The sequence below is a fragment of the Drosophila teissieri genome, chromosome 4 (assembly GCF_016746235.2).
Source record: "Drosophila teissieri strain GT53w chromosome 4, Prin_Dtei_1.1, whole genome shotgun sequence".
Taxonomy (NCBI): domain Eukaryota; kingdom Metazoa; phylum Arthropoda; class Insecta; order Diptera; family Drosophilidae; genus Drosophila; species Drosophila teissieri.
The window spans coordinates 1,053,330-1,155,688 of NC_053033.1; the positions used below are offsets into that span (position 1 = coordinate 1,053,330).

Here is a 102,359-nt window from a genome sequence, read left to right on the forward strand (position 1 = left end):
GACGCACTGTCCGTGTTGACTTTGGTCCGCCGTTCTAATACATGAACTCCAGCTATAGTTGAAATGGTTTCCGGTTGTACATCAGTGGTTGTTATAGTCGCCAATAAATACGTAGGCTGAGTTCCATTGTAGTGTACAGAACCATGGTGATATTTTTATACTTGGGGAAATATTCATCATAAATTGCTCATTGCCATATGAAGCCATACGAAAAAAAAAAGTAGCTTACACACAATATGTCCTCAAACCTTGCCCCCAATGTAAGAACTTTCATCGGGCGTCAATAATCCTAGCATATGGATTAATTAATTATATACATAAAATTGTTCTCGAAGTCATTTCTGATGAATATCGTCTATATAATATAATATAATCTACATCATGACAAATTTGGTATAATTAAGCAAGATAAAACCATGTTTGGTTTATTTCAAATCAAATTAAAATACCCGATATTTTTAAAACAATAAACATTTTTTATGGTTTGATTTATTTGGCCTTTAATCGGAAATTCAAACCTAATCGAAACTTTCGAGACTAAATTATTTAGCTTGTCTCAAAGAAATAGGAAAGGCTCTCAAAGACATGAGAAGTAACGAGTTATACTTCTATATTTGTTTTAGGATCGCTTTATTTTACATATGTTATACACTTTTATATTGTTGCATATACTTTTAATGCATAAACCAGAATCGCTATTGAATAATTCCATATCGAAATCATTTACAGTATATAACTGTTAATGAACATTCTTCACCCTCCAACTCTGTAGTAATTTATTTTTTTTACACATTTTAAAAGTTATTCTGTCTAGGTCAGAAACTTCGCGGTTTTAGTTAGCTTCATCGTTCAATAACGAGTTAAAGAAAGGATTAAGACTTTTTACAGCTACTCCTAAAATATAGAAAAATAAGCATTATTTAAGGTACGTAAACAGGGGTTCAAGAAATTTACCTTTGCCAGCAGACTGATCCTTTGAATCGCGCCACTTACAGAGTGATTCCTTCTGTATTACAAAGGCATCATATAGCTCGCCAATAAGTTCACTTAGCAATCCTAACATAATTAAAATTTCATGAGAACAATTATCTTGCATTTAAAAAACATTGTGTGATGTTAGAAGTAATTACAAAACGGTTAACCACACTTTAGAGTTTTAAGTCGTTACCTCTTGGATGCTCCAAGCCGTGGACTAGGAGCTGCATAGTATATAAACATTCAAGTTGATGGTCTTCGTTAGAATCAATGTATCTCTGCAGAACCGGTATACAAAACTTTTGGAAGGTTTCGGACTCAAGCTTGTAACTGTTTTCTTTGTAGTGAATCGAGAAATTACTCAATGTTTCCGTCAATCCTCTGATAAACAACTTATCAACCACCATTATATTTCCCTAAAGAAATGAAGGTAGCTTTTAAATAGACGCACCTGTGTATATGAACTCAATTACTTACGTTACTATAATCAATAATGCAATCCGCAGTCGTTCCTTCCTTCAGTAAGTGCTCAATATGGTCTATCACATTTTTAACGTGCTTTTCTGGGGTGTCTCTTAGATCAATAACTGGCGATTTTGATTCGTTCTCCACATACTCCAGTCTCTGTTTATAATCCGTCAGTAAATTTACAACAAATGTAGGAAATAAGGATCGAATTAGTTATACACATAATACAACGGGTGTTCGTATTAATTGAAACACTTCTTAGTCTTCACTTTATTTGAACAAAAAATGTTTTTAGTTGTAATTAGAATATAAACTGCTGAAACGAGCCAATATGCCAATTTGGCATCCTTTTATTACATATGGTCTTAATTATAAATTAAGTATATTAAATAATGACAGGACAATCTGAATTATTCATAAAACAGGTATCAAATTTAAGCTAATAATATAGGGCTAAGACTAATAAAGTTCGATTTGGATAAAATATAAATATATTAAAAAACTTCAAATGTATACTGAATACATTTATAATTAAAAAGAACAAAACTATTATTTCTGCTCGAATATTTTAAATTAATTTTTCGATATTGTGATATATATATTTTTTTCCATTTGAAATTATATATTGTGAATATACTGGTATATACCGAATAAGATCCCATTTCCCTTTGGGATAGTTTCAGGCTAATAATAGCTTTTAAACTGAGAGACTACTTTGCGTAACAACAAACAGACAAGACAATATAGACTCGACTTTTTATAATAATAAAGAAGATATATACTTTCTATCGTGCGTTGCAAATCTGACTTATATAAACATTCCGTCTGCAAGGGTATAAAAACAGGCGCTCGAGTCTAGTTTTTTACCCACACCCAACTCAAAATAAGAGAATAAAATAAAGTTGTAAAGAAAATAAAGTGCGTGATTTTTTAAACAGAAAATTCATCGATGTTTTACTTGTTTTCCATTTAACGGACATACAGTTGCGAAAAAAATAATAGCACCACCATAACGTATTTTGTTCTCGATTAAATAAATTAAGGTTGAGGTACCGATAGTACCAAATACTGATTTTTCGCATAATGCTAGATATTTTTCCTATTCAAAAATGAAAAAAAAAATTTGAATTGTCCATACCTTGATTTTTAATAATTTTTTTTGGGCGGCAAGGTCTAAAATGAGGCGAAAACAAAAATAGCACCACTATCGATTTTTTCAAATATTCAATACTTGTCGGCGGTTTGTTTTGGTGAAAAGCACATGGTTATAAAACTTGACATTTCTATTACTATATCCAACATTATTTTTGAAACATACCTTAAAAAAAATTATTAAAATGGGACGAGGAAAGCATTGCTCTTCAGATAAGCGTGGCATGGTCAAAAAACCAATTTCTGAAGGAAAAACACACAGAAATATTGGTCTAATCCTTCAATTCTAAAACAAAATGATAGGAAATGCAATCACCTACAACAAGAATCCCGAAAAACGTGGGAGAAAACAATCATTGGGCACCCATCTCTTCAAAAGGCTAGTGCCCGAGGGCAAGAAGGATCTATTTAAAGCTGCTACCGAACTGAAAAAGGATCTCAACATATCCGCAACAGTGCAAACAGTTCACACATGTCTCAGGGAACATGGATTAAAAGTCTGTAGTCCCAGGAAGGTCCCTCTTTTAAATGGGAGACACATACCCAAGCGCATTAAGTTCGTCAAGGAACATTTAAATTGGTCTTGCGAAAAATGGAGGAACTTCTTATGGTCAGATGGAAGCAAGGTGGTTTTTTTTGGTGGTAATGGATCTTAATCGTATGTAAGACAACCTAAGAACACCGAATATAAGCCAAATTACACAGTAGAAGCAATTAAACACGGAGGATCCAGTATAATGGTATGGGCTTGTTTCTCGTACTATGTAGTCGGGGCTATACCATAATATACCATGGTCAAAAACCATCTGGGATCAACATGTGTTTGTGGATATTTTGGTAACGATGATGCTACCCTTTGCCGAATACAATTAAAAGACTATGATCCCAAGTAGACCCGCAGGAAAGCCAAGGATTCGTTCCAAAATAAATCTGTTCCTGTTTTGGATTGGCCTGAACAGTCCCCAGGCCGTAATCCCATCAAAAATTCTTGGTCAGATATGAGAAAAGCAGTTGTATCTTCAAAGCCAACTAACAACGAATAACTTTGGGTATAATTAAGGAGTCCTGGTGCAAAATATCCCTAAAACGGTGCCAGGACCTGGTTGACTCCATGCCAAAACGTTCCGCAGCTGTTATTGCTAATAAAGGATACACTACCAAATATTAAATTAATGGGATGGGCGTAGTTTTAATTTACAATCACTTGTTATTAAGGAATTTTTTACTGTTAAGTTTATATTTTATGTTTAAAGCATTTTTTATGAAGTGGTGCTATTATTTTTTTCGCCTAATTTTGTCACTTTTCATAAAGTTCCTTAAATAAGTTAAGAATTCATAGAACAATTGTGATTTTTTTTTATTTTCTAAAAAGTGAATTGTTTAACCTTTCTAAAATGGTATTTCAGCTCCTTTTAAACCCTAAATTGTAGTTAGGAGACTTATTCAAAGTTTTACTGGGCCAGTGGTGCTATTTTTTTTTTCGCAGCTGTATATAAATAAAGTATTAGTATGTAAAGTAAAACTCACGTTGAATTTAATAAAGTCGGCAACTTCACTTTCAGGCATAAAATCTGACCATTTTAGGTTAAACTTGATCCACATCTTCCGAGCAAAATTTGGTCCAACTTCTTGTGTACAATACATTAAGTATGTTTTAAGGAACTTTTTAGCGACGTTTGATGGGCTATTTTCTTTTAAATTGTTGTTCCACAAATCTGATATAGTCAATATTTTCTTTACAATTAGTGGTCCTGTTGAAGAAAGTGTCAAGATTTTTATTATTGAACAAATAAAATAAGATGTTATGTTAGGAGTCGCTTGCCAGCACAAGTGCATCAGTTACCATCGATTTTAAATAAACTAATATCTGTATCCAATAATGTAGGATATCATGCCTACAGGAAATACCATGGAAACTAATACACAACGCAGGTAAACGTGATAAAAGAAAACTTTACCGGCAAATTGAAGAATATATAGCCAAAGCTCTGGAATATCAACAATCAAATCGTTTGCATACACGGTAAATTCGTTGTACGCCAGTCTCAAGTGATCGACAGAGATGTAATTTTGCTCAATAAGTTGGGACACGGCAATAGATAAATACCGCCTGTACTGTTTACCTACATTTGCTAAATGCAAATAATCTGTCAATATATAATAAATAAAACTGCAGCGTAGTTTCTCTGGTACTCGTTTTATGCACGAAACCACAACGGGCGTGACTGCTTTAGAGGCTGCTGACAGGTCTATTATTTCGGAGACAACAGACTTAATGAGTTTAAGATCTGTTTCGCTAGCTTCATTAAACACTGCCGCAGGAGCAACAGAACGAGTGGTCTGCGAGAAGGTTGCAGTTGATAGCTGCTCAGTTCCACGGTAGAGTGGACCTGTGTTAACGTTAGAGCTGCCCAATGATGACTGCGCCTAGAAAAAAATGTTTAATTGTTATTTGAGATGGTATAGAACATAAAATAACATTTCTTTGGTATGCGGGATTTTGTTTATTATTACAAACTATTAGAGAGAGGTGAATATTAATGTTAACGGCTTTTATAGGACATAGCACGAGCATTAGCGACAAGGGCTTAAAAAGATTAGTTATATACATATATACAACTGGTTTTAACAAATGTCATACAACAACGCCTTTAAGGGGGGCACTCTACGGATAACTTTTAAGAAACCCATTTATTTTATTCTTTAATTCGATAGCTATACTATTCAAGAATATTATCGCAAAGTTTGAAAGTCGTACTACGAATAGTTTTGGGCTTATCTTGGCAGGACCCAGCTCGCGCGTAGCCACTTCAGGTGGTCGCGCCGTATGAATTATTCTTATCCAAAAACTTTAAAGGGTGTTTTCTCGAAACCAATTTTTTTCAGTCGGTAATCACGATTGCAAACGAACCGCTACACGTATAAAGCTTAACTTACACTGGTTTTTTAGATTAGAGAAGATTAAAAATTAAAGAATGCATGAAATTGTTACTAAATTTCGATGATTTTCAACATTTGCGAGTTTTAATCACGAAACACAACTTTTATCTATAAAAAAAAAAGTTTCATGTGTTTCAGATAGTTGGTCTGGACTGCAGCGTGAGTACCGCTAAAGAAAATTGAACAGTAAGCATCTGAAAGATGCCATTTTGAAAAATTGTTATATGTGTAAAATGAAAAATTTATGTTCAGACATGTATCTAAATAAATACAAAAAATTTCCAAAAAAACGACCTTTTTTCGAGGCAAACCGTAGAGTGCCCCCCTTAACCAAAGTCATTTTAGCCATCCAAAAGATTTAACGTATAGTTTATAGATAGTTAACCATTTTTTTGGCATGTCGATAGAAATTGACAAAAATAAAAAGATTTTTTTCCATTTTAATTCAAAAGTGTGGGCGTGGGGGTTTTGGGCGGCAGAGTAACATTTGGAAAAACAATAAAATAAAATTATTTCAGATCAGAAAATATCTTGTGAATTATTATTTATGTACAATTTTAGCTTACTGTTAAACGAGAAATTTTCAGATAACAATTTATCCACAGGTGTGATAAAATAAATTAAATTAAAATTCAAGAAAAGAAGCGCTACATTGACATAGGTTCATGTACATATAAATGTAGATAATACATAAACATTAACTATTACTTACTTTTACAGTATGCCGTGAAGGTGGTGCCTGTTGTGTGTATTTTGAATGACTAGCAGACTTTTGAACTGATGAACTCAATAAAGTTCGACCCTGCTGACCACCGCGGGAGGATGAGTTTTCCCGTGATCCTTGAGATGATCCAGTTCTCGAATGCATACCTTTTTGTTATTATACCGTGTTATTGTTTTAAGCAATTATTATTATAAAATATTACCTCTGTCATAACGATCGCGCTCCATAGAACCTTTGTTATATGACCCCTTGTTTCTGGGTCCACTACGATCCCGATCTCTATCACTACTATTTTTATCGATTAGGGATGAGAGCACAGCGAACGGATTGGATGGGGTTGGTGTCGGCGCCGAAGATAGTTTTGTCGTCTCGCTGTTCCAAATGAATTGCGTCAATCCACCCATCTTCTTTGTTTCTAGGTTTTGGTCAGAAAGTTTAGACTGAAACGTTTAAAAACATAAGTTGATCAATCCTAAATATACACTAAAAAGGTACTTGATGTAAAATATATATATATATATATAAGTAGTTATCTTTAAAAATACAAATAGAATACTGAAATGGTGCAATGTAGAAAAAAATAATATTTTATTTGATTTCTATATATTCTGTACACATGTATTACATAAGTAGTTCTTACCAGACCTTCCAGTTTATTACTGTCAACCGCTAGAGAGCGGCTACCTTTGCTAGTTTGCACATGCCAAGTATTGTCATCATTGTTTCCATTGGAGTGTCCAGCTCCTCCAGAGACGGTACCCCCGACACTATTGTTTTGCTGCTGGTGTCGAAGGTTTCCATTATCACCACGTTGACTGTGACTGCCACCATACGCGCTACCTGAACGAGATTCACCGTATCGAGAGTTTCCACGGTCATCTCGTTTACCAGATCCGCCCTGCGATCCTCCGGGTGTAGTACTGGAAAGTGTACCAAAATATTGTGCAGAAAGCTGCTCATTCTTTGCCTCTTTTTCAATTTGTCCCATAGTTTTTGGTGCCTCATTCCGTGAAGTTTGCCATTTATTCTTACGTAAATCAATAACGTCTTGAAGCATAAATCGCACTCGCGAGCTTACTTTGCCTCCATCTTTGTCTGTTTTTGATGCGATGGCCTGCATTCTGGTGATCGATTTTTCCAGTGAATAACACCGACTTGGGTCTTTGGAATTTACTGGCGTTTTTTCAAATTTAGCACCCACAGTTGTGAGCAGCTTGCATAAACACTCAAGCATGTCTTCAGAATGGGGGTTAAGAAGTGTATCAATGCAAGAATATATTATTTTGCCAGTCAACATAGATATCTTAAAGAGTTCGCCAATAAATCGTACTGTCCCTCCGGATCGTCTTCTTATTTTTCGTTCTTCTTCTTCCAAAATTGCCTCAAGTTCCGCTTTCTCATTTGCATCGGTACATTTCTTTATTTTATCCACAATTGGCTGCAACTTTTTTTCCTTTGCGGTGCTTTGTGAAACATTTTGGGTGAATTCCTGTTCAGTTTTATCTAACAATGCATTTCGAAAGTGCGCCAAATTAGATTTGTTTTCGCTTTCCATACGCTCGTCTATTACCTTTACTTCCGCAGCGAGCCGTTGACATAGTCTGGCGTAAGACACAGAAAAGTTTGGCTCATCAATGGCCTTTTCAAATACCAACACAATTACTTCGTCTACTTTGTCTGGTGTATCAATTTTCAATTTTATAATCTCCTCAACAAGTGTGTCGAACCTTTCAGGGGTAAGCTTATTTAAAATACCTCGAACGCGACGTACCAACTCATTTTTTTCGTGTGCAGATTTCGCGTCGCTATCACTATCAGATTTATTTAAGACTCGAGGGCGCCATGCATTTTCATTTTCACTTAGCTTTACATCTTGATTTAATGATAAATTTACATGTATCATGCCTTTCAAACTGCTTCTACCGCCACCACTTTGCACGCCTGACATAGACAATTGTTTACCAATATAATTTCCAGCCGATTCATTGCTACGATTGCCAATCATACCAACCATCGATTGTACGCGTTTATTATTATTGTTATTTCGTATAAATGATGGCATTAAGTTTGGTTGAGGAAGAATAGACACATTTTTCACCTCTGGCTGTATACGTGAGGCCTTTACCTCGCGTAACTGCAATAACTGTTCTCGGTCGTATTGTTTTTTTCCGCTTGGATTGTTTGGTGACCATTGACCCTCATTATAGTTTATGATAGACGCAGTTTTTGGGGACCCTTTCAGTTTCAGATCATCAGAGTCCTGTTTATCGTCAAGGGTAGTCTCTGGCTTAGGATCTGGATTAGAATCTGACTGGAGATCTACATCTACTCCTGTATTATTCGTTGGAATTGACTTTATTGCTGACTCTCTTGAGGAGATGTCTTCTGAAACATTGTGTTTCGGCTTTATAGGGTATGCTTGAGTTTGGCTATTATCCAAACTATTTACTTCTTTTACTGCCATAGAGGATATTTCAGTCTCATCTGGGACATTTCCTAAACTTAGTTCTTGATGAGTTGGTTTCTCTTCGCTTTGGCTATCTTTGAATCTTTCTGTAGTAGAATTTTCTAATTTTTCGGCCGACTCAGTATTTTCTAGAAGTGCGTGCATAATAGGAGAATCTGCGGCAAAATTCGTAGGTGATGATTTGTCAATACTAGCATCTTCAGGATCGGCAGACAAATTGGACGACTGTGGACTCTTGACATTGACATTGACAGCTTGAAACCCAGTTAAAAGATTTTCGGAGGATACACTGGACGACTCCAACTCAGCAATATTTGTTTCCTTTAAAACAGTTGGCACATTGGTTGTAGTCTCAGTATTTGATACCGTTTGCTTCTGTTTCGGTGACTCGGATATGTGTAAATTTTGATGGGGAAAATTCGGTTGCACAGTTTCTTTAGTTGCTTCGGATATCGGTGTTGACCTTGCATCATCAGTTTCATCTGAAATTATGAAAATGTTAATTTAATTTTAAATTAAAAGTAAATTAATATTATAGTAATATTATAGTATATGCGTTACACGCTATACGTTACCCTATGAGGAACGGGTAGGAAAACGATTTTCAATATCTTTTTGTTAGTGAAAACGATAGGGACGAAAATAAAGCGTTTCCGACCATATAAAGTATATATTTTTTTGATCAGGATCAATAGCCGATTCGATCTGGCCATGTCCGTCTGTCTGTCCGTCCGTATGAACGTCGAGATCTCAGGAACTATAAAAGCTAGAAAGTTGAGAATAAGCATACAGACTCCAGAGACATAGACGCAGCGCAAGTTTGTCGATTCATGTTGCCACGCCCACAAACCGCCCAAAACTGCCACGCCCACACTTTTGAAAAATGTTTTGATATTTTGTCATTTTCTTATTAGTACTCTCAATTTCTATTGATTTGCAGAAGAACTTTTTGCCACGCCCACAAACCGCCCAAAACTGCCACGCCCATTCTTGTTTTGTTTAAAAGTTAATTTGATTAGTATATTTGAAAAGGGAATAAATTAAACAAAATTTTATTTTAGTAGGTAATAGACAGCACTGATGTCGGGAACCAAGACAGTTGATTCTTAAGTTTAGAGAGGAGGAATGAGCATATACAGAAATTCAAAAAAATCGTTCAATGTTCTCTGAAAATGGTATCCAATCAAATTAAATATGATTTGAAGCCCAAAAATTGTGGTACCTCACGTAAAATCACAGATACAGAGGACGCAAAGATCGTTTCAGTAAGGTTAATCCTTTTGCGTCCTCTAGGGACATAAACTTTGAGTTAAACTTGGAAATAAGCGACGTTACTATACCACTAGTAATCACCAAGAAAGGTGATTATTTAAAGGCATATTATGATTAAACCAATTAAACTGGTCACTCTCCAATCGCGTAATATGCTCTGGACTAATGAGTCCAAAATAATGCTATTTGGTGGAATAGGTTCCAGACATTGTTTAATGTCGAATGTGTCGAAGAAATCCCCGACTTCTAAAGCTCAGCTTTATGTTTCAGTTGTATGTTCATATATAACAATACATATGTTCTTAGTACATATTTCGGTCCGTAGTGAAATAATAAAAAAGTCTAGTTCCCCGACTATCTGATACCCGTTCCTCAGCTAGTGGCAGTGGCAGTGTTCAATACAGACAGTTTTTGGCGGTTCGTGGGCGTGGCAAAAGGTTAGTTTCCAAATCGATAGAGATTTACAAGACTAATAAAAAAATTATCAAAACATTTTTCAAAAGTGTGGGCGTTTGTTTCCTGAGATCTCAGCGTTCATACGGACGGACAGACGGACATAGCCATATCGACTCGGCTATTGATCCTGATCAAGAATATACAGCTGCGAAAAAAAAAATAGCACCACTTGCCCTACCTACAATTTAGGGTTTAAAAGGAGCTGAAATACCTTTTTAGAAAGGTTAAACAATTCACTTTTTAGGAAATAAAAAAAAATTGTTCTATGAAGTCTTAACTTATTTAAGAAACTTTATGAAAAATGAAAAAATAAGGCGAAAAAAATAATAGCACCACTTCATAAAAAATGCTTTAAACATAAAATATAAACTTAACAGTAACAAAATTCATTAATAACATGTGATTTTATATTAAAACTACACCCATTCCACTAATTTTATATTAGGTGATACACTACCAAAAACAGGAGCGCAACGTTTTGGCATGGAATCAACCAGGTCCTGGCACCGTTTTAGGGATATTTTGCTCCAGGACTCCTTAATTATACCCAAAGTTATTCGTTGTAAGTTGGCTTTGAAGCTACAACTGCTTTTCTCATATCTGACCAAGAATTTTTTATGGGATTACGGCCTGGGACTGTGCAGGCCAATCCAAAACAGGAACAGATTTATTTTAGAACGAATCCTTGTACTTGGGGTCATAGTCTTGTTAATTGTATTTGGCAAAGGGTAGCATCATCGTCACCAAAATATCCACAAACACACGTTAATCCATGATGGTTTTTAGCCATGGTATATTATGGTATAGCCCCAAATACATAGTACGAGAAACATGCCCATACCATTACACTGGATCCTCCGTGTTTAATTGCTTCTACTGTGTAATTTGGCTTATATTCGGTGTTCTTAGGTCGCCGTACATACGATTAAGATCCATTGCCACCAAAAAAAACCACCTTGCTCTCATCTGACCATAAAAAGTTCGTCCATTTTTCGCATGGCCAATTGAAATGTTCCTTGACGAACTTAATGCGCTTGGGTATGTGTCTCCCATTTAAAAGAGGGACCTTCCTTGGACTACAGCCTTTTAAATCATGTTCCCTTAGACATAGGTGAACTGTTTGCGCTGTTGCGGATATGTTGAGACCCTTTTTCAGTTCGGTAGCAGCTTTAAATGGATCCTTCTTGCTCTCGGGCACTAGCCTTTTGAAGAGATGGGTGCCCAATGATTATTTTCTCCCACGTTCTTCGGGATTCTCGTTGTAGGTGATTGCATTTCCTATCATTTTGTTTTAGCATTGAAGGATTAGACCAATATTTCTGTGTGATTTTCCCTTCAGAAATTGGTTTTTTTTACCATGTCACGCGTATCTGAAGTGAAATGCTTTCCTCGTCCCATTTAAATAATATCTTTTAAGGTATGTTTTAAAAATAATGTTGGAAATAGGAATACAAATGTTAAGTTTTATAACCATGTGCTTTTCACCAAAACAAACCGCCGACAAGTATTGAATATTTGAAAAAATCGATAGTGGTGCTTTTTTTATAGCCGCCGAATTTTATACTTTGCCCGCTCCAAAAAAAATTATAAAAAATAACGGTATGGACAATTTAAAAATTTTTATCATTTTTGGATGGGGAAAATATATAGCATTATTCAAAAAATCAGTATTTCGTAATATCCGTACCGCAACCTTAATTTCTTTGATCGAGAATAAAATACGTTATGTTGCTGCTATTATTTTTTTTTTGCAACTGTATATAGATGCTGTTAAACAAATGAAAAAATAAACCTCTAATTCTGTCCTTATTATAGTCTCGGCCTTATAATAATATTCAAAAGCAGCTAAATAAAATCGAAATATTTAAATAAAAATGAATTAAAGAGCAATCCAACATAAAACTTTGAATTTGGTCATGGGTAAATTATTTTTATAAAATATATAGGTATGTTGATAATTAATGATATCACGAAATGGCCTTTAAGTGAGGAGAGAATTTACAGAACCTAGTTAAAACCCATTTGGAATAATTCTATAGAATTATACCCCAAAACGCAAAAACAAATAAAAATCTTATTTAAAATTAAAGTGAGACGGTCATTAATACCACTGACTAACGGATCTACCGAAACCCGCATATAAAAAAGGAATCTTGCAATCTTGTCTATTAATACAAGTATGTTAATTCGTAGGAATAGTTTCTATAATTATCTTTTAGGCACACTACAAAATAAAATCAACTAGTAATGCTTATAAGGTATACTAATATAAGGTATATATACTTGTATGAGAACACACTATCACCATTGAATAGACACTTTATTACATTCATAAAACCACATTTAAAGAAATGTATTTCGTACATATGCTATCATACAAGTGTTTGTACTTATTTCACATAAGCGCACAATACCCTAGTGACCAAGTGCTGCTACATAGCCAAATCGCTATAGATAGACACAGATGATTACATGTCTCACTAACACTAATACCAAGGTGATCAAATCGATCCCTACGAGCCAAACGACGAACAGAAACAACGGTCCGTCAGCCAATAGACACACTAGAAGTCAGCAAACAATGTCAACGGCAAAAGTAAAGTATTTACACACTAGTACCTAGTAACAATGCGAGTACTAGGCCACTCCCGATAATACTTTATATAAATAATACTTTTTTTAGCAAGTAAATATTTTTTAAGTCAGCATCTATGAACATTAATAGCAGGCATCCAGACTCAAGTGACACCGATGTTGTACACGTTGCAAATAAACCGGCAACGCAAAATAATTTGTAATTGTTGTTTTTTGCTGTTCTTACTTTGCCTTGCCAGTCTACATTTTCAATGTGTCGCATTCAAAGTCAAAACTGACCTTAGGGAAATAGACTATCTATTGTCCACCAAATTTTCAATGTTCTGCTGACGATTTCGAAAAACTCTTTGACTACCTGGGATCAAAGTTCATAATTGCTGGGGATTGGAAAACTTATCATCGTCTCTGGGAGTCTCAACCACCCGCGGACTTCGTTCACAGTTCAAATGTCCAAGTCCTTGCTACAGGAGAGCACACGTATTATCCATGCAGCCAAAGAACAATGGCTTTGCTGTCTATAAAGGGATTCGGAATGATATAACTTAAAGTCTTGAGCTTAACTCTGATCACATTCCATTAATCATATAACAAGAGAGAATGCTATAGTCAAGTTCCCCGACTATCTGATACCCGTTATTCAGCTGGTGGAAGTGCGAAGAAAAAATTCCAACACTGACAGTTTTTTGGCGGTTTGTGGGCTTTAGAGTGGGCGCGGCAAACAGATATTTGGCAAAGAGAAAGAATAACATATATCAAAACATTTTTCAAATTTGTGGGCCTGGCAGATTTTAGCGTTAGAGTGGGGGTGGTAATAAAATGGGTCAACAAGCTTGCGTTGCGTATGTCTCTGGAAACTGTATGTTTAATCTCTAGCTTCCATAGTTACTGAGATCTCGACGCTCATACGGGCGGATAGACAGAGATATTAAGATGTTCCGTAACGGTGACCCCACCAAACCGTACGGCTCTAACCTATGGGAATCTTCACGGAATATGAACATACAGCTTCATCGCAAAATACCCATACAGAAAACCGACCCTACATGGTGCAGGTCCGCCTCAGAATATTCTTTAGCTTTTGAGAACGAACTAGAGAAACGTTTTCAGCCATTTGACCTTGCGGGTAGTGAAAGCGCTCCTTCTTCAAATGCAGTACCAAGCACGTAAGACCAGAAAGTCAGCATATTTAAAAGCTGTCATAGACAATACCGCTTCGACGGTATTGACAGTAGAATTTTCTAGGCTTTGCCTAAAAACGGAATCCTGTTCCTCGTTCTCCTTTTGAACTCAATACCAAAACAAGAAAAACTGAATAACCCTATCGAGTCATATCGACCGATAAGCTTGTTACCCACATTCTTTAAAATATTCGATAGAATATTTCTTAGCATAATGGGTGTATGTAAGGAGCGTGCAGGATGCCATTCCCTCCCACCAGTTTGGGGGAACGCACCACGACAAGCGCATCGAGTTCTCCAGCAGATCTTGAAAGCCATTGAAGAAATGTCTCTATAATTGATTTTAATTGATTAATTGTAATTAATTAATTGATTGTAATTGATTTTAAGTCAATTATCAAAATTGTTATAAAAATGGTTTTCTCCGTTTCTGATATGTATTCACGTCCTCTTTTCCCATTTTCTTTTACTCAACGTATTATAGCCACTAGGTTTTTTGCTTTTAACAATATACTGTTGCAGTCAAAATATAGTAGTAGTGCCGAGCAAGCAAAAAGTTTCTCAACATTTTCCATTTCTTAACATAGCTTTTTTAACATTAACTTTTTCACTTAAGTAACTATAAATACGGGCTCCTTAAGAATGTGGAGTTATGTTTGGTTCTCGTCTTTCCTTTTATTCTTTTTCGCTCTTAATTGCTAGGATGCACATGTTTGACCCATTCAAAATATTGGTAGTTCCAAATAAATCCTAAATAATATTAAAATTGAATCACTTTTTTTATTTTAGAATATTTTTAGGTGTTTTTAATTAGTTCCTAGTATTATTATATTTTTTCGTGCCATATCGTCCTCACTACAAGGGGCGTAGCAAAATGGTTTTTTTCAAAAACAGTGACTCACGGTAGTATTTTAGAAGACCATTATTTTGTTTTTTTCCTCAAATAATACCTAAGGAATAGAACACAGTGGTTCATTAATTATGTTTTGGGAAAATTTTTATCGATATCAAGTGATGACTTTTAAAAGAATTACAAAGGTCTTGGAAACCTATTCCTGTGAAGAAAGGATATAAAATATCAGATACCCGTTACTCAACTAGTGGAAGTACGAAGAAAAAATTTCAAAAATTTTTGGCGGTTTGTGGGCGTGTCAAGAAGATTTTTGGCAAATCGAGATAAATTTACAGGACTAACAAATAAGCGAAAAAATATCAAAACATTTTTCAAAAGTGTGGGCGTGGCAGTTTGTGGGCATTAGGGTGGGCAACATGGGTCAACAAACTTGCGCTGCGTCTATGTCTCTGGAGCCTGCATGCTTAATCTCTTTCTAGCTTCTATAGTTCCTGAGATCTAGATGTTCATAAGGACAGACGGACATAGCCAGATCAATTTGGCTATTGATCCTGATCAAGAATATGTATACTTTATATGGTCGGAATCGCTTCCTTCTGCCTGTTACATACGAATCTAATATACCCTTTTACTCTACAAGTAACGGGTATAAATATAGGGCTATTTCATAGTATATTTAATTTGATCCTTAATTTTTTTTGGCTGTGATGATTTTTTAAAATATTCACTACTATTTTTTTGGACGAGTAATTTTTTGTCCAATTTTCATATTTTTTTTTAAGAAATCAAAGAAATTATTTAACGTTGCAAAAGATGTTTTTTTTTTGGTTGTTTGAAAACCTCTGTGGGCACGACTATTATTTTGACTGCAGCTTTATTTGCTACACCGAAAAAACCGAAAAAAAAATTAAGTTAAATTAAATAAATAAATAAAACCCATTTTTGTCGATATCTCAATATTTGTTCAGTGTGATGTTGACTTTGACGTTAAGATTTTAATTCGCCAGCAATAAAATGCTAGGTGGCATGTATGAGAAATAGTCGCTTCCTTACTCTCTATCTCCATTTCCAACCACTTTCTATTTTCGTGACTTGTATCTAATAGTTAAGAATCGATATCGTTCTCTTATGATTTATATTAAAATGTATAATTTTAAACGTAAGTATGATAATTTCCATTTGTATCTTAATATGCGATATTCAAGGTATTCAATAAATTCAATCAATTCATTGACATCTTATGAACTAAAATAAAATGTGTTAAGATTAACAGGCAAGTAGATACGAGCCCCAGCCAATATTATTTCAAAGAGTTTGTTTTTTGCGATGCCCATTGTCAGCGCACGATATTTTCCATACTGCTACAGATATACGGACTGGACCGTTAAACGGAGATATGTTGTTTTTAAGAGTAAACTAGAACCGAGCAGAATACATTTTTTAAATCTATGTATCTGGAATCCTCATGTCTAATCTTAACTTTCTAACTTTTATAGTTCCCAAGATTTGGAACTTCATACGGACGAACAGACGGGCTCAGCTATTGATCCTGATCAAGAATATATATAGTCGCATACCCGCTTTATAAGGTGGTAAGGTGCGAGTAAAGGGTATAATTAGTGAAGATCGAACTTTAACATAAAAAATCTGTAATATTCATTTTTACGACGAAAACATAAATAAATAAATTCTCTATTCATCAATGCAATGTCAAGAAGAAGCAGTAAATTTAAAAAGAAACAAACCCGTATTTTGACAACCGGAAATCCATAATCTATACTTAACACTCGATATCCTTGGCCATTTTATTTGTACATAGTTTTAAAAGTTTATTTACTCTGGCCAAAATAGAATCGATAACCATTTTATTTTGGCCATTTTCAAGAAAAAAACCAAGTATTAGTCACTAATAAATATTATAATTTTTAGTAATTTATATACAACGGACAACGGCTAGTAATTAAATCTTATGAAAATAAGAAATATGATTTTTTTTGTTTAAAACCGAAATCCTTATTTTAGAATGCTTTATTAAACTGAACTACGAAAAAACGTATATCCCAACTTACCAGTGATTGGAGCACCTATGGACTCAGATACATTTTTAGGAGACACTATAGGAATTCTAAAAAAATAAAATAATATTAAACAAGATTATTTAGAAATGAATTTAGAGAATGCTGTAATCGAGGTCCTGAATTTTTAGATACCCGGAACTCAACTTATAAAAGCTAAAGCGAGTGCGACTGCAGGCTGAATAAATTAAGCAAGAAGACTTTTTTAAAGAACATTAAATTTTGGTGATAGATGATAAGTTGACAAAAATACCATTTCGACAGTAATCTGTATTCTTAACCCTATAGAATCAGAGATATCAACGTTCATACAAACGGACAAACGGAAAGGAGAGAAACAAGCCACGCCATGTTCAATTGGAATGCTATTGAAAGACGGAAACTCTACGCAACATTTAAAGCAAATCGTAAAAAAATACAAACAAAAAATAATGCATTTCCTGAGTTCATAATTAAGAAATTACCGATAATTTACTTTGAATAAATTCTACAATTGGGAAGTAACCTGACCTAAACAACTTGTTACTTACTTTTTGCTTCTCCCTCTTTGGGGAGTTGGTAATATTTCAACTGAAGGCGCATCAGACATCGCGGATACGATTGGGGTCTGCCCAACATCCGAGCGACTTATTGGGGTTGATTCTGGAAAATATTTTTAAAAAAATTCATTTCGGACTCTTTAATTTTAACTATCTCTCAAACTACCTACCAATGGGGCTATAAGACGCATTAGTCATTGATTCTGATCCTTGTGATGATGTACTGGTCAAATTATTTATACCAAAACTATCTTGCTGTGGAATACGTATTGGACCTTCTGAAAGGACAGTTGCTGGTGTGTTTGTGGAGATTACCTGATCGGAAAAGTCATTGTCGGTGTTCGATTTTGTCTTTAAAATATTAAAATACAAAATATTATATGACTTGAAATATAAAGTACATTTATTACTTGCCTTATCAAAATCGTCTAATATATTTTTTTTAGTCGTCGGATCGATTATCTGCAAACGATGCTGATGCCGGCGCCGGCTTGCAGGCTGCACAGACTGCGGTTGCACACTTGCTGGCATTACACCAACTCCAACCATTGGGGGCACACCCACTTGACCCATCGTACTACCAGGACCGCCAACGCCCATTACAGTGCTTGCTCCTGGCTGCACTGTGCTTGTGAGCAATTGAAGTTGCGACGAGGTAGCCCCCGGACCAGGGAGAGGTCCATTGGGTCCAGACTGCACTGGCTGCAAATTGTTTCCCACATTGACGTTCGTATTCACCGTAACAGCACTACGAGTATGTGGCGGCTGTTGCTGAAGAGTTGGGACGTATTGGTACTGATAGTACGGCATGGGGGCGGGTGCATATTGCAAATGAGAAGTTGGAAATGTTTGTTGTCGCGGGTTATATTGTGTGTATTGTTGTAGCACCATGTTCTGGTGAAGGGGTTGTGAGTACATGGGTTGTACATGAACATGGCGTGTTGCTCCTCCACTAGCACCTCTTGGGGCATTTGGCGTAGATGGTGGTCCTCGAAATATTCCGCCACTTTGTGGATTTGATCGGGTATTTCCCGAATTGTTGTTTCCCGTTGAAACATACTGAAAGTATTCAAAAGGAAATTTAAAAATCAGTAGATGAAGTAAAACCTGAAAGGGAAGTTGAAATGAAATATTATATAAATAATGCAAAAGTGAAAAACGAAAATAAATGGAGCACCGATTATTTGTTTTCCACCAACTTAAATAATTAGAGTATATATAAAATATATATACTTAGAGAGAAAGGGTATATTAGACTCGTTAAAAAGTGTGTAGCGGGAAAAAGGCAGCGTTTCAGACCACATAAAGTACATATATTCGTAATAAGACTTACAAGCCATGTACTTGAGATCACACAAGCAGATTGGGTCAGAACCAAAACTGACCAAAACTGTCACGCCCGAACTTATGAAAAATCTTTGATTTTTGTTCATTTAATTATTTGTCTTGTCGATTTATATCAGTAGGCCAAAAATATTTTTTGCCACGCCGACTCTAACGACAACGTACCGCAAAAGGATGCCCGCAAATTGTTTATTGTAAATTCAAAATTGTTTATATATTTTGTTCTTCTAAAGTTAAAAAATTTTTTTTTTAAATCGAACGGGTCGACGATATTGGCCATAGAGCTTTTCTCGCTTTATTTACATATTGAGCACTGTGAGTATGAGATAAATGTAAAACCAAAAATCGCATTGACAATTAATAAATAAAGGGAATTTTTAAATATGTAAAAACTAATTGTTTTTTGAAAATGAGGTGAAATTAAGTTAGGCATTAAAGTGCATCTTTTCCTAAAGTCACAGAATTTGAGAAGGTTTACCTCGGTTGTAGATGCCTGGAAACTATTATTTGATAGCAAACTACTGTTATTGAAATCATACTTTTTACTAGTATTAACACAATTGACGCTAAAGCCAACGATATTTTTGTCGCGTATGTAGCTTGTGCCTGGTGTTGTTGTTCCAAGAGCTATTCCCATAGAAGTTCCTATGTGCGCATTAGGCAATACTATTTGGTTGTTAATACTAACTCCAGTACAAGAACTTTTTTCATTTCCGACTCCGATGATGGACTTATTTGATACTACTGTTTTCCCACCGATGTTGCCATTTTTTGTAATGTCCGGTATATTTAGAAAACAAACGTTCCCATCTAAATTTCCAGTTAATTTTCGGTAACTGGATATGTTATAAATGGCAGTCGAATTCAAATCTCCCGAATTCAGTTGAGTACCATTTACTGTCAATATGCTTGAACCGTTACATATAACCGATGACTGGGCTCTAACTGGTTCAGACGTAGATAAGTTTCTATTTACAACGTTTGCATAGCTTTGTTGATGCTGCTGTGTTTGCTGAAGGTGATGGATTGGTGGATGCTGCTGATTCGTCAAGTGTGGGGACTGCTGAGCGTTCTGCGCTGATGCCTTAAGAATGGAGACCACATTGTATGCCTTATTTATCTGAAACTGAGGCTGTGCAGTGGGATGGCTATGCTGCTGTTGAAGAGGCTGCTGAAGAGATTGTGGCTTTGAAGTTGGCACCTGTTGATCATACTTTTTGGACTTTTTATTGGCTGGCAAAATCTACAACAGATCACAAGAGCAGGAATATTTTCGGACTGTAAAATTTAATTAACAATGATTTTTAACTAAAAGTTCAGCCCAAGATTAAAAATTTTTTTTTGGATAATTGACTTATTCGACTTCATGGCATTTTAATGAAATTTAACTAAACAATATAAATGAAATTAACAAATCAAAAATTTTAATTTTACGTAGTATTACACTTCTGCACTATGAAATTTGATTTTTATACTTATGTGTTTTTTAACATCAAATTTTGCGATAACCAGTATATCCAAAAAAAAAAGCACATAAAATTTGCAAAAGATATTATTTTAATAGGTTATTTAGGTTGCTGTAGAACAAAAGGATTATAAAATCGAGCACAATTAAAACCAAAGTTATATGTTGTCAAAAAACCGATATATATAAAGTTTAGATAATTTTTGAATAAAAGCACCGAAACAAAGATTTCCTTTCCATTAGTTAGTTGGCTAGATGTTCTTACTGCTTCAATGACATGTCTATACAGACTGCTCTTATGACATGGGTATATGTACACCCCTATTCTGATACTGATAAGGAATTTATATACAACTGTGTTCATTGAAATAGCAGTGCCTATGACCAGCGAGTTTAATCTATGATTAAACTATGATTTACACTTTTAATAGAAGAAATTTCTTTATAATATCATTAGGTATTTAATTTCAAACAATTCAACAAATGTTTGAGTCCACCAAGTCCTGGCAACGTTTGGAAGGCATCTGCGCCGGTTCACCCTGCACAACTTGACAAAGCTAAGCTTAAGAAGTCGGGGAGTTCTTCGACACATAATGTCAGTCCAGAGGATATTATGCCACTTGGAGACTGGCCAGTTTAACTGGGTTTTGGCGAAGTCCAAACTTACCATAATAATTTGACTAAGTGGGGGCACCTTTCGTGGGCTGGCACTTAAATTTTCATTCAGTAGTCGTCGTCGAATAGTAACGTCACTGATTTTCAAGATTAACTCAGAGTTGACATATGTCTCTAAAGGATCCAAAAAGATTAACCTTACTGAAACGTACTTTGCGTCGATCCTCTGTATCTGTGGTTTTACGTGAGGCACTACCATTTTCCTCCTTCAAATCATAATTAATGGCATTGGATACCATTTTTACAGAACATTGAAGGATTTTTTGAATTTCTCTATATGTTTTCCCTTCTCTCTAAACTTAAGAATCAACTTTTTTCTTCCTGGGAGCAGTGCTGTCTTCTACCCATTCAAATATACTTTTTTATTTTTGTAATTTATTGTCCTTACAAATAAAATAAACAACTTAATAAAACTCCCTTTTTACAAAATATTGACCATTTCGGGACTTTTCGTTGGACAAAGCCAGACACTGTTATTTTAATGAACAGCCTTAATCTTGTGAATTTTCTCAAGAATGTAAAGATAATAAGGATAACTTGAAAAACTAACGGGACTTTTTTTCTATCTATACGGTCCATTTTACTAAAATAAGTTTTAAAAAAGGCGCTCACGAAAAGGAACTTGGAGAAGTAAATTTATATATCTTAGTTTCTCATGCCTGTATGGTCGAAAATATCTTCTTCACTGCTTTACAAACTTCAGACTGAAATCGATAAACCCTTTTCGAGGGTATCGAAATTATAAACACAAGCTAATTTTACCATTATTTTGTTTCTATTGCAAGATGAATCAATGAAATATGTCGGAAAGATGTCTTTTGTTAGGCGATTTACGGAGTCACAGGATTTATTTTGTATTTATTTAATATTAAAATTAAACAAAAACATATAAATAGTTTTTATTGCTCACTAGCGCAACCTGAATGCGGTGAAAATTGTTGTGTTAGTAATTTGTGTCAGTTTGTCAAAAATTGTTTTGGCCCACATTAGAAATTGGCAGGACCAAACAGGACCTACAGCCAGAATAGCAATGCAACATTTTACCCTGAAACTACTGAAACTGAGCCGCCGTTGAAATCAAAATCGTTTTTAATCAACACGTTTTCGCACCCATAAAAAAGTGATTTTGTGTGATGCCAAAAACTAGAATGAGACTGTTAATATTGAAATAAGTTACCTCATACCATGCGCAGAAGACGTTCATTTGTGACTAAGCTATTACAGGACTAGAACACAAAGTAAAGTGAACAATCAAGTTTAAGATTGCATTTAGCTATTTTATTTTATTAATTTAGTAAGCCAACTGTGTGGAGACTATTACTTTACTTGCAAACATTAATTTTTTTTTTATATTATTAAATAAATTATCTGAAACTCTGACTTTTATCAAACTAACATTTTAATTAAAACTATAATTGAAAAGTTTTGTGAAAGAATTCTTTTAAAATAAAGTATAATAATACTTGAAGATTCTGTTATTCAATGATAACATTTACAGGTTAAGTAAAAATTAGAATTTTTAATTCATTTCACATTGATGATTGAGTTTTGCTGGCTATAATACAACAAAAAAGTACGCATTTATGTTTAAAAACATAAATGATATGTATGCTGATATGTTTCATATCAGCTGACGTCGGCCAGGATAAAAATCTACACGAACTTTAATTTTATTAATTTTATGAAAAATTACACACAAATACTCCTTAAATTTTTCTTTTATACTTCGCTTTTACTGTACGAGAAGTGTGATACCATCTTAATACATATGTTTGTTAGCATAGACCTTATAAAAATAAATATTTGAGCTCTTTTCGAACACTATTTTAGGAAGAGATAATTAATTTACAACGAATACAAGGAAAATAATACTTATTAGCAAATTATGCGAAAATGGATATATGTATGTTCATAATTTTGAAGATGATATTGTCAAATCGACTTACCATATTTTGTGCTGAATGGGGCTGCATGACTTTATCTATATCTGATTGTGTTGATAAAGTTGGTATAGCTTGTTGCATTACGTATGTCTATTCCTAGAGTTAGTTGTGTAAGAAATCGCCAAACGGTTAACTTAGCCGTTGCATAGACGATTTCTGGGGCGATTTTGGACCCACTAAAATAAGACGTCACTCAACCATTTGATTCTTTAATAAATATTAATTGAAATTAATGTGTTAACGAGTCAGTTATGCATAAAACATTTTACCTGGAAATATATTGCTTCCAGAAAAGTCTCTGAAATTATAAGAACTGATACAAATAAAATCATTGTCTAATATATAGAAAAAGCACACATATCGATGCAACTTTAAGTAAAAAATAGTAAGTTTCAAACAGAAATTTATGTTATAAACATCTATATAGACAGAAGTCTAGAGCTTAAGGCCAGAAATAATTTCCATCTTACTTTTGGCAATCCAGCCTGGTAGCCTTACTTATTTGCCGACGTTGACGTTGTGACTTTGGACGTTTAGTCGTTTATCACAAAGGTGCATATTGTGAAAACGTGCCACGAATTTAAACGTTGGCATAATTTTCAAGAAATTGAAACCCATTTTAGAGTGTTAGTGGTAAAGTCTTACTTCCCTTAACTCTGCGAATTCAACTAGCAAAGTATCATGTAATATTTGTTGCCCAGTCCCCTTTTTTACCCATCAATTTACCTGAGCAAATGTATGTATGTGCCTATCCGATGTGATTATGTACAAAAAATACAAATGTTAAGAATTCCACTTTAAGTGAATTATAAAAGTGTATTTATTTTAATTAATCAAGCCGTAATTTCAGCTTTATCTTTACATTCAAAAACTATTTTTTAATAATTTCCACATGCAATGTGTTCTGTTCATAGGAACAGAGTTGCATTTATTTTTCGAAACATCGATAGCACACTCACAAGTAATAGTGGTGGCTGAAGATAATTATTATCAACGATAGTTAAGTAACATTCTGAAACGCTTCAACATTAATAAATGTAATATATGTTGACAATAAAGTTCATGTTTATAAACTCAGATTTCAAAGCCTATTTTATGTATTTCTTTTACAAAAAATAACACAATTTTTGTAATTTGTTTTTCCATTGCGGTGTCTAACTCATAATGTTGTTTAAAATTGTTGTGTCAACCAGTATTGCATTCTTGATTATGAGACCTTTTGCGTCACTTGTCTAAATAGTTCCTTATATCTTAATTTGTTAAAAGTGAACAATGTGCTCTTAATTTGAAATTAACGCGCATGTTTTTTTTAAACATATTTGTTTTAGATACCAGTAAATTATTTTTTTTGACTGCTAATATATTTGGTCATATAAAATTAAATATATTTGAACGGTAGCTCAAGAATAAGTGCATAGTAAGTTGATATAATAATCTGCATTGGACTACTCCTTGGTCTGTATAAAATTTGGGGCAATTACTCCAATAAGGGCAAAGGCAAAAGTTTATTGCAAAAAAAAATATTGTCGCGACGCAACCAGACAACAAAATTAATAAAATATTTGTCATCAGACAATACCAAATAGCCATATGCGATCATATTTCGACATCTATGTTAATGTAAATACACAAAAAGGGCGATCATGCTGTGTAACTTCGAGTAAACAATTACTGCTTTAAACATTAAATTAAAAGGAGAAGATAAATTTTTAAAAGTGCACAACGAATGTACCGTTCTGAAGACCACTCTAATCTGTTTGGATACAATATCGTATAAATCACTATATCGCCAATGGAGACTATCCTTGGGATAATCGAGCGATATCCCAAAAATCGAAATAAGTAGAATTCGTAACTGATACTCAACTTTTTTTTCTATCACTGGATCCCAGTACGAAATATGTATGTAAGTAAATAAGTAAATATTTGTTTAGTCTGGGCAACGCAAGTAATGCCATAAACTAGTCTGGAAGAGCCTTAATAAAATTTGGATATGTTAATATTTTAACAGATTAATTGTTTTCAAAGTTATTAATAAATAAGTAAACTTCAATAAAATAAACAACATTTCAAACCTTTTGCGGCATATTTTAATTATATTTACTGCCTCAGAAATAAATATATATATTTGCCTCAGATAAGTTTTGTGCGGTTTGTGGGCATTAGAAGGGAAGCATTTTTTTTTTGGCATATCTATAGAATTGGTATAGATTAATAAAATAAAAAATTAACACATTTTTCGCATTGTTATGCGGCTTGTGGGCATATTAGAGAGCGTGGTAAACATCTGACAACAATCTTACACTTACAGAAAGCGTTACTTAAATCTGAATGCCTAATATCAGCACCCTAGCTTTTATAGATCCTGAGATATCAGCTTATTAGTGAATAGTTAACACATTTTTCGCATTATGCTCCTTGTGGGCATATTAGAGATCGTGGTCAACACTTCATTCTCATGTTACATACTTTACGAGTAATAAGGATATTTACGTCGACTTAATAAGAATACAATTCTTTTAAGATCATGGATACCAATTTTTTAGTTTAAAAATGATATTTTTTTTATTATTTTTTTCGAGCGACTCCTACGGCCACACCTCCCGCCCAACCGACCGAGGGGCGCTGCCGTGTATCGTAAGGCTCGAATCGCGGGAAGATAGACGCGATATAGAAGACAGTAAAGGACGAGGAAATATATTTATACTAGTAGTAAGATCTAAGAATTTGTTAAATACGTTAGTATTGATCGCTTTAAGAACGGCAGAGAGTCAGAATTAGAGATAATAGGATAGAATCTATTATAGTCAGCACATAATACTCTGTAGGGATAATGCAACTCATAGTTAGATCTACAATGATTTAAAATTAGACGTTCGTAATTTCTAGTAAATCTGCTTGGAACAGTGAAGTTTAGCCGACTAACCAAGTCGGGACTATCAAGTCGGGACTATCGGGACTATCCAAGCATCGTTCTACGGTTAGCTAAGGAGGGATTTGGTTTTTTTTTTTATATTCTTTACAATTAAAACAATAAATTCTTATATAAGAGAATGTACTATTCTCTTAGTGCTGATATACCTCATCTGGATGATATTTTTTATGTTATGGAAAGGTAGATATTTATATTTACTATCGAATATATCGATAATTTAAAGGCAATGTACAGACTTTTTGGTGGCAAATGGTCTTTGGACAGTAGTATTAAGGCGGGCAAAAAAAATACTAAATACGGTCCACGAAATATAGAATTTTATATATTTCTTCTATCAAGCACTTTAGATATTCCGCAGAGTTTTGTTTTAATTGAATCAAATCTGAAAATGAGTTTTGAACATTCATAACTAATGGTGCAGCATCAGCAGCTACTATAGCATTAGTTTTAATTTTTTTTAAATTACAAAATCCATGTATACATTTGAGCTCTTATAGATATGTATTTTGGGTTAGCCTGTGAGACCGTAACTTTAAACCAAAATAATACCATATTTTATTATACTTGGCCACCAGGAAATATATAGCTGAACATAGTATATTATTTTGCGCACAAAGCTCTCTTAAAAACCGTTATTGAATTTTAATAAAGAGAAATGCTTTTGTATGCTTTTTCTCTCGACTTCCGTGAGAGATGGACAGTTAGAAGGATTGTTGTAGATTGCTGCTGCCATTGTTGTTCTTTTACTTGGCCATTGCTGCTGGTGCCCATTTCTTGGTTGTTGTTGTGCTGCTGCCTCTACAAGAACTGATTTCGTGTTGGCTTATCATGGATAAATCAGTCAACCAACTGGTAATGCTAGAACAAGACGTACGCGTATTCGAGAAATATAAACACAATTTTAAGAAAGTTTGCGATAAAGTTGTATAAGAATTTAAATAAGCAAAAAGGTAATTTTATTATAAATAAGGAATATGAAAACCTTGTTCCAGTGATACAAATTCATCAATTATTGCAAATTCTAAAGTGGTTGGAAGGTTTAATGTTTATCTTAAATAAAGTCATTTCGTTTACAGAAATAAACACAATTTTACGAAAAAAGTTACACATTTTCTCACGTATATATAAGATAGCTGCACTTGAAAACGTATTGTAAAGGACTCAATATTTTACAATAAGTTTGTACATATATAAAAATAACTGTAGACGAGTGTGAGTGCCATTTTTTTAGGGCTTTTGCTAACACATTGCTTTTGCAGCTTCAGAGCAACGCCATCATCAGTACCATCCTCTTTGGTACTTCTTGGCTTGCCCTTACATTCCGAAGCTTTTGCTGTTTCGCATTAATAGTGCTTTTACCACAGGCAAGAACCGAATGCTTTGCGAAGCTCCAAACGACAATTGCCTGGTGTTCTGACAATCCCACACCTGTTGTTGGCAGCGCCCAAAAATGTTGCCTATAAATAATGATTTATCTGGTTTGCCGACTTAATTTATCTCATAAAATAAAATACTAATTTTTCGTAAAAAAAGGGGATTATCATGAATTGTTTTATGTATGTATGTAATAAATTTATTTTATTCTGAAGTTTGTACCGCACCAACAGACTGACGTACCGACCAACTAACTTATTATATAAAATTATAAAAAAAACGAAATTAAAAAAAATCATGTGATAAAATGTATTTTCGTCGTTTTCACCATTATGTGTTCTAATTTGGTATACACTAGTTTTTTTTGCAATATATAATTTTTATATAAATCTTCATATATTTTTCCTCTATAGACCTTAGGTAAGTGTTCTTAGTTTAAAAAAAAATGGTCCTGAACTTCATAACATTTTAAGTAAAGAAAATTGTATACCTTGGCGCTAATAGAAAATACAACATTTTCAACTACCCCATGGTCAAACATGCGCTGCGTCTAGATTCGTTGTAAACTATGAATGTTAAAGGTACGAGAAAGCGTTTTGGATCCTATCCTTGATCAGGATCACGAGCCGAGGCGATCTAGCCATGCCTCGACAGTTGACACCTACTTAGGACGCGCTAGTTTGTTTCAGACGTATCCACGTATACTTTGGCGCTAATAGAAAATACAACATTTTCAACTACCCCATGGTCAAACATGCGCTGCGTCTAGATTCGTTGTAACACACTTTTGAAAAATGTTCGATTTTTTTTTATTATTCATTTTTATTTTTATTGATATGACAAAATATTGTTAAAATTTCTCCTTCGCGCTCCACCTAGTTCAGTAATGAATACCTGTTTTTTTAAAGCCTTTTAAAAACATGTTTTGAACATTTGTATGTAACAGGCTAAAGGAATTAATAGCCGAGTCGATCTGGACATGTCCGTCTGTCTGTCCAATTCAGCATGCAGACTTTAGACACAAGGACCCAGCGCAAGTTTGTAGATTCATATTTCCACGCCCACTCTAACGCCCACAAACCGGCCAAAAACTTCCACGCCCACTTTTGAAAAATGTTTTGATATTTCTCTTTTTTTTATTAGTTTTGTAAATTCCTATAAATTTGCCAAACATCTTTTTGCCACGCCTCCTAGTGCTCACACTTTAAAAAAATAGTTGAATATGTTTTTATTAAATTTACAAAATTATTTCTATCGATTTCCAAACCATTTTGTGCAACGCGACAAACCACCCAAAACGTTTATATTTTATTATTGTTGTTTCCCCAAATTCTACCGATATTCCGGAAAATGTTGAAATTTTTCGTTCGCACTTCAGTAAGATTTTTTCGTCAGGTTATCAGGTATCTGATAGTCGGAGAACTCGACTATAGCATTCTCTTTTGTTTTTATAAGAAAATTATCAGCTTGTAATATATTATTAATTATATAACTTTCCGGGTACCCTTCGACAGGCATCCACTAACAATAAACATAAACATGAACCTGTATTTTACATCGCTGTGTTAATACATTTTAAAACTTAAAATCATCCACGTGACTTTAAAAAGATGAAACAGAAAAAAAAAATAGCAAAAATTTTAGTCGTCGTGATGGTGTTATTCTGGAGTCCAGTAGTGGACTTAAAAAGTCCTAGTAACGCACACACTCAGGATTCAGTGTCCGTTTCTCTGCCTGGCGACATAATACTTGGTGGGCTATTTCCCGTCCATGAAAAAGGTGAAGGTGCTCCATGCGGACCTAAAGTATACAATAGGGGAGTTCAACGTCTGGAAGCAATGCTTTATGCTATAGATCGTGTAAACAATGACCCCAATATACTTCCTGGAATTACGATAGGAGTCCATATACTTGACACCTGTTCAAGAGACACATATGCCCTCAACCAGTCGCTTCAGTTTGTAAGAGCATCCCTCAACAATTTAGACACATCCGTGTTTGAGTGTGCAGATGCATCAAGCCCGCAACTTAAAAAAAATACTTCATCGGGGCCAGTTTTTGGAGTTATTGGTGGATCCTACAGTTCCGTGTCCTTGCAAGTGGCAAATTTACTGCGTCTCTTTCATATTCCTCAAGTATCACCGGCGTCAACCGCTAAAACGCTTTCGGACAAATCGCGCTTTGATCTGTTTGCTAGAACAGTACCGCCAGACACTTTTCAATCCGTAGCCCTCGTGGATATACTAAAAAACTTTAACTGGTCATACGTATCCACGATACATTCGGAGGGATCTTATGGTGAGTCTTAATCAGTCTTCGGCAAGCCGCAGGTGATATATGTGCTTGCTGATATATGTGCTGTAATATTTTCAATTACATTTACGACTAGCAACTAGATTATATATGTACTCATCCGATTGTGTTTACATTTAAGCCGAATTTATATGTTTATGTTTGTTTATTACAAACAACAAAATGATTATTTCTTTTCTATTAATGTATACATATTTGTATTATGGGGTTTATATACCCTTGTATAATTTATTACGATATTTACGTTATTAATGTATGATATTAATTAAACCAATTTATAGGTGAATATGGGATTGAAGCATTGCACAAGGAAGCTACCGAACGAAATGTATGCATAGCGGTAGCCGAGAAAGTACCCAGTGCCGCTGACGACAAAGTTTTTGATTCTATTATAAGCAAACTTCAAAAGAAGCCTAACGCTCGCGGCGTAGTACTTTTTACGAGAGCTGAAGATGCCCGTCGAATTCTACAAGCAGCCAAACGGGCCAACTTATCCCAACCGTTTCATTGGATAGCAAGTGATGGTTGGGGAAAACAACAAAAACTACTTGACGGGTTAGAGGACATTGCTGAAGGCGCAATTACTGTAGAACTGCAATCAGAGATAATCGCAGATTTTGATCGCTACATGATGCAGCTGACCCCAGACACAAATCAAAGGAATCCTTGGTTTGCTGAGTACTGGGAGGATACTTTTAACTGTGCTCTGACATCTGTTTCGAAGGAACCTGATACAGGAAAATCAGTTGATTCTACTGACAATATGATTGGCCGCAAGACTAAAACAACATGCGACAATAGTTACCGGTTATCAGAAAAAGTTGGGTAAGTTCCAACTTGTTTATTATTATACCCGTTACTCGTAAGGATCTGTAGCAGAGTCGATCTGACCATGTCCGTCTGTCCGTCTATCTGTCCTTCCGTATGAAGGTCGAGCTCTCAGAAACTATAAAAGCTAGAAAGTTGAGACTCGGAATGCAGAATCCAGAGACATAGACCCAGCGCAAGTTTATTGATTCATGTTGCCACGCCTACTCTAACGCCCACAAACCGGCCAAAACTTTTTCGGAGAATTTTCTTTGGCCATGCCGAATAAATGATTGACATTTTCATCTTCATATGCCAAGCGAGCGCTCTCTGCAGTTGTTAGGGACAAGAAGGGTTGTCTAATTCTTTAAGGAAAAAAGTTTTACACGTCATTTTCCTCCACACTTTTAGTGTTTCTAATTAAAAGATAAATAAATAATTAATTATACACACTTCAACAAAATAAAAAATCAATAGTGGGTCATACAGACATTGGTGTGCTTAATTTTAAAAGTATTAAAGTATTTAGACTCTAAAGTAATGGAATCGAAAGTACCCAGTCGGAAGATCGGGAACGTGTCGAGGAAAAATGGTGTCATAAAGTACTCCTTTTGCACAGAACAACGAAACAATTTCATTTTTCCACAATATAGAAGCTTGCTAGAAGCATTGAATTGAAGTTTTCGTATTCTACTATAATACATTTAGATGTATTCTTTGCTCATAATTTTACTATCGTGCATATTCGGGTACGAATCGAACCCTGTTTTGTCTACACACAGATTCTGTGGAAATATTTTTCAATTATGCTTTAATTTCACAATGTATAGGAAATTATAGTTGTGCATATAAAATATAAATGAAATATAATAATGTATAGGAAATTATAGTTGTGCATATAAACAAACTCATATAAAATAATAGTAATATAAATAATACATACATACATATTTACACATTTACATCGTACATATATGTATAAACAGAGAGAGAATGCTCTAGTAGAGTTTCCCGACTATCTAATACCGGTTACTCAGCTAGTGGAACTCGAAATTTCAACACTGTCAGTTTTTGGCGGTTTTTGGCAGTTTTGAACAGTTATCAAAAATGACCGTTATTGGGCGGTTTGTGGGCGTTAGAGCAATCTCGGCTAATAAAAAGTATATACATATACTTTTACTCTACGAGTAACGAGTATAAAAATCAGAATGTACATATAAATATGATACATTTATTGTATATATAAAATATTTTATCTAAAAGTATGAACGTTTGATCGATGATTTTTTATGGCCATTGTAAGAAGGCAAGCACATTTAAAACAAACGGTACTTACGAAAAGCAAATGACGAAATTGGTAAAAGCAGACATTAACTGCAGTAAACAGTCATAATACAGTTATGTATATGTAAATTATCTATATATTGCAGATGTTTGCCATTCATCTAACAGTATAAATCAACAAGGCTACTGATACATAGTTAAACAAAATAAACAAGAGAGAACGCTATGTCGCGTTTCCCGACTATCTGATACCCGTTACTCAGCTAGTGAAAGTGCGAAGGAGTCTTCAGCACTGACGTGAATAAAAATGAAATATTAATAATCCTGTGTTATACTTGAATACTTGTTTTGGAAAAATCCAGAAGCCTTGCAGGGAACAGGTGCGTTGCACGGGAAGTATGAGAGAGTCTCACGCCCGGCAATATGGAATAGTAACTTTCCTACTTGTGGTACTCCTTTATCTAGAAAAAGAAGTATGTAACAACGTGTTTCGGAATAAATCCACTTCCGTCTGGGTATTCTTTGTGATACATACACATGCATACTTTTTTTTAGAACAAGGGATATATTAAAGATTTAAAAGCGATAGCTTAGACAATTGCAGAAATTTCAAATACTTGCTTTAAAATGTAACATGATATAATTCGATTAAATAATCTTGTGACGATATATGTCTAACGCAAACCATCGAAAGAGAGATTGTCCTGTAAAGTCCTACCCCTAGAATATTATTTTAAAATTATATTATTATTAATAATTATTAGATAAAAATCGATTTGAATGAAACAGAATAATAACAAGAACACAATAAATCTAATTACAGATACGAACAGGAGTCAAAGACTCAATTCGTTGTGGATGCTGTCTACGCATTTGCGTATGCACTTCATAATTTGCATAATGATCGTTGTAACACACAAAGCGACCAAACGTCTGAGACAAGGAAGCACCTACAGAGCGAATCTGTGTGGTATCGAAAACTTTCGACTGATACCAAGTCCCAAGCGTGTCCTGACATGGCTAATTATGACGGAAAGGATTTTTACAACAATTACCTTTTGAACGTATCATTTATAGGTAGAGTACTTGATTTTGATTAATATAATTCACTAATAATATAATTGACTTTGTAATCCTGCATGGGGTTCGTTCTGAACAGATCTTGCTGGCAGCGAAGTCAAATTTGATCGACAAGGCGATGGTTTGGCCAGATATGACATTTTGAATTATCAACGTCTAGAAAACTCTTCAGGATATCAGTATAAGGTACCATATATTATACAAATGACAGAAATAGTGTTATGGGATTCCAAATATATGTATGTACTATTTTTATTTGTTTATTATCACGGAGAGGACACCAAAGCAAAACTTAAAGATATATCATGTTATACAATTAATTGTTCTTTGACATGGTAGTCGCAAAGATTTTGAATCAGACATGTCTGTGTACACATTAAGTTATCCAGTGGAAATTATGTTCAAACCGAAATTATTGAAATATTTAGCCGATTTGACATATATACATATAATAAATTTAAGCAAACGTTGTAGATGTCTTCTATTTTGTGCATTTGATATCATAACGTTTGAATTTTTAGTAAGCGATCGCCAGTTCGGTTAATAATATACAAACACAAAAATATATGTTAAAACCTTAGAATTGTAATATATTTAACGATAGCCAAATTAATTTTCAGGTTATTGGCAAATGGTTTAATGGTTTGCAACTAAATTCAGAAACAGTTGTGTGGAACAAGGAAACCGAACAACCTACTTCGGCCTGTTCACTACCATGTGAGGTCGGGATGATCAAGAAACAACAGGTAATGAAGATTTCAGTCAATTTACTTTTATCATATTCATACCGAAATTTAATCTTATAGGGAGATACCTGTTGCTGGATATGCGACAGCTGTGAATCGTTTGAATATGTATATGATGAGTTTACGTGTAAGGACTGCGGTCCTGGACTTTGGCCCTATGCTGACAAGCTTTCCTGCTTTGCTTTAGATATCCAGTATATGAAATGGAAATCGTTGTTTGCCCTTATTCCGATGGCCATTGCAATCTTCGGTATTGCAGTGACAATTATTGTAATAGTATTATTTGCAAAAAATCATGACACTCCATTGGTAAGAGCATCAGGACGTGAGCTAAGCTATACTCTTCTCTTTGGTATACTGGTTTGTTATTGTAATACTTTTGCGCTGATAGCTAAACCAACAATTGGCTCCTGTGTTCTGCAGAGGTTTGGTATTGGGGTTGGCTTTTCCATTATATACAGTGCCTTGCTAACAAAAACAAATCGAATTTCACGAATCTTTCACTCTGCTTCTAAGTCAGCACAGCGCCTTAAGTATATTAGTCCGCAATCACAAGTGGTGATTACCACCTCTTTGATCGGTAAAGTATTAACTTTTATTAAAGGTCCTACATTAATGTAAAATCCTTTTAGCTATACAGGTACTAATCACGATGATTTGGATGGTAGTTGAACCACCAGGAACTCGGTTCTATTACCCAGACCGAAGGGAGGTGATTCTAAAGTGCAATATACAAGACATGTCCTTTCTCTTTTCCCAGCTTTATAATATGATTCTTATAACTATTTGCACTATTTATGCAATTAAAACACGAAAAATACCTGAAAACTTTAATGAGTCAAAGTTCATAGGATTTACCATGTATACCACATGTATAATATGGCTTGCGTTTGTGCCCATATATTTTGGAACTGGAAATTCCTATGAGGTATGTATTTGTTCATTTCTGTGGTGATTTGGTTAACGTTGATAAAATTGTTATATGAACGTTGTGAAATAAACATTCTTATTTGGTTAATCAAACTAAATTATTATGTACACAAGAAAGTAAACTATCTTCGACAACCCCGAAGTGTATATACCCATGCAGTAATTATATAAGACAAAGAACACTTTATGATAAAATGAAAAACAAAACTACGTTAAGTCGTTTGATTATTATCATATTAAAGTGTATGTCAAACGCGTTTTGATCAAAGAAAACGAAGTTATGATTTTTTCCCAATAACTGGCTAGTCATTTGCTGACGGTTTCAATGACAGCTGTATTATAATGTCGTCCGATTACGAAAAATTACCGAAAAACTGGTGTGTACCGAACACTTTGTAATTAAAACAACAGAAAGGTTTGTTTTTTTAACTTTTTGATTTACTTTAAGTTTTGTATGTATGTACATTTAGGATTAAGTTAAACCGTTATATTCGGTCCCAAAACAAAATTAGGGAAATAGTTTGGCTGTAACGGAGCTACTGGATTCTAGCTATGTAATTGTACGCTATAGATAAATATAACGAAATATTTAAATTTTTTTAGGTGCAAACTACTACATTGTGTATTTCAATAAGTCTAAGTGCATCAGTGGCCCTTGTATGTCTATATTCACCTAAAGTATACATCCTCGTCTTTCACCCGGACAAGAATGTTCGCAAGCTAACTATGAACAGTACCGTCTACAGGCGATCGGCCGCGGCGGGAGCTCAGGGTGCCCCAACCAGCTCTGGATATAGTCGCACGCAGGCACCAGGCACCACTGCCTTAACTGGAGGTGCAGTTGGAACAACTGCGTCTTCAAGTGCGCTTCCGACACAAAACAGCCCAAACCTTGATGACGCTTCAGGCCAATCAAATGTTGTTCACAAGAGCAATGGAGAATTTTTACCCGAAGATGGCGAATTCGTTGGGCCAATCTGTAACCGAATAAATAAGTAAGATTAATAGCGAGGAAAATCTCACTTTATAACACTGTGCTACAAAATGAGGCAATTTTAATCTCTTATGCAAGGATTGGAGAAATAAATCTTCAAAGATAAAAAAAATCCTTAGACATTTGTTATATTCAACCTTTCAGATGCGTATTTTCAATTCATTGTATAATTTTTAGTGGCCATTTTCTTCATTTGTATACGGTTCATCATAATAAATCAAATTTTTTAAGATCCATGTACACACATTAAGGTGTACTTTTCCAATAAACACTAAAGTTATTGACAAAACAGTACTCAAAATATACCATATGGCATTTTAATTTAGCTTGAAGCTTGAAGCTCGAGAGTACTACGTTTATACGAACAGACGACTGTAGCTTTTTTATTGAACACTGCCCAACACGGTTATATCCTAACAGAGGATATATGGATTTTAGTAAGCTTGCTTCAAAGCAAAGGACACACTTGCGAAAATATATAGTATATCTGTATATGTATATTCTTGTTTAGTATCAACAGTCGGCACACTATTTGGTGCGTTTCAAAAACACTCGCTTATTAACGTCCACGTCTTAATCTCCCTCGCACTTCCTTTAGCTCATGTGCTCGTTCGAAAACATTCGGCTTGTGGCTTGCATGTTTATCTATCTATCTACCTCGCAGAAAGTTTAAGTAAATGGTATCTGATAGTCTTTGCACTGGACTTAAGCCTTTTTCCTTCTTACATTTTTAATGAACGTTTGAGGTGAATGTTTTGAGGTTCTACTTATGTATATATACGGGTGGAAGTAAAATTATAAAATTATGTGCGCAGTAGTTGATGACAGTTTGATCCAAATCCTATCCTTTAATAAATTAGATTAATAGGAAATATATTACTATATAAATCTTTATGAAAATTACGTAATATCGCTTACAAGTCACAACATATCTGCCAAACTGTAAAATACTTTAGTATGAACTGCGTATCATAACCTTTTGGTATTATTTTATAAATATGTAAAAAAAAAACTTGAAGTAGAAGTCTATTAGACAGTAACACAGCGTTTTATCCGTTGAATAAATACTTTTGATTGCCATAAATGGCAATAGTACTCTAACTATATCATTAATCAATATAGTGGGAGCCTTAAAATTTTTTTGAATGGATGGACTTAATTTATATTTAGTTAGAATCAACTTGCATTTCTAATTTTTTCAATAGATATATTAAGTTTAATTTAAATAATTATTTTCATTAAGTAATTTGTAAATACAAGTTGAGCACCAGGCATCTCCCAAAAACCCGTTTCCCCTACGAATAACGCGAATATTAACGTTCTTCCGCATACATAAGTATATAAGTACATAAGTATAAGAGAAAAAAACCTTTGGTTTATAATTTGTATACTAATGTTTAAGGAATTTCGGTATTATACCGCTTATATGTTTTCAAAGAAAAATGTTCCTAACGAAAATGCTTTTGATAAGTTTAAGTTTAAAAAAATGGGAAAATGGGTGTATGTTTGATTAAAGGCCAACACTGAAAAAGGACAGTAAGGCTTGAACCAAATAATTAGTAAATACATTTTTTTTTAAATAATAGATGTTCAACTCATTTACCCAAACCCTAATGTTATTTCATGTTCAAGCCTTAAACTAATTTTAAGCTATTATAATATATTGTTTGTACACACGCATTTTATTAACATTATATAGTAGATAACGGGAAAGAAGCAGTGTCAGTCATATACAAAATCTTAATAACATGACGATCAATGGATAAAACAAAGTGTAATTAATATGGACTTCCTTTAACTATGTATTAGCCATAAATCGTATTCATTAAATTTTTTAAAGATTTCATTTTTAAATTCTATATAAAATTAATTTAAAATAAAATATAAAATAAATTTTATCGAAGTACCAACATGTTTAGAAACAAAAAGCGGCCAGAGCTTCGCGGCTATAAGGCGTAATATTATATATTCTAAGCCCCTCTACACAATTTATTTAGCTCAGTAAATCAGTATAGAAGTATGTATAGTGAAATCCTATACACTATCTAAGTACAAATAAATTGTATTAACTCTATAAATATTACATAGATGCAAAACACAAATCAGAAATATAAGTTAACAATAAAAATTCTAAGCAACCAAGAAGTGGATTCAATATTTTGCGCGTTTGTGTTAATATAAAATTTTAAGAAGGATATTAGGGAAGATGTTTAAGTAAAAACAAGCGGCGAGACTTAGATAAACGTTCAGCGAGATCAATCAAACAGCTTTATTTAAGTTTACTAACTGAACCGGCGCACCCAGGAAATAATCGTGAAAACGTTTTTTCTTGCACAAGAAAAAATAGACTACATTGAGTAATCTAAAATTCAGGCTATTTCAATTGCCGCATCTTATATAGCCATGCAATAATTATACACATATTAAAAAATGTTTATAATCCGAGTAAGACCATATCATATAATTTTCCGATTTTAATCATTATTTGGGTATACCAAACTAGTACGCAGTATTATCAAAAACAACAAAGCTACGATTTCTTTTCCATTATTTAGTTGTTCCAAGTATTCCTATGCCAGCTATATATACATACTAATTAAAACATATTAGCTTTAAAACTAAGATACTGGTTTATTGACTTACTGACGGATGTGGCTATATCGATTCGTCTATTGAAATATACATACTAAATATGGGCCAAAATGCCTCCATTACTGCTTTCCAACTTCTGACTCAAATCAATATACCCTAGTGATATTGATTAGGAATGTATACTGTATTGGGTCGGAAACACTTTCTTCTTCCTGTTACTTAGTTTTCAATATATTTTGCATACTCTTTAAATCTACGTGCAACGTAGGTATAATAACAAAGTTAATTCAAGCGTAAGCCCCTTATCAAAATAAAGTGTATACTGAGATTAAAGAAAAGTCAATTTTTTAAAACTTATATAATTGTGTGTTATTTACAGTGAATCAGTTTTGTACAATATAATAATTACATCCTGTAAATTCTTTAATTAGTTTGAGTTAGTGTATATTTATTTATAGAAATCTACTTTTTATGTGCTTAAAATGTAATGTTTCAAGCCAAATTGAATAGGTTTGTGCCCATACACATATACTCCTAAACATAAAAATTAATTGTAGACATTAAAACATTATATTTGATTAGGTGTCATTTTAAAATTTGCTGTATTAAACCTAAAACTATCTTCAAAAGTTAGTTGTGCACGACGGCTGAGGAATGTTGAATGCTACGTTCAAATTCTTCTAAACTGAGCGCTTGGTTCACATTTAAGAGTGGCAGTTTTCCAGCGGAAGCTTTTGCAAGCAGCTCCGGGGAAAACCATTGCGACAATTGGTTGGTTGGTGATGAAATCCTATCATCCCTCTGGTAGCTAGGAGACGTGAGGCTATTAGTTTGGATGACATTACCAGAATCGGAGCTGTCAGAAAAACCTTGAAATAAAGAGAACTATTAGATGATTTATAAAACTAATTTTGTTTATAATATTTCACCTGGGACTGGTGGGGACATTTGTGGATTTGATTGCCGGTGCATTTCTCCATAAATCACCCTTTGCCTCGGTTGCTGACGTGTCTGAAGATGTTGTTGGTGATGTTGCAGGTAAAGTTGGTGCCATCCCACAGGAGAAGCCATGTTTTGATGAACATTTTCAGTATTCATAGTTGATTCCACAGATTGAGCTGATTTAAATCTTTGTTGCTGGTGCAGATGCTGATGAGGTTGATGAATGGGTTGCATTCCAATTTTATGGCCAGTAAAAGGAAGTGCAGAATTGGCATGCGTCATTGAATTAAGACCTCCTTTCAGAATAGGACGACCTAAAATAAGTAAGTAAAAATAAAAAAATTTATGCCTATTTACACTTCTTATTCGTGTTAGTAAGTCTTTAAATTAATTAATTCAGAAGTCGAGGAACTCAAGTTTCTTATATCGCGCAGTTTATCAAGGATATTATAATCTAGAGACCTAAGTAATGCTTTGGGACAAAAAAAGAACATTAAAGAAACCAAAAAAAGAGGTTCATTTTTAAAAGTAAGCCTAAATTCGAGGAATACTTTTCTCAACCATAGTTTTTTTATGCAATACTATTAGTTATCTAAAAGTTAACTGAAAGAAAGAATTATACCTCATTTATTTAAAGTATATATTAATTATTCTTATTTAAAAGTAAAAGTAATGCCTATCTTATGGATGACAAATATTAACTAGTTTTCTTATCCACGATGCGGTAAAAAAACAGAGTTCGTAAACTCTACAAAAGCACAAAGAAGTCAGGAACTAACGCAATAATAGAGTACCTCGCACTTCCTGCAAAGAAGATCATTTAAGGCAAATAGTATACTGGGCGTTTTCAAGAGGGCAGAAAGTTATAACTAACCGAATATATTATATAGGCTTTACTAGATTTGATGAAAAGTATGTGACGTGCTTATGATCTGGCCATGTCCTTGCTTCTGCTTGTAACAGTAATACTTTCACATTTTCATCTCTCGTACAGTGAAATAAGCTGAATAACGGACATTTAATAGTAGTTATTTCTTGTGTTACCTGTGCCGAGGGTATATTGATTTTAGCCAAAAGCTGACGCCGCCTTAAAGGATACAGTTATCTCCATATTAGGCATATATAGTTTTGATCAGTATCAACAGCCGATTCGACATAGCCATGTTCATCTTACAAACAAGTCTCGCGTTTTTAAAGCTAATGTGTTTTAATTTGGTAAATACTCGTTTTTTGACATAATATAATTTAATTATATAGAAATATAATATTATTTGGATTAAAATTTGACTTCCACTTCTTTTAAAAATGTCATAAACCTTAGAAAACATCAACAAGTGTCTGCGTTGTGTTGTCACATTCTCTAAGGCTCCATACATCCAAAAATAACGTATACAAGAAACTGCAGACAGATAAACAAACACTTAAGATGAAAATGTTTCAACCGGAAAATCGCAACACCACCATCGGCACATCAGCAAAGCCACACAGGTAGGAAACTCGCTCTGAGGAAAGTTTTGCCGCGAAAGTCTTCTTGGCGTGAAGATGTTTATGCAAACTAGTTCATATATAGACTTGTACCATTGGTGAATTGATTCCAATGTTACTCCTTAAAGGTTATGTGATTTTATTTGGGATATAATTTATAGCCCATTTTGAAATTATTTTTATTTAGATATTAGATATGAGTTAACCTACTATTAGTCGCTTTTGTTGTTAATTTGTCCTTATTGTTTAATGATTATAAAGTGCGCGTGCAGCTTATTCTCAAACTAAATAATATAAAATGGGAGCTATCTCCCATTAGTATGGATTTAAAACGCTCAAACGTATCACTTATGCGGATGATTGAAAAGCAGGTAGCTGGTTTAAACATATTACACAAATTTGCTAAAAAGTCTTCACCTACCAGTGCAATAAAATATTTATTTGTGGACATAAAATATGAAAAACATTTTAAAAATCTGTTGATAGGGTGTGTAATAGACCCAACACTCCTAAAATTTGAACGAAAAAATAGAACTGTTTTCAAAAAAACACAAAAGCCAACTAATTAATAATTCCTTAATAATTAACTTTTTTTTTCGTTCAACTTACCAAATGATTTTCCTTGCACCATTTGCATATTGCCAGAAGTCCACTTTAACCCTTGCTGAGTACGATTTAGTGACATGTTAGGAGACAATTGTTGATTATTTTGGCCAACGGCAAAGTTTCCACCCCCTAATATCATTCGGGGCTGTACAGCCATTGTTGCGGTCAGCTCATGCACGTTTTCGCGAGTACCGTGTTGCTTGACATGCTGTTGGTGTATTTTATATTGTGGGTGCTGGGTATAAGAAGAGCTTGGTGATTGAGTATCCTTATCGGCTGTCATTTTTCTTAAAACTGAAGTGGGAGTAAATGCCAAAGGAGTTGGGGAGTTACCGTGGGAAATTAGCGGATTGATCGTATGGTTGGCAGTACTTTGCGAGGGCAATTCTAGAATTAAATAAAGACATTTGTCAAGTCTTACTTTATAAAACCTAAATAGTGTTATAGTGTATAAAACTATTTAACTGAATCTAATAAGAATCGCTTGTAACCCTATAGTAATTTAAATTTAAAGAGTTACCCAATTAGAGTCTCCGAGAATTACTAACCTTGAGAGTAGTGCTGATGGACCAATTGAGGCTGAAGAAATGATTGGGTAAAGATATTGACATCGCCTGTTACATTTCTTTTAGGATGAGAATATTCACGGAAAACTGCTGCAATTACATCCTTTGTGGCCGCTGGAGTGCTAGGATTATCCAGCTCTTTTTCCAAAAATTCATGTGAAACGTCTCCACAATGAAGTCCTATTTATTTTTTTTTTTTAAATTAAAACACAGTGCAGACGTATATAAAAGCAGAAAAAAGGACACAAATTATTCACCAGATAAGCTTTAAATAATTTCTCGTTCTAATGGAAAACATGTATATAGTAAACTGTAATATGCCCAAAAAATTATCATGAAAGCTTATATTACTTTTACCATAAGAACCAGAAAGATGACCGTAGTATCGAAACAAAAAGTGTGTAGATATAGAATTTTAAAATATATCTTACTTTGAGTTAGATGTTGGATTTCCAAACGCTTTTGCAAAAATACATGACTACTAGTTGGCATGGTTGGCACGTGAACACTTAACTCTGGTTGCTGCGAGTGATCGTCATTTATTTTTTGATGTAATTTTAAATCAAGCTGTTCATGACTTGCAATATTTGTGAGATTTATTGTATGGCAAACGTCGTTGCATAGATGAGGCTGCCTTGCTTGAGATCCCAACTGTTGCAATAGTTTTTTGAATGCCTCAGTGTCTCTAGCAATATGTTTTTCCACTTGTACTGTCTGAGAGAATGACCCTGCTATGGGATTAATAAAATCAGTCCTCATATCCACTTTAGTCATTTGAGCTTCCAGATCTTTAACACTTGGCATACCTTAAAAATAAAGTCAACTGTAAGTTCTTTAATATATTATTTAAAATCTTGACATACCAAGTTTTTCTTGAGCATGCGATTCCCGCAACCCTGGAAGCTCATTGTTATTCGCAGCTTCTTTAGGTCGAAACCATCGGCTAAACCGGGATGTTCCTTCTGATTCACTTTTTTCAGTACAATCATTACTCTGCAAATATACAATAAAACAAGAGAAAACGCTATAGTCGAGTTCCCTCACTGTCTGATACCGATAACAAAATGATAACATTTTTCGGCGGATTGTGGGCTTTAGAGTGGGCGTAGCAAACAAATTTTTTGCAAATCGATAGAAATTTACAAGACTAACAAAACTGTGAAAAAATATCAGAACGTTTTTCAAAACTTTATGCCTGGCAGCTTTGGCGATTTGTGGGCGGTAGAGTGGGCGTGACAAAAAGGCAACAAAATTCAAAACATTTTTCAAAAGTGTGGGCGTGGCAGTTTTGGGCGGTTTGTGGGCGTGGGAACATGGGTCAACAAACATGCGCTGCGTCTATGTCTCTGGAGTCTGTATGCATAATGTCAACTTTATAGCTTTTGTAGTTCCTAAGATCTCGACGTTCATACGGACAGACGGACATGGCCATATCGACTCGGCTATTGATCTTAATTATTAATTAATTAATTAATCTTAATTATCTTTAAATTAATTATCTTATCTTAATAATATAATTTTTAGGGTATTAACGCTATAGTTGACTACCTGATATGCTGACTACAGATATGCTAGCGGCTGTTTTCAATTTACTATAAACTTATCTCTACCATGTTTCTACAAGGTTTTTCTTTTATTTTATTTTTAAAAAAGGAACATAAATTTATTAAAAATGTTGTGTGCGTTATATTTTGTATAGTTCCCTAGATCAGAGATGAAGTTCATACGGACAGACAGACGGACGAACATAACCATATCGACTCGTCAAGTGGTCCTGATCAAGAATATATATTTTTATAGTTTGAGACTACTGTATATATATACTTTTAGCAATATTTACCAAAAGAGAATTATCCAAGGGATGCATGTTAAGAAATGCATCAAAATTAAATTCACTTTCAGAACTCTGACTGGACTGCATCTGACTCGGTTGGTTTTTATTGTGATGGCCGAGATCCGCTGAGTTTTGAATAAAAGTCGGTGCATTTTTCCTGGTGTTTTTCATTTGGTCACTCGGGTTTGCGTCGCACAAATTTAAACTGACACTGTTTTTTTTCATCAAGGCGTTATCGATGGATGCTTGCGTAGCTAGATTTTTACTAAGTTCTTGAATTTGATCATTTTGATCTTCTATTTCGGATCGATCTTCGTTGATTTCCAGCTCTTCAAAACCGTGTAGGTCAATAGTTTCAAGCTGTGATGTAGGTCCTGCACTGAACCATTCAGGTTCTTCGTGAGTAAGATAGGAATTGGCGCGCTTGCCACGGCTCTGATTACTGAAAGGCTCCTTACCAGATATGCGTCGATTATTGATTCCCTGACGATCAACAGACTTCTTGGAGTCATATTGAAAACGACGATCGGTGTGTTCGGGAACACGGTCAACTAACTTTCCACTGATTGTTCGAGGACGATGTTGGCCTTGATTGTGCTGATTAAGACCGCTTGTACCTCCAGATCCATTTAGTGCCGTTTCCTTTTCATTCTCAATGCTGGCTTCTATGGGATTCTGGTTTTTGTACTCCCAATTATCACTTCTTGGCAACAGGCGACCGCTTCCAATACGCCTTTCTTGGCGGGATGTTAAAAATGTAGGTGAAGATGACAAGCATTGGTCGTGATCCGGTTGAACATAATTTAAACATGTATCAGCAGTATCCAATTCGTTAACCTTACGACTAGGCGAACTAGGTGCTTTGTCTTTGCTTGCACAAGTGTTGACTATCCCTTCGCTGCTTTCCGCGCTGTTGCTCCCTTTCGATATGACAAAACGCCTCTTTGCAAATGCCGGCATTAAATGTGAAGATGATATGCTACGATGATCGATCATAGTCGACTTATAGGGCTGTCCATGAGACAGCGCATCTTTATCCTTATCCTCCCCGCTTATTTGAAGAGAATCGGTAGGTACGAAGCGCTGATAATAGTTGTTTGCCCGCTCTCGATTTCTCATAGCGCGACGTGAGCTAATTGAGCTACTATTGGAACAAATTAAGCCCGAGTTATCTGCTTCCGGAGAAAGTCGGTTCTTGCTTTGATTAGAATATGTATTTGACACAGTTGCAGCAGTGTTCAAATTCATTTTCCAAAAACCTAGTGTTTGCAATTCAAGTCGACTTGCGCATTGGGGGCGCTGTCGACTTTTACCTTCATATCTTAGAGCTAACAGATCTGCTTTCGAGTACCTAAGGTGAAATAAATTGTTAAAACAAGGTAAGTATCATGATTGCATTGCTGAGTGTTTACAAATTTTTGTTATGAAATTCTTATTTTAAAAACACTATGCGAGAATAATAAATATCGATAAAGTTGATCAAAATTTAACATTAGCTTAGCGCACATACCTGGCACTCAGTTTTGATGTATCCATTTCTGTGGACTATAGTTCACTCTGTAACGGCCAACTTTACTTATTACGGTAAGTATCAAATTGATAAGATATCCAAACAAAAATAGTCCAAAACAATTAAGAACAAAACACTCGCTTATATGAACGGGTAAAAATTTACAATGAATATACAAATAGTACGCACCACTTATGCAAAAACACACACGGAAGAATGTATATATATATATATATATATTAAGGCCATATATAGATTATATTAAGTTCCATTAAATTCGCTACTTATTATAACATCCAAAGACGTTTAAATAAACAAATAAATTTTTCAATCCTGATAATGTTGCGATTAGTTTTATGAAAATCACGCTAAATTGAGAAAGAAATATAGACAATGAATAAATTTGATTTTTATTGAAACTTAAGGAATTGTAAAATATTGTATTGAAACATTGAAAGAGAAACAAAAAATATATATATGATTATAGCGTATTCTCATGAGAACATAACTGTGAAACGGTGGAAATTTAGGTGGACGACATTCGTGAGACATGCAGTTTTAAGGGTTTCTTGACGTGCTTTAGCTATATTTTTAAAAGCCAAGTCGGTCTAGGCATATTGGTTCCCGTATGAAGGTTAAGATTTCGCCATCTACAAAAGCTAAAATGTTGATCCAGTGACTCCTAGGCAAGTTTAATTAAAAATGCCCTCAAACCGCAAGAAACTATACACTTTTCATAGGTGCTATATTTTTTTTATTTTTAATTGTGTACCTACTCAATTACTGTCGACATGACATAAATATGACGTAAATATTTATTCAGTCAACGGATTTTTAATTTCGAAATCTTTATTTGCCATACTTAAGAATTTTAAAGAGATCCCCTTCTTTTTGCTCTAAGTGATAATCAATTAAATATATGTAATGTTCTTGTCTGGGGGCACTGAATAAAATTAAGTCCTTTGCTTACAAAAAAAAAGGGTTGGAACAAAACTCAGAAACCCAATATTAGTGTAAACGGAACCCAAGGTTTTTGTTAACCAGTTGTGCGCACTATGCAGAAATATTGATGGAAACATTGACGCTTACTTTTCACTATCGATATTTCTGGTTCTTTCACTGTTTAAGCAAAAAATTGAACGATAACATTCTATAGTTTTGTAATTTCTTAAATTAACATTTACATTAAATTATCTGTTCGCAATTATAGGACATACGGTTGGTGGTATAGGCGCGACGCTATGGCACATGTAAATACAAGATTATTTAAAACTGGAAAAATTTTAAGCTGCACGGCTTTACACACTCACACTAAGCAGATCTCAAACAAGCTGGGTTCAGTAAAATCGAATTTTTGAAATTGAAAACTGAAATCGATTGGCCATGTTTGCTCAACAATTAGTTTTTTTGCCCACGTCCACTTTTGAAGATATAAAATTTTAAAATAGTTCACTTTTTGAATTTTTATTTTTAAGTCGCAATAACATCGTTTATTCAGGTTTGCCCACCCTTTATATTTTTAAAATAAGTTTTAGTTTGGAAAATATAACCCATTAAAGAATAAGGCGATTGCCCTTATCTCAAAACTACATATTTTCATTTAATAACGTTTGTGCACCCTTTAAAATAGTTTCTATCGTTTGCCCACACTTAAAAACATAAATATTTTCGTTTGCTTACCCTTAAAAAACTAAATGTTTTAAATAAAAGAACAAGAAGAAAGTGATACTGAAACGAAAAACAATAACGCGGAGCGGACTACGTCGTTCTTCTGCATTTGATGATCAAGAAAATGTGAGTGAGGCGGACTTGAATAGAGCAACATAGATGGCACAATGCAAAGCATTGATATCGATGCGATGGATGTCTTATGTTAGCTTTGTAACCCACGCCAATTCCTAAAAGAGACGCAAGGGCTGTGCTGTGCTGATGGAAAAGTCGTTCTACCACAATTATAGCCTCCAACAGAGCCATTGCAATCTCTCCTGTCAGATGATGGTCCAGTTTCAAAACATTTCTTAGTCAGAAATATATTAATTGCTTCCAAATGACAACTACTAATGTTATTGATGATAATTTCATGCCAACCGTCATGGTAATTTCTATTTCGACTTCAGCAATGGACAATCGTTACATATAAATATCATATAACAACATGACATTTTCATTTTGGAAGGGACAACGTCCGCCGTGTCCGCAAGCTATACTTCGGCAATGGTCTTCGTGCACGCTGTCTAGAAAATATAAAAAAAAACTATGATAACTTCTCCATTCATTATATACTAATTTCACTATTGCCTTATTATATGATCAACATGCTTTTTATGATCAAAAACATGGAAGGTACATTTAATTCACTTAAAAAGGAATTAAGTTGTTTGATCATCCAAGAACATCGAATGATTCAATTTTAATTTACAAAAATAACCAAAACGAGAAAAAATATCAAATCACTTTTCAAAAGTGATTGTGGGCGTTGTGGGCGATAGAGTGGGCGAGGCAAAAAAATCTATAGAAATTTACAAAACTAATACATAAATGAAAAAATATCGAAACCTTTTTAAATTAAGTGTGGGCGTAGCAGTTTGGGCGTTATAGTGGGTCCACACTTTTGAAAAATGTTTTGATATTTTTTCACATGTTTGTTACTCTTGAAAATTTCTCTCGATTAGCCAAAAATATTTTTGCCACGCCCACTCTAACGCTCACAAACCGCCAAAAACTGTCAATGTGGACATTTTTCCCTCGTGAATAACGGGAACTCGACTATAGCGCTCTTTCTTGTTTTTTTTAAATTAAATATAATCGGCAGGGAGGGAAGACCTCTGGAATTGCTACCTATTAATATAAATAATAAAATCCAGTATGAAAATATATCAACAAACCCAAAACTCTAAAGCATACTGTATTAATTAAATGAAAAAAGATATAAACAAATGTAGTTTCCAAATGTATGGGCCATGTGAAATTATTAAACATTTAAGGGTGAGTATTATAAGATAAACTATTAAACAAGAGTTAATATTGACGTGCATATGAACATTATCGGTCATTATTAAATACAGAAGTACTGTCAGAATCTGTACGAGTAAATATTTTAAAACATTTAATTTTTGGAGAGAATATTAATTTCCCACTGTTTGGTTAAGCTTACCTCATTACTATGGCTAAAACCAGTTCGCATAAGTTTAAATTTCGTTAAGAGACTTTATAAAACTGTGTGTTAAATTTCAAGTTTTCGGCAAAAAATTGATAAAACGTACCGATACTCGTATGGAAGAGGTTATATTAGCTTCGTTTAAAAGTATGTAACAGGTAGAAGAAAGCTTTTCCGACCTTAAAAAGTATATACAGTTTTGATCAGGTAATATTTATTGCCAACCTTTCCTAAACGAAGCGACACCAGCTTTACGTTTTGTTTTTAAACATGTTTTATTTATATTGATTCCAGAAGTTTAACCCTTTTTTAAATTAAACATCAATTAAACATAAAGTGTAGCAATTTGAATTATATATTATATTTTTGTGTGTACTATAATATCCAATTTTTTTTTATAAAATAATTTTATTATTTTTTATTTTTTTTTATTATTGCTGTGCTTTTGAAAATGATTTATTTCTGATCAATTTCTTACATGGAGTATAGCGTTAAGATCTTTTTAATTAATGAAATAGATAAATTTTCTTACTTCTAAGTGATTTTTTATTTCTTCAAAAATTACTTAAATTCTAGACAGTTTTTATTTCCAGAAGTTTGGTAACAACATAATGGTTCAACGTTGCCGACTGGATAACTCCATTTATTGGACCCCGCCACAGAGTTGGGGCTAAAGGATACCGCTTGCTGAGTTTTTTGCGGACGAAAAGAATGCAAGTGTGATTTTAAAAATACTGGGAAGGCAACTTTCTGTTGAATTTGCAAACTGGATGATAGCTCATTAGCTGCTAAGTTTTTTAAAAGCGATTTCTCGCTAACACATTTTGTTACGGTTCTCTTTGAAAGACTTCCAAGATCCCTCTGGATTTTGTCTTTTTTTCGTTGAGTTAAAATTTTTAAATGTCCATTAATTCCTTTTGCACCCTAAGAAGAAAGATATTAAACAAATTTTTTTTGAACAATATAATGTTACAATATATGTATTTCCGTTCGTTTGTTTCCGCTCATAAATACTCCTTACATGATGGTCGGCTCTTTAAATAGATATTTAAAAGTTTAACTAAATAAACTCCTACATAATTTTTAATTTGATACATCTCGGACGACTATAGCATATGGCTACCATTGGAACAGTCGGAAAATGACTAGCTAACTAACGGAATTTAGCTAGAATTCCTAAATTGTTTGTTTGTTTTTGATGATAAAGTAGTGCACAACAAATTTAACTTATTTAATAAATAATAATAATAATAAATAAAAACTTTTGTATAAAAGTATGATATAACCACACCTGAACTTAACTCTTTTTCCAAAAGTGTTGCCAACAAAAATCGTAAAAAAAATAATTTGCAAATATTGATTGTTACAACTATAAGCAGTCCCAATAAAAAGACACCTCACTTTTACAATAGCTGTTTAATAGTAACATCTAATTGTTCTGCCGTTTTCTTTGTAATATTGTTACTTGCCTTTAAAGTATTAGCTTCATTATCGCCGAGCCTCGCTTTTGTTTTGGGAGACAAATCTGACATTTTTATTTTCTCAGTTTGGAAACCAGATAGGGAATGATTTGTGTTCCCAGTTGAGCTTCGGCCGACATTTAACTCTAGTTGGTGCTCAGAATCTGTTGTAATGATATCTACATCTACATCGACATCTGCCTCTACATCTATATTTGTACTTGTAGACGGAGAACGGCTGGTACTTTCGCTTCCAGATATAACGTCGGCTGGTGTTTTGGGGGCGTCAGCCTGTTGAACTTCGAATTTCCCTTCATCTTCAGTTGTCTCGATGTCTACAACTTCGTCGTCATCATCATTATCATCTGCATTTCTGGTTACACTGTTTGCTAAAAGAGAAGCAATTGATTTCTCTGAAAATAGATTTATTATAATAATATTGGTGCAACATGAAACTTTCGCTTACTTTCCGGGTTAGACTGAATTTTTCCTAAGATTGGCGAAAAAGTTTCATGACCTACTATCTGGTGGGAAGAGCCTGAAATACTATCGTGGGTTAAAACCGTTGTAGTTCTTGTAGATTGTGTTGGGTGGTCATAATCAGTTCGTTTTGAATCATTAGATCTTGTGTACAAGGAAGTTGACACGATGGCTGTCGAAGCGACAACTGGTTTAAACGCGGAGCAATTAAGAATGGAAGGAATGTTATAATCGGACAGGTTAAGCCCACTGTTTGCCACTCCAGAGAGCTTACGGTTCTTAATAATACCATAAATTGATGAATGGGACTCGTTTTTGATATTAAAACAACTATCCAGGGTTCGAACTGGATTCGCATTTGGTAATGGATTGTTTGTGTCTGGTCTAACCCAAGACCGAGAACAGGAATCAAAGTCCAGGCTTGAGTCACTGTTGTCGCCGCTGGGGATTTTTCTTGAGTAAGGTTGTGGATAATGTTGGTCCTTCTGCTGCCACATGTAGTCCACTACAAAGTTCCTGGAAATTGGCATTATAGAAAGATCACGTTCATTGCGAAGGGAATGCAGAGGTGATAGGACGGTTGAGCCATGTAAGTTAAAGGGAACGCCAACAGTTGCAGCTGCTACCGCCGTTACTCCAACTACTGCAGCGGCTGCAGCTACAGTACCGTAGTTGTACTGGCTGTCCATCGGGCGCTGTGGGAGCGAGGACTCCGATTCCCCGTCGATTTCCTTGTCATCTCTTTCGAAATTCGTTGGGGAGCCACATGAACTGCTGCCAACTCCCGAACTTACCGCCGTGGATGGCGTCGGTGAGCCAGGATTTCGATTATTAGCACTGCCACCAACAAGTCGCTTTCTTGTCCCGCCATTAAACATGGCTTTGACATCTTCCCATGCATGAATTATTTTTTCATCGTAGTCATTTCCACTCAGAGACATATGCCGACGCCAGGAATTAAAATTCGCTGCATCGGGCTGAACGTACCTGTCATTAGTTGTTATGCGATGTGAGTGGAAAATAAATTTATTTGGCGAGAAAAACATTCCGCAATATGAACACTTAATGCACTTAGCCCTTGATGAGTTGTAACGCGAGGGTAGAAAGGATCCGCGACAGCCCCAAGCACATTTGTGCTGGACGTTGAATGCGAAGTCGTCAGGTAGTCGTGGTGGTGTATTGTCGCCCAAAAAACTCTTGCATAGACGCTCCGCTTCTCTGCGGGTTATCATGCCACATCGTCGTGAACTTACTGGCATTGCGCCAGCTCTTCTCAATATTTCCAATTGCACGGGTGTACATTGTACACAAGTAATGCCAAGAGCAACTCTCCTGTTATGTATCTCGTTATAACTGAACTGTTTTAATAATGTATTTGAGATTTGCGCCAAGCAAAGGCGCTCTTGACCTTCAATGTGCAAGGATACAATTTGCACTCCGTACAGCAAAACGGAGCTAACCTACAAATATAAGGCTTTCATTATTTACAAATTTAAAAAGTATAAAATTTATGTCTGTAATAGGGTAAACTTTGTTCGATTAAAAATATATGTAAATAGTGATGGAAGCGTTTCCATCCCGTACGTCCGCCTGTATGTCCGTATGAATGATCACGGAAACTATAAAACAATAAAGTTCAGATTAAGAATGAAGATTCTACAGACTAGAAAAAATTGCCACACCCACCACCTTACCATTGAAAAACATTTTAGGCACCGCCCAAAACTGTTACGCCCACCTTTCCTGACATCTCGACGTTCATACGGACAGACGGACGTGGCCAGATCGACTCGGCTATTGATCTTGATCAAGAATATATATACTTTATATGGTCGGAAACGCTTCCTTCTGCCTGTTACATACTTTTCAATATATGTATATAGTTATATAAATATAGTAAAATTGAATTAAATATTGCATAGTTTTTGTCTTTTTGAATTAGACAAAATACTTGTGAATAGCATTGAATGAAAACATATTGCTTTAACCCCAGGTGTTTATAAGTCATGGTGGGAAATATATATTTTTAAAAGTGTTTTCCAGCTAAACCAGATTAAGATTAAAGATACTTGTGGCGATTTAAAGGAAAAGGCTATTAAATTAGTCATTAACATGCCAAATCTACTCTGGCAGTGTGATAAGTCATGGTGGGAAATATATATTTTTAAAAGTGTTTTCCAGCTAAACCAGATTAAGATTAAAGATACTTGTGGCGATTTAAAGGAAAAGGCTATTAAATTAGTCATTAACATGCCAAATCTACTCTGGCAGTGTGATAGCTGTGTAGTGAGCAATGACGCGCACTCAAAGTCTGATGAGTGGATGAAATAAAACAACTAAAAAGACTTTATCTAGAGTTCAATTCTAAATTGGAAATCGCCTTCCGTGAGCCGTCTATAGCAACGGTTAACGTCAATATGAAATATGAGAAAATGTTAAAGAAAATCCAATTACAAAAGGCAATTTATACCAGTTATCTGGCCGAATGCACTATTTTTTGTTGTGATGTACATCACCAGTTATTATGTTTTAACATTTGAGTTTCTAAATTTTTTAAAGTTTTTATACCCGTTACTCGTAGAGTAAAAGGGTATACTAGATTCGTTGAAAAGTATGTAACAGGCAGAAGGAAGCGTTTCCGACCATATAAAGTATATATATTCTTAATCAGGATCAGTAGCCCAGTCGATTTGGCCATGTCCGTCTGTCCGTCCGTATGAACGTCGAGATCTCAGGAACTACAAAAGGTAGAATGTTGACATTAAGCATACAGACTCCAGGGACATAGACGCAGCGCAAGTTTGTCGATTCATGTTGCCACGCCCTCTCTAACGCCCACAAACCGCCCAAAGCTGCCACGCCCACACTTTTGAAAGATGTTTTTATATTTTTTCATTTTTGTATTAGTCTTGTAAATTTCTATCGATTTGCCAAAATAATTTTTACCACGCCCACTCTAACGCCCACAAAACCGCCAAAAACTGTATGTGCTGAAGACTCTCTTTCGCACTTCCACTAGCTGAGTAACGGGTATCAGATAGTCGGGGAACTCGACTATAGCGTTCTCTCTTGTTTAATTTAATTTCTAAATTAAATCCTAGTAATGCAGACTTATATGCTATATTATCATTAGAGTGCGTCTCTAAACTTTTGAATGATTGCCTGGAATTTAACCATACCAACTTCTTATCGGTCCTCATATCGACTCTTGACAGCTATACTTGAACCACGTTCGTGGTACACAAAAGGCCTTCAGAAGTTACATAATCTTAAAAACAAATTTTATAAGAGGTTTGTCCAATGGGGTAATCCAGTTGATGGGAATCCTGAATAAATTCTATATAATCCGTATATCTCTGATGTTAAAAATTGCCTCAAGGCCAAGTCCTACACATTCTGGCGCTTTATTAATTCCAAAATGAAATCTTCGTTAATACCTTCAGCTATGACATATGGGAACATTTCAGCTAACTCTGATGCTATTTGCTTCCTATTTCTCTACTAACTGTGAGTCGGCTGTGGTCTGGAATTTATTGGGAATTAGGAATATTAGTAATACTATTTTACGCAAGATTCCGGAAATTTTCAATATTGCGTCTTTAAATATTACTATATATTGCTATACTGCACCGTTATTGATTCCGCTACATTGATGGAGTCTTCCCCTATTTTCATAAAAACTATATTTCGAGTCTTCTTCTCCCTCTTACAATGCGACCATTGTCACCATTATCTAAGAGTATTTTTACATCATGCCGACTCACAAAAATGGTAGAAAAATTGTTGTCTGCTGAAATTAGCAATATTGCTACGCTTGGGCAAATGGCCACCACGTGAGTTTTTTAGAAACTGCATCCTGGTAGTCCAATTCTCGACCAATGTTTTCGGGTCTTCTTTTACAATGGCCTCAACGGCCGCAATATTTTCATCAGTGCGAAGTCTAGTCGGTGGCCGGAGGTCCAAATCAGTAAATTGGGTGCGAAACTTCTCGACAGTATTGCGCACAGTCTGAATTGATGGCCGATTATGAGCACCATTAAACGGAAGAAGCAAACAGTGCACCTTCACAAACGACCTCTGATTATACCCGTTACTCGTAGAGTAAAAGGGTATACTAGATTCGTTGAAAAGTATGTAACAGGCAGAAGGAAGCGTTTCCGACCATATAAAGTATATATATTCTTGATCAGGATCAGTAGCCGAGTCGATCTGGCCATGTCCGTCTGTCCGTCCGTCTGTCCGTCTGTCCGTATGAACTTCGAGATCTCAGGAACCACAAAAGCTAGAAAGTTGAGATTAAACATACAGACTCCAGAGACATAGACGCAGCGCAAGTTTGTTGATTCATGTTGCCACGCCCACTCTAACGCCCACAAACCGTTTTAATGTTTTAATATTTTTTCATTTTTGTATTAGATTTGTAAATTTCTATCGATTTGCCAAAAAACTTTTTGCCACGCCCACTCTAACGCCCACAAACCGCCAAAAACTGTCAGTGTTGAAGACTCTCCTTCGCACTTCCACTAGCTGAGTAACGGGTATCAGATAGTCGGGGAACTCGACTATAGCGTTCTCTCTTGTTTTCGAAATAAACTTAAACGATTTGGTATTGCTGCTCAGCTGTTAACCTATTCATCATGAATTGCCAAACCAAACTGAACATAAAACACTCGAGAACTGTCAGCTGACATCGAAGATTGCTTAACTGAACCCTATTAAAAAACAGGAGAGAACGCTATAGTAGAGTTCCCCGACTATCTGAAACCCGTTACTCAGCTCAAATCGAGAGAAATTTACAAGACTAACAATTATGTGAAAAGATATCAAAACATTTTTCAAAAGTGTGGGCGTGACAGTTGTGGGCGTTAGAGTGGGCGTGGCAAAAAGCTTTTCTGAAGCTCGATTGAAATTTACAATACCGATAAATGCTTAATCTGAACTCTCTAGCTTTTATAGTTCCTGAGATCTCGACGTTAATATGGACAGACAGACCGACATGGCCAGATCGACACCGCTATAGTCGGAAACGCTTCCTTCTGCCTGTTAAATACTTTTCAACGAATCTAGTATATACATATACCTCTATCAGTATAACGGGTATAAAAATAGTCTAGAAAAAATTAACACTTTTTCGAAAAAGTAAACAAATTTTTGTAATTACCACTTCGTTTTGTTTCCCAAACCCTGATGGGTAACGGTCCAGATACTTAACATTTATAATATCGCGACATTCTTATTCTTCTAGTTCGCATAAAACAATTTTTCAAAGATTTCTGTTTTAAATAATTGATTTAGGAAATCAAACATGTAGACATATCTACATGTTACTAGGAGGAATACTAAACAAAAATGCTTCATAGCAGTGTATACTGAAGGAATTAGTATAGCTGAATTCAAAAGTATTGTGATTGACAGTTTTTACACATTAATCACAAATTTAAACTACATTACAATTATCTTTCATAGAAAGTAGCATAAGCTAAGTTATTCAGTTATATATTTAGTCTCCCTATTTAATTATTAATGGATATCTTTTAATTAATCGATTTGAAACAGGTTTGCTTTTATGTATGGGAAAGACTCGGCTGACTGGTGGTACTGATAAAGAATATATGTGTGAACATGGTTACATATTTTTTTAATAATTCTTTAAATACCTTTTCTCTGCGAGTATAAAACTATTGTGTATAATGGCGGTATTAATATGTTTCAAAAGTACATTTTTCTACACTAAAATACCGGAACTAGTAAAAATGAAGTCATGTAACATATAATATTCTATATTGTTTAGCACAACTTTTTCAAACAAAAAAAAACACTGTGATTTTACCAAATTTCTTACAAATCTTTTTCCTAAGGCAATTTATTTTTTTAGTTAATCATATTAATCATATTAGTATTAATCATAGCCGCATAGTATATTAAATTATGTTTAAGTAACAAAACAGAGTTATTTTGTTTTTAAAAGACCAAAATTTGTTGTTGCCCATCCATTCTCCGGTGGTTATTTTTCATACGTTGTTTTTACCGTCATGATTTTTAAACTTTTTGTCAGGCGGACATAAATCTAACCACGTAGAAAATAATTCCTCAAGGGATAGATTTGTTATACTTAAATTCGATTTGCACCCTTAAAAGTTTTTTTTAAATTGATCTAACACACTGAGAAAATAAATTCAAACTAGCACTAGTCCCTGAACCAAACGATAAAATTTGTCAATTGTTTTTTTTTCCAAAACAGCCTTATCTTAATAAACTATAATAGAAAATTGTTTACTGATCCATAAAGTATCTATAAAATTCCAAATGGACATGGTTAGATTAACTCGGCTAATGATTCTAAACAAGTACATATGTATATACTGCAAAGGGTCGGAAACGCTTCCTTCGATAAAAGACAAATTGTAGGCTAATGACAAGGTAATGCATTGATCTAAGGAAGGCTAAATATACTAAATGTCATTTTTTTAGGTAATAGGTCAATAACTCAATATATTTTATCCAATTAATCCCAGTAAAAGGTTATAATAGATTCCTTGAAAAGTATTTTACAGGCAGTTGTAAGCGTTTCCGTCCATATAAAGTATATATGTATATTATCATTAGCCGAGTCGAACTGGCCATGTCCGTCCGTCCGTATGAACGCGTCGATCCTAGGAACTACAGAAGATAGAATGTTGAGATTATACATGAAGCTTCCAGAGACATAGACGCCCAAAACTGCCACGCCAACACTTTTTAAAAATGTTTTAATATTCTTTCATTTGTTATATTAGTCTTCTAAATTTCTAACGATTTGCCAAAAAATAACAATAAGAAATGAGTAATTGCCCATAAGGAAATACTCAAAGAACTGCACGCTTACAATGCAAACACATCATATGTTAACAAATATGCACTCTGCGGCGTATATATATATACATATATATATCACACTATGATTTATAAGCTATCGAATTACCTTAAATTGAAGTCCATGCATTACATAAACTTAAAATTGTAGACCGTTTTGTAACATTTTAGGCCATGGTTTTTCTGTTACATACAGTTTAACAATTTAATTTGAAAAATAATAATATATATAAGTGACAACGCCATCAGATCAGATTGCGTAAAAAGCATATCCTATAATTTAGAAAGTAAAATACTACAAAAATTTCAAAAGTGTAGGCGTCATCAAAAATATTTCAGTCATATCGATAAAAATTGGCAAGACAAATAATAAAAATGAAATAAGAGAGAACGCTATAGTCGAGTTCCCCGACTACCTGATACCCGTTACTCAGCTAGTGGAAGTGCGAAGGAGAAATTTCCACACTGACAGTTTTTGTCGGTTTGTGGGCGTTAGAGTGTGCGTGGAAAAAAGATTTTTGGAAAATCGGAAGAAGTTTAGAAGACTCGAATCTAGTATATCCTTTGACTCTACGAGTAACGGTTATATTACTTAATTATAATACCAGAGGAAATCAATAACCTTGTAAACGCATTTATTTTGTTGAAATAACCCTGTTGACTCTAACGTTAACCTACAATTGTTTTTCAAGAAAACGCATACGACTGGCACGCACGTCTCTATTTTTGGACGACCATTCATAAAGATTCTTTTAAAGTGTTAAATCTTAATGGCGCAATATTGTCCACTTTTATAAAAGTCAGGGATGCATTTATATACAATTTAAATATATTTTATGTAAGCTCGCAAAGGTTCCTAAAAAAAATTAAATTTTGGCCTCAGGGTGTTTTTTTTCCTTTTAAGGTTTCAAAACGTAAATAAATCTTCTCAACAATAATTAACCGTTAGAGGTTAGACCTTTAGAGGCCGAAGAAAAAGGTCTTTATTGCAGTCGCTTTGTAGGGATATGAAGACAATTCTTTTTATATCTATACAATATTTATTTAGAGTAACGCCTGGGGTAATATAAAAATTTGTTATTTCAAAAGTGAAAATTGGTTTTCAACAAATTTTACAAGGGTCTGGAAGTCATATCGCCGCAGACATTATAATTTGTGTACAACAGGCTCCGAAAATCAAAATTCGTGATTTTCACAAAAAATTTCATTGTAATTTCTGTCAAAAAGAGTCTAAAAAATTTTTGTTTTTAAAAGCTATATAGAACAATTGCTTATTCTCTTTAAAATGAATGCTAGAGATTAAAATCGGTTCAGTGGTTTTTTGTTATCACTTACACAAGTGTAAAAACAAGGTTACAAGAAAAAAAGTTTTAAGTTTGCGCTTATGGAAAGACTAGCTCGGCGCCAGTAACTTCCGGAAGGCAGCTCTTTCGAGAATAAGCTTTTTAAACTTTGACACAATATTCTCAGGCTATATACCAATCGATTAAAATAATAAACAAAATTTGTTTTAAATGTCTAAAGGAAGTTTCCCCCTTGAGCACCGACACAGCTTTCTTACATCTGGAAAATATTAAAGTACGTACGTGATTTGACCTTTGAGGCGTTTGGCAGTTTTCCATCCCATCAAAGTGAGTCACCGATAGGGAAGTCATTTGAACACTTTTATTTAAAGCCATTTAAAAAAGCTGCTGAAAATATTTTCAATAAACATATCTTGTTAACATATTCTTAGCCATAGGCGACCTTGCTAAGAAGGTATTTTTAAATAAATTGTAACTGTACTAGCATGAAAGGTTAACGTGAGAAAATATGTATCATACTTATGTAAATATGTATGTATTTATCCGACTTATAAATAAAATAACTTACAATAAAATCAAGAGAGAACGCTATAGTCGGGTTCCCCGACTATCTGATACCCGTAAAGAGCGAAGAGAAATTACAACACTGACTGTTTTTGTCGGTTTGTGGGCGTTAGAGTGGGCGTGGCAAATAGTTTTTCTGCAGATCAATAGAAATTGACAATACTAAAAAGAAAATGAAAAAATATCAAAACATTTTTCAAAAGTGTGGGCGTGGCAGTTTTGGGCGGTTTGTGGGCGTTAGCAACATGCTGCGTCTATGTCGCTGGAGTCTGTATGCTTAATCCCAACTTTCTAGCTTTTATAGTTCCTGAGATCTCGACGTTCATACGGACGGATAGACAGACGGACAGACAGACAGACAGACGGACAGACAGACGGACGGACAGACGGACGTGGCCAGATCGACTCGGCTATTGATCCTGATCAAGAATATATATACTTTATATGGTCGGAAACGCTTCCTTTTGCCTGTTACATACTTTTTAACGAATCAACTATACCCTTTTACTCTACGAGTAACGGGTATAATAAGACGTTTGGGAAAGTTTCATGCAGAAATCTTGAAAACTGAAAACTACAGAAAGGGAGACTGCTTCACTGTGTTCCAAATGCTTGTGTATTGAACCGTATCTTGTGGTCCCAGTAAATTAAAAACTTCAACTAAGTTGAGGCGTCACCAGAATCGGAATGTCTAGTTTCAACATGTTGCGTACTTTTCAAGAAAGTTTAATTTATAAATATTTAAAACTGACGGACATAACTGTCTCCATCACTGCGATGCAAGCTGGCTGAAATCGATATACCCTCTGCAAGGGTATAAAGAAAGAAATTTTCTAAACACATTAGTATTAACTTTTACTACAAATTTATTCGTAACGTGAAAACTCCCTTATTCAATTATAGGATGCGTGTGAATAGCATAATTGAAAAGGAGCCTGTCCCTGGAGACCATTTCGTTAGAGATAATAAGGTTAGCAAAAAAGTTATAAAGTACAGATTGTTAGGCTTAATGCCTTTGTAACTACATGCCCACGCTTAAATTGCAAACGGAAGGCGAAACAAATGATTACGGTATTCCGAAACTTCTGGGGAATCCGAGGGTTGAACGAATTACAAACCAGTGAGGTAAATAATGACAAAATTATGTTAGTATTTAGAAAAACGGCAGATTGTTAACAATCTGGCAGATGTACTCCAACTTTCGATCAAAATCGACTAAGCAGGGACGAGTGCCTGAGGTTTAACGCATTAAAGGCGGGGTTGTTTGTAAGAGGGAGCTTCAAATTTTGTTTTATTATTCACATTTTGCTTATTATTTATATATAACAATATAGAACGCAATAGTAGAGTTCCACATCTATCAGATACCCGTTATAATTCCGATAGAAATTAGAAATCAAATAATAAAACGAGTATCGAAAACTGCAACGCCCACACTTTTGAAAAATGTTATGATATTTTTTCATTTCCTTATTAATCTGGTAAATTTCTATCGATTTGCAAAAAAACTTTTTGCCACGCCCACTCTTACTGCAAAAACTGTCACGTCCACACTATTAAAAAATGTTTTGATATTTTTTGTTAGACGTAATCTTTTCTCGATTTCCAAAAAACTTTTTTTCGTGCCTGCTCTAAAGCCCTCAAACTGCCACGCCCAATCTTCTGGGAATTTGTTTTTTTTTTTTTTGTTGGATAGTTGGGGAACTTGGGGAACTATAAAAGCTAGAAAGTTAAGATTAAGCATGCTGACTCCAGAGACATAGACGCAGCGCAAGTTTGTTGACCCATGCTGCCAGGCCCACAAACCGCCAAATACTGTACCACACTTTTGAAAACTGTTTTGATATTTTTCAATTATTTTATTTGTTATACCCGTTACTCGTAGAGTAAAATGGTATATTAGATTCGTTGAAAAGTATATAACAGGCAGAAGAAAGCGTTTCCGACCATATAAAGTGTATATATTCTTCATCATGATCAATAGCCGAGTTGATATGACCATGTCCGTCTGTCCGTCCGTATGAACGTCGAGATCTCAGGAACTATAAAATCTAGAAAGTTGAGATTAAGCATGCAGACTCCAGAGACCTAGACGTAGCGCAAGTTTATCGATTCATGTTGCCACGCCCACTACAACGCCCACAAACCGCCCAAAACTGTCACGCCCACACTTTTGAAAAATGTTTTAATATTTTGTCATTTTTGCATTAGTCTTGCAAATTTCTATCGATATGCAGAACAAGTTTTTGCCACTCCCACCCTAACGCCCACAAACCGCCCAAAACTGCCACACCCACACTTTTGTAAAAGGTTTTGATATTTTTATACTCGTTACTCGTAGAGTAAAAGGGTATACTAGATTCGTTGAAAAGTATGTAACAGGCAGAAGGAAGCGTTTCCGACCATATAAAGTATATATATTCTTGATCAGGATCAATAGCCGAGTCGATCTGGCCATGTCCGTCTGTCCGTCCGTCCGTCTGTCTGTCCGTATGAACGTCGAGATCTCAGGAACCATTAAAGCTAGAAAGTTGAGATTGAGCATGAGGACTCCAGGGACATAGACGCAGTGCAAGTTGGTTCTGATATTTTTTCATTTTATTATTAGTCTTGTGAATATCTATCGATTTGCAGAAAAACTTTTTGCCACGCCCACTCTAACGCCCACAAACCGCCCAATACTGCCACGCCCACACTTTTAAAACATGTTTTGATATTTTTTCATAGTTTTATTAGTCTTGCAAATTTCTTTCGATTTACCAAAAAACTTTTTGCCACGCCCACTCTAAAGCCCACAAACCGCCCAATACTGCCACGCCCACAATTCTAAAATTTGTTTTGATATTTTTTCATAGTTGTATTAGTCTTGCAAATTTCTCTCGATTTTCCAAAAAACTTTTTGCCACGCCCACAAACAGCCCAAAGCTGCCACGCCCACACTTTTGAAAAAAGTTGTGATATTTTTTCATTTTTGTATTAGTCTTGTAAATTTCTATCGATTTGCCAAAAACCTTTTTGCAACGCCCACTCTAACGCCCACAAACCGCCAAAAACATTCAGTGCTAAAAACTCTCCTTCGCACTTCAAATAGCTGAGTAACGGGTATGAGATAGTCGGGGAACTCGATTTTAGCGTTCTCTCTTGTTTTTATTATTAATTACTATATATAAAAAAATGTATAATATAATACCTAATTTAGAGAGGAGTAACCAGCTACTAATGTTTCTATTTCGAGCAGCTTTACGCAAAAAATTATTGTAGGACGCTAAAAATACTATCGAACAAGCCGACAAAAATTTTAATTTTGAAAAGTTACACTAGTTACATCGGATTTTAAAAATAGATGCGAAATTTTAACAAGATTTTTTAATTTTTTTGTGGATGATGTTACCCGCCTCCAGACCCATCAGTCCATAAATATTTTCATCGGAGAAATTGCAGACAATTTCACTTACTAGCGCTTCGTTACTACGTAAATTGTTTTCCACTGAGATATCGCACAGCAGCCGTAGGTCCACAGGAATATAAATAAATAGAAAAATCGACATAGTTTTTGGTGTAGGTATTTTTTTTATTGTAAGTATCAAGACAAGATTATTAAATCTGTAAGCTTGGACCATAAAAGGTGCAAACCGCATTTGCAACGTGAATTCAATTATCCCTAATTAATTTGAGTGGTTGTTTACTCCAGGGAGTGCCTCAAACTTTCACTTCAATTGCTTGTCCAGGTTTCATATTTCAAATAGGAAGTGTGTACTCGTCATCCAATTGTACATATACGCCTATTAAAATCGAAAACGATTACGTTTCGGAAGTTCCGGGGGTTGATTTCAGAGGCATATGCCTTTTGACGATACAAATTCAGATATGGGGTAGATAAAAAATGGACTAAAATACCCACTGATGAGTTGGCAATAATTCGCTTGAGTGGGTACTGTCAACAGGCAAATAATAGGTGTTCTATTTGAGAGCGGGCAAACTTTACAACACAGCTTGTCGTTGCTGGTACCGGGCCCAATGATGGCCTTTTGTTTACACGTAAAACATCATGCATCTTTAATTGGGTTAAATTGCTTGACGATTAACATTTGAAAATGAAATGTGCGGATAATTGAGTTTACCTTGACTAATTATTTTTCCTTTTGAGGCTATGGGCTTGTATCCGTGGAAAATGTAAATGTACATGTAAATCTATATCAGAAACTCGATCAATCGATACATTTTTGCTATTGCTTTAATGCGAGGACCTGTTGTTATACCCGTTACTCGTAGAGTAAAAGGGTATACTAGAATCGTTGAAAAGTATGTAACAGGCAGAAGGAAGTGTTTCCGACCATATAAAGTATATATATTCTTGATCAGGATCAGTAGCCAAGTCGATTTGGCCATGTCCGTCTGTCCGTCCGTATGAACGTCGAGATCTCAGGAACTACAAAAGCTAGAAAGTTGAGATTAAGCATACAGACTCCAGGGGCATAGACGCAAGTTTGTCGATTCATGTTGCCACGCCCACTCTAACGCCCACAAACCGCCCAAAACTGCCACGTCCACACTTTTGAAAAATGTTTCGATATTTTTTCATTTATATATTAGTCTTGTAAATTTCTAACGATTTGCAAAAAAACTTTTTGCCACGCCCTCTCTAACGCCCACAAACCGCCCAAAGCTGCCACGCCCACACTTATGAAAAATGTTTTGATATTTTTTCATTTTTGTATTAGTCTTGTAAATTTCTAACGATTTGCCAAAAAACTTTTTGCCACGCCCACTCTAACGCCCACAAAACCGCCAAAAACTGTATGTGCTGAAGACTCTGCTTCGCATCTTCGAATAGCTAAGTAACGGGTATCAGATAGTCGGGGAACTCGACTATAGCGTTCTCTCTTGTTTTTAAAATGCGTTCACTTTCCAATGTTCGTATTTTCCTGACAAAGTAATGTTCTTTTCAAAGACTTTTACAACTACGCAATTTAAAATCCCTTCTAACAAGTATAAATAACTAATTTTTGTCATTTTATATTGACGTGTTAATAAAGTTGTAGTATTAATATGAAACAGGTAAAACTTCTCGTTTCTAAATCTATTAATAGCATACAAAGCGTTCACGGCTAGTGATCCGAGTCTGCTATTAACGACAAAAATTTGGAATCAATAAGGGTTGTTTTTAAAAACGCCCAGAGATCGCAAGAGTCTTTAGCGATTTCAAGGTTTGGTGTTAGAATGAAAATATTCCTTTTACTGGAGATCAGCCTTGCGTTTGCGTTTATGCTAAAGATATTATTTTATTTTAGTTATTTTTTGAAGTCAAAGAATGTTGGTAAGAACATAAGGCTTGTCTATTTTGGTGTTTGAACTGTATCTTGTTGTCCCAATAATTAAAATCTACTACCGAGTTGAGTGACACATTTTTATGAATTTGCAGAGTAAACTATAGTTTAAGACAATAGATTTTAAAGCAGTAAGCGGTAAACGTATAAGGTTATATATATAGTATATATTCCAGTAAATATTTATACCCGTTACTCGTAAAATAAAGGGGTATACTAGATTCGTTGATAAGTATGTAACAGGCAGAAGGAAGCGTTTCCGACCATAAAGTATATATATTCTTGATCAGGATCAATAGCCGAGTCGATCTAGCCATGTCCGTCTATCCGTCCGTATGAGCGCTGAGATCTCAGGAATTACAAAAGCTAGAAAGTTGGGATTAAGCATACAGACTCCAGAGACATAGACACAGCGCAATTTTGTCGATTCGTGTTGCCCACTAACGCCCACAAACTGCCCAAAACTGCCACGCCCACACTTTTGAAAAATGTTTTGATATTTTTTTTATTAGTCTTGAAAAAAGTTTATCGATTTGCAAAAAAATGTTTGTCACACCCACTCTAACGGCCACAAATTGCCCAAAGCTGCCACGCCCGCACTTTTGTAAAATGTATTGCAATTTTTTCATTTTTTTCTTAGTCATGTAATCTATCGATCTGCAGATAGTCGGGGAACTCGACTATAGTGTTCTCTCTTGTTTTATATTCGTTAATCGTAGAGTAAGAGAGTATACGAGATTCGTTGAAAAGTATGTAAGACGCAAAAGTATCCAAGTTCCCCGGCTATTAGATACCCGTTACTCAGCTAGTGGAAGTGCGAAGGCACTGACAGTTTTTGGCGGTTTGAGGGTGTTAGAGTGGGCGTAAAATTTAGAAAACTAGCAAGAATGTAAAAAAATACCAAAACATTTTTCAATTTGGTGGTTTTTGGGCGTAAGTGTGGGCGCGGCAGAAAGTGTTTGTCTAAGAAAAAGCAAAAAAAATTTCAGAACATTTTTGAAAAGTGTCAGCGTGGAAGTTTTGGGCGGCTTGCGGGCGTTAGTATGGGCGTGGCAACATGGGTCAACAAACTTGCGCTGCGTCTATGTCTCTAGAGTCTGCTTGCTAGCAGTTTTTGGTGGTTTTTGGGCGTTAGGGTGGGCGCGGCAAAAAGTGTTTGTCTAAGAAAAAGCGAAAAAATATCAAAACATTTTTGAAAAGTGTCGGCGTGGCAGTTTTGGGCGGCTTGCGGGCGTTAGAGTGGGCGTGGCAACATGGGTCAACAAACTTGCGCTGCGTCTATGTCTCTGGAGTCTGCTTGTTTATTCTCAACTTTCTAGCTTTTCTAGTTCCTGAGATCTCGGCCAGATCGACTCGGCTATTGATCCTGATTAAGAATATATATACTTTATATGGTCGGAAAAGTGATAAAACACTTAAAAAATAACTAAGTGAGATTGTGTCAACTTATTTAAAAGGATCATCACACAACCCGTATTCACAATGGGTATGTAAGAATCATTAGATTCTTTGATTCATTGAAAAGTAAGTAACAGGCATACGTATGCATTTCCGACCATATAAAGTATTTATATTTTTGATCAGGATCAATAGCCGAGTCATCTGGCCATGTCCGTCCGGATGAACGTCGAGATCTCAGGAACTATAAAAGCTAGAAAGTTAAGATTAGGCATGCAGATCCCAGAGCCATAGACGTAGCCCAAGTTTGGTAACTGATGTTGACACGCCCACTCTAGACTTTAGATATTTTATTTTTTATAAAATAGCAACCATTTTTCCTCACAAAGGCGTTGCTTATACTTGGAAGTATAGAAAATCATGTAACAACGGTAAAGATTCTGTGACAAATTTTGTTTGGGTGTTGTATTTAAGGGTTAGAAAAAATACCATTTACACATTCAAGATTCCCCTAATGATGTGGGCCCCATACAGACTTTGGCATTTAGAACATTTTTTCGCGTAATCCTTATACCTTTGTATACCGTTATAGTCTACAAGTAAGGGGTATGCAATTGTTGTTGCATCGTTTACAATTATTTGTATGGCCACTTACCGAAGTCAGTTTACTATAAAGTCGCTTAAGCATTATTCTACAAAGTTGAGCACTCCCGCTGTTGTTAACGACCTTTTTTGTATTAATACGAACTATATATACATACATATATAATATTCATAATATTGTTTGATTTTATGTATTTACTTTCTTTGTTTTGGGATAACACTTGTTGGCTTACGTTCAAGTTGCGATTATATTCATATCGCTTTATTAACCTAAGTGCCTATTTGTTTAAAAACTATTAATTTGTTTGTTTTAAAATATGTTTCCACTGTTATAATATATTTTGGAATGTGTACTTTTTTTAAATACTTAATCATTCTGATTATTGAAGTTTAATCTTATAGTTAGATAAATTAATGTAAACACTCGATTTTCATTAAACAATTTAACACATGGCAGTAACTTTCTCTGAGGACTAGATTATTGTTACACGAAAAAGGTGCGAAAACTGAATATGAAACACCATATTCGTTGGTATTGGCATCGTTCAAAGAAAGCAGCAGGAGTGAGAATCCGATACCGGTACCAGCTTGTGAAGTCCTAAGAACAAAATACTCTTGACCGCTTATCAGCCAATAAGAGACCGAAAGCAAATGATACACCACAGAAGAAAACGAATATATAAATATATATATATATACTAGAAAAAACAAACCAATAAGAATCAACTATCCCAATTTCGAGGGCGTTTCCAAAAGTACGCGCGTGCGCTCTTTTAAAAAACAAAGTTTGTCATATTAACCCCGTGATTCTAGAAGTATGTAGCGTAAACTGAAACATTTGAACTGTTGAATGTGTTTTTTAATTTAATTACCTTTCCCCATATATTTAGTTAACGAGAATTGAATTTAATTAGCATGTTAAAGAAGCATGTGTGTTCAAAACATTAGTTCTTTTTCTCTCACAATCCATGTACAACTGACATTTTAAAGAGCGGTTAACAAAAATTAACATTCATAAAATGACTGTAACTGTTCTAAGAAAAACAAGAGATTTCCGACTATCAGATACCCGTTACTTAGCAAGTGGATTAAACATTTTCGGTAGAAGTAGGGAAAAAAAATTATAAACAACAAAAATTATGATAACATTTGGAAATAACGTTGTGCTGCGTCAGTCTCTGGAACCGGCTTGCTTAATTTCGACTTCAAGTTCTTAAAATCGAGGCATTCATACGAACAAAATTATATACTTTTACCATATAAAGTATATACATATATTCTAAAGCTACACGATCAAACTTTTAAAAAATGTGTTACTATCTTTTCCCTATTTTGTTAGTCTTTTAAATTTCTCTCGATTTGCCAAAGTTGGGAACTCGACTATATCGTTCTCTCTTGTTACCCGTCGAGTAGAAGGGTATACTAGATTTGTTAAGTATGTAACAGGCAGAAGAAAGCGTTTCCGACCATATAAAAAATGTATATTCTTGATTCTTCTGTTTGTCCGTCTATCCCTTCGTCTGTCCGTCCGTATGAACGTCGAGATCTCAGGAACTATAAAAGCTAGAAAGTTGACTCCAGGGACATAGACGAAGTTTGTTGACCCATGTTGCCACGCCCACTCCAATGCCCACAAACCTCCCAAAACTGCCACACCAATAATTTTGTAAAATGTTTTGATATTTTTTCCTTTTTTTATTAGTCTTGTTAATTTTTTATCGATTTGCTAAATAATTTTTTCCACGCCCACAAATCACCCAAAGCTACCACGCCCACGTTTTTGAAAAATGTTTTGATATTTTTTTACATTTTTGCTAGTCCTGTAAATTTCTCTCGATTTGCCAAAAATCTTTTTGCCACGCCCACTCTAACGCCTACAAACCGCCAAAAACTATTAGTCTTGAAATTTCTCCTTCGCACTTCCACTAGCTGAGTAACGGGTATCAGATAGTGGGGGAACTCGACTATAGCGTTTTCTCTTGTTTAGTATGGATTGGAATGGGCATTTGATTTAAACAGATGTGCTCTGGCGAGAAAAATGTATGTATTGTTATTGTCAATGCTAAAAGTTTAGCTGCGACACAAACCCAATTCTTATTACACATCCAATTTAAAAATAATTGACATTCTTAATTTTACACAAGTGTATTTGATTTCATTGTTCGATTTTTGTATTTTATTTGAATGCTTTGAGTATTTTGAGTACTTGTCTAGACATCGAGATGGCAACTCCCATCTCTTATGTAAAATAAGTAAGGTAACATCGTTTAACAGGGCTTTGGTGTTGTTACGGTCGAAAATTTAAGCAGCCTTGAGAAATACGTGAACAAAATATTTCCCACATTTTTGTAGACTTTCAGCTATTTTAAATGTATTGGTTAATTGGTTTTAGTTTTCGCTTAAGAGTTATTATCAACTAGTATATTGAATAAATAGAAATTTTATTTGATGTTTTCATAAAAATTTATGCACACTTGTATATCTCGAGGTTAATCTAGATACATACAACTAAAGATATCAACGAGATTTTTTATTTTACTTCAAAATAAATACCCATCTTAACAGCTCAAAAACGTATACAGTCGTTAATGGAAATATATTAATGTAAAAATATAGCCTTCCTGTTTTTAACTGTTAGTCTTTAATATAATATTTAATAATATTTCCTGCTGCTTAGATTCGCTTAAAAGTAGAATGAAGCGTTACCGACCCTATATGCATATTTATGTATATGTATATGAACGTCGAAATCCGGAAAATAAAAGAGCTAGAAACTTAAGATTAGACATGCAGATGCCAAAAACTACCACGCCCACGTTTTTGAAAAATGTTTTGATATTTTTTACATTTTTGCTAGTCTTGTAAATTGCTCTCGATTTTCCAAAAATCTTTTTGCCACGCCTCCTCTAACGCCTACAAACCGCCAAAAACTGTTAGTCTTGAAATTTCTCCTTCGCACTTCCACTAGCTGAGTAACGGGTATCAGATAGTGGGGGAACTCGACTATAGCGTTTTCTCTTGTTTAGTATGGATTGGAATGGGCATTTGATTTAAACAGATGTGCTCTGGCGAGAAAAATGTATGTATTGTTATTGTCAATGCTAAAAGTCTAGCTGCGACACAAACCCAATTCTTATTACACATCCAATTTAAAAATAATTGACATTCTTAATTTTACACAAGTGTATTTGATTTCATTGTTCGATTTTTGTATTTTATTTGAATGCTTTGAGTATTTTGAGTACTTGTCTAGACATCGAGATGGCAACTCCCATCTCTTATGTAAAATAAGTAAGGTAACATCGTTTAACAGGGCTTTGGTGTTGTTACGGTCGAAAATTTAAGCAGCCTTGAGAAATACGTGAACAAAATATTTCCCACATTTTTGTAGACTTTCAGCTATTTTTACATTTGTATTGGTTAATTGGTTTTAGTTTTCGCTTAAGAGTTATTATCAACTAGTATATTGAATAAATAGAAATTTTATTTGATGTTTTCATAAAAATTTATGCACACTTGTATATCTCGAGGTTAATCTAGATACATACAAATAAAGATATCAACGAGATTTTTTATTTTACTTCAAAATAAATACCCATCTTAACAGCTCAAAAACGTATACAGTCGTTAATGGAAATATATTAATGTAAAAATATAGCCTTCCTGTTTTTAACTGTTAGTCTTTAATATAATATTTAATAATATTTCCTGCTGCTTAGATTCGCTTAAAAGTAGAATGAAGCGTTACCGACCCTATATGCATATTTATGTATATGTATATGAACGTCGAAATCCGGAAAATAAAAGAGCTAGAAACTTAAGATTAGACATGCAGATGCCAAAAACTACCACGCCCACGTTTTTGAAAAATGTTTTGATATTTTTTACATTTTTGCTAGTCTTGTAAATTGCTCTCGATTTTCCAAAAATCTTTTTGCCACGCCTCCTCTAACGCCTACAAACCGCCAAAAACTGTTAGTCTTGAAATTTCTCCTTCGCACTTCCACTAGCTGAGTAACGGGTATCAGATAGTCGGGGAACTCGACTATAGCGTTTTCTCTTGTTTAGTATCGATTGGAAAGGGCATTTGATTTAAACAGATGTGCTCTGGCGAGAAAAATGTATGTATTGTTATCGCAGCTAAAAGTTTAGTTCCGACACAAACCTAATTATTATTACATATCCAATTTAAAAATAATTGACATTCGTATTTCTACACTAGTGTATTTGATTTCATTGTTCGATTTTTGTATTTTATTGAATGCTTTGAGTATTTTGAGTACTTGTACATCGAGATGGCAACTCCCAATATGTATAAAAATAAGTAAGGCAACATCGTTTAACAAGGCTTTGGTGTTGTTACGGTCGGAAATTTAAGCAGCCTTGGGAAATACGTGAACAAAATATTTCCCACATTTTTGTAGACTTTCAGCTATTTTAAATGTATTGGTTAATTGGTTTTAGTTTTCGCTTAAGAGTTATTATCAACTAGTATATTGAATAAATAGAAATTTTATTTGATGTTTTCATAAAAATTAATGCACACTTGTATATCTCGAGGTTAATCTAGATACATACAACTAAAGATATCAAAGAGATTATTTATTGATTTTTTATTTTACTTCAAAATAAATACACATCTTAACAGCTCAAAAACGTATACAGTCGTTAATGGAAATATATTAATCTTTCTGTTTTTAACTGTTAGTCTTTAATATAATATTTAATAATATTTCCTGCTGCTTAGATTCGCTTAAAAGTAGAAGGAAGCGTTACCGACCCTATATGCATATTTATGTATATGTACATATATGAATTCGAGATATCGGAAAATAAAAGAGCTAGAATCTTAAGATTATACATGCAGATGCCAAAAACAAAGACGCAGCGCAAGATCAAAATGTTGTCACGCCCACTTTAACGCCCAAAAACCCAAAACTGCCACGCCCACACTTTTGAAAAAATGTTTTCATATTTTTTATGAGTCTTTTAAATTTCTATTGATTTGCAATCAACGCCCAAAGCGCCCAAAGCTCCAACGCCCACACTATTGAAAATTTGTTGATTTATTTTAAATTTGAATATATTTTGGAAAATTTTTGTCAAAAAGATTTCTCGTTCGCTATTGGGAGTAGCTGAGTAACGGGTATCTGATGGTCGACGCATCTGAGTGTCGCCTTAAACAAAAGGGTTCTTCGACAAGAATCTCGATTCTACTACTCGATATCAGCAGCTTGAAGTTTTTCTTATTACCTAAGAAATGTCTAAAAAAGTCGCCAGCCACAGATTTTATCCTGATTAAGGTCAAACAAAAAAGCAAAAGAGATAACAATTGAAGATCACGAACGAAGTACGGGCCTGTAGTACAGCTTAGATAACAAAGAGTAGGAGATTCTACTAGAAACCACAGCCGATGCCGACAAGGTTTTGTAACAAACAAAAGAGGTCAAAATCGTTACACTAAACACCCGAGCCCTACATAGATAAATGGAAAAAAAGAATAGCCCTTAGCCAACCCCTACTTAGGGATGTGTTGTGAGGAGAGTTGAGCGCTACCCTTGAAGCAAACAATTAAAATTATGCATTGTGTGTGGATTTGTGCATGAATAAATGTGCACGATCTTTGTGTTCGTATTCGCCGGTTAAAGGGCGGGACGATTATATGCATGTACATGCATATGTGCTGTACTTTTAAAGGTATAGCATATACATATCTATGTATAATTAGATTTCAAATAAAATAAAAGTATGTTGATGAAAGTTTCAATTTTAGTACACTCTTTTATTGGCAGTACAAACTAAATTGAAACTGTCGTTTTTTAAAAAAAATTAGCATACGAACTAACGATTACGATATTCACAAATCACAAATTTGACTGCGAAACTCCAGGATGGCCGGCCTTCGGTGCGCGGAGGCCTTTAGAAGGAACACGCGTTTCATATTATTTGCCGGATACGGAAATATTACTTTAAATAACTGCGCACCATCACGAAGGAAATATGTAACCGTGGGTTCGTCAAGGGACTAAAAGTGTGTGTATATATGTATCCTCGGTCCTAACTGCTCTTGCCCTTATTAAGTGGTAATGGGAAGGGAAGAGTGTGCGTGTGCACGGGAAATTAAGAAAGGAGCGTGCAGAATCTGATTCTTAATATTTGCTTATTCTCGCTTATTAATTTATTACTTTGATTATATATATTTTGAAAAGATATCTTAGTATAGCAAGTACATATATAGTTCATCTCTAAAATCAACTATTAAGTCCTTTAATACCCAACAAATTAAAAAAAAACTGAAGACAAGACAAGATATGCTTCTAGTACTTCTTGCACTTTACTTTATATTTTTGAAACCAAGGTGGTTCATTCAACTTTTACGAAACTGTAACCAATAAGCGTTAAACATTTTTCTTTATAAAACACTTTAAAACTAAACAGGTCTGTAAGGAAAGGAACAGAGTGGCTACACTGGTTTTTAAAATATTATTTATACGAAGGAAGATAATATCTTAAAGGTGCCCTTACAAAATTAACCTTATGTTGGGATTGGATATTTATCCCAACAACTTATACAGTTGAAAAATCAACTGTTACAGAGACTTCACAATTGCGTCAATTTGTAGGAATTATAGGTTCCAAAATGTTGGTTTTGAAAGTTATCCTGATCCTGTTGCGAACTTTCTAACTCTACTACATAGTAGCGGGTATTAAAACCAGCGCATCTACACCTATATCGATAGCTAAATTGAAGAGGTAACAAGAGAGAACGCTATAGTCGAGTTCCCCGACTATCTGATACCCGTTACTCAGCTAGTGGAATGCGAAGGAGAGTCTTCAGCACTGACAGTTTTTGGCGGTTTGTGGGCGTTAGAGTGGGCGTGGCAAAAAGTTTTTAAGCAAATCGATAGAAATTTAGAAGACTAATACAAAAATGAAAAAATATCAAAACATTTTTCAAAAGTGTGGGCGTGGCAGATTTATGCGGTTTGTCGGCGTTAGAGTGGGCGTGGCAAAAAGTTTTTTGGCAAATCGATAGAAACTTACAACACTAATACAAAAATGAAAAAATATCAAATAATTTTTTAAAAGTGTGGGCGTGGCAGTTTTGAGCGGTTTGTGGGCGTTACAGTGGGCGTGGCAACATGAATCGACAAGCTTGCGCTGCGTCTATGTCTCTGAAGTCTGTATGCTTAGTCTCAACTTTCTACCTTTTGTAGTTCCTGAGATCTCGACGTTCATACGGACGGACAGACAGACGGACAGACGGACATGGCCAGATCAAGAATATATATACCTTATATGGTCGGAAACGCTTCCTTCTGCCTGTTACATACTTTTCAACGAATCTAGTATTACCCTTTTACTCTACGAGTAACGGGTATAAAAATACCTTACTGTAATATCAATAATTTTTGTTAATTTGCTCGTAACATTGAAATGCATTGATTATTCCGAATGGATAGTGCTATGGAGTTATCGTTAATTCTTTGTGTTGCGTTGGCGACACATAGCTGAAAAGTGGCCAACCGATAGCAGTACAGCGTTTAAATCTCTATTTACTGCACCTCGTCTCCAGCAGCGCATTACGGGTATGGAGGTTGCTTGAGTTGCTGTTTTTGAATAGGGCTGACGCTTTACATCATCATCATCACCGGCACACGGCCCTCGTCCATCCTCATCCTCGTTTATAATCGATGCTCTTGCAGTCGTTCAACCGCACTGAAAAAAAAACTTGAATTTTAATTTAGCGTCAGAATAAAAACCAAAATTGTTCTATACATTTAATAGTTTATAATATAGGCATAGTTTTCCTATCCTGCGAAATTTGTACAATCTTTGGAAGTTTTTTTGAGTGTCCCAAAACCAGTGCGACCAGCCACCCACCACCGCCTGCTGCTGCCAGCAAACTAGAAAGCCCGCCCGAAACAGCCTTCCGCCACGTGGCGCTGACAAACTGCTTAAACACGCCATTGATGATTCAAATATAGTCTCCAGCCGCCGTCGTCAGACGTTCTCCCTCTTCGGGCTCAACAAATTACACACTTTGCGGCATTTTGCGCTTTTAACAATTTTATTGTTATCGATCGCCGGTCGCCAGGCTGCCAATTACCAAGTGCTAGAGCAGACAAATTCCAATTGTACCAATGAAACCAGAAAATATATGGATATACGTAGTAGGCAGTTTGGAGTCTTAATAATGCAAATGCCGTGTATTAGTCATTACGTATTTAGGTTACTTAGTACTGTCCTTGACTCTATTTCCGACAGGTTACCATTCGTTTACTTTTTCTCTTGCAACTAAGCTGGAATACTTACATAAATCGATGTCAGGTGGTACACGTGTTGAAGGGGATTAATGTGTGGTCATCGAAGGTAAGCGCAGCTGTAGCTGAAAAACAGGATAACAAGAAAATATGTTCATTGAAACTTAATTAAAAATATGTAACGCTTTCAACACTTGTATTGATTTTCCAACATATATAACAAAAACTTAATTAACTAACACAATTTTAACTTGATTTACTTGAAATTGACTTGGATATTTAGCATCCTATGTATTGCTATCCTAATGAGTTTCGCAATTCATAAGCCATGTGTTCTTAAGTGACCTTTACCTGCTGCGCGATTTTGAGAAAAGTCATCAACGCAAGGTTTTTTGAACAGCAATGTAATCCCATGTATGCCTCTTTGCTTTAACTCAATTATATTTATTCCTAGATATATATGGGTAACGGATAATTATGGAATGGTAGATATCATAAATTATAGAAAAAAATTATGATCTACCGTGATTGATTCATTCTCAATCAGTATTTTCCTTTTAAACACATTGTTAAATTGATCCAAAAAACAGTTGACTGTTGGTGGACAGGTAGAATGCACCTGCATTCAAGTGACACAATTTGATGTATGCGTTTATTGAATTTATTTTTAAAGTAATAAAGTACCGAAAACGGTTTAAAAAATTAAGATCTATAATGAAATTATATAGTCATATAAAGGAATAAAGTGCGAACTAGATGAAGATACGAGATTTATCGCGAACCATATCCAACGTCGTTTACAGGAATTACTCATAATTTTTTAATAAATGCTCCTAGTTAAATCATTTTCGGTAGGCTGATGGATATTGACAAGCAAAAGGAATGAGTGCGTCCACTTCTTGCAGTTAAATTAGGCTTATACTTATAACCGTTACTCGTAGAGTAAGAGGCTATATTATTTCGTTGAAATCAACTATATTTATTCCTAGATATATATGGGTAACGGATAATTATGGGATTGTAGGTATCATAAATTATAGAAAAAAGATGATGATCTACCGTGATTGATTCATTCTCAATCAGCATTTTCCTTTTAAACACATTGTTAAATTGATCTAAAAAACAGTTGGTGGACAGGTAGAATGCACCTGAATTCAAGTGACACAATTTGATGTATGCGTTTATTGAATTTATTTTTAAAGTAATAAGGTACAGAAAACGGTTGAAAAAATTAAAATCTATAATGAAATTATATACTCATATAAAGGAATAAAATGCGAACGAGATGAAGATACGAGATTTAACGCGAACCATATCCAACGTCGTTTACAGGAATTACTCATCATTTTTTAGAGTAAGCGCCTATATGATATCGTTGAAAAGTATGTATCAGGTGAAGGAATACTTAAGGTAAGGTATACACATAACTTTTTAATCAGGATCACTATCCGAATAGATTTGTCATCTGCCTGTCTGTCCGTACAATTGTCGAGATCACGGGAACAATAAAATCTAGAAAGTTGAGATTCAGCATGAAGATTTTTGGGACTCCTACTGAGCAAGTTTGTGTCAGAGCGTGGCCATGCCTACTCTAACGCCCAGAAACCGCAAATACGATTTCAAGCCCACAATTTATTTAAAATGGTATTTTTTATACCCGTTACTCGTAGAGTAAAAGGGTATACTAGATTCGTTGAAAAGTATGTAACAGGCAGAAGGAAGCGTTTCCGACCATATAAAGTATATATATTCTTGATCAGGATCAATAGCCGAGTCGATCTGGCCATGTCTGTCTGTCCGTCCGTATGAACGTCGAGATTTCAGGAACTACAAAAGCTAAAATGTTGAGATTCAGCATGCAGACTCCAGAGACATAGAAGCAGCGCAAGTTTGTTGCCACGCCCACTCTAACGCCCTCAAACCGCCTAAAACTGCCACGCCCACACTTTTGAAAAATGTTTCGATATTTTTTCATTTTTGTGTTAGTCTCCTTAATTTCTATCGGTTTGCTAAAAAAATATTTGCCCACAAACCGCAAAAACTGTGAGTGTTGTGCGCACTTTCACCATCTGAGTAACGGGTATCAGATAGTCGGGGAACTCGACTATAGCGTTCTCTCTTGTTTTTTATTAATTTTTTGTTGCCATTTTGTATTAATATTTAAATAGAATTGGGAAATTAGTTCCTCGCACTGATCTTAAAACCGTTACTCGTAGAGTAAAGTATGTAACAGGAAGGGTTTCCGAACCTAAAAAGTATATATATTCATAATCAGAATCAAAAGCCGAGTCGATGCCGCGGTATATAGTTTCAAATTGTCAGAAGAGGTTTAACATTTCCATTATTATTTTTCCGTTTGGTTGCCACCAAAATAATTTAAGAACATTCGTGTACTAACTACTTAAGTCACATTCATGCTATAACAGCCGGCAGTATAATTTAAACCTTATCTATTTCTCGCATAGGCAACAAATTAAATTATTGTACAACAAATGTTTCGGCAATTTTCATGAATTCAAAACCATTGAGATGAAATAATGAAAATCCCAAAAAACAATCAAAGGGATACCCATACCCAGTTCTCAACCCTGCTGCATTCATTCCCTTGTCATGCTTCTTTGCTTCCACCAGAAACACATCCCTAGCTCTACAAATATATTTCGGTCTGCTCCTGGACCTGACCCTTTTTGTATGTTTGACTTGGGTTTGGGGTGTCGTCTATGGACGCGTGCGTGATTGTTGGTGAGCCACACACATTTGCGTCACTTCAGCATCAATATGAAAAGTAGGCGTATCTCTACTGATGAAGTTAAATTAGCGCTCTCAGTTGATCCAGGTCTTATTTATCTGAACTTTCCAATTTCTGTTCCTGGCAGTTGTAGTGCGACTTCTAGGTTGGTTACTGGGATTTTGAAGGCCATATGAGGCTTAGGTGTACGGAAATGTACATTTTGGGAGATACGATTCTTATTATTTATACCCATTACTCGTAGAGTAAAAAGGTATACTAGATACGTTGAAACTATATAAAGTATATACATTCTTGATCAGGATCAATAGCGGAGTCGATCTGGCCATGCCCGTCTGTCCGTATGAGCGTCGAGATCTCAGGAACTACAAAAGCTAGAAAGTTGAGATTAAGCATACAGACTCCAGAGACATAGACGCGGCGCAAGTTTGTTGACAAACCCATTTCAACGCCCACAAACCGACCAAAACTGCCACGCCCACACACTTGAAAAATGTTTTGATATTTTTTCATTTTTGTATTAGTCTTGTAAATTTCTATCGATCTGCAGAAGAACTGTTTGCCACGCCCATTTTAACGCCCACAAACCTAAATATATATGCTTAAGCATTAGCAATTGAATTCTTAACTTATTTTAACAAGTTTTACCGTTTACTTGAACAAATAGTGTTATTACGTTTATTCCTGCGTTACAGTGCAGTTTCATGCTTAATAATTGCGCAGACAGCCTTTCGACTGTGTTGAAATGAACAAAATCATTGTTTCATTATTTAAACAACGAATGCAATAATAAACAACACAAAATAATTTAGGCAACAATGTGATTCGCGCCCTAGGAAGACGATGACAATTACAATGAGGATTTAGCCGTGGCTGCGGTGGATGGTTGTCCTCATCAGGGACATAGACTGAAGAAAAATCGCTTGGCTGTAGCTGGGCCTGCCACTTCACTGGGCAATTAGGCATTCGACTGGAAAAGAAAAAGGGGAGCTTTAGCAACAGCAGCATCAAGCAAAAATTATCAAACTAAATTTGTGAGCTCTGAATCCTAGCTTTAGCAATTGAATTTTGGGTTAAGGCAAGATGTTGCCGGTGCCGTAACGGTAGTTCTCGAATGCCGGCGGCAACTAGTATTAAAAAATGTATGTATATCCAGATATGATAAAGTTGCATCATAATTGTTACTCTACTCTACGAGTTTAAAAGTAGATTAAAAAGTACTTAACAGGTAGAAGGAAGCATTTTCGACCGTAGAAATTATTAGACGAGGGGATCATTCACAATGTCCGTCCCTGTATAAAGATCTATAGATCTTGGGGACTATAATAGCTGGAATGTTAAGATTAGGCTTTCGGTGTAAGTTCAGAACGCCCGCTCTAACCTACAGAAAACCACCCAATCCGTTACGACTACACTTTTGAAAAATATTTTTCAAACGATATACCAAAACAAAAACAGTCCCGCAAGGCATTTAGAAATTTTTTTTATTTTTTGAATTTTACTAATTTGCTTTTCAACTTCTATTGGTATGCCAGATTAATTTAGAATTTCTCCCGCGCACTCCCACTAGCTTAGTAACAGAAATTTGATTGTACGATACGAAAAACGATAAGCGTTCTCTCATGCTTTAAAATCAATATCTTATATTTATAAAAATATTGTATTTTGTTCAAATGGATATTTAAAATGTCTTAGTAATAGCTAACTTAAATTGAAGCCTTCGATTAAATATAATCAGCGCGCGGGCCCTTCTGTATCCAGTACAACAAGTGTTGTTGACAGCATCACTTTCCGCATTTCATTTTGTGTCATTAATTTTGGAGTCGGAGAAACCGCATTGTGAAAAATAACAGCTGATCCCCCTTTTCCCTTTGATTTTGTGCTCGGCATGCTTGTTCGAGTCGCCGACTGGAACTAAATTGTGACATGTGATAAGAATTTTTCAGATAAATCTCGATGACCCGATAAAGTGTTGGCATATGTACCAAGGTCCCAATTTTCTTAACGCACTGCTATTCGTAAAAGTTAAGTTATAAAGGTTTTAAGATATCTTAATAACAAAATGCGCCAGGAATTTAATTTTTTCAATGCTATGCTCGCAACCCCATTCTTATTTATACATATTTAATGCCCATAAAATTATACATGGGAGTCGTAACACTTGTTTCTTTTATGTAATCTATTTTTTTTTAACAACAATGAGCTTTACAACTACGCCACTTGCCACATTGAAAATCAACAACAAATGATAAATGTTTGGAATTATACGTTTACAATTAAAGCATTGAGACCGTAACGCAGTGACCAACATTTACATATTTCGATGACGCTTCGAGAAATTCGGCTGGTTCCTCCGACCGCCAGTTTTAAGGCAAAACAAGAGAGAACGCTATAGTCGAGTTTCCCGACTATCAGGTACCCGTTACTCAAAAGTTTTTTTTTAGTTTTTCAGATAGTGTGGTCGTGGCAAAAAGGTTTTTGGGCGGTTTGTGGGCGTGGCAACATGACATTTATAGTTGACTTTCTAACTTCTCCTGAGATCTCGACGTTCATACGGACAGACGCACAGACAGACATGGCCAGATCGACTCGGCTATTGATCCTGATCAAGAATATATGTACTTTATATGGTCGGAAACGTTTCCTTCTGCCTGTTCATCAAGTTCTATAGCCGAGTCGATCTGGCCATGTGCGTCTGCCCGTCCGTATAAGCATCGAGATCTCATGAACTATGAAAGCTAGAGAGTTGAGATTAAGCATGCAGACTTCAGAGACATAGACGCAGCGCAAGCTTATTGACCCGCCCACCCTAATGCCCATAAACCGCCAAAAACTGTTAGTGCTGAAATTTCTCCTTCGCACTTCCACTAACTGAGTAACGGGTATCAGATTGTCATGGAGCTCGACTATAGCGTTCTCTCTCTGATAGGTTAAAACTTAACAAATTCAATAGTAAAATACTTACTAGAAAATTTTAAAATATTTAATCAAGTATCTTTTCTCTACACTGTGAAAAACTTTGCAGAACTTTAAAAACATATAAATTCGGTTTTTTACCAGTTACTCGTAGAGTTTTAGTGTAAATTAGGAAGCGTTTCCAACCCTGTAAACTATATGAATTATGTCTTGATCAGGATCGCTGGCCATGTCGACCTAATGGTACACAGTTTGAGATAAGGTATGCATATTATGTATAGTTTGTTTTAAAACATTGCCGCGACCATTAACAAGCCGCGCAAATTTGTCACGCCCACACTTGAAAAATCTTTAAATTTTATTTAATTTTATTATTTAACTTGCCAATCCCATTGGAAATGCCATGGTCATGCCAATAATCGACTATATAGTCATCTCTTGTAATTATACCCGTTACTCATAGAGTAAAAAGGTATACTAGATTCGTTGAATAGTATGTAACAGGCAGAAGGAAGCGTTTCCGACCATATAAAGTATATATATTCTTGATCAGGATCAATTGCCGAGTCGATATGACCATGTCCGTCTGTCCGTCCGTATGAACGTCGAGATCTCAGAAACTATAAAAGACAGAATGTTGAGATTCAGCATGCAGACTCCAGAGACATAGAAACAGCGCACGTTTGTCGATTCATGTTGCCACGCCCACCCTAACGCCCACAAACCGCCTAAAACTGCCACGCCCACACTTTTGAAAATGTTAATGTTTTTTCACATTTTTGTTAGTCCTGTAAATTTCCCTCGATTTGCCAAAAATCTTTTTGCACCGCCAACTCTATCGCCCACAAACCGCCAAAACTTTTTAAGAATGTCCGATGTTCCCGTATTCGTACAGTAAAAGGTTATACTGATTCGTTGAAAAGAATGTAAAAGGTAGAAGGATAAAATCTGGAGTCTGCATGGCTTTTATAGTTCCAGAGATCTCGGCGTTCATACGGACAGACGAAAATGGCCAGATCAACTCGGCTATTGATTATGAACAAGAATATATATACTTTATATGGTATATATATACTTTCAACGAATCTGGTATACCCTTTTATTCTAAGAGTAACGCGTATAAAAACCGTTAAACGATGTCGAATATGGAATTCTTTGATGATAAATGAATCAAATAAATAGGTGAGACCGCCTGAAAATAACATTGCGCTGCAACGAATAAAAGAAATCTTAAAGATCTCGGCATTTCTATGCAAAGTCGCATAAAGCGACTCGGTTAATGATCGTGATAAATAATGTATATGATTTATATAGAAATCTGTTAGATTCTTTCTCTAAGGATTCTAATTTCAAAGATTAGTTAAGAGCTTATTACATAAACAACTTATTACAAATTAGAATATATATTTAAAGTCATATAATGGTAGGTACGCAAGAAAAAGCAAACATCATGAGTGCAATATTTTGCAATTTAGACATCACGCCAAATAATATAAATTAAGGTATTTTCACACATTCCAGGAAAATCTGATTCGTCACCTCTACAATGCGCCATGAAGTTTTTGGCACACGCAATAGGAATGACAAAAAGGCGATTCAAGAATGTTCCCCTTTGAAGAGCCCCAGCACACTGGATGCCGGCACTAAAATAATGGGAAATGCGAGGGGGAGGGGAAATAGATTCGTTGATGCGTGTGACTTCAAAAATCCAAAAAACGTGTCCGACAGGATGTTGAGAGCAAGTAAGCTCAGTGGTGGCTTTTCAGGGGTGGTTCAGGTTTCGAATGCTGTTACTTGGTGGTTTAATTTCAGTAAATAATAGATATCGAAAATGTAAATGCAAGCAGAAGTAGCAGCGTAGATGGGTTATGTGTTTGAATTTTATTATGTATGCACAAATACGAAGTAATAATTAACAAATATTCGAATACACATACCGCTCGCGTATATACGCAGACGATATATACAAAACAACAATACAAAATAATTCAATAACAAACACAATTGATAATTTTTAATGAAATACAATATTTTAAAAACAAAACTGGTCTTAAGCCCAAGTGACGCAGCTCACGCTACAAGTAAGGTAAAGCTTATTGGACTCCTGATAGTATTTACCCTTTTTGAAGCCGGCACCTAAAACAAAAATATTTAATTGCGTTATTTTTCTGTACGAAATAATCTTACTTTAGTACGTACATACAAATTTATATTCGTTGAATAGTAAATTATAATAACTTATAAGGTACACCCACATAAAACAAAGCAATTAATATATTTTATAACATAAATATTCGACGCAAAAATTGTTGTTAGTGTGCATAAATAGTTTTATGTATGTAAGCATGTTTATGTACATACATACATATGTACCTATTATCACTACCGACATTATATTAACAAGCACGACAATAAATATTTTGTCCATACATTCTACAAACAAAAGTATAACAAATGTTTAGATTGTATATTATTTAGAAAGTTCCGATTTTTAAAAATTATGGATAAATGTTTGTTTAATCATATATGTTAGGGATTGGGACCACTAAAGTTGATAATATATTATCATATCCAAACATATGCATACAAAGACGAATAAGACTTGTACATGCCCATCTAGGTTTATATGAATTCAGTTTTATTTGCCACCGTTATTATTGCTAAATCCATAAAGTTAAAGTTGCCCACGATTTATTAAACAACCAACCAAAACTTCAATAAGATTTTCAAGGAGATAGGGTGAACTTTTCTTTCTTCCATAGCCATCTCTCTCCTACTCAACTCTTATTCGCCAAATGTGCGCACGATGAGTCCGTCAAGTAACTATAGCTATCTCTTTTTAAGGCACGGAAAACAGCAGCGTTGTGCGCTATCGATGGCTGCAAAGAAAAAGAGACGACAAGAGCAACGACGTCAAAATGGCTGGCCGATGTGTTAGCCGTTGCTCTTGCCAGTGTTTTTTCGCATGAGAGCTCATTAACGTTTCGCTTGGCTAAGTGCGCACCTCGTCACTGAAACCAGTTAGCAAAAGAAATTGTTGTTCAAGCTTAAACTGATATCTACGTCACTGTTCGATCATTTCGAATGCAAATTATTCCCAGATTAATAAAATAGGTCGCCACACGTGGCGCTGCCGCCGGGCTGCGGACCCGAACCTACGGCGGAAAATATCGGGACCATTTTAATAAAACCATTTATGATACACAAGTTTAAACACTTACAATCGAGCAAACGCATACCGAAAACCAAACTCAAAGTGAAAGTTCAGATCCTGGAAAGTAAAAAGTGATGCATGTTAAACAGTCAGACGAAGCTGAATTATAAGCAATGACCAATTGAAGTGATAGTCTGGAGTTTGATTACCAGGTGAAGAAGATTATTTATACGAAGTACAAAGTTGGCAACGAAAACCATCGTCTCTAACAACAATGATAAAGGGAGTGCTCCTGATAACGCGCTACCAATAATAAATATACGATCATATTCGACCACGACAGCAATCATCGAATTCTCCATCGCCACAACCGTATTAAAACAAATTAATTATGATGCTAACAACTGAACACATAATGCATGGGCACCCCCACTCGTCCGTAGGGCAGAGTACATTATTTGGGTGCTCCACGGCGGGACATAGCGGCATTAATCAGCTGGGCGGAGTATATGTTAATGGCCGGCCGCTGCCCGACTCGACGCGTCAAAAAATTGTAGAATTGGCTCACTCCGGCGCACGTCCTTGTGATATTTCAAGAATACTGCAAGTTTCCAACGGTTGCGTAAGCAAAATTTTGGGCAGGTGAGGCATTTTGAATGCATAATGACATTTTCGTAACCAAACAGGAAGTAAGAAAGTAGCCTCAAAGAAACATATTGCTCAGATCTGACTTTCGACTTTATAATATAACCTCAGCGGTCCGTCCACGGACTGATAAAATTTAAGATTTTTTGTAAAAATTGGAAAACGTACGTTTTTATTATTTTGTATTATTATCTTATAGAATCGATACAACCATGTATCATATAGAATATTTCGAAAAAGTGAAAATACAATTGACTTTTTCGGTATACACAATTTTTTTGGAAATTTATAATTTAAAATTCGCTGAAATCTCTCTGCAACTCTTTTTATACGTTACTCGCAGATACCCGTTACTAGGCTTTAATAAAAATAATGAAAATAATTTAACAGATAAAAGGAAGGATTTTTGACCATATAAAGTACATATATACATATGTATATTCTTGATCAGGATCAATAGCGTAGTCGATCGTGCCATGTCTGTCTGTCCGTACGTCCAGCGGAATAGACGCAGCGCCAGTTTGTCTACTGATTTTGGCACGCCCACTCTTACAATTTGCAAACAAATCATATTTAGTAAAAAATATTTAAAAAAAAATCATATTATTCAGGTAGAAAAAACAATTCGGTACGGTAGTTTATATTGTATATACCCGCGTTTTGCCCATTGCCCATTTATTTGACTACTTCCATGTGTACTTGGTATGTCCAGCATACAAATTACGTCAGTGCTTAATCTACAGAAAATCAATGTTGATGATAGTTTGCATTATCTTACCGTTAAACTCTTTGACAGCGTTTAGCATTGACACCACTTGTAAAGATTTGCAAGCTGCAACCTGCAGCTACCAACACTGCATTTGATGACGCATCTTCGATAGGTCTTGACAAATTACAGAATTGCGTTGTATTGCACCAATCCGAATTATCTATTTGTGGTCATCCAACATTTACGCAAGATTATCTTTTAATCATTACTAGGCGCATATCTAGCCATTCCATATTACATTAAGTCTAGTAGTACAATTTTGCAGACTTTTGCCAACATCGCACTGATTTTCCTGAGTATATTTAAGGTTTTCGAGAACAGTACAAAATACCATGGTGTGTCCCTTCTTGATTGACTCGTACCATAAACCTGTCCGTATTGCTTCTGATATGTACCCTAAACAATTAAAAAATGTAAACGGTCACAGGTATAAGCAGTAAATTACCATCAATGAGCCAACCAACCCAAACATGTATTAGAATACCTTTTTTTTTGTAAATTTTTAAGCTTACAGCTAATGATCAGCTGTAATTAATGAATTTGTAACCATTTATTGATTATATTACACAGGAATCAAAATTATATCTTTAAAAATATATTTTTAAAAACCCATAGGATTTCAAATTGCTGTTTTATGTAAAATTAAAAAAAAAACAGAATATGCACAGAAATCTACTATACCATAAATGTATATTCTCGGATAAAAATTAAATATACTTCTTTTTATTTTTAGATATTATGAAACAGGATCAATAAAACCTCGAGCGATAGGTGGTTCAAAGCCACGCGTAGCTACTACCCCGGTCGTACAAAAAATTGCCGATTACAAAAGGGAATGTCCCAGCATATTTGCGTGGGAAATACGTGATCGACTGCTTTCGGAACAAGTTTGCAATAGTGATAACATTCCAAGTGTAAGTTTTCCTTGCACAAAATAATATGTCTGACTTATAAATAAAAGTGCTAACCAACTTAAAATAAGAAACTATTTGAATTATACCCGTACCTCGTAGAGTAAAAGGGTATACTAGATTCGTTTTTTGCCACGCCCACTTTAACGCCCACAAACCGCCAAAAGCTACACCCCACACTTTTGAAAAATGTTTTGATATTTTTTAGTTTTTTTGTTAGTCTTGTAAATTTTGATCGATTTGCCCAACCTTTTTGCCACGCCCACTCTAACCGCTGAAAACTGTCACTGTTAAAATTTCTGCTTCGCACTCCCACTAACTGAGTAACGGGTATCAGATAGTCAGGGAACTCGACTATAGCGTTCTCTCTTGTTTTACTATAAGGTATATGAGTATATTCTTGATCAGAATCACTAGCCAAATCGATCTAGCCATGTTCATCTGTCTAGTAGTTCGTTTCATAACCCACTTACCGTCCAGCCTGATAAAGATTTTTATACCCGTTACTCGTAGAGTAAAAGGGTATACTAGATTCGTTGAAAAGTATGTAACAGGCAGAAGGAAGAGTTTCCGACCATATAAAGTATATATATTCTTGATCAGGATCAGTAGCCGAGTCGATCTGGCCATGTCCGTCTGTCCGTCCGTCTGTCTGTCCGTCTGTCTGTCCGTCCGTATGAACGTCGAGATCTCAGGAACTACAAAAGCTAGAAAGTTGAGATTAAGCATACAGACTCCAGGGACTTAGACGCAGCGCAAGTTTGTCGATTCATGTTGCCACGCCCACTCTAACGCCCACAAACCGCCTAAAACTGCCACGCTCACACTTTTGAAAAAGGTTTTGATATTTTTTCATTTTTGTATTAGTCTTGTAAATTTCTATCGATTTGCCAAAAAACTTTTTGCCACGCCCACTATAACGCCCACAAACCGCCAAAAACTGCCACGCCCACACTTTTGAAAAATGTTTTGATATTTTTTCATTTTTGTATTAGTCTTGTAAATTTTTATCGATTTCCCAAAAAACTTTTTGCCACGCCCACTCTAACGCCCACAAACCGCCAAAAACTCTCCTTTGCACTTCCACTAGCTGAGTAACGGGTATCAGATAGTCGGGGAACTCGACTATAGCGTTCTCTCTTGTTTTTTTTATATTTGTCTCGCCAGTTTCTGTCGATATGTCAAAAATAATTTGGCCACGCTCACTCACGCTAACGGGTATGTGAAGAACTTGACCAGCAATTTGTCGTGTGATACCTTTTAGTCGTAGAGTATATTCGCTGAAAAGTTTGTAACAAGTAGAATGAAGCGTTTCAAACGATAACAAGTATATACATATATTCCTAAGCAAGATAACAAGCCAACTTCATCAGGCCGTCTGTACGAATTCTGTGATCTCGGGAACTAATAAATCTAGAAGATTAAGATTTCTTTCAGAAAAAAAAAACAAAAAAAACGTCGAGCTCCCAGAAACCATAATAGTTAGAAAGCTGAAACTAAGAATGTCTGCATGCCTTCTTTACGTTTTTATAGTGATTCGTATATAGTGTGAAGTATATCTATGTATGTATATCTATTTTCAATAACTCAAAGGAACCTAAAAGCTAGCTACCCGAAGTATTTTCTGTACTATACTCTGAAAAAAGGTATTTTATGCAGTTTTTGGGCAAGGGAGTCTTGAAAAGATTACGTTTGAGGAAGGACAATGGCGAAGTTCAATTTTAAGATGGCTAAAATAGATTCAAAGTCGATAACCAACGGTGTAAGAGGATTAAAAAATTTCGGGTCAAAACCAATCCATTCTATTTAACATTGATTATGAAAAGGATATCTTCGACACTATCGTTGCCTTTTCTGCGTTTATTGGGTTCCTCGATAGTATGCTCTACTTATAATAAGCCGAATAAAAACATTTCCATTATTCAGGTAAACTAAGTTATAACGCTATCTTTTTCACCGAATCATTCAGGATAGCGAATATACCTTACCAAGGGGATTAGGTTTTGTGGTCTAATAATTATTTTTTAAGACCGGATGTTTGCAAACGATGGAATAATGACGAGGACAAACATGAATGAATTTTGTATGTTTATTCACGGAGCACAGGAGTGATTTCCTGCTTTATATTTTCTTAAATATTTCTCAAAATTATTTCTAAAGAGGTTAGACACCTAACTTAAAAAATCCAAATTAGACTTAATTCGCCTATAGTGATTTTGAGGTGAGGAACGGTTGCCGAAATTCAGTTAATTCAATCTCTTTTAATTTGTGCTTGTTTTAAATTCAAAAGGCCGATCTAGTATGTAAAAGGAAGAAGAAAGCGTTTCCGGCCATATTAAGTTAATCAGGATCAATAGGAAGGACATGAAGGGCGAAGTCCAATATTAAGATGGCTATAATAGATTCAAAGTCGATAAGCAACGGTGTACGAGGATTAAATAATTTCGGGACAAAAACAATCCATTCTATTTAAAATGGATTATGAAAAGGTTATTTTCGCCTTTTCTGCGTTTAATGGGTTCCTCGATAGTATGCTCTACTAATAATAGGCCAAATAAAAACATTTCCATTATTTCGAATCATTCAGGATAGCGATTATACCTTACCAAGGGGATTAGGTTGTGTGTTTTTGATATTTATACCCGTTACTCGTAGAGTAAAAGGGTATACTAGATTCGTTGAAAAGTATGTAACAGGCAGAAGGAAGCGTTTCCGACCATATAAAGTATATATATTCTTGATCAGGATCAATAGCCGAGTTGATATGGCCATGTCCGTCCGTATGAACGTCGAGATCTCAGGAACTACAAAAGCTAGAAAGTTGAGATTCAGCATGCAGACTCCAGAGACATAGAAGCGGCGTAAGTTTGTCGATTCATGTTGCCATGCCCACTCTAACGCCCACAAACCGCCTAAAACTGCCAAAATGTTTGGATATTTTTTAATTTTTGAGTTAGTCTCCTTAATTTCTATCGTTTTGCCAAAAAACTAGGCTATAATAAAAATAATGAAAATAATTTAACAGAAGGAAGGATTTTTTACCATATAAAGTATATACATATATTCTTGATCAGGATCAATAGCGGAGTCGATCGGGCCATGTCTGTCTGCCCGTACGTCCAGCGGAATAGACGCAGCGCCAGTTTGTCTACTGATTTTGGCACGCCCACTCGAAACAATTTGCACACAAATCATATTTAGTAAAAAATATTTTTTAAAAAAATCGTATTATTCAGGTAGAAAAAACAATTCGGTACGGTAGTTTATATTGTATATACCCGCGTTTTGCCCATTGCCCATTATTTGACTACTTCCATGTGTACTTGGTATGTCCAGCATACAAATTACGTCAGTGCTTAATCTACAGAAAATCAATGTTGATGATAGTTTGCATTATCTTACCGTTAAACTCTTTGACAGCGTTTAGCATTGACACCACTTGTAAAGATTTGCAAGCTGCAACCTGCAGCCACCAACACTGCATTTGATGAGGCATCTTCGATAGGTCTTGACAAATTACAGAATTGCGTTGTATTGCACCAATCCGTATTATCTATTTGTGGTCATCCAACATTTACGCAAGATTATCTTTTAATCATTACTATGCGCATATCTAGCCATTCCATAGCGTTCTCTCTTGTTCTTATTATACCCGTTACTCGTAGAGTAAGAGGGTATACTAAATTCGTTGAAAAGTATGTAACAGGCAGAAGGAAGCGTTTCCGACCATATGAAGTATATATATTCTTGATCAGGGTCAATAGCCGAGTCGATCTGACCATGTCCGTTTGACCGTCCGTATGAACGTCGAGATCTCAGGAACTACAAAAGCTAGAAAGTTGAGATTAAGCATACAAACTCCAGACATATTTTTAATGTAATGTAAACTTCTATCGATCTGCAGAAAAACTGTTTGCCACGCCCACTCTAACGCTCACAAACCGCCAAAAACTGTCAGTGTGGAAGAGCCTCCTTCACACTTTCACTAGCTGAGTAGCGGGTATCAGATAGTCGGGGAACTCGACTAAAGCGTTCTCTCTTGTTTTTGTATTAGTCTTGTAAATTTGATCGATTTCCCAAAATACTTTTTGCTACGCCCACCTTAACGCCCACAAATCCTCCATAACGGGACGCCCACATTTTTGAAAAAGGTTTTGATAATTTTTTCCATAAATGTTAGTCTTGTAAATTTCTCTCGATTTGACAAAAATCTTTTTGCCACGCTTACTCTAAAGCCCACAAAACCGCCAAAAACTGACAGAGTTAAAATTTCTCCTTCGCACTTCCACTAGCTAAGTAACGGGTATCAGATAGTCGGGAAACTCGACTACAGCGTCTAACGCCTTCAATAGGTTTCTCGATAGTATGCACAAGTAGAGCATACTAAGAAGGCGACTAAAACCATTTCCATTATTCAGGTTTTATATTTATATTGCTATTTATGATAGTGATAGTGAATATACCTTACCAAGGGTATTAGTTTTTGTGGTTTAATGATAGGTTGAGTCGTAGCGTTTTAAGTACGGAGGTTTAAAACCGATGAAAGACTGACGAGGACGAACATATACATAAGTAATAAAATTAATTCGGGCTTTCAATTAATTATATGCAATCAATCCCCTTACGAATTTGTAAGCATTTATTTCCATCAAAATTTTAAAATTTAGTAAACAATTCTTATATGTTTTTGAATGTTTTCAACTTAAATAGTCTTAATTTTGTACCTAAAAAGCCCGTCCCCACATATATATGTATACCGATTCAACTTCTGGTGGTTCAGTTTATTTGATGTTCTTTGATGTTTTGTTCACAAATGTAATGGGCGAGTAATTCATTATAACCATATTTCATCGCAACGTCAATGTCCTTCTGTTAAATAAAGAACAAGGCCCAAGCACGTGCAAGCACTTTCGTCGACTGTGAAAGTGGCATATTTCATGTCTTCTAATGACGTTTTCCATGTATACACAAATATGTAACAAAAACTTGCCTTTAAGCCCATGTAAAATTTAAAATACTAAAACTTTTTAAATTTAGAAAAGGTTACTATTACTAAAATAGATTATACAGCAAGTATAATCGCCCTTAAGTCCGGATTTGCAAGCAATAAAAATAAGACTTTTAGAAAACTTTTATGCAAATAGCTGACTAGTTTGAGATACTTGTTTGTTTTCAACCATATGAAGTATATATATTCTTAATCAGGATCAATAGCAAAGTCGATCTGGTCATGCCCATCTGTCCGTCTGTATGAACTATAAAAGCAAGAAAGATGAGATTCCAGAGACATAGTAAAGTTTGTTTCTGATTTTGCCACGCCCACAAACCGCCACCAACTGCCACACTTACACTTTTGCAAAATGTTTTGATATTTTCTATATATATATGTAAGTATACCCTATTACATATTTAAAAAAAAACCCTATTGCTTTACGGGTATTAAAATTAATATATATACATGCGCGATGTGGGCTCTCGAATCGAAAACCGAGCTATCATAATAACAAGTATCCTAGAATAGCCTAATCCCATCTGGTTTCGATTTCTGTGTACATATCTGTCTCGCTCTCAAAAGCGGATTGGCTGTAATATTTGTTGGCCAATCGAGAAGCAGAAATTAAGGGGGGTTGACTCGATAAGTTACGCACCCATGAGGTGTTTGGTTAGAAAGCATGAACGAAGTAGGAAATATTTTTGGTCTTAAGTAACTTAAACCTCTCTAAGGCATCATACTCAGCTTTTCAGGTATTGCATTCGTAAGCGTCAGTAAATAAGACGTTGATGGCCGTTATTTTATATTTGTACAGTACACGTTGTTTTCCAATTTGGAAATGTACATATTGTGTTCATGAATTTTATTGTACGCAGTATTCTGGGATTAATTGCAGGTTTCATCTATTAACCGAGTCTTACGTAACCTAGCTTCACAAAAGGAGCAGCAAGCTCAGCAACAAAATGAATCTGTTTATGAAAAGCTTCGAATGTTTAATGGCCAAACGGGCGGATGGGCATGGTATCCAAGCAATACAACGACGACACATTTAACGCTACCACCAGCAGCTGCCGTTGCGACATCTCCGGCCAACTTATCAGGACAGGGCAATCGGGATGATAGTCAAAAAAGAGGCAAGTACCAATGTTGAATAAAAATAATTATATACTCATATTTGCTCAATTGATTGTTATACATTTTTTGCAAAGATGCAACGTTAAACTATATATTTACAATACCGTATCAAATCGTTTCAAACTTTTTTATAACAAAAGTTTTGCTTTTGAAACACAATTAGTTAGTTATCGCGAGGCAAAGAGTTTCTCTATCGATATCGCACAAATGTACATAAATATACCAAATATTAACGAAAATATAAGAATCAGCTATGGTTGTGCGATTTTCTGTTTATTGTGAAAGACTTCACCAAGACTTTAATAAATGTAATGACTAAAAAAGGGCTTAAAGCGTCTGGGTAAATTATGAATATATAAGTAAATTGTAATCATCTTTACATTATTATATACTAAATTGGATCTTATGATTAAAAAAAACAATTATGTTAAGTCTATTAAGGAAGACCTTCCACAAATGAAAAACGGTGGTTAAAATTGTCAAAGTATAAATTTCCTGCTGTCCAATTTCTTTGAGCATGTAGGCATATACATACAAGGGCCTTGTGCTAAATAAAATGCAACCCTCTTTAGAGTCGGAAGCAAACAATTGCAAGTATTTTGTCACAGATGATCAAACATCAGGGCAAACAAATAGTTAATTTGTTGGTCATTTGTTATTTGCCATTAAGTCTCAGTGAATCAGCTATTCTGTTCCAGCTTTTGATACGTTGAATTGTTTTTGCTTTTTCTTTAATCAATAAATTGAGCTAACATATGTCTTCATTACCAGTAAGCATTAACTGACCCCTTACTAACATTTTATTTAATCTAATGTCGTTCCGCAGTGACGATTAAAATTAAAACATTTAGGAAAAGAAAAAAAAAGAAAATGTATTTGTTAGTGAAATTAAAAAAAAAACCAAGACATTATGACTACCACCAACTTTTTACAAATTATTTTCATTTTCTAATCCTTATTTAAACAAGAAAGTAAGTATTGGCAAGCCGAAGTTCATATACTGTTCTAATAAATATAGATTTAACAAAAACTTTAATTATACGGAATAAGAACACTTTATGATCCAGTCGGATCCCACCCGTTGTGATACTACCTGTAATCAAGATATCATCTGCAAGGGTATAAACGTAGAGAACAAGAGAAATCGATATAGCCGATGTTCTCGAAGAAGTGGAATTGTGCACAAGAAATGTACATTTTTTGGGCAAATCAATACTAAAACAAGAGAGAACGCTATAGTCGAGTTCCCCGACAATCTGATACCCGTTACTCAGCTAGTGGAAGTGCGAAGGAGAATCTTCAACACTGACAGTTTTTGTCGGTTTGAGGGCGTTAGAGTGGGCGTGGCAAAAAGTTTTTTGGCAAATCGATAGAATATTACAAGACTAATACAAAAATGAAAAAATATCAAAACATTTTTCAAAAGTGTGCGCGTGGCAGCTTTGGGCGGTTTGTGGGCGTTACAGTGGGCGTGGCAAAAAGTTTTTTGGCAAATCGTTAGAAATTTACAAGACTAATACAAAAATTAAAAAATATCGAAACATTTTTCAAAAGTGTGGGCGTGGCAGTTTTGGGCGGTTTGTGGGCGTTAGAGTGGGCAACATGAATCGACAAACTTGCGCTGCGTCTATGTCCCTGGAGTCCGTATGTTTAATCTCAACTTTCTAGCTTTCGTAGTTCCTGAGATCTCGACGTTCATACGGACAGACGGACAGACAGACGGACGGACGGACGGACAGACGGACATGGCCAGATCGACTCGGCTACTGATCCTGATCAAGAATATATATACTTTATATGGTCGGAAACGCTTCCTTCTGCATGTTACATACTTTTCAACGAATCTAGTATACCCTTTTACTCTACGAGTAACGGGTATAATTATCAACTAATAAAAAAAATGGAAAAATATCCAGACATTTTCAAAAGTTGGGGGCGTTGAGGTGGGCGTGGCAAAAATGTTTTTTTGCAAATAGATAAAAATTTACAAGACTAATAAAAATTTACAAAAAATTTCGAAACAGTTTTCCGTTGTGGGCGTAGCAGTTTTGGGAGGTTTGTGGGTATTTAGAAGCAAACGTGCGCTGCATCTATGTCTCTGAAAGCTGCATGCTTAATCTAAATATTCCAGCTTTTATAGTTCCTGAGATCTAGCCGTTTATACGGACTTGATCAGTTCGACTGATCCTGATCAAGAATATATATACTTTATATGGTCGAAAACGCTTCCTTCTGCCTGTTACATACTTTTCAACAAATCTCAAATCTCCAGTTTTCAGCGGTGTTTTTTTTGCGTTAAAGTGGGAGTGACAAAAAGTATTTTGGTAAATTTATAAAAATGTAGAAAAGAAATCAAAAAATTAAAAAAATAAAAAAAAAAAGATTTTTTAAAAGTTTGAGAGTTGCAGTTTGGGGCGGATTGTGGACGGAACAAATTTCCGCAGCGTAGGCTGCATATCTAATATCGATTAACTAGCTTTAATTGTTTCCGTGATCTCGACGTTCAAGGGATGAACAGACGGACACGGCCAGATCGACTAGAATATTGATTCTAATTAAGAATATATGTACTTTGTAGGGTTGCATAGGTTTCGTTGTACCTGTTACATACATTTCAGTGAATCTAGTACTAACGGGTAAAAAAATTAAGATTTTTTTATTATTGGTCACTAAAAATAAGAATTGTATACCATATACATATGTTGAGCATATGTAACAGGTAAAAGAAAACTTTTCCGACCCAATAATGAATTAGAATTGAAAAATATATTATTGATCAAAGCCCTAGCCTGGTCAATGAAGTCAAGTCTGTTTGTTCGTATAAGCGGCCAGATCACGGAAACTTAAGGATAAGTAAGTCCACACCCTTTAATGTTTCTTGTATTTAAAGATGGAAAATATAATATATTATTTTCAATATTTGTTTTAGAATTACAATTTTCAGTTGAAGTTTCGCATACAAACTCTCACGATAGTACGTCGGATGGCAACTCAGAACATAATTCATCCGGAGACGAAGACTCTCAAATGCGGTTGCGCCTAAAAAGGAAGTTACAACGCAATCGGACATCATTTTCTAATGAGCAAATTGACAGTCTCGAAAAAGGTAATATTTGTATTTTAACTAGGCTTTAAAAGCGAAATAAATTTTACTACTTTCTGTACTTGACAAACTCAAGTCGCGTTTCTACTGTAAGACCATAAAACCTACAGTTTACAGATAGTTTACACTCATGAGCAGTACACAAATATTCTTAGTAAATCAATATAAGGTTGGTTTTAAGGTCGGATATATTAGACTTGTCATTAAGATATAAGTACTAAGATTATAATTTTTTTTAGACCATAATTCTTAATCAATCGTTACAAGACTTATCTTTGTACATTAAAAGATTGGATAGTATAAATCAGCGAGATAGTTTGTAAAAGGTATAAATTTCTCGCATTTTTGCTTTGTTTAAAACAAAGAACTTATAAAGTACTTTTATCGAAACTAATATTTGTTAAAATATATTCGATGTGCATTAATAGTATAAGGCCTATTTTGGTATTAATCACTAATTTAAATATAACTTATATCTGAACTTTTATCGGCGTGCATTACAGAATTTGAAAGAACACATTATCCGGATGTTTTTGCGCGAGAAAGGCTTGCAGATAAAATTGGTTTGCCAGAGGCACGTATTCAGGTTTGTCTTTCAGTTTTGTTTAATTATATTCTGTTTGTAGCCCTATTTTGCATAACTCAATTTTGTTTTTGTTAATTAAGTCAATATGTTGAACATATAATAACTTTTGTGTCTAAATTTTGTTCCATAAGAAACAAATTGTATTTAAGAAATTCTTTAGAAGTGGAAATTTCTCCAAGCATTTAAGTAAAGCTAATTTAAAATAGTTTAATCGTCAATTAATTTTGTGGTCGGTAACCTATACACCTAGAGAAAAAACCGTTCTCAAAGGTCCCGATTTAGGTTGCCAATGACTATCGCTCATTTTAATCGATATTCAGAAAATGAATCCAATTGCCAATCCTAAATAGAAGTTCTTTAAAAATTTCTTTAATTTTCATAAATGTTATATTCGTTATATGTTTTACAAAACTTAACATAAGGTTTTTATACAATGTTCTCAAAGATAATTAATCTATAATTTGACTAATATTAAAAAAAATAAATTATAGCTAAAATTAAATATCTCTATGTGCTCATGTTCCTTTTAAGGTTTTTGTTAAACTTGTTGTTTTAATGTTTTTGTTACTTCAGTTTTTAAACAATATATAATTTTGATTTTAGATTAATGTGAAAATACATATAGATGCCTCAGAAACATTAATAAAATGAATTGAAAATTATAAATATACAAGTTCCGCAAGGGTATATAAGCTTCGGCTTGCTGAACACACTTTAAAATTTTTTTTTTATTTTATTATTTTTTTTCTTTTTCTATCCATATGCCAGAAAAATGTTAAAATTCTTTATCGGGGAACTTGAGTATAGCGGGCGTGCCTGTTTTAGGCGGTTTGTGAGCGTGGCAACATCAGGATACAAACAAACTTTGAAACAAACTTTCACTACGTAGGTGACATTAGTAACTGTAGCCTAATCGTAACTTTCTAGCTTTTATAGTTCCCCAGATCACAGCGAAAAGACAGAAATAAAGTCGAACCAGATTGACTCGGCTAATGATTCTGATCAAGAATATATACATTCTTCAAATAGTCGAAAACGCTTAGCGAGTAGCGGGTATATAAATCAAGCAACAATAAGCTTTAATACCCATAAATAACAAATTTATCAGCATTTTTGCAACACATGCATAAGAGAGTCGCAAAAAATCTTAAATAATTAAGCTCTGTGCGTTATTTGTATAACTGCATCTTGTAACATAATTGTAAAGCATTTTAACTTGAGGCGTCGTCAAGTATAAGCAGCGGAACGGGCGGTTTAGAAGTCATCCCTCAAACATGCTTTTCATCCCTGCAGCTACTGTGTTGTTTTGTCGTCTAAGTGAGATTCACCGTTTGGCTCTTGATTATTTGTTTAAGTGAATAAAAACAATTTGACTGTAAAAATACTTGAAACTTCTTGTGATTTTTCGCATTGAGTGGTAATAACGGGGCGAAGCGAGATATACCAAGGTTGAAGAGCTTAGGTCGGAGTGGGAGCTGCAACAATAACGCTGGGTAATAAATGTCATGGTGAAAATATATTAAAGCAAAAAAGTATTGTAAGCCGTTTTCACCCCTTTGTCATCTCCAATGTTTCGGCTCACTTTATTTCGCTTGTGTTAAGTTTCAAGCAAAACCGCATACAAGGGGTGTATTTGCTCCTAAACTTAACTGCGTGACAAAAGAAATAGGTTCATTAGGCGAATGATTTCTTATCAAAAAAAGCAATTTTGTATGCTCTATCCACTTCAGTAATAATATAAATCAGTTCCGACAGTTTGAAAAATACATAGGCATCATCGCCCGAACCTTACCTTAGTCTACATGGCTACGTGGCTTTGCGTCCCATCATTGAATTGTTTTTATGTAATCAATAAACTGCAACCAAACCGGATTTATAAAAATTTTAAAACTCTCAGGCATTAGCTAACACAAAAGTTACCACCTTCTATTTGCCACTAAACTCTTTTAAGTCCAAAAAATACAGAATCATAAATACAAAATTTCATTAATTCAGAGAAACTGACAAACTGACACAAATTTTTATTTTTGCGGAACATCGGATTTCACAAGAAATGCATAAGCTGGGAAATTCAACAGTTTAAATTCTAAATTTTACTGTAGCACCTATCCCGTTATTCCGTCAAAACAGTTTGATGTTTTCGAAGTCTCGGTAAGCTAAGCTGACAGTATTTGTCTTTTCGTTTGTTAAGTTATAACAAAACAAATTCTACATCATCATTTTGTATTTGTAAATATAACGTGCAACTTGATACGTGTTTCGTTACGTACAGCTGCGAAAAATAAAATAGCAGCACTTGCCCAGTAAAACTTTGAATAAGTCTCCTACCTACAATTTAGGGTTTAAAAGGAGCTGAAATACCTTTTTAGAAAGGTTAAACAATTCACTTTTTTAGGAAATGAAAAAGAACTACAATTGTTTTGTTTATTCTTATCTTAAATAAGAAACTTTGTTAAGAACGATAAAATTAGGCGAAAAATAAAATAGCAGCACTTAATGAAAAATGCTTAAATTTTCAATTTTAAACTTAATAGTAAAAAATTCACTAACAAGAGAGAACGCTATAGTCGAGTTCCCCGACTATCTGATACCCGTTACTCAGCTAGTGGAAGTGCGAAGGCGAGTCTTCAACACTGACAGTTTTTTTCGGTTTAAGGGCGTTAGAGTGGGCGTGGCAAAAAGTTTTTTGGCAAATCGATAGAAATTTACAAGTCAAATACAAAAATGAAAAAATATCAAAACATTTTTCAAAATTGTGGGCGTGGCAGTTTTGGGCGGTTTGTGGGCGTTAGAGTGGGCGTGGCAAAAAGTTTTTTGGCAAATCGATAGAAATTTACAAGACTAATACAAAAATGAAAAAATATCAAAACATTTTTCAAAAGTGTGGGCGTGGCAGTTTTATGCGGTTTGTGGGCGTTAGGGTGGGCGTGGCAACATGAATCAACAAACTTGCGCTGCGTCTATGTCTCTGGAGTCCGTATGTTTAATCTCAACTTTCTAACTTTTGTAGTTCCTGAGATCTCGACGTTCATACGGACAGACGGACGGACAGACGGACAGACGGACGGACAGACGGACGGACAGACGGACATGGCCAGATCGACTCGGCTACTGATCCTGATCAAGAATATATATACTTTATATGGTCGGAAACGCTTCCTTCTGCCTGTTACATACTTTTCAACGAATCTAGTATACCCTTTTACTCTACGAGTAACGGGTATAATCACTAATAACAAATGTTTGCGTGCTTAAACTACACCCATCCCACTAAATTAATATTTGGTAGTGTATCCCTTATTACCAGTAATAGGAGCGCAACGATTTGGCATGAAATCAACCAGGTCCTGGCACCGTTTTAGGAATATTTTTCTCCAGGACTCCTTAATTATACCAAAAGTTATTCGTTGTTAATTGGCTTTGAAGCTACAACAACTTTTCTCATCTTTGACCAATATTTTTTGATGGGATTACGGCCTGGGGACTGTGCAGGCCAATCCAAAACAGGAACAGATTTATTTTGGAACGAATCCTTGGCTTTCCTGCTGGTATACTTGGGGTCATAGTCTTGTTAATAGTATTCGGCAAAGGGTAGCATCATCGTCACTAAAATATCCACAAACACATGTTGATTCATGATGGTTTTTATCCATGGTATATTATGGTATTGCCCCAACTACATAGTACGAGAAACAAGCCCATACCATTATACAGGATCCTTCGTGTTTAATTCCTTCTACTGTGTAATTTGGCTTATATTCGGTGTTCCTAGGCGCCGATCAAGATCCATTGCCACCAAAAAAAAACCACCTTGCTCTCATCTAACCATAAAAAGTTCGTCCATTTTTCGCATGGCCAATTTAAATGTTCCTTGACGAACCTAATGCGCTTGGGTATGTGTCTCCCATTTAAAAGAGGGACTTTCCTTGGACTACAGCCATTTAAACCATGATCCCTTAGGCATGTGTAAACTGTTTGCACTGTTGCGGATATGTTGAGATCCTTTTTCAGTTCGGTAGCAGCTTTAAATGGATCCTTCTTGCTCTCGGGCACTAGCCTTTTGAAGAGATGGGTGCCCAATGATTGTTTTCTCCCACGTTTTTCGGGATTCTCGTTGTAGGTGATTGCATTTCTTATCATTTTGATCATGTCACGTTTATCTGAAGTGCAGTCCGATTTTAAAATTTTTTTTAAGGTATGTTTCAAAAATAATGTTGGAAATAGGAATACAAATGTCAAGTTTTACAACCATGGGGTTTTCACCAAAACAAACCACCGCCAAGTATTGAATATTTAAAAAAAATCGATTGGGCTGCTGTTTTTGTTTTCGCCTTATTTTAGACCTTGCCGCCCAACAAAAATTATAAAAAATAAAGATATGGACAATTTAAATTATTTTTTATTTTTGGATGGGAAAAATATGTAGCATTATGCGAAAAATCAGTATTTTGTACTATCGGCTGTTGATCCTGATTTAAAATATATTTATTTTTATGACCCGAAACGCTTCCTTCTGCCTGTTACATACTTTTCAACGAATCTAGTATACCATTTTACTCTACGAGTAACGGGTATAAAAACAAAAGTGTTTATTATACACGCTTAAAAGAAAAAAACGTAGGAGTAAGGTCGGCAGACTTCGTAGCTACATACATTATTTAGCTTCTTTGTTTTCTCTTTTTAGTTTATATATTTAATTTTCAAAGAAAATGTAAAATATATTATAACATATTATTTTTATAAGAAAAATAAATGAATTACTTCATCGAGGAGTATTTTTAATAGGTTTGGTTTTCAAACCGACGAGCTAAATGGCGTCGAGAAGAAAAAATGCGAACTCAGAGACGATCGGCTGATACCGTGGACGGCAGTGGTCGACCCAGCACGGCAAATAATCCTTCAGGAACAACTACATCTTCCTCCGTCGCAACGTCAAATAATTCAACTCCAGGAATTGCCAACTCAGCAATCCTTGTTGCCGAACGAGCATCATCTGCATTAATTAGTAATAGCCTACCCGAGGTTTCGAATGGACCAACTGTAAGAGATTTTAGGTGATTTTAATGTTTTTAAATTTCCTTATATCTTTTTAAATAGGTTCTGGGTGGTGAAGCTAATGCTACACACACCAGCTCTGAAAGCCCACCACTTCAGCCAGCGGCACCACGGCTTCCCTTAAATTCTGGATTCAACACCATGTACTCATCTATCCCACAACCGATTGCAACGATGGCTGAGAATTACAAGTATGCTTCGGAAAGCAATTTTATTTTCAAGTGCATAAATTATTATTTCTATATTTAAATTAAAAAACCAATAAGAAAGGAAGCTAGCTTTGGCAAGCGAAGCTTATATGTATATGTATATCCTTGCAGTATTTATATACATATTTAAAAAATAACTAATATTTTCTATTTTTCTCAGAACAGCTAAATGATATAGTGGTCCGTTCCGGGCCGTTTCGACTTATGTATACTTGAAAAAAGAAGAATTTTGGGAAACTTTCATGTCGATAGTTCTAAAACTAAGAGACAAGTTTGCGTAGAAACAGACAGACGAACTTGGACTAAATCAACTCGGATAAAGAATATACATATACATATGTATGCTTTATATGCGGTGATAATTGTCCCAATACCCCCTCTGCAAGGGTATACAAACGGCTACTTAGCACTGGTTTTTCATTGCTCGCCTTCTTAATTTACTACTCGATTGTTTCTATGCACACCAAAGACCGACTTAATAGCTATTGTGGCCCTAACATAACATAAAAAATTCAAGGTTCTAGCTTATAAATCTTAAAGAGAGTTCAATATATGGGGATTATTTTTGCTATACGAATTGTTTGTACAAAATAGGTAATCATTTAATCTCAAACTTTTTCATTTTTGATTATTCGACAGCTCCTCATTAGGATCAATGACACCGTCATGCTTACAACAACGCGATGCCTATCCTTACATGTTTCACGATCCGTTATCACTAGGATCTCCCTATGTGCCAGTCCATCACCGAAATACAGCTTGCAATCCCGCAGCTGCGCACCAACAACCACCTCAGCATGGCGTTTATACCAATAGTTCTCCAATGCCATCATCAAATACAGGTAATGTTGTGAACCTATTGTTACAGGTGTATATTAACAGTCGTTCTTTTCTAAGGTGTCATTTCTGCAGGCGTTTCGGTACCTGTTCAGATTTCAACGCAAAATGTGTCTGACCTAACGGGAAGCAATTACTGGCCACGTCTTCAGTGATCGTCAATCTTTGACTCACCATCAGATCTTTTGTCAAAGGCGACTGCTGCTGCAATCGTTGCCGCACAAGCATCTTCGGAAAGACATCAACACCGAAATGCGCATTCAATTGTTAGTATACACACCACAAAAAGTAACAAAAACCCACCTAGTTTGAAAAGACAGACAACGTGCTGTTCATCCAGATATTTAAACATGACCGTCGGGGCGGGGAAGGATGTAGATGTTGTCATAGGTCAAGGTCTTTTAGTTTCCTTAACACCACGCGTTTCAGGAAAGCCGGAGCTTTTTGGCAGTCCTAACGTGAACTACCATCAGGACTTTCAAGTAATTTAGAAAGGGTGTTTCCCATCACCCTGAAACGTGTGGACTGTATACTGAAAGTGTTTTAAAAAGTACACAAAATGCTAAGTCTACATTAAAATTAATGATTAAATAAAGCAGTTGTTATTAAATAAACAAATAATACGATTTGTAAACAATGGTTCCGCTTTTTTTACATCCATTTTTTTAAGTTCCGACATTCCTAACCTGCTAAGTGTTTGTTTATAATAAGTTAAAGTATTTCACAGATAATATATATTTTTTATCAACCATCTTACAGACTGTTGATTA

At 35.0% G+C, this 102,359-nt stretch overlaps 5 protein-coding genes across 9 annotated transcripts; 2 read left to right on the forward strand and 3 right to left on the reverse strand.

Annotated features, from left to right (window-relative positions):
- Window positions 1-593: 593 nt before the first annotated feature.
- On the reverse strand, window positions 594-24,029 carry LOC122622877 (eukaryotic translation initiation factor 4 gamma 3). Of its 2 annotated transcripts, none has more exons than XM_043801519.1 (16): window positions 23,848-24,029; window positions 23,391-23,419; window positions 23,125-23,328; window positions 18,109-18,753; window positions 17,865-18,045; window positions 17,686-17,797; window positions 17,150-17,205; window positions 6,900-9,208; window positions 6,462-6,699; window positions 6,248-6,405; window positions 4,554-5,022; window positions 4,123-4,346; window positions 1,453-1,599; window positions 1,169-1,391; window positions 955-1,056; window positions 594-894 (listed from the first exon to the last, which is right to left on the reverse strand). In XM_043801519.1, the coding sequence occupies exons 3-16, from the start codon at window positions 23,200-23,202 to the stop codon at window positions 833-835; spliced, it is 5,004 nt and encodes a 1,667-aa protein (XP_043657454.1). In that variant the 5' UTR covers window positions 23,203-23,328; window positions 23,391-23,419; window positions 23,848-24,029; the 3' UTR covers window positions 594-832. The 2 variants fall into 2 exon arrangements, with proteins under 2 accessions (XP_043657454.1, XP_043657453.1); XM_043801518.1 differs by having other exon boundaries at window positions 23,391-23,434.
- On the forward strand, window positions 23,380-38,476 carry LOC122622879 (metabotropic glutamate receptor). 3 transcript variants are annotated; one of them, XM_043801522.1, is made up of 9 exons: window positions 23,380-23,506; window positions 28,945-29,728; window positions 30,025-30,568; window positions 32,658-32,911; window positions 32,994-33,100; window positions 33,535-33,660; window positions 33,721-34,240; window positions 34,293-34,588; window positions 35,194-38,476. In XM_043801522.1, exons 2-9 carry the CDS (start codon window positions 29,041-29,043, stop codon window positions 35,587-35,589), a joined length of 2,931 nt encoding a protein of 976 aa, XP_043657457.1. In that variant the 5' UTR covers window positions 23,380-23,506; window positions 28,945-29,040; the 3' UTR covers window positions 35,590-38,476. The 3 variants fall into 3 exon arrangements, 2 of the variants coding, with proteins under 2 accessions (XP_043657457.1, XP_043657456.1); XR_006326352.1 differs by lacking the exons at window positions 23,380-23,506; window positions 35,194-38,476 and adding an exon at window positions 26,795-27,006 and having other exon boundaries at window positions 33,721-33,969; window positions 34,052-34,240; window positions 34,293-34,433; XM_043801521.1 differs by lacking the exon at window positions 23,380-23,506 and adding an exon at window positions 26,797-27,006.
- Window positions 38,477-38,653: 177 nt separating this feature from the next.
- Window positions 38,654-45,474, reverse strand: LOC122622878 (eukaryotic translation initiation factor 4E transporter). Its single transcript, XM_043801520.1, has 8 exons — window positions 45,120-45,474; window positions 43,616-44,960; window positions 42,639-42,768; window positions 42,207-42,581; window positions 41,758-41,955; window positions 41,213-41,596; window positions 39,106-39,432; window positions 38,654-39,045 (listed from the first exon to the last, which is right to left on the reverse strand). The coding sequence occupies exons 1-8, from the start codon at window positions 45,143-45,145 to the stop codon at window positions 38,807-38,809; spliced, it is 3,024 nt and encodes a 1,007-aa protein (XP_043657455.1). The 5' UTR covers window positions 45,146-45,474; the 3' UTR covers window positions 38,654-38,806.
- A 3,363-nt stretch (window positions 45,475-48,837) lies between these two features.
- LOC122622886 lies at window positions 48,838-58,747 on the reverse strand. Its single transcript, XM_043801529.1, has 4 exons — window positions 58,655-58,747; window positions 50,203-51,676; window positions 49,746-50,149; window positions 48,838-49,200 (listed from the first exon to the last, which is right to left on the reverse strand). Exons 1-4 carry the CDS (start codon window positions 58,745-58,747, stop codon window positions 48,838-48,840), a joined length of 2,334 nt encoding a protein of 777 aa, XP_043657464.1.
- Window positions 58,748-83,606: 24,859 nt separating this feature from the next.
- On the forward strand, window positions 83,607-101,918 carry LOC122622916 (paired box protein Pax-6). 2 transcript variants are annotated; one of them, XM_043801659.1, is made up of 9 exons: window positions 83,607-83,989; window positions 85,495-85,675; window positions 91,561-91,798; window positions 94,729-94,905; window positions 95,406-95,488; window positions 100,274-100,528; window positions 100,586-100,734; window positions 101,392-101,594; window positions 101,650-101,918. In XM_043801659.1, exons 1-9 carry the CDS (start codon window positions 83,739-83,741, stop codon window positions 101,742-101,744), a joined length of 1,632 nt encoding a protein of 543 aa, XP_043657594.1. In that variant the 5' UTR covers window positions 83,607-83,738; the 3' UTR covers window positions 101,745-101,918. The 2 variants fall into 2 exon arrangements, with proteins under 2 accessions (XP_043657594.1, XP_043657595.1); XM_043801660.1 differs by having other exon boundaries at window positions 95,406-95,476; window positions 100,274-100,510.
- Window positions 101,919-102,359: the final 441 nt, after the last annotated feature.

What these genes read in the sequence shown, in the direction of transcription:
- LOC122622916 (XM_043801659.1), top strand. Translation starts at nt 83,739, where the DNA reads ATGATGCTAACAACTGAACACATAATGCATGGGCACCCCCACTCGTCC. An exon ending in GTAAGCAAAATTTTGGGCAG is followed by an intron (nt 83,990 to 85,494) that starts GTGAGGCATTTT and finishes TTTTATTTTTAG; the next exon opens with ATATTATGAAACAGGATCAA. An exon ending in GGATGATAGTCAAAAAAGAG is followed by an intron (nt 91,799 to 94,728) that starts GCAAGTACCAAT and finishes TATTTGTTTTAG; the next exon opens with AATTACAATTTTCAGTTGAA.
- LOC122622877 (XM_043801519.1), bottom strand. Translation starts at nt 23,202, where the DNA reads ATGCAACAAGCTATACCAACTTTATCAACACAATCAGATATAGATAAA. An exon ending in CCCATTCAGCACAAAATATG is followed by an intron (nt 18,754 to 23,124) that starts GTAAGTCGATTT and finishes GAATACTTTCAG; the next exon opens with TATGTTTCAACGGGAAACAA. An exon ending in ATATATTCTTCAATTTGCCG is followed by an intron (nt 4,347 to 4,553) that starts GTAAAGTTTTCT and finishes TTTCTTCAACAG; the next exon opens with GACCACTAATTGTAAAGAAA.
- LOC122622886 (XM_043801529.1), bottom strand. Translation starts at nt 58,747, where the DNA reads ATGGCTTTAAATAAAAGTGTTCAAATGACTTCCCTATCGGTGACTCAC. An exon ending in AATTCAGTCTAACCCGGAAA is followed by an intron (nt 50,150 to 50,202) that starts GTAAGCGAAAGT and finishes ATCTATTTTCAG; the next exon opens with AGAAATCAATTGCTTCTCTT. An exon ending in ATGAAGCTAATACTTTAAAG is followed by an intron (nt 49,201 to 49,745) that starts GCAAGTAACAAT and finishes CTTTCTTCTTAG; the next exon opens with GGTGCAAAAGGAATTAATGG.
- LOC122622878 (XM_043801520.1), bottom strand. Translation starts at nt 45,145, where the DNA reads ATGGATACATCAAAACTGAGTGCCAG. An exon ending in GCATGCTCAAGAAAAACTTG is followed by an intron (nt 42,582 to 42,638) that starts GTATGTCAAGAT and finishes TTTATTTTTAAG; the next exon opens with GTATGCCAAGTGTTAAAGAT. An exon ending in AATCCAACATCTAACTCAAA is followed by an intron (nt 41,956 to 42,206) that starts GTAAGATATATT and finishes AAAAATAAATAG; the next exon opens with GACTTCATTGTGGAGACGTT.
- LOC122622879 (XM_043801522.1), top strand. Translation starts at nt 29,041, where the DNA reads ATGAAACAGAAAAAAAAAATAGCAAAAATTTTAGTCGTCGTGATGGTG. An exon ending in TTTGAACGTATCATTTATAG is followed by an intron (nt 32,912 to 32,993) that starts GTAGAGTACTTG and finishes CGTTCTGAACAG; the next exon opens with ATCTTGCTGGCAGCGAAGTC. An exon ending in GGATGATCAAGAAACAACAG is followed by an intron (nt 33,661 to 33,720) that starts GTAATGAAGATT and finishes TTAATCTTATAG; the next exon opens with GGAGATACCTGTTGCTGGAT.